This window comes from Haliotis cracherodii, unplaced genomic scaffold, assembly GCF_022045235.1.
Source record: "Haliotis cracherodii isolate W230 unplaced genomic scaffold, xgHalCrac1.p SCAF_14, whole genome shotgun sequence".
In the NCBI taxonomy this organism is placed as follows: Eukaryota; Metazoa; Mollusca; class Gastropoda; order Lepetellida; family Haliotidae; genus Haliotis; species Haliotis cracherodii.
The window spans coordinates 36,524,592-36,630,160 of NW_027266269.1; the positions used below are offsets into that span (position 1 = coordinate 36,524,592).

General features: G+C 43.2%; 4 protein-coding genes across 4 annotated transcripts; 1 reads left to right on the forward strand and 3 right to left on the reverse strand.

The window, feature by feature from the left end:
* The first annotated feature begins 10,562 nt into the window (after nt 1-10,562).
* Nucleotides 10,563-13,299, forward strand: LOC139460886 (uncharacterized). The gene is made up of 3 exons (XM_071242360.1): nt 10,563-10,848; nt 12,223-12,273; nt 13,214-13,299. The coding sequence occupies exons 1-3, from the start codon at nt 10,563-10,565 to the stop codon at nt 13,297-13,299; spliced, it is 423 nt and encodes a 140-aa protein (XP_071098461.1).
* A 14,509-nt stretch (nt 13,300-27,808) lies between these two features.
* LOC139460798 (carboxypeptidase B-like) lies at nt 27,809-37,635 on the reverse strand. Its single transcript, XM_071242274.1, has 11 exons — nt 37,523-37,635; nt 36,345-36,426; nt 34,967-35,100; nt 34,122-34,233; nt 33,280-33,387; nt 32,056-32,154; nt 31,304-31,414; nt 30,885-30,972; nt 29,738-29,949; nt 28,598-28,682; nt 27,809-28,008 (listed from the first exon to the last, which is right to left on the reverse strand). Exons 1-11 carry the CDS (start codon nt 37,633-37,635, stop codon nt 27,809-27,811), a joined length of 1,344 nt encoding a protein of 447 aa, XP_071098375.1.
* Nucleotides 37,636-47,265: 9,630 nt separating this feature from the next.
* Nucleotides 47,266-75,144, reverse strand: LOC139460800 (aminopeptidase N-like). The gene is made up of 21 exons (XM_071242275.1): nt 74,859-75,144; nt 71,471-71,945; nt 70,952-71,122; nt 69,087-69,201; nt 68,644-68,764; nt 67,765-67,916; nt 65,415-65,528; nt 64,521-64,655; nt 63,592-63,657; nt 62,545-62,610; nt 60,541-60,716; nt 59,930-60,036; nt 58,638-58,777; nt 55,308-55,363; nt 54,626-54,773; nt 53,881-53,960; nt 53,419-53,529; nt 51,956-52,123; nt 51,387-51,527; nt 48,421-48,499; nt 47,266-47,424 (listed from the first exon to the last, which is right to left on the reverse strand). Exons 1-21 carry the CDS (start codon nt 75,142-75,144, stop codon nt 47,266-47,268), a joined length of 3,066 nt encoding a protein of 1,021 aa, XP_071098376.1.
* Nucleotides 75,145-79,341: 4,197 nt separating this feature from the next.
* LOC139460888 (uncharacterized) lies at nt 79,342-85,967 on the reverse strand. The gene is made up of 3 exons (XM_071242362.1): nt 85,749-85,967; nt 82,277-82,364; nt 79,342-80,156 (listed from the first exon to the last, which is right to left on the reverse strand). The coding sequence occupies exons 1-3, from the start codon at nt 85,965-85,967 to the stop codon at nt 79,342-79,344; spliced, it is 1,122 nt and encodes a 373-aa protein (XP_071098463.1).
* Between the last annotated feature and the right edge of the window lie 19,602 nt (nt 85,968-105,569).

Consider the following 105,569-nt stretch of genomic DNA (forward strand, 5'->3'; position numbering starts at 1 on the left):
TGTTGTTTCCTTGCCTTGCGTTCAGTTTAAAGGGAATAAAACAAGGTACTTACCTAGAAGTTGGCGGATGACGAAGTAGACACAATTTATGGATAACAACTTCTTTAATATTGTATACCTAAATTGTGTCTACTTTGAAAACAAGGTACGTAGTACAGTCAGGTTTCCCGTTTGACGAGCCACGTTTGCATCCATTGAGAAAAATTGATCATACAATATGCAGAAGTACCGCCTTTAACTCCATAATAATATTGTTGAGTCGCGGACTTGAATGACGTCCTGTAGTTTCCATCTTGCAACTATACAACCTAAATTGTTTGATAGGCATTACTTAGCAGTTGACGGATGACAAGATAGACACAATTTTATGGATAACAACTTCTTTAATACTGTGAAAAGCGACGATGTATGTTATTGTTGTTACTGTTAATCCTCTACTGTTAATCCCCCACCTACTATATATATTCTGCACTATGTCCCTCATTCAGTCTTGCTTGACAACGGTAAAAGGATCTATACCGAAACGTCGCTTTTCACAGTATTAAAGAAGTTATCCATAAAATTGTGTCTATACAACCTACTCCGTGTGTGCCGTTACAGGTGCTTGCCAAGACATCGCGGTACTATAGGCAAGGTCAATTCATGATGATTTGATAATGAATAACATAAGGATTTGCTGCACTAGTAAATTACATAATGAACACTCTCAACTTAAAATACATTTACCAAACTATCTACAACTATGTGACGGGTGTGATATTAGTTTCATGTCTGTTTGGAGACAATGGGTTAAAAAAAATAAAACATGTACCCGCTGTATAGGTAAGTGCACAAACTCACCAGGTTTTCAAAGTCAATCTGATGTTAATCTGGCTTGTTTATGGCAGATGTCGACACACAAGGGCGTACATGACGACATGACACTGTTGATGAGTTGTAACACTGTATCAGGAAACACGTTGCCATGACAGTAGTTATCTACTACATAATCTACTGGTTGGGGGTTGCAACATAATGGTGTTTTTTTTACATATCGAAACAGTGTAAACAATTAATGAAATCTTCAGGGGTGGTGTTTGGGAATGGAACTATCACATTTATCATCTTGTCATTAAACAAATAAACAATGGCAATTCACTTGTCCGGGGACGAAGTCCACTTGACCACAATATGTGTATATTTGGTCGCACAGTCCATGATGACCAGCAGTATATGTTTGTCAGTCATGACATGGGTATTTATGAAGAATGTAGTTTCGTGTGTATAGTGCTAGGGGTGGGACGGGTAACTCGGGTACCCGGGTCCTGTGGGTACTGAGTTGGACCCGGGTACCCACAGGACTACCTAGACCCGTGGTTAGTAATGTGATATATTGTTTAATGACAAAAATTATTTGGAACTCCATGGTTACACTACACGTCACTAATGTTCGCTTTTTTTTCTGACTGAGCACCAATTCCTTCTGACTTTTGATATGGTTGAACAAAGATATGACTTAAGTCAACGTCAGTGTATGCGTGACCAGATCGTTTAATACATGCATCCAAATACGTTTTGCAAGTGCTGTAGTAAAAAATAATTGCAATTGGACATTGTGTATCTCTTGAGACCTACAGTGGGTACCCGGGTAGGGTGGGGTAATAGGGTGGAGGGTACCCGGGTAGGGTCGGGTAATAGGGTGGTGGGTACCCGGGTAGGGTCGGGTAATAGGGGGTTGGGTACCAGGGTAGGGTCCGGTAATAGGGTGGTGGGTACCCGGGTAGGGTCCGGTAATAGGGTGGAGGGTACCCGGGTAGGGTTGGGTAATAGGGTGGAGGGTACCCGGGTAGGGTCGGGTAATAGGGAGGTGGGTACCCGGGTAGGGTCCGGTAATAGGGTGGAGGGTACCCGGGTAGGGTTGGGTAATAGGGTGGTGGGTACCCGGGTAGGGTCGGGTAATAGGGTGGAGGGTACCCGGGTAGGGTCGGGTAATGGGGTGGTGGGTACCCGGGTAGGGTTGGGTAATAGGGTGGAGGGTACCCGGGTAGGGTCGGGTAATAGGGTGGTGGGTACCCGGGTAGGGTCCGGTAATAGGGTGGAGGGTACCCGGGTAGGGTTGGGTAATAGGGTGGTGGGTACCCGGGTAGGGTCCGGTAATAGGGTGGAGGGTACCCGGGTAGGGTCGGGTAATAGGGTGGAGGGTACCCGGGTAGGGTCGGGTAATAGGGTGGAGGGTACCCGGGTAGGGTCGGGTAATAGGGTGGAGGGTACCCGGGTAGGGTTGGGTAATAGGGTGGAGGGTACCCGGGTAGGGTCGGGTAATAGGGTGGAGGGTACCCGGGTAGGGTTGGGTAATAGGGTGGAGGGTACCCGGGTAGGGTCGGGTAATAGGGTGGTGGGTACCCGGGTAGGGTCGGGTAATAGGGTGGAGGGTACCCGGGTAGGGTCGGGTAATAGGGTGGTGGGTACCCGGGTAGGGTCGGGTAATAGGGTGGTGGGTACCCGGGTAGGGTTGGGTAATGGGGTGGTGAGTACCCGGGGAGTAAATTTGGACTCGTCCCAGCCCTATGTAAGGCGCACGTTTCCCAAACAAATATACAGCTGTGTAGAGGAGAATGTCATGTTTTGCTCGTTATTGAGGCTAGCACAGATCTGCATCAAATTTGTCTTCACAAGAAACATAAAAAACATTGAAATTGTAGGACATACAAAAGTAGCGTTGTAGCGTTAATGTGAAACTCAAAGACTGTAAGTTGTCTGAACTGTCATTCAAGCAGTTTAGACCAACATCCATGCTGACATAAAGATGAGGTGGTTGCGCGCAATACATACAGTGAGTTTAGATTGTTTTTCCAACGCAAAGACATCGCTGTGAACACTTATCACTGGATAAAGTATGTCAACAAGTAAGCAAGTTGGCTCTTATGATATTAAACCATCTGCTCATACTATCTGGCTATAAAAAAATGTTCATTGTGTATCTCAAATTATATTTGCAGTATCAATTGTTGTTATGTTTTTTATTAATTCTATACAAAATTTCATTCAGTATTTATTGCAGTATTTTTAGGGAAATAGTTTGTGAACTGATTGCACCACCCCATCGATACTTGCAGGAACCACACTCAGAATAACGCGACTGACGCCGTGACTCGACCCTTGTCACAGAACGGGTACTTGCAGGAACCATGCTCAGATTAACGCTACAGACCTCCGTGACACGACCCTTGTCACAGAACGGATACTTGCAGGAACCATGCTCAGATTAACGCTACCGACGCCGTGACACGACCCTTGTCACAGAACGGATACTTGCAGGAACCATGCTCAGATTAACGCTACAGACCTCCGTGACACGACCCTTGTCACAGAACGGATACTTGCAGGAACCATGCTCAGATTAACGCGACTGACGCCGTGACACGACCCTTGTCACAGAACGGATACTTGCAGGAACCATGCTCAGATTAACGCGACTGACGCCGTGACTCGACCCTTGTCACAGAACGGATACTTGCAGGAACCATGCTCAGATTAACGCTACCGACGCCGTGACACGACCCTTGTCACAGAACGGATACTTGCAGGAACCATGCTCAGATTAACGCTACAGACCTCCGTGACACGACCCTTGTCACAGAACGGATACTTGCAGGAACCATGCTCAGATTAACGCTACAGACCTCCGTGACACGACCCTTGTCACAGAACGGATACTTGCAAGAACCATGCTCAGATTAACGCGACTGACGCCGTGACTCGACCCTTGTCACAGAACGGATACTTGCAGGAACCATGCTCAGATTAACGCTACCGACGCCGTGACTCGACCCTTGTCACAGAACGGGTACTTGCAGGAACTATGCTCAGATTAACGCTACAGACCTCCGTGACACGACCCTTGTCACAGAACGGATACTTGCAGGAACCATGCTCAGATTAACGCTACAGACCTCCGTGACACGACCCTTGTCACAGAACGGATACTTGCAGGAACCACACTCAGATTAACGCTACCGACGCCGTGACACGATCCTTGTCACAGAACGGATACTTGCAGGAACCACACTCAGATTAACGCGACTGACGCCGTGACTCGACCCTTGTCACAGAACGGATACTTGCAGGAACCATGCTCAGATTAACGCGACTGACGCCGTGACTCGACCCTTGTCACAGAACGGATACTTGCAGGAATCACACTCAGATTAACGCTACCGACGCCGTGACACGACCCTTGTCACAGAACGGGTACTTACCTCCCTATAGGGGACATGGATCGCCAAGTCGTCTAAGGCTCCGTAATTCGCTGTGCTGAGTTGCGTCCCTTGGGCACGCCAGAAATCTATGATTGTGGGTTCGAATCCCGGTTCGCCCCGATTATGTTTCTAGGTTTGTCAGCACCATACCCGTTATCGTGGGTTTCACCGACGTGGTAAACGTCTGAGACCTGCATCACTTCGGACTTTCCTCCTACATTAAGCTGACATGGCGTGATATGACTGGAATACTGTTAAAAGCTGTGTTAAACCCAACTCACTCACTCACTAACTCCCTATCAGGGTTGGTTGAATTGTTGGTAAACAATGCCATGCATCGTCAAATGTGTTGTTGTTTTACGCCGCACATGGCAATATTCCAGCAATATGACGGCAGTCTGTAAATAATCGAGTCTGGACCAGACACTCCAGTGATTAATATCATGAGTATCGATCCACGCAATTGGGAACGATGACATGTATCAACCCGATCCCGTTAGTATATAGCTGGAATATTGCTGAGTGCGGCGTTAAGCAAGAAACAAACAAAGCAATACATCGATAGTACGATGTATTGTTACACCCCTACAGATCACACACTGTAACTATCTGATCCGGAATTAGTTTTCAGCAACATCGTAGTCGTAGGAAACGGCTTAATGGATCGGCTAGTCAGTGCCGGAGACTTTTCTGATTGTGTGTTGTCATACACAGAAGGTGTGGCTTTGTTCACAAGATCAATCACTGATTTACCCGGTCCAATCTCGATCATATATAGGTGGGATATTACGGCGGCGGTAAAAAATATATCAGGACAATATTGAGGCGTAAAGAATATTAGGCGTGTTATGGCTTGAATATTGTTCAAATCAACGAAAAACCTCACTCACTCACTCACTCATCCTAACTAACACCCACCCGCCCAATCAGTCACTCACTCACTTACCCACCCACTCTTATAGACCAACCGAGTTATAGCCAGAACAGCGGAATAAAAACAATCACTTAACTTTCTATTCTTATTTTACCATATTGACGAAACAAACGAACAAGAGCGATCTGGCACAGAGCCAACGACTGGCGGATCCGGTTACGACAAGTGCCACAACTCTGCACTGAGAGACCTGCACCCGTAGATGAAGTAACGAGACTGGCATAAACCATCGATAACGGGGGCACCTGTGTTGATAGGAATCAACATGCAGCACTGAACACGGATACATTGTGTCTGCTGGAGGGGATGTAATTATGTTGTGGTTTGATGCTGCTTTCTTCAAAGTGTAGCCTGGTAACAACACATGTCCCATTTACACGTGCTGTTATCATCGCGCATCTACTTCCTTCATCACCTTGACTGTATAAACAGGGCGGTGAAACTCCAGGCATCACTGGCGACCCTGCACAGCACATGTACCGGTAAGTACGTAACAGTTACCCGTTAGGGATGCGCTTCTAATTGTTGTGTACAGGTAGAGTATTAACCGCCATAGTATCGAAAATATAATAAAAATATGATCACTATTTTTATTATTACTACAACTACTACTACTTACTACTACTACTACTACTACTACTACTACTACTACTAGTACTACTACTACTACTACTACTACTACTACTAGTACTACACAATGGTAGTATTGTTTATATTAGTGACGACCTCACCATGTTCGACTGTACTGCAATACGGCAACTAACATTTTCGCAATTGTCGATGTAATGCATCGTTCTGAGGCAAGGGAGTTAACTGACTTTAAAAGTCCAGTTTCCACCCTTGCCGAACTAGGCTGGAATTCCTGGGCTCGATCGTAGCACCACCTGTGGCTATTACAAGAGATGTCTTCCATGCCTATCCTATGTACCAGTCAGATTCCACCTCTCGAATCACTTGCATTTGCTTAAAAAAGAATGGCGGCGCCCAGTCGAGACGATTTAATCGATAATCAAGATCTATATTGTGAAAAAAGGAATCTTACTTCGCGAAGTGCATCAAATCACGTGAGCACCTTGATTAAAAACATCAAAGATTTAGAAAATAGCTGTTGACAACGAGTTGGCGGGGTACATGTTATGCAAATCCTGCAATCGACCGAAATCTGCATGACAGATTACAAACCGGATTTCGATTTCGTTGCGTGATTTGATTTGACTATGCACAGATTCGTTAGTCCAGGCAAAATGTGACTCCATAATACCGGAGGAGTTTGGCAAGGGTGGGAACTGTTTTTTATAGTCAGTTAACTCTCTTGCCACGGGAAGATGACTGGCATACTGCAACAAGCTACTTTACCATATTGGATTGTACTGCAATACGGCATGCGCAACTAGCTACTTTACCATGTTCCACTGTACTGCAATACGGCATGCGCAACTAGCTACTTTACCATGTTCCACTGTAATACAATACGGCAACTAGCTACTTTACCATGTTCGACTGTACTGCAATACGGCAACTAGCTACTTTACCATATTTGACTGTACTGCAATACGGCAACTAGCTACTTTACCATATTCGACTGTACTGCAATACGGCAACTAGCTGCTTTACCATATTCGACTGTACTGAAATACGGCATGCGCAACTAGCTACTTTACCATATTTGACTGTACTGCAATACGGCAACTAGCTACTTTACCATGGTCGACTGTCCTGCAATACGACTACTACCTGCTTTACCATATTCGACTGTACTGCAATACGGCAACTAGCTACTTTACCATATTCGACTGTACTGCAATACGGCAACTAGCTACTTTATCATGTTCGATTGTACTGCAATACGGCAACTAGCTACTTTACCATATTCAACTGTACTGCAATACGGCAACTAGCTACTTTACCATGTTCGACTGTACTGCAATACGGCAATGAGCTACTTTACCATGTTCCACTGTACTGCAATACGGCAACTAGCTACTTTACCATATTCGAATGTACTGCAATACGGCAACTAGCTACTTTACCATGTTCGACTGTACTGCAATACGGTAACAAGCTACTTTACCATTTTCGATTGTACTGCAATACGGTAACAAGCTACTTTACCATGTTCTAATGTACTGCAATACGGTAACAAGCTACTTTACCATGTTCGATTGTACTGCAATACGGTAACAAGCTACTTGACCATATTCGACTGTACTGCAATACGGTAACAAGCTACTTTACCATATTCGATTGTACTGCAATACGGCAAATAGCTACTTTACCATATTCGATTGTACTGCAATACGGCAAATAGCTACTTGACCATATTCGATTGTACTGCAATACGGCAACTAGCTACTTGACCATATTCGATTGTACTGCAATACGGCAACTAGCTACTTTACTATATTCGATTGTACTGCAATACGGTAACAAGCTACTTTACCATGTTCGATTGTACTGCAATACGGTAACAAGCTACTTTACCATGTTTGATTGTACTGCAATACGGTAACAAGCTACTTTACCATGTTCGATTGTACTGCAATACGGTAACAAGTTACTTTACCATGTTCGATTGTTCTGCAATACGGTAACAAGCTACTTTACCATGTTTGACTGTAGTGCAATACGGTAACAAGCTACTTTACCATGTTTGACTGTACTGCAATACGGTAACAAGCTACTTTACCATGTTCGATTGTACTGCAATACGGTAACAAGCTACTTGACCATATTCGACTGTACTGCAATACGGTAACAAGCTACTTTACCATATTCGATTGTACTGCAATACGGCAAATAGCTACTTTACCATATTCGATTGTACTGCAATACGGCAAATAGCTACTTTACCATATTCGATTGTACTGCAATACGGCAAATAGCTACTTGACCATATTCGATTGTACTGCAATACGGCAACTAGCTAGTTGACCATATTCGATTGTACTGCAATACGGCAACTAGCTACTTTACTATATTCGATTGTACTGCAATACGGTAACAAGCTACTTTACCATGTTCGATTGTACTGCAATACGGTAACAAGCTACTTTACCATGTTCGATTGTACTGCAATACGGTAACAAGCTACTTTACCATGTTCGATTGTACTGCAATACGGTAACAAGCTACTTTACCATGTTCGATTGTACTGCAATACGGCAACTAGCTACTTGACCATATTCGATTGTACTGCAATACGGTAACAAGCTACTTTACCATATTCGATTGTACTGCAATACGGCAACTAGCTACTTTACCATATTCGATTGTACTGCAATACGGTAACAAGCTACTTTACCATGTTCTAATGTACTGCAATACGGTAACAAGCTACTTTACCATGTTCGATTGTACTGCAATACGGCAACTAGCTACTTGACCATATTCGATTGTACTACAATACGGCAACTAGCTACTTGACCATATTCGATTGTACTGCAATACGACAACTTATTTACCTTGTTCGGCATGGTACCTGTTGGTATTGGTTTGTTATAAACTATAAGTCCGTCAAGGAAACAAGATAACTTCACTCTGTACAATATCATGGACGTGGATAGGACGTCTTTGGGTAATGTTAAAAATGTCATGCCTCTGACTTTTCCTTTAACTGTTAGGGTAGCGTCGGTTTAATAACAGTTAAAATCAGGCAGCACCTTTTAACAAGTTTTTGAACCGCCTGTCCAGGCGCATGTGTCTGTCCAACCATATTTAGTTGAATTAATAACATATCAATTAATGAAGACGCGAGAGTATTGTTTCTGTTCATGCCGTGCAAACATAATAATCGTATCACGATGCGAGTTTGTCTGTTCAGTTCATAATATATAATTGACATACTTTTACCGTACACGAAATAATGACGTGTGGTTGTGTGGGTCATACAACACGGGTGGCCCAGTCGTCACGAGTTGTGTCCCTTGGGCACGCCAGAAACCAAGCTCCTTCCCAGCGCGTGACACCTTCGTTACACTCTCTGTAACATCGCTGCCACCAGTGTGGGCGCGGCCATTACAAGAGTCTTGAAATTTGCCCTCTAACCCCAAATGTAGTAACTTTCATACTTTTGTTTATTTCTTTGGGAATGCCGTCATATTCGTTTTGAAAAGGTTTAATTTACGACAGACCATGTTTTCCAGATAAATTTACTTTGTTGTTTTAATAATCAGATTGGTTCGAGATTGCAGACTAACGGAAAATCAACCAACGTCTCTCTTACATTCTTGCTATATCAAATAAAGATGATAGTTTTAATGAAATATAAATTCAAATTGGCACAAGAAAGTAATTTATCAGTGGTAAGTGTATTCGGCGTCACGACAGTCGTCACTTGTTTGTAAACATAATGGTCATTCGGTTACGAGTTCAACTCCAAGCATGGTTGGGGCCACCTATTCACAGTGGTGAGTTTTTACTGGTGACAGCGATAGTTTTGAGAGCTCCGCGAACGGACTATCGCTGTGAGGAGCCTGCGCCAGAAACCTATGATTGTGGGCTCGAAACCCGGTTCCCTCCGATTATGTTTCTAGGTTTGTCTGCACCATGACCGTGCAAGTGGGTTTCGTGGTGAACGACTAAGACCTGCATCACTTCGGGCTCCCCCCTCCCTCCCGACTTGAAAGTGACACGACGTGATATAACTGGAATACTGTTAAAAGCGGCCTTAAACCCAACTCACACACACACACACGCACACACACATATGCATACACACACACATGCATACACGCACACACATGCATACACACACACACATGCACACGCACACACATGCATACACGCACACATGCACACACACATGCATACACACACACACATGCATACACACACACACATGCACACACACACATACACACACACACACACATGCATACACTGTATTTGTCACGAAGTGTACATTGATACGTCTAGTTGTGAAGGTCATACAACATACACTGTATTTGTCACGAAGTGTACATTGATACGTCTAGTTGTGAAGGTCATACAACATACACTGTATTTGTCACGAAGTGTACATTGATACGTCTAGTTGTGAAGGTCATACAACATACACTGTATTTGTCACGAAGTGTACATTGATACGTCTAGTTGTGAAGGTCATACAACATACACTGTATTTGTCACGAAGTGTACATTGATACGTCTAGTTGTGAAGGTCATACAACATACACTGTATTTGTCACGAAGTGTACATTGATACGTCTAGTTGTGAAGGTCATACAACATACACTGTATTTGTCACGAAGTGTACATTGATACGTCTAGTTGTGAAGGTCATACAACATACACTGTATTTGTCACGAAGTGTACATTGATACGTCTAGTTGTGAAGGTCATACAACATACACTGTATTTGTCACGAAGTGTACCCTGACTTCAGGAGGAGGATGCGACTGAGCCCGATTATTCTTGTTCTGCTGGCGTGTGCGCTGCTGATTCCCAGTGGGGATGGGTTCTGGAGGAGGAGGAGGAGGAGGAGGCCGCCGCCCCCACCGCCAGTAGTCAACACCAACACAAACAGGTGTCACTGTGGGCAGACCCTGGCTGAGATCCTCAGGGCCCTCAAGGGCTTCTTCAGTCACCGTCTGCCGCTGGGTAAACGTCAAGTGTCAACGATTCTTGATGTGGACGAGGACGATCCCGACCTACAAGACTTCATGAACTTGGGCAAACGTAAGATGTTTTTTTCTGCACCACGAACAAACATAAGATCAACTTTCTGCAAATCAATAGATGATGTCCACCTTTAATAATAAGTAGGCTCCATGAACAAACGTGGAAACGAATACTTGTTTTTTCTCCATGCCACAGTCAGTATTTTTCCAGCTTTATGACGGCGGTCTGTAAATAATCGAGTCTGGACCAGACAATCCAGTGATTAACATCAGACAAGGGGGCTGGGATTTTATATGGGAACAAAAACATATTTAAATTAAACGTAAGAGTCGTTTTATGTTGTTGAAAAACACATCTTGCAACAGTGTATTGTTTGTGCAGGGTAATTTTTTTAATTCTTTTCAACAGTCTGAAGCATAATAATATTTTAAAGGCTCTTTTGCGACACTTTTTTCTCCTCGATTATATCCCAGCATCACCATTCAAAGAACATAAAATCGTTTGCCCCAAATCATGAATGGATGTGATTAAGTATGACATGTTTTTATCAGTATCTGAATGGCCCCTCTTAATTTCGTAACGAAACACTCTTCATGTCTTATTAACTTATCTATCGAAAAAAAGACATGGTCTAGTGGACAGAGAGTCTGTCGTGAGACCGCGTCCGTGGTCTAGTGGATAGAGCGTCTGTCGTGATACCGCCACCGTGGTCTAGTGGATAGAGTGTCTGCCCGGAGACCGCCTCCGTGGTCTTGTGGATAGAGCGTCTGCCCGGAGACCGCCTCCGTGGTCTAGTGGATAGAGTGTCTGCCCGGAGACCGCTTCCATGGTCTAGTGGATAGAGCGTCTGCCCGTAGACCGCTCCCGTGGTCTTGTGGATAGAGCGTCAGCCCGGAGACCGCTCCCGTGGTCTAGTGGATAGAGCGTCTGCCCGTAGACCGCTCCCGTGGTCTTGTGGATAGAGCGTCAGCCCGTAGAACGCTCCCGTGGTCTAGTGGATAGAGCGTCTGCCCGTAGACCGCTCCCGTGGTCTTGTGGATAGAGCGTCAGCCCGGAGACCGCTTCCATGGTCTAGTGGATGAGTGTCTGTCCTGTCGGTTGTTCGACTCCCAAACTACGCGAAAAGAAGGTATTTGTCGTTAATAGAATCGCACTGGCAGTCTCTGTTAAATCTAGAACTGGTCGTCTCAGAGTCAATATAATGTGTCCGAGTGGAGTGTGGGGACTACCTCAAGCAGTCACACGCGGTATGCGCGTCGGTATGAGAGTGAAATAACCTCTGGTCGCTACGTATAAAGCAATACACTGACAACAATCGTCCACTAGTGCTACACCATACTCCGCAAACAGTCGCAATGTTAATATGCGTCTTTTTTAATAAATCTGAATTGTAGAAGATTTTTGAATGCTTCAATTATTTGCCATTTCCAGGTGACGGATTGGTTGATAGTGTTGATCTAATTGAGGCAGTAAAGCTTACAGGTTTGTAGAAAGCTCACATCTGGTTTACATTGTTTTAGAATTGAAGAAACTTTATCGGTATTAATGATTTATCATCCAACTCAGCCTGAACTCATAACGTATGAACCACCATTCCTTACACAGGCATTTATTTGCAAGTATTATGTTTTATCATACAATGGGGACGTTTCATAGACTAGGGTTGGAGTAACTTTCCTTTGATAAGACAGTTACTCTATCGGACAGACCGATGGATTGCCGATAAAGGCAAGTAAACCACATTGTGTAGGCAATTGTAGTGACGCTACTGTATAAGAAACAGGTTTCAGTTGGAACTTTATTGGCTACTGTCACTGTCCGACTGACACACCACTTACCCTTGTATATTAATGCGCGCATTCCAGGAAAACATGCAATGTGTAGGCAATGTTTTTTGAGAGATGGAAAGAAATTTCAGAGCTCAGAATTGAAGAATGACATCCTATGATAAAGGGGCTATCACGCTTGTATGTCAGGGGATGGTAAATATCCTGTAGTAGGAATAAACACCATGTATTAATCTGGCCGAGGCTTGCCAAATATAATGTTTATTCCTACTACAGGATATTTACCATCCCCAAACACACTCGCATGCTCACCTCTATGTACAAACATGTGAGTGAGTGAGTGAGTGAGTGAGTGAGTGAGTGAGTGGATTTAACGCCGCCTTTAACAGTATTCCAGTTAGATCACTGCGTGTCAGCTTAATGTGTGAGGAAAGTGCAGGTCTCTGACGTTTACCATTTCGGTGAAACCGACGAGCACGGGTATGGTGCTGAGAAACCTAGAAACAAAATCTGGGCGAACCGGGATTCGAACCCACAATGATAGGTTTCTGGCGTGCCCAAGGGACGCAACTCTGCACAACTAGTACATGCCTGTGTCAACAGGGGATGATGTTGTGTGTCTGTATTGTTGCCAGCACGAGGCACGAGATCAGTCAATTCCAACACTAACCACTGCCAGTGTGGAAGGATGGTGCTGCAACACGCTCTCACCACCATCTGAACACAGAAGCCGTTCTACGTCATGCATAGGTACGTATCTACTAACGCAACCAACAAACACACAATAGTAAACACGCCTCTCACCACCATCTGAACACAGAAGCCGTTCTACGTCATGCATAGGTACGTATCTACTAACACAACCAACAAACACACAATAGTAAACACGCTCTCACCACCATCTGAATACAGAAGCCGTTCTACGTCATGCATAGGTGCGTGTGTACTAACGCAACCAACAAACACACAATAGTAAACACGCTCTCACCACCATCTGAACACAGAAGCCGTTCTACGTCATGCACAGGTACGTATCTACTAACACAACCAACAAACACACAATAGTAAACACGCTCTCACCACCATCTGAACACAGAAGCCGTTCTACGTCATGCACAGGTACGTATCTACTCACACAACCAACAAACACACAATAGTAAACACGCTCTCACCACCATCTGAACACAGAAGCCGTTCTACGTCATGCACAGGTACGTATCTACTAACACAACCAACAAACACACAACAGTAAACACGCTCTCACCACCATCTGAACACAGAAGCCGTTCTACGTCATGCATAGGTACGTATCTACTAACACAACCAACAAACACACAATAGTATACCCGCTCTCACCAGCATCTGAACACAGAAGCCGCTCTACGTCATGCATAGGTACGTGTGTACTAATGCAACCAACAAACACACAATAGTAAACACGCTCTCACCACCATCTGAACACAGAAGCCGTTCTACGTCATGCACAGGTGGTGTGTATTAACGCAACCAACAAACACACAATAGTAAACACGCTCTCACCACCATCTGAACACACAAGCCGTTCTACGTCATGCACAGGTACGTATCTACTCACAACCAACAAACACACAATAGTAAACACGCTCTCACCACCATCTGAACACAGAAGCCGTTCTACGTCATGCACAGGTACGTATCTACTAACACAACCAACAAACACACAATAGTAAACACGCTCTCACCACCATCTGAACACAGAAGCCGTTCTCCGCCATGCATAGGTACGTGTGTACTAACGCAACCAACAAACACACAATAGTAAACACGCTTTCACCACCATCTGAACACAGAGCCGTTCTACGTCATGGACAGGTACGTGTGTACTAACGCAACCAGCAAACACACAATAGTAAACACGCTGTCATCACCATTTGAACACAGAGCCGTTCTACGTCATGCATAGGTACGTATCTACTAACACAACCAACAAACACACAATAGTAAACACGCTCTCACCACCATCTGAAAACAGAAGCCGTTCTCTGTCATGCATAGGTACGTATCTACTAACTCTACCAACAAACACACAATAGTAAACACGCTGTCACCACCATCTGAACACAGAAGCCGTTCTATGTCATGCACAGGTACGTGTGTACTAACGCAACCGACAAACACACACTATTGAGTACAACCAGCATATGAAATCATCAATGTATCCGCTGAGGTCATGTACGACATCTATCACCATTCTTCTTCGTCTTCTTTTTTTCAGTTACCGGTGCATTGCAAGACGTAATGACAAATAAATGATGCATCAAAACGCATTCTTACTTCTGATGTTTGTTTGTTGGCGAGCCTGACATTCCGATCCCGTTAGTCGCATTTTACGACAAGCATAGTCGCCTTTTACGACAAGCATAGTCGCCTTTTAAGACAAGCATAGTCACCTTTTACGGCAACTATGTCCTGTGCGTCAGTAGACAACAGTAATGTTTGCTTACAAAAAAAGCAGTTGTTAATTTAGCGTTGCGGAGTTGTTAGGGAGCCATCTCAAAACAAAAGTGACAGTTATCAGAATTTACTGAAACCTGATAATTATCCTTTGATATGGATGACACGGAAATGTGGCTTTGCTAATCGTTTATATAACAAGCCGCGTTGCCAAGGCAACCAGTGATAGCGTCCTGCTGCGGCAACGTGTAGGCTGTTTGCATCTATTTTGTTTGTTTCTTTGTTTATTGTTCATTGCCTTAATCAGCAATATTCCAGTTTATGACGGCGGTCTGTAAATAATCGAGTCTGGATCAGACAATCCAATGATTGACATCATGAGCATCGATCCACGCAATTGGGATACGATGACATGAACCAACCATGTCAGCGAGACTGACCACCCGATCCCGTCAGTCGCCTCTCACGACAAGCATAGTCGCATAAGTGAACATAAGTAGGCAGATCACCTTGACCTTTAGTAAAGAACACAGAGTATTTACTTCAATTATTAATAAGAGACTTGTTTTCTGGGCGGATTCTTTGGATAAGATAAGTGAGTCACAAGCAGGTTTTAGAAAAGGATTTTCCACCACTGACAATGCTTTTATCCTATATTCTATAATTCAGAGATATCTATCAGTGAAACGAGGGAAGCTATATGCTGTATTCGTAGATTTTGCAAAAGCTTTTGACTCTGTGGAAAGGGATAACTTGTGGTCACTCTTTCAAAGACATGGGCTAAGTAGCAAAATTGGAAAGTTATTATGCTTTCTATATAAAAATGTGAAGGTGTGTGTCCGGAACAATGGCGCTATATCGGATACTTTTGTAAGTAGCAGGGGTGTCCGACAAGGGTGTATATTAAGTCCCTTCTTATTTTCCTTTTTCATAAATGATTTGGCATATCAAATCCAAAAAAATTGCACTGATGGAATACAACTGCACCCCGAAACTATAAAATTATATCTGCTTCTTTTCGCTGACGATATAGTCATGTTCTCGAGCACAATACCTGGCCTGCAAAAGCAAATACATGTATTAGAGAGTTATTGTGACGAGTCAAAACTTACTGTAAATATGGATAAAACCAAAGTTGTAGTTTTTTTAAAAATGGTGGTAACATATCCAGAAAAGAAAAATGGTTTTACAGAAGGAAGCCTGTAGAGGTTGTTCCATTTTATAAATACTTAGGCTTGTGTTTTACAAGTAGATTAACTTGGTCAAGGAATGCACATAGCATTTCATTGCAAGCCAAGAAAATGTTTGTAGGCATATTAAAAAGTCTTAGAGTTCTGGACAATGTTACATATGATGTTTATTAAAAAAAATATTTGATACAAAAATAAGCCCGATGCTATTGTATGGATCAGACATTTGGGGCCAAGAACATTTGGATGTTATTGAGAAAATATATTTATATGCATGTAAACGGTTCTTGGGGGTAAAATCTAGCACAGAAAACGCAAGGGTATATGGTGAATGGGGACGGTTTCCCATGCATATCAATAGTTATTTAAAGGTTATTAAATACTGGGTCAAACTATTAAATATGCCATCTTCAAGATACCAAAAAAAATGTTATAATATGATGCTTCTCTACGACAGCCATGGGAAACAAAATTGGGCATCAAAAGTTAAAAACATGTTATACGAATGTGGATATGGTTATATTTGGTTACAGCAACATGTAGATATGCCATTACATTTCTTCTCTCGTTTGACACAGACTTTAAAAGATATGTACATTCAAAAATGGCATTGTACTTTGTCCAGTTCTAGAAAAGCAAACTATTACACTACATTTAAGACTACTATTATACTAGAACCTTATCTATTAAGTGTAAATTTACATAAGTTTAGAACAGCTCTTTCTCGATTCCGATGTGGCTCACATGATCTATTTATTGAAACAGGCAGATATGAAGGTATTGCAAGAGAACACAGACTTTGTAGGATTTGTAAAACTGATTGTACTGAAGATGAATATCACTTTTTATGTGTATGTCCAGTGTATGAAGATTTAAGAGCAAAATATCTAAATACCTATTTCTACCGCAACCCAAACGGTAACAAATTTTGTAAATTAATGACTTGTGATTGTACAGAAAATATTAGAAATCCATCAATGTTCATTTATCATGCCATGAAACTAAGAAAATGTATGAATTTGTAACACGCCCCACACATTGTACTATAGGCCTTTGGCCTCATAAGTACCATGAATAAAGATTGATTGATTGAACACAGAAATTGCCAGGCTGAATTTGAATGCGTTGAAGTTTCAATCTATACCTATAAATATACAAACTATCACATTTGTATTTGTTGCATATGTGGTCATTTATTATTTCAATGAAACATGTATCTGTGAGGTGTGTGTCAGGCCATATGGTGGCGGTCTGCACACAATCGAGTCGGGACCAGAAAATGCAATGATTGACACCATGAGCATCGATCTACTTCATTTGGATACGATGACATGCATCAACCAAGTCAGCGAGCCTGACCACCCGATCCCCTTAGTCGCCTCTTACGACAAGCCTTTTCATGGCAAGCATGGGTTGCTGAAGACCTATTGTACCCCGGATCTTCACGGGTCGCAACAACGTGATTATTTGCTCTTCGTGAATCTGCTTCTAATATATAATGCGAAATTAGTGTTTTCAGTGTTCCTTGATAAAAGCAATAGAATTCTCTTCTTAAAGCAGAGTCCAATGTAAGATTCCGACTATATCTTGAGCATGTGTTGATGAATCAGTATCACATAGCGATGACACCAGGTGTTCGCGAAAAGGTGAACGTATCCACCACCATTGGTGGCATCCGTCACAAACACATGCAAAGGCAAGCCCATTGTAAAGGCTAGTACTGGTAAAAAAATGATAGTGTCGAATTTGAATAACTCACAAATCCCTATGTGTGTTAAACACCTTGTCCAAGGATTGCATGACATCGATGTTCCAAATAGGTCGTCACTGCATAGTATTGTATAAACAAGAAAGGATAATTTAGATGATTTCCTGGAGAGTAATTTTGTCCCAAAACATGTCATTCTCATTTTTAGCGATGTTTGATAGATGGAGTCATCCAAGATCAAAGTAGTACAAGGAGTACTTTTTCTTACTGACAAAATATATTTCAGAAAACGTAAATTTACAGCTTCTGGAATTCCACAGAGAGAGAAGAACATGTTTGTTTTGAACATATTCTATTGCATAAAATCAAATGGAATAGGCACAAGTGACACACTTACGAAACACTCTCCTACATACATTTGATTATATTGTAATATAGTCAATAATTATATATGTACAGTGCACGGTGAGTGAGTGAGTATAGTTTTATGCCGCTTTTAGCAATATTCCAGCAATATCACGGCGGGGGACACCAGAAATGGGCTTCGCGTAATGTATCCTTGTCGGGAATCGAACCCAGGTTTTCGGCGTGACGAGCGAACGCTAAAACCACAAGCCAACCCGACCGCCCGTCCAGTGCACAGATATTTTATACGAGCGACCGCTTAAACCACTGGGGCACGGGTGGCCCAGTCGTCTCAGGCGCCTCGATTCGCTGTGCAGAGTTGCGCGCCTTGGGCACGCCAGAATCCTATGATTGTGGGTTCGACTCCCGGTTCGCCCCGATTATGTTTCTAGGTTTGTCAGCACCATACCCGTACCCGTGGGTTTCACCAAAGTGGTAAACGTCTGAGACCTGCATCACTTTCGGCTTTCCTGTCACATTAAGCTGGCATGCCGCGATATAACTGAAATACTGTTAAAAGCGGCGTTACACACAACTGACTCACTCACTTAAACCACTAGGCTACCCGACTGCCCCGTACAGTGCATAGAACTTCTATACAAGTTTGCTTGTTTGTTTGTTGCTTAACGCCGCACTCAGCAATATTCCAGCTAAATGACGGCGGTCTGTAAATAATCGAGTCTGGACCATACAATCCACTGATGACATGCATCAACCAAGTCAACGAGCCTGACCACCCGGTCCACACAGACACATAAACTAACATACACATTCACAAACACACACACTCGCGCGCGCATACAAATACACGCGTAGACATTCAATTTGTTTGTTTGATTGTTGTTTAACGACACATTCAGCACTATTCCAACTATATGACGGCGGTCTGTAAATAATCGAGTCTGCACCAGACAATCCAGTGATTGACATTATGAGCATCGATCCACGCAATTGACAAGCATCAACCAAGTCAGCGAGCCTGACCACGTTAGTCGCCCCTTACGACAAGCATAGGTTCCTGAAGATCAGTTCTAACCCGTATCTTCATGGGTCGAGTAAATTGTGTGTAAAATGTGAACACTCTATTCAGCTGTATTGTGGTTGACCAGTCATTCAAGTTCGAGCCCGTGCTTGTCATGAGGGGACACGCAGCAGATCAGGTTGTCAGGCTTGGTGATTTGTTGACGTCATCCGTGGATCGATGCTCGTGGTGCTGAACACTGGATTGTCCAGTCTGGACTTATATATTTACAGGTCGCTGTCATGTAGCTGGAATAATGCTGTGTGGGGTGTCACTCAACAACGAAAATAGACACTGTCAGCAATCTGCTCAGTCCACCTCAGTCGGCACTTACGACAAATAGGACATCCTGCTGACCTCCTCGATTATTGGTGAGTGCGGCGTTACACAACTAACAAAACAAGTTTCCATGAGCAAATATTCTGAAATAAATCTTTTAGACAGAATGGCCACCTCCGTAGATCATCTCCCCGGAGAACGGAAGGTCGGTGGATCGACCTGGCAAAAATACTTTAAAAGATAATACTTGTTGTTACCCTGACTTTGAAGGGATGAAACAAGAACTGGTTGGTATACAGTGTCTGAGTGGGGTAGCAAGGCTGAAAAATGTTGTTGTTGTTGCATTAAGTGTTTAAGAGGTCGCCTTCTGCCTGAGCAATTTCGGCTGACCTGTCCCTCTTTGGGTAGGGTACACATTGTATCTATTGTTGGTTTGGTATTAACATAATTTCTGTTTTAGCATTGATATGATTTCTGTTTTTGTATATTGATACAATTTCATTTTTATCTTTGGCTGCTCTGTTTATATACGTTCGAGCAGCTGTCTATCTCTCAGAAATAGACTTAGTTTGGCCTTCGCTATTGCATCTCTTGGCTTTAAGAGATCTATGACAGATAGCGGATCTCAATGCAATTCTTGTTTTAACCTAGCCCGGGCTGCGGCATGGTCTTGACATTCTAGTAACAGGTGATCAATGGATTCAGCCTGGTTGCAAGATGAACAAACCTTGTCATAGTGCTTTTTTGTGACCGAGTCTGAAGCGTGAGATGGCAATTTCAACTTTCCTTTCATTTGAGGATGAGGTTGGCCTTTGTTGGATCTTGGTTCAAGTTTGTGCAGCCATCTGCCCACTGGGCTCGCCATCTTTGGGCTATGGAGGCTTTGATTTGGCTTTTTATCTCTAGTTTACTGAAGGGAATAGGCTGTATCTCCGCTTTGTCTAGTGCTAGCTTCGCCAGTGTGTCTGCTTTTTTCATTTCCATGAATATCTATGTGAGGGGGGATCCAACACAGCTCCATTATTGACTGTGTTTGGCCTGGAGTTTGAGTTCCTGCCACTGATGGCCTGAAGTGCACTCAGCGAGTCTGATAGGACGACTGCCTTTGCTTCCGGTAGTTCCGGTATGAGTTTGAGTGCATGACGAATTGCCTCCAATTCAGCAGTGAATACTGACTGACCATCAGTTAGGCGAACCGAATGTGCTTTGGGTTTGGAGCTATGGATATGGACCCGTAACCAGCACTGTTGTTGATAGGATTCTTGGATCCATCAGTGTCTCTATGGGCCCAGCTGTCCCAGGTAGTTTGATTTTTAGTGATAGCTGCTGATCGTAGCAGGGTTGGGATTTCTTTTGAATACTGAGCATGGCACAGAATGTATATAGAAGGTGGAGGATTAACAGTAACAACTGCATACATGAGGGAGATTAACATGAGAAGGTTAAGTAATGACAACGGTATATATCTATACCGAAACGTCACCTTTACAGAAATTAACTACGTATTTATCCTTTAGTCATGTCTACTTTGTCATAGACGATAACGGTTTTTTTCTTTCATAATAGGTTTTTCTTGTTTGCGTCAGAAGCTCCATGATGTGCGTGCGGACGGACACAATGAGCTTACATAATGCTGCATCAGCACGTGGAACATGTCTTCGAAATGACAAAACAAAATAACTTAGTGAGTGAGTAAGTATGGTTTTACGCCGCTTTTAGCAACATCTCAGCAATATCACGGCGGGGGACACCAGAAATGGGCTTCACACATTGTAGCCATGTCGGGAATCGAACCAGGGTCTTCGGCGTGACGAGCGAACGCTTTAACCACTAGGCTACCCGACCGCCCCCAAAATAACTTAGTGTCAGTTTGTGTATCCCTGGGCTGACCATGTAATAAAACTTTATACAACCCACGTTCTAGACAGTTGCCACCACTGTAGGAAAGTAAACATGTCAAGGGAAGACGACCACAATAACCTATAAATAAAATAAAACAACTGGACGACCTGGATAATAACTGTAAAGTGGTACAATATGGCTCGTGTAAGAATAAGGGCGTACTTGATCTGAATATCTGTGAGTGAACTTGTACAATTGCCAGAATTGGTTGTATTCAACGTAACTTCTTGCGGTTGGAAATATTCCAATCTCCTTTGTAAAACAAGGTTGAAGCAAATCCACCCTGGGTATGATGATATTGAAGATCAATGGTTGATCACTAATTATAATGGGACTTCTTGTTTACTCGCATGTTAGCTCCGTCACAGCAGCAACTGGTTTCCTCAACCAGACCTCGTAGTTCCTATACGTCCCATATAGACCTCGGAAATGTGGCGGATATAAGATTGGATGGATTTGAAGAACAAGTTGTAGAGGCGACTAACGGCGACTAACGGGATTGGGTGGTCAGGCTGGCTGACATGGTTGATGCATGTCGTCGATCCCAATTGCGTGGAACGATGCTCATGAAGTCAATCACAGGATTGTCTTGTCCAGACTGGATTATTTACAGACCGCCGTCATATAGTTGGCATATTGCTGAGTGCGGCGTTAAACAACAAACAAACGAGCAAATCTTCACAGGTCGGGTAGTGAAGGTATTCTATTACCTACGTGGTGAAGATACAGGTGGTAAGATACTAAATCCGTACGTCACACGTGTGTCGTACAAGGTTGACCTTGTTTTATTCGTTTTGATTGGGTAACCGTGACCTCTGTTACACCGGGACTATTTTTTTCGTTCATAAAAAATCGCGAGACGTCATTCATTTTGCAACTACAAGGCAGAACTGAAGCAATCTCATAAGAGCGAGAGATATTTACAAACACTTTATTAAACCAAACAAGATAGTCACACGCATCAAATTCGGTTTGCATTCTATATAAGTTATGCACAGAGCTTCTACAGACATTATATAATCGAGCATTTACAGGGGCGATCGGGTAGTCTAGTGGTTAAATCGTTCGCTCGTCACGCCGAAGACCCGGGTGTGGTTACCGACATGGGTACAATGTGTGAAGCCCATTTCTGGTGTCTCCCGTCGTGATATTGCTGGAAAATTGCTTAAAGCAGCGTAAAACCATACACACACACTCACTCATTCCCATTTACAATGTACGAGTACCAATCAATAGATCTAGGGTCCCAATGAGCGTGACGCACCCGACCACTTTCGTAATGTAAAAGGATAAGCGTGGTGAAATGAAGTCAGTTTAAGCTATCTGGACAGTTATCTAGACTTACTTGGGATGATCCGGTTGTGCCATCAGTGTCCTCTTCGAAGCGTATTTTGTGGCACTGTTTCGGGAGTTGTTTGTTCACGACTGCACTACCAGATCACTCAAAGTGAACATTTCCGATACCAATCATCCGACAACTCTTTAGAACGGTGCCTGATTTCTGATTATGTGGCCAATAATATCCCATATGAGAACAATAACATTCCCTATCTCTGGTCGTAAAACGCTGTGAGTATATCACGGTTGTCTTTTCTTATTCCGGTGGCGACCCTGCCCTTCGTTCGAAGCTGTCACTGACATGCCAGCAGACGTGAGTTTGTTGATTTTTACGTCTTCAGTATAGGTTGATACAGTTAACATGAATGTCTTTGGCGAACACTCTGATTTCCCTCTTCCAAAATGGTACGGACAGGATATCAATTGAGCTGATAGATCAAGGAAACCGAACCATTTTGATCAGACGGGACTCCGGCAGTGCGAGTGATCGACTGTTGGTCCGATAGTCAAAGCGCCGCGCTAATGTGACTTTTTAAATTTTCTTATAGGTGTCCCGGGTACTAACAACATGGCGCTTGAATTACCATAAGTTGAAGAAATTCTTCCATAAGGATCTTGAGCGTCGGTACTGTTATGTTTGCAAACTCGACTGCACGTGCATGTTGCGAATGCGTATGCATAGAAATGTCAACAATTTCCGTATTTAGGTATTTATAAATATTCATGCGCAATCAGATTTTCCAACCGGTTTCAGTTTGGTCTGTCAACGAACGAAAGTTGTCATGTATTTACACTTAAATATATATTTAACGTGGGTAATGAATAAAATACCACATTTATTTTCGTAAGATACCATTTTTACGAAACTCGTGAACTTTCTATGGTATTTGACATCACTTTAACTCGGTCAGATATCATAGAAAGTCCATTCGTTCGTTCAAATGGTATCTAACGAGAATGAGTGTAGTATTCTCTATTTATCATCCCAAACTGGCTTCCACAGGAGATATCGCTTGGTTGAGATCAAGCGATATCTACACTGTAACTCGTGGTTACCATGACGTCACAATCAAATGACATCACTTATGGCGCTGCTGCTGAAGCTGTTAAGAGTTCTTTTTACACTTAGGACACTGCTTATTACTGTCTACGAACTGAAAATGTTGGAAGAATGATGTTGGATGATAAATGAATTCTCACCCTCGTGTCTTTTGATATCAAATATATCAACACTCGTTGATATATTTGATATCAAAAGACACTCGGGTGAGATTCTCTATTTATCATATAATGGGTAGGTCTCTCGGCAGGATAAAGCCAGTGGATAAAAACGATATCCGTTGGGGTCAAATGCGGATAGAGATGCAAATATGAAAGGTCAAGTTGGGACTACCTTCACTGTTTATAAACAAACATGGCGTCGTCATTCGGCAATCGAGTCAGAATTAACCATCGGGAATCTGGATAAACTACAGAGATAACTGCTATCATTATCAAAAAAACAATCTAATATACTGAAAATCAGTAGCTAAGGCATTTAAAAAGTTTGGAGATATAATTTTCGAAACAATTTTCCGAGGGCACTAGGCCTAGCCAAGCGGGATCAGTAGCCATATCTGTTCTTGTAGACCTCTTCGGCTTGAAACTTTTTCCACAAATAATAATAGTTGGATTTGCCCGAAATATGTTTGAATATTGTTACCTTGTTTCGTATTGTCGCTGTGTGTACATCTGACTACACTTCTTAGCGTTATGACAGGACAGACAGACTGTCAACAACGTCTGGCCGTGGCCGTGACGTCTCATAGACTAGGGTTAGAGTAGCTTCCCTTTGACGAAGGGAAGTTACTCTAGCGGACAGAACGATGGATTGCCGCGAAATACAAGTAAAAACAATTGTTGTTTTGCGTATATGTTGCTTCGCAACTGTGTAAGAAACAGATTTCAGTTGGAACAATATTGGCTACTGTCACTGTCCGACTGACATCACTTACACTGTGACGTAATAAAAATTAATACGCGCATTCCAGGAAAACTCGCAATGATAGATACTGTTTGTGAGAGAGTGAAAGCGATTTTGAAGCACAGAATTAAAGAATGACATCATATGATAAAGAGGTTATCACGCATGTGTGTTTGGGGATGGTAAATATCCTGTATTAGGAATAAACACTATGTATTGAGCTCGTCAGGGCTACAATGTTTATTCCTAATGCAGAATATTTACCATCCCCAAACACACTCGCATGATAACCCGATCCCGTTCGTCGCCTTTTACGACAAGCATAGTCGCCTTTTACGGCAAGCATAGTCGCCTTTTACGGCAAGCATAGTCACCTCTTACGGCAAGCATAGTCGCCTTTTACGTCAAGCATAGTCGCCTTTTACGGCAAGCATAGTCGCCTTTTACGGCAAGCATAGTCGCCTTTTACGACATGCATAGTCACCTCTTACGTCAAGCATAGTCGCCTTTTACGGCAAGCATAGTCGCCTTTTACGGCAAACATAGTCGCCTCTTACGACAAGCATAGACACCTTTTACGACAAGCATAGTCGCCTCTTACGGCAAGCATAATCGCCACTTACGACAAGCAAAGTCGCCTTTTACGGCAGGCATAGTCGCCTTTTACGGCAAGCATAGTCGCCCTTTACGGCCAGCATAGTTGCCTTTTACGGCAAGCATAGTCGCCTCTTACAAAAAGCATAGTCGCCTTTTACGGCAAGCATAGATCAGAACCACTCTTTGCTTAACATTTGTAAGAACATACCCCAGGCTGTTTTCAATCAGCCGGAGTCTCCAATGCACCTCCTCTGTCTTGCCTGTATCAACACAGATGGTGGTCACACCCTATATTGACATTGTTAATATAATTCTTACACCACCCCGCTTTTAGGGCGAGTCGCTCTGTCTCCTGTTGCCAAGTATGGATTTTGTCAGTGAGTTGGTTATGATAAAACATTGATCAGGCGAATTACAAATAAACTAGTGCCCAAAAGAAACGATACCACCTGTTTGCAACGACATAAAAGAAAAACTAAATAATGCAGAAGTTTAGGATTGGTGTTATGCTTTTGAGAAATCCTTTCACAACATCTGTACAAAAATTTCATTTCAATAAAATCTGTACAACCAATATGACAAGCCTTTAAAGATGGGTGGGGTCGAAAAATGAACATTTCGTTAGAGCACTGATCACAGAAACAACGGGAAATGTCACACCACACGTCTCAAAGTCAAGTCAGTAGCGGGTATGTCCACCGTGAGCATCAATACATGCCAGAACACGCCTACGGACTGATGACGTCAAACGTCTGATGACGTTGGGAGTGATGTGTTGCCATTCCTCGAGGAGACATCGTTCCAAGTCCTGGACGTTGACTGGAGGCACACGGCGACGTCGGATTTGCCGATCGAGATGGTCCCATAAGTGCTCGATGGTGTCCGGTGAACATGCGGGCCATGGCAAAACCTGTACGTTGGCGTTGGCAAGGAAGTTCTGTGTCAATCTTGCTGTGTGTGGCCTTGAATTGTCATGTTGGAAAAGGGGTCCACGAGGCTATTGCTGAATAAAGGGCACCACAACAGGCCGTAGGATGTCATCAAGATAACGCTGTGCATTCAGGTTTCCACGAATTACGACAAGCATCGTTTTGACGTCACCACATATGCCACCCCAAACCATTAACCCTCCACCTCCAAACGGCCGGACCTGTTGGATACAGTTAGGCGCCAAACGTTCACCAAATCGTCGGTATACAAGCTGCCGTCCATCGTTTCTGAAGATGAGGAATCTGCTCTCATCAGAGAACATAATACGTCGAACTAGCCTGGCCCAGATCAGTCTGTTGTTCCGGTGTCGAGGCGTCAGGAGCGGTCCGCGGTAGGGATGACGTGGCCGGATACCCCACTGCCGTAGTCTCCTGTAGACGGTCTGTCGACTGATCCTGTGTCCCAGTGCTGTAGCCGCCGTGGACGTCGCTGTTACGGTGCGGTTCCTCAGGTGTAATACCCGGATGTAACGATCTTCACGGGGCGTGGTTACTCCTGGGCCTGTCTGACGTCTGACCTGTCTGACGTAACCGCTGCATCAACCTGGTGATAGCGATGCGTGCGCAGCCTAACCTTCTGGCGACGTCGACGTGTGACGGTCCTGGTTGGACCATTCCAACGATGGCTGTCAAACGTGGCATATCTTGTGTTCTTTTTGTTGCTGTGATATCAACGTGTCTGATCAGCCGTTTTATACAGTTTTTATGCACGTGCAGAACATGCTAGAGAGGGAAATGTCACTTTCACGAAATGTACGTTTTTTCCCGGAAGTGATCACGTGTTCCCGGTATTTTTTATCGACTATGCTGTGTTTGGGATGTGCAATACGAATTGGCATGTTTTCATACTAGACAATTCACTTAGTAAAAAACAATTTTGAAAATAAGTTGGTATCGTTTCTTTTGGACACTAGTTTAGATTGTTGCTATGTTTTGTAACTTAACACTTACACTCCGTTATATGCACGGGTACATTTGTTTGTCTGTTTGTTTGTTGTCTGTTGTCATCAATATTCCAGCTGTGTGACGGCGGTTTGTAAATAATCGAGTCTGGACCAGATAATCCAGACATCATGAGCATCCATCCACGCAATTGGGATACGATGTTATGCATCATCAACAATGTCGGCGAGCCTGACCACCCGATCACGTTGGTCGCCTCTTACGACAAGCATAGTCGCTTTTTACGGCAAGCATGGGTTGCTGAAGACCTTTTCTACACCGGATCTTCACGGGTCAATGTTTGAAATATGTGTGAACAATAGAAAACATCGATTGTGTCAATTGATGTATTTATTTTCCGATCACGTCTGTGAAATCATACAAAATAAAGACCACATTTTACAATATAACGAGTAACGATACCAAAAATTAATGAATTATTTTCAAGATTTAATTTCAAAAGCTAGAAATTACATGTGGCGGATATTCCATTCATGTTGCACCCCAAAGCAACAACAGAGAGCCAGAACTCATAGCCATTGGGGATGATGTTGGTAGGGCTGATCTCAAAGTTAGCTTCCTTAGGACGCAGCTCATAGGTGAAGGTGTATCGCGCTCCACCTCCCAGCATCCCCCAGTCGTCGCTAGCCCCGGACACGGGGTCTGTAAACATCACATAATAATAATAATAATAATAATAATAATAATAATAATAATAATAATAATAGATTTAACAAACAAAAAAGCCACATATTAAGTGCGCTACATGACAATAGTGAGTGAGTGAGTGAGTAGGGTTTTACGCCGCTTTTAACAATATTCCAGTTATATCACGGCGTGTCAGCTTAATGTGGGAGGAAAGCCCGAAGTGATGCAGGTCTCTGACGTTTACCACTTCGATGAAACCCACGATCATGGGTATGGTGCTGACAAACCTAGAAACATAATCGGGGTGAACCGGGATTCGAACCCACAATCATAGGTTTCTGGCGTGCCCAAGGGACGCAACTCTGCACAACGTACAAAAACAAACAAACAAACAAACAAACAGCTGTAGATGCACATGTTGAGGCACAGCCTGAATAAGGTAGAATGTACGTTGGTTGGTTGCTTTGTTTGCGCCGCACCCTGCAACATTCAAGCTTTATGGCGGCGGTCTGTAAATAGTCGAGTCTGGGCCAGACAACGTTTCCAACTTTTCCACGTTCAAAGGGTTAATACACGGGCCGAAGTAACGTCGTGGTGTACGTACACAGGGTGGTGGGGCCGTGGCCCCATCTGTAGTCTGTGTTGAAGGGCAGTCTCAGGGCGTTCGTCATTTCTGCAGCAGCCGCTTCCTGAAACATCGGATGCGTAACTTTATTCAACCTTATGCAGGCTTTACTGAAAACATATGTCTGGTAACATATTGGGACACATTATCAAAAAAGGATCTAGTACATGAACCAAGCCACAACTAGAAATGTCTTGTGTATTTGTTGTTTAACGCCACAATATTCCAGCTGAACGACGGCGGTCTGTAAATAAGCATAGTCGCCATTTATGGCAAGCATGGGTTGCTGAAGACCTATTCCACCCCGGATCTTCAGGGGTCACCAGAAATGTATTTGGGTGTAATTCAGCTGTCAAAATACACCAGGATACCGTTGCTTTGAATTCAGAGGGTATCTTAGAAATGGTTAGAAAGATTTATCAACCGAAGATACAATCATCGATAAGTCAATTTGCATTGTATCATATTGAAACAAACAATACTTTGGATTAATGGTTTAATACTCAATGTACCTAAACGAAGTATATGCTAACGACGAAATTAAGGGAACTAATTATTTGAATGTAGCTAACGCCACACTCAGCAATATTCCAGCTATATGAGGGCTGTCTGCTCATAATCGAGTCTCGACCAGACAATCCTGTACTGGATATCATAAGCATCGATTCACGCAATTGGGATACGATGACATGCATCAACCAAGTCAGAGATCAAGCGATCAAGCGGTGTCTACATTGTCGATATCGCTGCAATGAAATTGCATCACTATGCTTTGTAGACCATTGTGACGTCATTGGGTAGCATGACTTCACAATCAAATGACATCACTAATGGCTCTGCTACTGAAGCTGTTAGCAGTACTTTTTACAGTGCTCATAATCGAGTATTGACCAAACAGTCCAGTGTTTGACATCATGTGCATCGATTCACGCAATTGGGATACGATGACATGCATCAACCAAATCGGCAAACCTGACCATCCAATCCCATTAGTCGCCTCTTATAACAAGTATAGTCGCCCTTGACGACACGCATGGGTTGCTGAGGATCTGTTTGATCCCGGATCTTCACGGGTCTGTTTTAAGGTTGGGTCTGCATGGAAACGGTACTGTAACTTACGACTTCAACAAAGTTGTCTGGTTTGACGTAGTCGTACGAGTAGGGCGTAAGTACAAGCTGAGAGTAGGAGTGAACCGCCAGGTAGGCGTGGAGACGCTGACCCCCTGCGTTGATCTCAGAGACTTTGTCCCGGATACCTTGAGCCTCCGCCTCGGAGAACACGGACGGGCCGCAGTAGATGTCGCTGTTGCAGTTGGTGCTCACGCCCAAGGCTGAATAAATACACCGTCACGTGACTTTCAGCTATTGTAGGTTCGTTTGTTTGCTTGCGTGCTGTTTAACGCCACACTCAGCAATATTCCAGCCATATGACGACGGTTTGTAAATAATCGAGTCTGGGCCATTATTAGCATCGATCTACGTATTGGGATACGGTGACATGCATCAGTCTGGTTAGCAAGCCTGACCACCCGATCCCGTTTGTCGACGCTAACGACAAGCCTAGTCGCATCTTACGGCAAGCTTGGGGTTGCTGAAGACCCTCTATCTCTTCACGCGTCCTTTCTGTGGGTGTGAGTACGGGTGACTCAGTGGTCTAAGCCATAAAAAAACAAATTAGACCGTTGGGCAAACAGTGAACATCGCCGGGTGTAACACCTACTTGAACAGTATTGCAAGTTATATCTTTAATGTGGGAGGAAAGGCAACAGTTGTGCATCGTCTTAGCGTGAAACCCAACATCACGTATATGGTGCAAAATTCACGCCATGACAGCGGATACCATCACAATAAATGGAAGGAAGTACCCCCGGGTCTTCAGTGCCCCAGCAGAAACATGAAGCGTTACATGTTCCTTCATGAAAAGGAATATTGTGTTTGAAATAATTTTTGTTTTGTTTGTGTGTTTGTTGTTTAACGCCGCATTCAGCAATATTCCAGCTATATGATTGCGGTCTACAACTAATCGAGTCTTGACCAGACCATCAAGTGATTGATATCATGAGCATCGATCCAAACAATTGGGATACGATGACGTGCATCAAACCAAGTCAGCGAGCCTGACCACCCGATCCCGTTAGTCGCCTCTTACGACAAGCATAGTCGCCTTTCACGGTATCGGGTGGCTGAAGACCTATTCTACCACGGATCTTCACGGGTCCCGTTGGATCATGTGAAGGGATAGTGTGTTTGAAATAATATTACTTACTTCCCCAGAAGGCATCGAAATTCCTGTTCAGATCAACACCACGGCATCCATTGCGAGGAACGGAACGGTTCTTTCTCCACAGCCGTTGCTATGGAAACAGAAAGGTAATGTTTAATTCAAGAAGACATGATAACCTTGTATATCTTCAGCAACCTATGATTACTGTAAAAGCCGACGATGCTTGTCGTAAGAGGCGACTAACGGGATCGGGTGGTCAGACTCGCTGACACGGTTCATGCATGACATCGTATCCCAATTGCTTGGATCAATGCTCATCAATCACTGGATTGTCTGGTCCAGACTCGATTATTTACAGACCGCCGTCATATAGCTGGAACACTGCTGAGTACGGCGTTAAGCAACAAAAAAACTAACTAATTAACGGATAGTGGACAAGGTGACTTGGTTTTACGACTTACAGAAGTATGGCTGTACTCGTAGCCATCTGGATTTGTCACTGGCACGACGTAAATGTCATACGTGTCAAGAAGGAAGGTGGCCTCAGCGTCCAGACCGTACCGACTGAGCAGCTGTAAATACAAAGGGTGGTGTTCAGTATATAAGCCCGTGTGAAATACGCAGTGTGCTATGTTAGCCCTGATTGTATGTTGTTTTGGAAGCTTGCTACCCTTGACGTGGGTTCAAACTCCTTCTGTTCATTCACTCACTCAGTAGCTAAAACTGCTGTAATAAGGACATACATTTACCGTGATTTGAGACCCGTGAAGATCCCGGTAGAATAGGTCTTCAGCAACACATGCCGAATAAGGCGACTATGCTTCTCGTAAGATGCGACTAACGGGATCGTGCGGTCAGGTTCGCTTACTTGGTTGATGCATGTCATCGTAATAGTTTCTTCCATACTATGAACCCATGAAAACAGGATGTTGAATTGTGTAAATTCCTTTGACAGAGACTGTGCACATCATGGAGTGTTTCTGGACTAATGGGTTTCAAGAATTAAAATGGGACGTGTTCATGTCATCGTGAAAAACGTTAAAAACAAACAAATATAAATATATGGAATCAGCTGATACAATGATACAAAAAGTCCATGCGCAAGCTGGCCGTCTTTGCGACGTCAATATACACACGTACTGTTTCATGAATAATTTCCTCATAACATTGTAGACGATATTTGTGTGATTATTGTTTATGACAGGACACTTACTCTGTCCATGAAGTACATGAGGCTGCCGCCTACAATCCACTCCCTGGCGTGAATCAATCCCTCGATAAAAATCACTGGCTTATCGCCCCCTGTGCCGAGCTGAAACAGTCGCCATATAAGAAAAACAACTAAGGCTCCATTTCAATATTGTCGTGTTTTACACCGCCGATGTCACACATAACTTTGACAATAAAAATATTCAAAGTGATTTCTATATGACAAAGCATTTTATATGACTGAAGAAGGTGTCGACCACATTTTTCACTATCGGTTTAACTCAATTCACCTGGGAACATCCGGGTTGGAATAGGTCTTCAGGTGATAGTGGTGAAATGGGGTTTAACGTCGCGTCCAAGATTATTGCACTCATATAGCGACGTGCATGCACGTGTGTGTGTGTCTGCTTGTACTAAGCCGGCCTGATACCGATTGATAGCATGCCGCAGTTTGACACGAATACCCCACTCAGACACTGTATGCTGACTCCTAGCCCACCATAAGGAAACGGGTTTCAGGCTCGCTGATTTGGTTGATGCATGCCATCGGATCCCAATTGCGATGATCGATGCTTATGATGTCACTAATGATGGCGACTAACGGGATCGGGTGGTCAGACTCGCTGACACGGTTGATGCATGACATCGTATCCCAATTGCTTTGATCGATGCTCATCAATCACTGGATTGTCTAGTCCAGGCTCTATTATTTACAGAAGGCAGTCATATAGCTTGCATATTGCTGAATGCAGCGTTAAACAAACAAACAAACAAATCATGTTTTTCTTCGAATGTTACAATGTTATTCAGAACGTGGTCCTCGTAATTAGTGTCACCATTTTCAGCAGCATCTTTTAGAGTCTCCGTGTGTTAATGTCCTGTTATAAAATTCATTGATATCAGGTATTTCAGTATTGGCATCTGCAATCCAAGGAGAAACCGATGGCCTAACGGGTTCCTGTTGGCCTTGGTCGACTCGGGCCCCAAACCCAACTGAATGTTTTATTGTCGGTCCGCTATTGACTTACTCTGATGTAGCTGATGCTGGTCGGTCCGCTATTGACTTACTCTGATGTAGCTGATGCTGGTCGGTCCGCTATTGACTTACTCTGATGTAGCTGATGCCGGTCGGTCCGCTATTGACTTACTCTGATGTAGCTGATGCCGGTCGGTCCGCTATTGACTTACTCTGATGTAGCTGATGCTGGTCGGTCCGCTATTGACTTACTCTGATGTAGCTGATGCTCCTTCCCTCGTAAGTCCGCGTGTTGAGAACATCAACCTCCTTCACCAGAGAAGGGAACGAGTTCCTCATACCAGTCAGAAGGTTTACAATCTGAAAACAATGCATGCCACATTCACATAAACATAAAGTTTGTAAGGTATCTCGAGCGAGAATATTCTGAATACAAATTGCTTCATATGCATTTAAAATCTCAATAGTTAAGTGTCTGTAGACCCGAGAAGAGGGAGGTGAATTAGGGCATCTTGATTATGTTATTGCTTGTGTCACAATAGCTAGAACCTTGTCACCATCACCCCTTCAGTCTCCTTGATAACTATTCTCCTGTTAATCTAGCTGTCTTCGTTGATCCTATCCTATCGGCTTCGTCGTTATATTGTTATCTTTATTTGCTGTTAAACGTCGCAATCAGCAAATATTCCAGCTATATGACGCCGGTCTGTAAATAATCGAGTCTGGACCAGACAATCCAGTGATTGACATCATGAGCATCGACCCACGCAAATGGGATACGATGACATGCGTCAACAATGTCAAGAAGCCTGACCACCCGATCCCGTTAGTCGCCTATTTCGACAGGCATGGGTTCCTGAAGACCTATTGTGCCTCTGATCTTATATGATAGGTATTGAGTTTTTGGTTTACTGTAGCTGGGAAATGCTTTGATTTGTCATAAACTAAAACAGCATTTCCTGAAATTTGAGCCATGTTGGAGAAAGTGATCCATCTGACCTTGACCTAATATAGAGGTCGCCCATCAATTAACAAAGTTTGTTTTATTTGTAACAGAAGTAATACAAATATATTGAAATGGCTTCTCCCCACACCTCTTGGTATCGCTTGTAGGCAGTGTGGGTAGTGATGCCGCCAGTCCAGCCGATGAATGGGGAGGTTTCAGCGTGGGGGCCGTTCACGGGCATACGGGAGCGCTGTAGGTAGCTGTAATAACGATCAATGAACTTCCAGAAAAAAGGAAAGAAAAAATATTTCGCGAACTCTTTAAGAACTAATTCTGAGAAATGTGACACCAATACTCTAAACTGTTGACGAGTAAATTCCAATAAAAATAATAACTGTGGATTAAGTTCTTTTAAAATGTCTGATTGTTTGTTTAACGCAGCACTCAGCACTATTCCAGCAATATGAAGGCGGTCTGAGTTAAGAATCGAGTCTGTACCAGACCATCCAGTGATTGATATCATGAGCATCTTTCCACGCAATTGGGATCGTTGACATGCATAAGCCAAGTCAGCGAGCCTGACCACCCGATCCCGTGAGGCGCCTCTTAAGGCAAGCATGGGTTGCTGAAGACCTACTCTACCCCGTCGTAACCAACAAATGTACAAGTGGGACCGCTAGGATATTCCGGGTAGGAATTGAAGTTCCCAGGAACCAATTTTTTGTCATCAGATGTGACTGAATGGATCGGTGGTCAGGCTTGGTGACATGGTTGATGCATGTCATCGTATCCCAATTGCGTAGAGCGATGCTCATAATATCAGTCACTGGATTGTCTGGTTCAATCTCGATTATTTACAGACCGCTGCCATATAGCTGGAATATTGCTGAGTGCGCTTTTAAGCTAGCGTAAAACGCTGTGAGTAGATCAAGGTTGTCTCATTCACTCGATAATGGCATTCGAGGAAAACCGTCGAAAATTCAATTGACATACTCCTCTACATCGTTCTCCTTGAGCGTGACGCCGATGTTGGCAAGGCCCATCCTCTTCATGAACAGGTCATAGCTGCCAGGAGGGACCCGGATGACCGATGTCTTGTTGATCACCGGTAAGCTCCAAAAGTCCAGCTGTAACATACATAGAGGGTCATTTACCTCAAACGTGTACAACTTTGGTAGTTTGCTTCATGCTTTCTTTAACGCCACAGTCAGCACTATTCTAGCTGTATGACGGCGGTCTACAAATAATCGAGCATGGACCAGACAATGCAGTGATTGTCATCATGAGCATTGATCCACGCATTGGGAAACGATGACATGCATCAATCAAGTCAGCGAGCCTGACCACCCGTCCCGTTAGTCGCCATCTACGACAAGCATAGTCGCCTTTACGGCAAGCTGGAGTGAGTGAGTCAAACGTAACGTCGCATCGGTAATATCTCTGCCATGTAACGACGAGGGGGTATTATACATTCATTAAAATATATAGTGATGTCGTAGGAAAAATATTACAGATGCTATATGAAAGAAACCATAAGGTTAAAAATAAGACATTTCCAGACAACCACATGAACTAATTAACAATAAAAGCATAAGTTACAATACAGACCAATTTCTCTGAAATATTTCAAAATGAAATGTCCGCTAACATTGGTCAATCGATGGCATACTTCATAACAAGGAGGCTCTTCGTCTTGTTTCAGCAAAGTGATCGCAGCTTTAGCTTTAGTGACATAATGAGCATCAATCCACGCAATTAGGATACGATGACATGTATCATCAACCAAGTCAGCGACCCTGATGAATGTTATACTGACTTTGTCACTGGAGTATACCAACATCTACCCCGTCGTTGCTGAGGACCATCTATCATGAACATCGATCCACTCAACTTGGATCGATGACATGCATCAACCAAGTCAGCGAGCCTGACCACCCGATCCCGTCAATCGCCTCTTACGACAAGCATAGTCACCTTCCACTCAACTGGGATCGATGACATGTTTCACCCAAGTCAGCGAGCCTGACCACCCGATCCCGTTAATCGCCTCTTACGACAAGCATAGTCGCCTTCCACTCAACTGGGATCGATGACATGTTTCACCCAAGTCAGCGAGCCTGACCACCCTATCCCGTTAGTCGCCTCTTTCGACAAGCATAGTCGGCTTTTACGGCAAGCATGGATTGCTGAATGCAACGTATCCCAATTGCGTAGGTCCATGCTCATGATATCAATCACTGGATTGTCTGGTCCAGACTCGATTATGTACACAGACCGCCGTCATGTAGCTGGAATATTGCTGAGTGCGGCGCTAAACAACAGTACATCCCATTGGCGTACTATCTGGTGCAAAACGTATTATCTCCAGTACCCATGGTTGAGCTGTCCTGAGCATCCGATCCAGTACATCGAACTGTTGTTTGTCAGCAGCTTTCACTGACACAAGTCGGTGGCTGAAACAAGGAAGTTTTGTTCAAAGATAGGAGTATTCTTGTCATTATTGACATTGGACCATCGCTTTTGTTATGTGCTTTTAATATCCAAACACTTGGCACATGTCTTTAAATTAATTATGGCCTTGATCGAGTCGCGGATGTGAATACTGTCTTTCTCGTGAGGGAGTTCTAAACTGGGCGGCAAAAGAAAGTATAAGGTCGAGTTCCATGATCGATAAAAAAATAACAAGAGGTTTTGTTGTGAATTATAATATAATCTAGAGAGGGTTAACAAATGATTGATCAACCACAGTTTCAATGAAATTGTGCAATCACAGGTAAGGTAAGCTCAAGGTAAACAATGGTGGGGTAAGAAATTTCATTTTCAAAAATTGTCTAAAATGTCACCTTCAATCGCGTGTATGACCTTCAGCCGCCTCAATGCATGCTGTGTGTAGCACCATTTTTTGTCACCGCACTAGCGCCGGCAAAGGTGGCGCGTTCGTGTGAGGTGTTTTTTGGTACCTGTTCCTGGGCAGTCATATTCCCGATACCCACTTTCCACTAGTTATCGCTGATTTTAGGAAAATTACAAATCGCCAACCTATACTTTCTTTTGCCGCTTAGTTTATTTAACGCCGTATTTAGCAATGACACAGCAATATCACGGCGGAGGACACCAGAAACGGTCTCCCACATTCTACCCATGCAGGGAATTGAACACGGGTGTGACGCGCGATGGCCATATAGTCACTAACCGTGACTACACAACCTGTGAAGATCCACCCCGTGACTACAGAACCGTGAAGATCCGGGGTGGAAGAGGTCTTCAGCAACCCATGTTTGTCTAGCATGATCGAGTGGTAAGCCCGCTGCCTTGGTTGATGCATGACATCGTATTCCAATATTGCGTGGATCGATTCTCATGATATCAATCACTGGATTGTCTGGTCCAGACTCGATTATTAACAGACCGCCGTCATATAGCTGGAATAGTGCTGAGTGCGGTGTTAAACATAAACACATCATTAAGTCGGTATTCACATGTATTACATGCAATGAACGATGATATCTTGCCAATTAGACTTGATGAACTGTCACTTCAAAAACTTACCCATGATAGGATTTCTTTGCAGTCGCAATACCTGCGACGAACACAACTAGGAGGGTTGCTAACACCTTCATGGCGCCGGTGGAGCTAGAAGTCGACTGTCTCACAGCTGACATCCACATGGTCTTAAGGCGGACAAAAGGTAATCAATTACGATGGACTATAAAAGTTTCACGTCTCAAGTAACACATTTACAACCAGATCCCGACTTAGCTGAGAGGAGCTATCTTTAGTGTACTTCGTGTTTAAGTGGCTGTCAAGAACCAAATAGTCCGAGTACCAGAGCAGGACATGCAGTTACCACCAAAGAATGTCAGATGAATATCATGGCAACATTCTTTGGTACTGCAGCAGACCCGTTAAGATCCTGGGTAGAGTAGGTCTTCAGCAACCCATGTTTTCCGTAAAAGGCTACTATGCTTTTAAGAGGCGTTTAACGGGATCGGGTGGTCAGGCTCGCTGACTTGGTTGATGCATGTCCTCATGACCCAATTGCGTGGATCGATGCTCATGATATCGATCACTGGATTGTCTGGCCCAGACTGCCGTCATTTAAGCTGGAGTATTGCTGAGTGCGGCGTTTAACAACAAACAAACAAATGGTGTCATCACTTTTTATAACCACTTCTTTGTTTGTTGTTTAACGCCGCATTTGCTCTCTCGATACTCGGCCCGTGAAGATCCGGGGAAGAATAGGTCTTCAGCAACCCATGTTGTTTAACGCCGCAATATTCCAGCTATATGACGGCAGTCTGTAAATAATCGAGTCTTGACCAGACAATCCAGTGATTGACAGCATGAACATAGATCCACGCAGTTGGGATCGATGATATGCATCAACCAAGTCAGCGAGCCTGACCACCCGATCCCGTTAGTCGCCTTTCACGACAAGCAAAGTCGCCTTTTTTGGCAAGCATGGGTTGCTGAAGACCTATATTTACTGCTATTTGAGACCACAGTGATATTAGATTTTATACCAAAATGGTAATATTTCCCCCCTGTTACATCACAAACATCATAAGATGTGGGTGTGCCAACTAAAGTTCGGGCATCTTTGGGGAACTCCGGGAAGTGTAGTCCTAAAATAGTCAACAAACTATTTGTGTGAAACAGTGGAAAGCCACTTCTTACAGCCCAGTCAACAAGTTTGTCCCCGAGACTTACAGCCTCATGATTGACTGACATGTTGCTTTTATCTCGCACAATTTACCCTCAGAGTCGGCCAAGAAAGTTCCATGCCAGAAAAAGTACAGCACTCAATTGCTGCATTATCATGATAACATGCTTTGATAATGTGAATCCCTTGCGATCGCAAAGTCTACACAGTCAAGAAATATATGCTTGACGGTGAACCTTTCATCACAAGGGATACACTTAGGAGGTTCGTCCTCATCTGTCTTAAGCAGATATTCGTGTGTAAACCGACAGTGGCCAATACGACATCGTCGTAAAACGACTTCGTCATGTCTTGACTGACAACCCAAGTGGGTATGACCGATTGTTGGTTTCAATTCGCGTAGTTTATTGCTTCCTACTTGGGTGTCCCACCTCTTTTGCAAGAGATCCCGAGTATAAGATTTGATGGTTGGTTTGAAATCACTGTACGGGACCAGTAGTTGAAATAACAGTTTGTCAAGAGCTGCTTTAGCTGCAGCATCGGCTTTTGAGTGACCTGTTATGCCTACATGACTTGGCAACCAGCAGAAGACGATGTCACATTGGCCAGTAGAAAGATTATGATAGAGCTAAAAAATGTCAAGGATAATAGGGTGATATGGTGAGACATTTTTAAGTGCCTGAAGGCAAGATAACTAATCAGAGAAGATGATGAAATGTTTAGATTGGTTTTGTTGTTGAATATAGATCAAAACTGTTAACATTGAACTACAATTTGGGATTCTTGAGGAGACAGTTCTGGATCCAATGATGGTGACGCTTGCAACTTTGCCACCATCCTTGGACCCGTCTGTAAAAATGGACCTGTGAGAATTATATTTGGAGCGTAATTGGTTATATAATTGTTGATATACCAAAGGCTTGGTATCCGACTTTTTTAGATTGGTTAGAGTGAGGTCTTCTTCTGGCTTCACCATCTGCCAGGGAGGAGAAGACAGAAGACGGTGAGGTGATATAATATTTATATCTATTTTAGCTGCAGTGATGTGTGGTTGAATTCTGATTCCAAGTGGTGGAACCAGGTTTGATTGATTTTGAAACAGGTTTTCATATTGAGGGTGGAAAACACAATTGTATGCTGGATTAGATTTATTTGAGTGAAATTTATATATTGCAGTGAAAGTTTAATGCGGCGCAGTTCGAGTGAAGGTTCATCTGCCTCCACATACAAACTGTCCACGGGAGAGGTCCTTAAAGCTCCAAGACAGAGCCTTAGCTATAGGCATTGATGGTTAAAGCAAATAATAGGATTATAGTATGATAGATAGTTACCTGGAAATGAACTTCATCTATCTGTATGAACGTTGTGGGTCATGTTCACTGTTGTTGTTTATCTATCAATGAACGTTCGCGCGAGCAGCACTTGTCAGGCATGACCTGATTACTACTGTGTGTCACTACGCTATTTACATCCATGAATAATATACCTACTGTTATCATTATGCACTATTATTATCCCCCGCCCTAACGAAGGTCCGTCCGTCCGTCCGTCTGTGTGTGTTTGTGTGTGTGTGTGTGTGCGTCCGTCTGTGCGTGTGCGTGCGTGTGTGTGTGCGTCCCGAAATCGTTTCCGGAGCATAACTCAGAAACCGTTTAATATTTCTCTACGCAACTTTGCATGTCTATCAGACTCATGCTGAACGAATGCCATTTGCTATTTAGGAATTTTCGAAAAAAAAATTTTTATGTTTCCATGGTATTAAGTTGGACTATAGGGTAGAGTTCGTTTCCGGAGCGTAACTAAAAAACCGTTAAATGCTTTCTTACAAAACTTTGTATGTCTACCAGACACATACTGAAGTGGTGCCTTTTGCTACTCGTATTTAGGAATTTTAGAAACTAATATTTTTAATGTTCAATACTTTCTAACAAAACTTTGCATGCTTACCAGACACATAGTGAACTGGTGCCTTTTGCTATTTAGGAATTTTAGGATTTTTTTTTGATTTTTTTACGTTTTCATGGCTTTTTGACTTAAAAAACAATAGGGGTAGGGTTCGATTCCGGATGAAATTTTCCACATCTATCAGACACATGCTAAATTGTTGCCTTTTGCTATTTATGAATTTTAGAAATTTGTATTACAGGGCATTATTTCAAGACATATTTCCTTGTCAAACATTGCATGTCTATATATAAAGCTCATTCTGAACCGAACAGGTGCCATTTGATATTAAGGAGTTTTAGAAATGTTTATTTTAGAATTTCCATTGCAGCTATTTTGACATGGTCTAAACGAAATGTTGGGTCAGTTACCTGGTTGGGGACCATAGCGTGTTAAAATGGGCGGGGGATATAGATGACTTCGTGGACTATACGCTTGTCGTACAGGTTCATGTATTCCATGTTACCTTGTGATTATATTTGTTTCACTGTTAGGATTCATGACGTATTTTGAGTGATAAGAGCGATGTTTGTCAGGGACTATTTCTTGTATACACTCTTGCATCGTGCCCTTTTTTAGACAGTAAGTTGACATTTGATCTAGATAAACAATGACCGAATACACTGGTTATTGAAGATTTTCCGATTACTTTCTTGCTCTAAAATGTTTCACAGTATATTTCACTTTGGACATTAATGATAATTACACTTGATCGCACTGAGTAACTAATTTGATCTGTTTGACATTTCGGAGGTTACGGTGACCTGTCAATGATGTTTACGCTTGGCATAGTGACATAGTGTCCGTTTTCACATCAAAGTCATAGATTCATGATAAAGTATTTTCCTGCAGTCTAATCTAGATTTGCAATATTCAGACACATAGAGGACAACATATACGTTCCCATATTTCTTGCATTTATACCTGCAATATGACCGTTCAAGGCAATATTGACAATCTGTTTGTCCGTTTCTCTGTTAATATTTGCCAAGTATTTTGATGAGTTGTGTTACTGTCCGAATTATGAAAGGACATATAGGACAATATCAATACTTTGAATGGGGGCATATTTTCTCCTATAGGCCTATATTTGTCAATGGTCTTAGCGACGTTTGATGTCTGTCAAACTGTCCTCCCAGTCGCTTGGTCTGAATCTATCCTTGTCCTTAATATCATTGTTTCAGACATAAACACAAATTTTGTTCGTTCGTCGTGTTCGATCTATTCGGACACTTTGTACAGTATCAGGACAATACCAATTGATAAAAGAAACGGATTGTTTAGTAAATTTCACTTGTAATGGCGAGGACCACCAACCAAGATGGCGGCCACTGACGCTAAGTTGGCGTAAAGCTATTGTCCATTTAATTACAACAAATTGTCTCGATTTCCTGATTATTTCTACAGTGTCCTAATTGTATTCGGACAAACAGGACAAAGCAAGGACATTTTGTAATCACTTACTTGTGTTAGAAATGACATTACCTATGCCATGCTTGTGATATGAAGGCCATCCAACCTGTGTTCTGATTGGCTAAGAAAGGTCACATGACCTGTCAATGATGCCTATAAATACGATCACGGGTCAAGGTCTAGGACACTTCTACTTATCATTCACTACCACTAGGTACATTTTTAGGCCAAATTAAGAAGTAATCTCTTGACATTATATTACTTATAATAACATTTTCTCAAAACAATAAATCTAATATTACTAAATATTATTACTTCTTTGGAGACTGAGCCCTGCTAATAAAATCTAATAGACTTAATAGTATTTGATCAAAACTGTGGGTATTATTGCAATCATTTTAATATTACATTGTTAATAATTTATGTCCACATTGTTGACATTCAAACCAAAATTAAACTTAAAGTTTGTAAAAGCCATTACAAATTTGGACTGCCAAATTTCATCTTTGCTTGTGTTATTTGTGTTTTGGCTAGCACCTTGAAGGGTGTTACAATATCAAGCCCTCAACTAGTTATCATTTTCATGAATGTACTTGTTCAAGTCATGGAAGAACTGGGGGGGTCAGGTAGCCTAGTGGTTAAAGCGTTCGCTCGTCACGCCGAAGACCCGGGTTCGATTCCCGACATGGGTACAATGTGTGAAGCCCATTTCTGGTGACCCCAGCCGTGATATTGATGGAATATTGCTAAAAGCGGCGTAAAACCATACTCACTCACTCACTCATTGAGCACTGTGGTGGTTGATGGTGGTAGAGGGTGGTTGATGGTGGTAGAGGGTGGTAGAGGGTGGTTGATGGTGGTTGATGGTGTAGAGGGTGGTTGGTGGTGGTACAGGGTGGTTGATGGTGGTAGAGGGTGGTAGAGGGTGGTTGATGGTGGTAGAGGGTGGTTGATGGTGGTAGAGGGTGGTTGATGGTGGTAGAGGGTGGTAGAGGGTGGTTGATGGTGGTTGATGGTGTAGAGGGTGGTAGATGGTGGTAGAGGGTGGTTGATGGTGGTAGAGGGTGGTTGATGGTGGTAGAGGGTGGTTGATGGTGGTAGAGGGTGGTTGATGGTGGTAGAGGGTGGTAGAGGGTGGTAGAGGGTGGTTGATGGTGGTGGGTGGTAGAGGGTGGTTGATGGTGGTAGAGGGTGGTTGATGGTGGTAGAGGGTGGTAGAGGGTGGTAGAGGGTGGTAGAGGGTGGTAGAGGGTGGTTGATGGTGGTGGGTGGTAGAGGGTGGTTGATGGTGGTAGAGGGTGGTTGATGGTGGTAGAGGGTGGTTGATGGTGGTAGAGGGTGGTAGAGGGTGGTAGAGGGTGGTTGATGGTGGTGGGTGGTAGAGGGTGGTTGATGGTGGTAGAGGGTGGTTGATGGTGGTAGAGGGTGGTTGATGGTGGTAGAGGGTGGTTGATGGTGGTAGAGGGTGGTTGATGGTGGTAGAGGGTGGTAGAGGGTGGTAGAGGGTGGTTGATGGTGGTGGGTGGTAGAGGGTGGTTGATGGTGGTAGAGGGTGGTTGATGGTGGTAGAGGGTGGTTGATGGTGGTAGAGGGTGGTAGAGGGTGGTAGAGGGTGGTTGATGGTGGTGGGTGGTAGAGGGTGGTTGATGGTGGTAGAGGGTGGTTGATGGTGTAGAGGGTGGTTGGTGGTGGTACAGGGTGGTTGATGGTGGTAGAGGGAGGTAGAGGGTGGTTGTTGGTGGTAGAGGGAGGTAGAGGGTGGTTGATGGTGGTAGAGGATGGTTGATGGTGGTAGAGGCCTATTTGTCTCTCCAAGTTATTAATCTGTATTTGCTTTAATGTACGCAGGTGGTATATCGCCAATGACAGATTCTAGTTTTCAATTACAAAAGAAAATCAATGCCTTGGAGAAGTTTTGTGATACTACGGGCATGAAAGTAAATTTGAACAAATAAAATCATGTTTTTTCGTAATGGTGGCCCTTGGCGGAATTATGAAGTTTGTTTATGGAAAATAGAGGTAGTATCTTTTTATAGATTGAGTGAGTGAGTTGGTTTTTACGCCGCTTTTAACAGTATTCCAGTTATATCGCGGCGTGTCAGCCTAATGTGGGAGGAAAGCCCGAAGTGATGCAGGTCTAAGAAAGTTTACCACTTCGGTGAAACCAAACCCACGAACACGGGTATGGTGCTGACAAACCTAGAAACATAATCGGGGCGAACCGGGATTCGAACCCACAATCATAGGTTTCTGGCGTGCCCAAGGGACGCAACTCTGCGCAGCGAATCGCGGCGCCTTAGACGACTCGGCCACCCGTGCCCCCATCTTGTTATAGATATATTGGACTTGTATTTACTCCAAACCTTTTGTGGGGTAAAGGCCATTTTGTCTACATTCACAAGCTAATAAAGCTCTAATGTCCGTTTATCGTTATTCCCAAAGGGCCGAGTATATCCCATGTACAGATTTGTTCACAGTATTTGATAGTATGGTTGTCCCCATATTGTATTATGGTTAAGAAATATGGGGAGTAACATATTGTAAAGATATTGAAAAAATACAAGGAAAACTATGTAAATGATTGCTGAGAGTGGGTAGTAAAAGTAAAAACAGAATGGTTCTTCGTGGATGTGGAAGTTTGTTTATATGACCAGATTACCGTACCAATGATACCAGATGTCGTTATCCTTGGAAAACTATGACTGACGGGATCGGGTGGTCAGGCTCGCTGACTTGGTTGTCCCAATTGCTCATGATATCAACCTGTGGAGTGTCTGGTCCAGACTCGATTATTTGCAGACAGCCGTCATATAGCTGGAATATTGCTGAGTGCGGCGTTAAACAACAAACAAACAAACAAACAAACAATATTCCAGCTACAACCACTTAAACATGAGGTACACTAAAGATAGCTCCTCTAAGATAAATCGGGGTCTGGTTGTAAATGTGTTACTTGAGACTTGAGTCCGGCGTTACATTTGTCTCTGTGTTTGGGACAATTTATATCTCTATACTCGGATGACACAATGTATGTGTCTTTGCTGGGGAAAAATCATTTGCCTTCATGCTCGGAGGGGCGGTCGGGTAGACTAGTGATTAAAGCGTTCGCTCGTCACGCCGAAGACCCGGTCTCGATTCCCGACATGGGTACAATGTGTGAAGCCCATTTCGGGTGTCCCCCGCCGTGATATTGCTGGAATATTGCTGAAAGCGGCGTAAAACCATACTCACTCACTCACTCACTCACTTTATTCTCGGAAGAACAATGTTCTTGAGGAACATGTGTGTTTCTGGGTTCCTGAGAAATGATGTTAGTATACGCTCGTGAAATTCTAATGCACTGTAATATTATATGTGACCAACCATCAGAAGAGGAACCTTATGGGTGAGAAATCACGTTTTAACTTCTCATTCTATCTTACAGTATCTTACAGTAACTACAGTATCTCAGGAACAAAACAATACAAATCACAAGCTTAAATTCTTAATTAATACATGGTACCAAACATTTGAACTTACGTTCTACAAAGTCCCATTTGCAGACTTATATCTGTTTGTGTAACAATTGCAGGTTAAAATATAATGTGAGATTTATTGACATGTATGCTGAAATGTTTTAAAATAATGTTTTCATTACATTACGAACTTACGAGAGCAATCTCATTAAAACAGACCTCAGTTCTCGCTACCGCTAGACAAAGATCTGAGGACATCCCAATACGGGTCACGTCAGACCGACCTTGCGCAAACTTTGACCAACCAATGGAATGACCAGTCAGAAGGAAGCTTTCTCGTGCTTTACGGCACTAATTTCAAATTGGCGACTACGCTTCGAAACATATCTTTACAAATTCTCGATTAAAAATTTGATACCTGAACAAAAGAACATTCTGGAATGGCTAATAGATGGTCTAGATTGTATTGATTCAGTCGTTAAACCCGTAACTATCGTTCGGATTTAGGTTACATGATTAGAAATCACATTCCGACTGTCAGTTTCATAATCTGGTAAGCGATGCTCTGATTGGTCGGATGAAAGGTCGTTCTGACGTGACCCCTAATGGGATGTCCTCAGATCTTTGTTAAGCGGTAGAAAGAACTTAGATCTGATTTTAATAAGATTGTAACGAGAGAAAAGTAAGATTTTTTTACAGTCTGCACGCATAGCGATTATTACGCAAGTAAGTTGACGTCACACATCACAGCACAGTCGGATCTTAGCGCCCATGGTGGATCACGTGTGTCTCTATGCTCGGGTGACGTAATAAGGTGTGCCTTTCAGCTTAATGTATGTCTGTCCGGTGGGTAGAAGTGTGGCTGATTGTGTGTGATGATACCCTGAGCGCATGCTCAAGCTTCATACTGACTGACTCAATCAATCACTCGATATACACTCTTCAATAAAAGAAACGCAGAGGTGTTTTAAGAATTCCAATTAGATTTTTTTCCCAACAATCGTCGTAGAGAGAATTCTTATGTTTGATTCCTCTTAATCATGTCATCCTTGTTGTGCATAAGAATTTTTTGGAAGGGTGTACATTTGGAAATTGTAAAACAGCCAACTGCGATCTGCAGTCGCTTGGAATCCTCCAAAAGTAAAAAATAATAATTCAAATAAATAACAAAGATAACTTTTTATTTCAAGTCTCATTTGATTTGAATCTTTAAATATATTCTCATGTAATAAGTTTTCAATTCAACAATGGCTAATCATGTTTAAAGTAATTGACATATCTGAAAAACCATGGTCATATGTCGGATATGAACCTGATATTGATATATCCCTGTACAACCTACACGGACAATGACTTGAAATATATCTGGCTTTTCCTTTTCAACTACGATGATTACCTCATGGATGACAGATAAAACAGATACATTCACGTTTCGTGCAGTTTCAAAGTGTCCACGAGATTAACCAAACATTTAAAAAAAAAATGTTGTATAAATTATTAGTATTTTCTGTTTTTAGTCCGAAGACAATGGCGTCAATGAGGCAGATTGAAAGTAGTTCCGGCATGAAGTACTGTTTACCTCGAGTGTAAGAACAAGTAATTTTCCTGAAGGGAAATGTCGATTATATAGTCACAAACTATTCATAGTATCAATAAGTACATAATATATATGCAGAATATACATCTGCATCATCATGGGAGAACAAACATGAAACACTGGTTGGTTTAAGTTGGGTACATTCATTCTACTCTTGGAAAGCCTTGTAAGAAAATGGGCGCATGTTTTTGTCTCTGACGGTACGCTATGTGTACAGCCACTAAAGACGGGAGTTGGCGTTTTGTTCTGTGAGCCAGTCTTCAAAGATGTTATAGTTGTCTCCAAGCCAACGTATGTTAGCACGTGTTCTATCCATGGCTTGAACGAAGGCGTCCCCTGCCTGAGACAGGTCATCTCCACTGTTCACGAAGTCTTCAATCTGTGAATGAGTGAGTGAGTGAATGAGTGAGTGCGTGAGTTGAACAGTTTTTCATTTAAAACGCGAAGTGATGCAGGCCTCAGAAGTGGACCACTTTAGTAAAACCCACGAGCACGGGTACAGTGCTGACAAGTGATAATGCTGATAAATTTGGAGTTCGAACTATCGTAGTAATCTGGCACTGCGGGATGACACGGCGACCCTTGTCGCCTTCAAACTGTGAGAGAATCACATGACCTGAGACATGTGCTGGTAGCTCGAAAGCAGAAAATGAGGGAATATGCTGTAAGGTCGCAGTATTTAAGTTATGTCGGGGCTGTCAGGTTGATGTGGGAGGAAAGTCGGAAGTGATGAGTAAGTGAGTTTGGTTTTACGCCGCTTTTAGCAATATTCCAGCAATATCACGGCGGGGAATACCAGAAATAGGCTTCACACATTGTACCCATGTCGGGAATCGAACCCGAGTCTTCGGCGTGACGAGCGAATGCTTCAACCACTAGGCTACCCGACCGCCCCCCTGAAGTGATGAAGGTCTCAGATGTTTACCACTCACGTTTACAGATAAATAAACAATATGCTGTTTACAGATGAACACCCGTGAGGTGCCCACAAACTTAGAAACAAAATCAGGGCGCATCTGCGTTTCGAACACACAATCACAGCTGACCGGTGAAGAATAGGTCTCCAGTAACCCATGCTTGCCGCAAAAGTTGACTAACGAGATCGGGTGGTCAGGTTCGCTGGCTTGGTTGATGCATGTCATCGTATCCCAATTGCGTGGATGGATGCTCATGGTGCCAATCACTGGATTGTTTGGTCCTGACTTGATTATTTACAGACCGCCGTCATATAGCTGGAATATTGCTGCGTGCGGCGTTAAACAACAACCAAACAAACAAACAAAAGGATACGCAGCTCTGTAGAGCGAGTTGGGGCGCCTACGACTGGACCTCTCAGATATTCAAACTGTCCTCGTGTCTTAACACATTGCTGTACCTGTTTGTAGTCCTGCTCAGTGTTGAATTTATTTGTCACATCACCCACGAGGCGAGACATTCCAGAAAACGAAGTCACCCTGAAAATACAATAGTCATCCTGAACACATCGGCAATACTTCATTTCCGGCTTTGTATCACAGGAACTCGTTATTGGTCAGTAAAACACATATATACCCCCTATGTATAAGATGAGAAAAGGTGCGTCACAAGCCAATAGATGCAACTAATGTCTGCATGTACATGTCTTCTGAATTCGATTGCTGTCCCTTACTTAACGAAATTTGAAAACATTATTTCGCGAGCTAGAAAATGTCACGAAAGGCGATCGAAAGTAGATTTTAGACACGGGCAGAATCGAACGAGTCACCTGATTGGCTTACCTACTTAGACTAAGTCAGTATCAAACAACAATCCCAAGTGGGTCCAAAATGATAGTTTGACTGACGAACAAGTGTCTCCATTGGATTTGAAATACAGATGGACATAACAACATAATCATTGGCCAGGCTGGCACAGGAAGAAAATGTTCTCATGAAGGAAATAGAGGAGCGATTATGAAGAAATGGAAAGGTATTCTGTGCTTGGTTTAGTTGGGATTAACACCGCTTTTAGTATCACAGTTATACCACGGCGTGTCAGCTAAATCATGACTGGGTGGTTTGATAAGCATTACCTGGAAGTTGACGGATGACAAAGTAGAGACAGTTTGTGGATAACAATTGCGTGCTTGACAACGGTATAAGGAACTGATCCGAAACGTCACCTTAACAGTAAATATAGAAGGTGTTCTCCATATGTTGTCACTACTTTGTCTTCATGATTGGGCTTGGCTAGGAGACAGAAGATACAAACATCCCGGCTTATATGGGACACCTCTCAGTCAGGAAAGGAAGAATATCTTAAAGGGGATTAAGGACGTTGATACGCTTATATTTGTTTAGTTAAGCATGATTAGTATATGTACATGTATATATAATCCAATTTAAATAATCTTTACAATTCCCTCGCACAAAACATAATATTAAGACCAATAGTTTAAAACTTGAATCTAATGATCAATACACGTTAACAAAGGTTGTCTTTAACATGTTAATAGGAATGAATGAATAAATATCTTGAATATGGCAACACTCACATGATTAAAATACTTTTACATGTTAAAGTAATCATCAAATTATTTTGCTGCAATACAAAATAGTATTTTGATTACTTTTAAGCTGTTGCTGTAAATTCAATATTTTGTGGGTTTTTTCACATCTTACTTTGATGCAACGGTAAACTGTTAAATGTTTGCACCAGTCACTAGGTTTCTGTGCCTGGTTGTTGAGCTACTTTGTAACCTGGTTGATTAAATGTCTTCGTACCTCGTTGGCGTCTTCATAATGCCGAGCGTCAGGCAGGGTAACAACAGATACCGCCTTTCAACGTCTTAATGTATGACTTGCCCGGGGCGTGAGCCACCGACCTTCCACTCTCCGATCTTCCCGAGGCAGGTGAGTTATCTGACTATAAAAGTCCAGTTTCCACCCTTGTCGAACTAGGCTGGTATTATGGAGTTACATTGTGGCTGGACTAACGAGTCTATGCATAGTCCAATCAAAATCGCGCACCGAAATCGAAATCCGGTTCGTAAGCAGATTTCGGTCGATTGCAAGATTTGCAAAGCATGTGCACCGATAACTCGTTTTCTAAATATTTTCTAAATCTTTTCATGTTTTTAATCTAGGTGCTCACGTGATTCGATGCATTTCGCGATGTAAGACTTGTTTTATCACAATATAGATCTTGATAATCAATCAGATTGTCTTGACTGGGCGCCGCCGTTTCGTTTGAAACAAATGCCAGTGATACGAGATGCCACTCCCCGGAAGAAGCCCAGGCCACTAAACCACGGATACAGTATCCGGGCAGACGCTCTATCAACTAAGCCAAGTAGGCGGTCTCCAGGCAGACGCTCTATTAGTTAGACCAGTGAGGCGGTCTCCAGACAGACACTCTATTAACTAGACCACGGAGGCGGTCTCCAGACAGACACTCTATCATCTAGACCACCTAGGCGGTCTCCAGGCAGACGCTCTATCAACTAGACCACGTAGGCAGTCTCCAGGCAGACACTCTATCAACAAGACCACGGAGGCAGTCTCCCGACAGACACTCTATCAACTAGACCACGTAGGCAGTCTCCAGGCAGACACTCTATCAACAAGACCACGGAGGCAGTCTCCCGACAGACACTCTATCAACTAGACCACGTAGGCAGTCTCCAGGCAGACACTCTATCAACAAGACCACGGAGGCAGTCTCCCGACAGACGCTCTGTCAACAAGACCACATAGGCAGTCTCCCCACAGACACTTTATCAACAAGACCACGGAGGCGGTCTCCCGACAGACTCTCTATCAACAAGACCACGGAGGTGGTCTCCAGGCAGACGCTCTTTCAACAAGACCACGGAGGCGGTCTCCAGGCAGACACTCTATCAACAAGACCACGGAGGCGGTCTCCAGGCAGACACTCTATCAACTAGACCACGGAGGCGGTCTCCGGGCAGACACTCTATCAACTAGACCACGGAGGCGGTCTCCGGGCAGGCACTCTATCAACAAGACCACGGAGGCGGTCTCCAGACAGACGCTCTATCAACTAGACCACGGAGGCGGTCTCCAGACAGACGCTGTATCAACAAGACCACGGAGGCGGTCTCCAGGCAGACACTCTATCAACTAGACCACGGAGGCGGTCTCCAGACAGACACTCTATCAACAAGACCACGGAGGCGGTCTCCAGGCAGACACTCTATCAACTAGACCACGGAGGCGGTCTCCAGACAGACACTCTATCAGCTAGACCAGGGAGGCTGTCCGTGAATTTAGACCAATGTATCAAGCAAGATGTCTTCTCTCGGTCATTTCAATCCATCCTAAGAAACCCCTATGTAGATATACAACGTGGACTGCTACATACGCTGCGCCCAAGTCACTGAATCTGTTCTTGAGGAAGTTCCAGGCTAGATCCCGACCCCACCGGCTGTCAGCCACGGCAGTGATGGTGGTTCTCGTGTCCTGGGGTCGAATCTCGTCAGGGTTCAGCGACATCTCCAGTAATCTGGATGACGAACATAAATGGTAGATAGCATGGTCCCATTAGACTTGGTTTAAGCAGATAGACGGACGGTCAGACATTAATTATGTGAATCGTGTTTCCATTAACTGTGTTAGTGTTCAATGTCAACAAGTCCCTGAGACAAAATCCATACTGGATCTGAAATCAAACGAACTTCAGAGCCATGCTATGACTCCTCTGAAGAAAAATATGGATCTGATTCTGCCGACCTTTGTAACTCTCACGGCTGCCACGTGGTAGCTCCTACAAACCAAAACTAAATCTGATTCTGCCTACCTCTGTAATTGTCTCGCCTCCTGGCCGATGGCCTCTCCAAACCAAGAATATTTCTGATTCTACCTACGTCTGTAACTGTCTCGGGTCCCGATATATGGCTCCTTCGAATCACGACCAAATCTGACCCTGCCTACCTCTGTAACTGTCCTGGCTCCCGACTGCATGCCAGGGCTTCTCTCAGTCGAGACTGTTCAGAGCTGGAGTCGGCTACTTGGAGCTGCGCGTAGGTGAACTCCCAGTCCTCGTGCCCGCCACTCCTCACTGCCGTGCAGTACACGGTGCTCTGCAGGTCTGGGTGGATGCTAAACATACGTCGGAGAAACAAGTAGTTTTATAGGAATAATGAGAAGAACATGAATAAGTCCAGGGCGAATTCTGCGATTCCGCGATCGGTGAAACATTTACAAAAAATGCAGCTCCCCGCAGAATTGCAGAAAAATCGCGGAATGTTACCTTCTTTACTATTCAGTGCACTAATTTTCATTATATTCAAACTTTTTTGCAATCGAATGATGCCCGAACATTTAACATGCGATTCAAACATACAAAATACGATCCCTACAATAAAAAGAAATTTGAAATAAATAATTCTCATATTATAACGTTCTCGAGGTATTATGACTACATAAATTATGCAGAAACCTGCAGAAAATTGGTAATTTTATCCGCAGAATTCGCCTGATAGGCAGTTAGAAGTTGCAAGGAAATGAAGACGTGACACTTTTTATCGATAAAGGGACTTGCTATCCATGAAAACAGCGTCATGTGTTCGAGGAACATGTAGTCTTTATAGGAATTTAGAAGTTGGAGTATTGTTATGGATAACTTCTCCATGTTTCTACCTGCTCCCTTGTTTTGGTGGACAGACGCCCAGCCTACAGTCAGCATGTATGTATATTTATGATGACCTTGGAAACAAAACCTCCTTTGTTTTAAAAATATAATTTGTACCTAAAATAAAATACTAAATTGACAATCACAATTAGTTTAATAACCATCCTAAATCAGTCCCAGACGAATTCTACGATTCCGCTATTGCAGAAAAATCCCGGAATTTATATTTTCTATCAACCAATACACTATTTTTAACTTTTTTAAGGCTTTTCTATCGAATTGTCACTCGAATGTCGCCCAAAGATGTAACATGCCATTCAAACATACAAAACATTAATCTTACAATAAAACGAAAAATAAATAATTCTCACTTTTAACATTTTTGCGGTATTATTTCGACATAAATTTGACTAAAACTTGAAATGTCTAAATGCAAGATAATTAACTTTGTAAATAAAAACATGACTTTGTATTCATTTTGTAGTAGTAAGTGGTTATACACATATATCGCAGATTGTTGCATTGGTTATTTTACGGCAGACTTCGTCTGGGACAGCTGTCACAGTCGTGGTATACTGAGAATAAAGCCAGGCAAACGTACAAAGATGGGCAGGTGGGTACAAAACGTGGACTATTCGTTTCGCTGTCCCCTCGCGTGTGAAGAGGGAACCATTTCAATAAAATGGTCTTTCGGCTTGTCCCGGAAGGACATGAGTCGTCACGAATGTCTCAAGCACAATCGAGGAAGACCGGAAGTACTCACGGGTTGATGTCAGGGTTCGCCATCCACTGATTGAACAGTTGCCTGGCAACCTGGACACACTCAGGCAGGTCGTGTCTACAAGCCAGGGACGCCATTTGGGAAACGGTGAATCTAGACAATACAAGTTTATACATAAATAAACACACATGAACTTGTTGGTGTACCTGTGTCTTTTGTCATCTACGGCCTGTTGTGTTCGAAACATCTGACGAAATGTATATAATCTGCATTAAATAGATCACACTAAATGTGAGCGTACAGAAAGCACACTCTTGTTTGTAGTGATGTCCCCTTCAAAGAGCAACATCAATTTTATTCAAATCAAGCAAAATTATTTTTTTCAATACATTTTTAACTTCTTTTTTTAAAAGAGTTATCCGCCATTTTTATTAAACCAGAGGCAAACCATGTTTTTAAAGATCAATCATGGATGATTGCTGTTTCTTTTCAAAATAAACTTACTTTTCTATTGGTGCCATGGTTTCCGAGATGTTGGTTCCTATTTGGGCGAATGGAGTGCTCACCGTGTTCCGCATGAAGACCTGTAAATAAATACTCTCGTCAAAGGTCAAGGTCATTTGATATTTAGAATTGGTATTGGTTGAATAAAGAATGCGGCTGAATATTATTTATTTCCTTTTTCAAGATATACCCCCGTAGCGAATCCGGGTTAGAACTGGTCACCATATGACAGTGTTTGTCTAAAGAGGCGATTTTATGGATCGGGTTGTCAGGAATGGAGCCTTCGTTTTCTGCGTGTTATCGTTTCCCGACGGCGTGTGACGTTGTTCAGTGTATTCAATCACTGAATTGTCTGCTGCAAATGTGAATTTTTACAGGCCGCCGTCAAGTAGCTAGAATAATGCTGCATCCGGAGCAAAACTAACAAACACACAGAACTTTTTACGTTCAATTATTTGTTTGTTTGTTTTTGAACGCCACACTCAGCAATATTACAGCTATATGCAGGCGGCCTGTAAATAGTCGAGTCTGGACCAGACAATCCAGTGATTGATATCATAAGCATCGATCCATGCAAATGGGATACGATGACATCCATCAACCAAGGAAGCGAGCCTGACCACCCGATCCCGTTAGTCGCCTCTTACGACAAGCATAGTCGCCATTTACGGCAAGCATGGGTTGCTGAAGACCTATTCTATCCAGGATCTTCACAAGCGATGAATAAAACACGTAAAATGTTAACCTGAAATATGCCATATAAGGAGGTGCGCTCCAACATAGATTCCACGTAACCAAGTTCACGGATGAAAGCTTTCCAAGGGACGTAATCCAGATCTTTGCTCAGATAGTTGACAGTTCTGAGAGCAATGGCCTGGTCCAACAGCCCAGCTCTGAAACGCAAATGCACCTATTTTTAGTTGTGTGTCCTACTGTACTTATTTGTGATGAATTGTAATAGTTTGTTGGTTTAATCAGACGGACGCTGTGATTACGTCACGCTGACATTCCGATGACGTCGCTTTCCGTCAATTACATCAGTGCGGCCATTTGCCGTCGTCATAATGTTGGCATACTTCAAGAACAATCAGAATGTGACACCGATACAAACATCTCCAACTGAGAATGCAGAAAATTGCACAAAAAGTTGCAGGCCGCGCTTTCTGGGAGAAGTCCCATTGGCTGTCTGGGCTGCGTGTAGAGGGGGCAAGGGCCCTGAGCTGATGATGAGCCTAACCAGCCTGACTGTGCCAGGATCACCCAAACCCTCTTTGCTGCATTATTTATTTTAATCTGTAAATAATAATGATGATGATGATGATGATGATGATGATGATGATAAATTCAATGTATGCTCGAAGCTGCATTATTGTTACCCCGGTCAGTGGATCAATAAACACTCGATCAGTTACAATCCAACTACTTACTTTGCAAGATTCCAGGCATCATTGATGATCTGAGCTCTGTTGATGGGGTGAATAAGCTGCAAATAGAATGTGTTCGTGTGATGGTAATCTGAAGTTATTTACAAGGTTCGTGTTTCTCCTATCGCCTTTTATAGCCCCATGGCTCAAACCGTGACTAAGTGACTTAGCTGATTGTGTGTCCTTGTACCCCGTGACTAAGTGACTTAGCTGATTGTGTGACCTTGTACTCCGTGACTAAGTGACTTAGCTGATTGTGTGTCCTTGTACCCCGTGACTAAGTGACTTAGATGATTGTGTGACCTTGTACTCCGTGAATAAGTGACTTAGCTGATTGCGTGTCCTTGTACCCCGTGACTAAGTGACTTAGATGATTGTGTGACCTTGTACTCCGTGACTAAGTGACGTAGCTGATTGCGTGTCCTTGTACCCCGTGACTATGTGACTTTGCTGATTGTGTGTCCTTGTACCCCGTGACGATGTGACTTTGCTGATTGTGTGCCCTTATACCCCGTGACTAAGTGACTTAGTTGATTGCGTGTCCTTGTACCCCGTGACTAAGTGACTTTGCTGATTGTGTGTCCTTGTACCCCGTGACTAAGTGACTTTGCTGAATGTGTGACCTTGTACCCCGTGACTTAGCTGATTGTGTGACCTTGTACCACGTGAATAAGTGACTTAGTTGATTGCGTGTCCTTGTACCCCATGACTAAGTGACTTAGTTGATTGTGTGAACTTGTACCCCATGACTAAGTGACTTAGCCGATTGCGTGTCCTGGTACCCCGTGACTATGTGACTTAGCTGATAGTGTGTCCTTGTATCCTGTGACTAAGTGACTTAGCTGATTGTGTGTCCTTGTACTCCGTGACTAAGTGACTTAGCTGATTGCGTGTCCTTGTACCCCGTGACTAAGTGACTTAGATGATTGTGTGACCTTGTACTCCGTGACTAAGTGACTTAGCTGATTGCGTGTCCTTGTACCCCGTGACTATGTGACTTTGCTGATTGTGTGTCCTTGTACCCCATGACTAAGTGACTTAGTTGATTGTGAGTCCTTGTATCCCGTGACTAAGTGACGCAGTTGACTGTGACCTTGTACCCCATGACTAAGTGACTTAGTTCATTGCGTGTCCTTGTGCCCCGTGACTTTGCTGATTGTGTGACCTTGTACCCCGTGACTAAGTGACTTAGTTGATTGCGTGTCCTTGTACCCCGTGACTATGTGACTTTGCTGATTGTGTGTCCTTGTACCCCGTGACGATGTGACTTTGCTGATTGTGTGCCCTTATACCCCATGACTAAGTGACTTAGGTGACTGTGTCACCTTGTACCCCATGACTAAGTGACTTAGTTGATTGCGTGTCCTTGTACCCCATGACTAAGTGACTTAGTTGATTGTGAGTCCTTGTATCCCGTGACTAAGTGACTCAGTTGACTGTGACCTTGTACCCCATGACTAAGTGACTCAGTTGACTGTGACCTTGTACCCCATGACTAAGTGACTTAGTTCATTGCGTGTCCTTGTGCCCCGTGACTTTGCTGATTGTGTGACCTTGTACCCCGTGACTAAGTGACTTAGTTGATTGCGTGTCCTTGTACCCCGTGACTATGTGACTTTGCTGATTGTGTGTCCTTGTACCCCGTGACGATGTGACTTTGCTGATTGTGTGCCCTTATACCCCATGACTAAGTGACTTAGTTGACTGTGTCACCTTGTACCCCATGACTAAGTGACTTAGTTGATTGCGTGTCCTTGTACCCCATGACTAAGTGACTTAGTTGATTGTGAGTCCTTGTATCCCGTGACTAAGTGACTCAGTTGACTGTGACCTTGTACCCCGTGACTAAGTGACTCAGTTGACTGTGACCTTGTACCCCGTGACTAAGTGACTTAGTTGATCGTGTGTCCTTGTACCCCATGACTAAGTGACTTTGCTGATTGTGTGACCTTGTACCCCGTGACTAAGTGACTTAGTTGATCGTGTGTCCTTGTACCCCATGACTAAGTGACTTTGCTGATTGTGTGACCTTGTACCCCATGACTAAGTGACTTAGTTGATCGTGTGTCCTTGTACCCCATGACTAAGTGGCTTAGCTGATTGTGTGAACTTGTACCCCATGACTAAGTGACTTAGCCGATTGCGTGTCCTGGTACCCCGTGACTATGTGACTTAGCTGATAGTGTGTCCTTGTATCCTGTGACTAAGTGACTTAGCTGATTGTGTGTCCTTGTACCCCGTGACTAAGTGACTTTGCTGATTGTGTGTCCATTTAGCCTGTGACTAGGTGACTTAGCTGATTGTGAGTCCTTGTGCCCCGTGACAATGTGACTTAGCTGATTGTGTGTCCTTGTACCCCGTGACTAGGTGACTTAGCTGATTGTGTGTCCTTGTACCCCGTGACTTTGCTAATTTTGTGACCTTGTACCCCGTGACTAAGTGACTTAGCTGATTGGGTGTCCTTGTACCCCGTGACTAAGTGACTTAGCTGATTGTGTGTCCTTGTACCCCGTGACTAGGTGACTTAGCTGATTGTGAGTCCTTGTATCACCTGACTAGGTGATTTAGCTGATTGTGTGTCCTTGTACCCCGTGACTAAGTGACTTAGCTGATTGTGTGACCTTGTACCCCGTGACTAAGTGACTTTGCTGATTGTGTGTCCTTGTACCCCGTGACTAAGTGACTTAGATGATTGTGTGACCTTGTACTCCGTGACTAGGTGATTTAGCTGATTGTGTGTCCTTGTACCCCGTGACTACGTGACTTTGCTGATTGTGTGTCCTTTTACCCCATGACTATTTGACTTATCTGATTGTGTGTCCTTGTACCCCGTGACTAAGAGTCTTTTCTGATTGTGTGTCCTTGTACCCCCTGACTAAGTGACTTATCTGATTGTGTGTCCTTGTACCCCGTGACTAAGAGTCTTTTCTGATTGTGTGTCCTTGTACCCCCTGACTAAGTGACTTAGCTGATTGTGAGTCCTTGTACCCCTTGACTAAGTGACGTTGCTGATTGTGTTAATCTGGACCAGACAATCCAGTGATTGACACAATGAGCATCAATCCACGTAATTGGGACCGATGACATGCAAAGATCGATACGAGGCTGATCAGGTGGTCAGACACAGTGACTTGATTGTTTGTATGTCATCATACCCAGAAAGAGTGGATCTTTGTTAATAATATCAATCAATGGACTGTCTGGTCCAGACCCGATTATTTACAGACACATACGTCATAAAGATGGAATATTGCTGAGTCCTAGGGTAAACAACAAACAGACAACAAATAAACACAAATTAAATGTCAGGGTTCCCGTTTGATTTACACCGACCTCGTGGCTGCCGTTAGAGAGGAAGTTGATGATGTTGTTCCACGTGTTGACGTCATAGTTGACCCGGAAGTAGCCACACTCTTTAATGTTGACAATGACCCAGCCATCAGCTGGTAAGGTCTCATTCAGGTCAACGACGACTAATCGTATCGGAGAAAAAGACAGAAAAAATTTTTGGGTAACACTTAACACACGTCTTAAGGTATAACATTATAATTCAATATTTTTCTCCTTCACAGTTTTCAAAACACGACACATACAATAAATACTTTTGCATATATATAGTTTTAAATATTTGTTTCAACCATTGATAAGCTCGTGGATAGTTCATACGATTAGAGCTGATTTCGTTAATTGCACAGAAAAAACTATATAATCATGGCGACTCAATAAACATGACATATGTATATTCATCAATACAGACAAAGACTCAAATGTCCTTATTTTATCGACGCTGAATATTTTATAACAAGACTCAGGGGTATGCACTCCACATATTTTTTTCAAAAATAACACGAGACGTTCTTAACGTCCAGCAGTCCGGGGCCGATCATTCCTATTCCGGGCTGAGGGTGTGTGGAGAACTAACAATGCATAAAACGGATATTTTGTCCTCCGATTTTACACACAAAATTAAATTGATCTCTGTAAGGTCTGTTACATACTGCGTTATGGGTCAAAGACAAAAACATATTGACTGATCCTCCTTTCAAGGGAAATAATATTGCACGACATAAGATGGTCGCATTCGTGACCAACACATGTTATTCCGGGACAAGCCGAATAACGACTCGTACCCGTCTCATGGCCATTTTTGCGACCGGGTGCCGTCTTAGCGTACCTAAAACAATTGTCAACTCGTTGGGTAATGGTTCACATATATTTTCCCATACATTTCATATATTTCAGATGCAATTTAAAGCACATTTGGACATCGAAATTACACAGTATGATTGAACACATTTAACTGTGTCTTGGGTACATTTTTAGATGCAATTATTTCTGAAGAATTATTTGACGAAGAACTTGAAATCATACGCGCATTCTTATTGGTTTGTCGTATTTTCGCACATAACATTCATCGATAGGGGGACGAGTCTTCTTGCACGTTACGGAAAGGGGCGAGTGATGACGGTTAGGGGCGAGTGGTGACGGAAAGGGGCGAGTGATGACGGAAAGGGGCGAGTGATGACGGTAAGGGGCGAGTGGTGACGGAAAGGGGCGAATGATGACGGAAAGGGGCAAGTGGTGACGAATGGAAATGATCGGTCCCTAAATGGCGCTCCTCTTACGTGAGTCTTCGTGGTACTTCATGTAATGCAGGTTGTGGTGCGTGTAGACTGTGTCAAACTGGGGGTCCACGCTGGAGGTGTACGTGATGGGGATGGTCCACTTGTACCTGTAAGAAAGAGAGAGTGAGAGAGTGAAGATTGTTTTATGTCGCTTATAGCAATAATGGGCTTCACGTATTGTACGGATGTAGCCACGAGGCGACTCCTCCGCTATGATCAAAACAAGGGTTACACAAATCAGGGAATCGAACCCGGGTTTTCGGTTTGAAGAGCGAACGATTTAACCACTAGACCTTCGCTGATGTTAAGATGAACACAGTGGATATACAACTCGAGGAATCGTTCCATGGCTTTTGGCTGAGGAGCAGACATTGTATGCTGTGCCGATCAGTCGTGTTTTATTCCCTCAATGCCCAGTGCCAGGCAGGGTAGCAACAAGCACCTTCTGTTAAATCTTATATGACCCGGTCGAGAATCGAACCACCCATCTTCCGCTCTCCGGACTGACGCTGTAGCCACTACACCACTACACCTACAGGCGGTCATTAAATAAGGGAAACTTATAAAAAACAATGGCAATGAACGATTATGTCACATAATAGAATAGTTACCCGTAGGTTCCTGTGTCCTGAGAGGCGTTTTCTGCTCCAGAAACAAGAAACCGCTGTTGAGTGAGAGTTATCTTCCCTGTTTCCACGGTAACGTTGACGACAGGGTAGTTCATCTGAGTTGCCCAGGGATCCATTATTTCTGTCATGTTCAACGCAACGGAATTAGCGCTCGCTTCCTGAAACACAAAACTGATATGGTCTTTGGGAGGTCTCATTATATTTATAACTACTACTACTACTACTACTGCTGCTACTACTGCTGGTACTACTACTACTACTACTACTGCTGCTGCTGCTGCTGGTACTACTACTACTGCTGCTGCTGCTGCTGCTGGTACTACTACTACTGCTGCTGCTGCTGCTGGTACTACTACTACTGCTGCTGCTGCTGCTGGTACTACTACTACTACTACTACTGCTGCTGCTGGTACTACTACTACTACTACTGCTGCTGCTGGTACTACTACTACTGCTGGTACTACTACTACTACTGCTACTGCTGCTGCTGCTGCTGCTGCTGCTGGTACTACTACTACTACTACTGCTGCTGCTGCTGCTGGTGGTACTACTACTACTACTCTGCTGCTGCTGCTGCTGGTACTACTACTACTACTACTGCTGCTGCTGCTGCTGGTGGTACTACTACTACTACTACTACTGCTGCTGCTGCTGCTGGTACTACTACTACTGCTGCTGCTGCTGCTGCTGCTGGTACTACTACTACTACTGCTGCTGCTGCTGCTGCTGGTACTACTACTACTACTACTACTACTACTCTGCTGCTGCTGCTGCTGGTACTACTACTACTACTACTACTGCTGCTGCTGCTGCTGCTGGTGGTACTACTACTACTACTACTACTGCTGCTGCTGCTGCTGGTACTACTACTACTACTACTACTACTGCTGCTGCTGCTGGTGGTACTACTACTACTACTACTACTGCTGCTGCTGCTGCTGGTACTACTACTACTGCTGCTGCTGCTGGTACTACTACCATTACTACTACTACTGCTGCTGCTGCTGCTGGTACTACTACTACTGCTGCTGCTGCTGGTACTACTACTACTGCTGCTGCTGCTGCTGGTACTACTACTACTACTGCTGCTGCTGCTGCTGGTACTACTACTACTACTACTGCTGCTGCTGCTGCTGGTACTACTACTACTACTACTGCTGCTGCTGCTGCTGGTACTACTACTACTACTACTGCTGCTGCTGCTGCTGGTACTACTACTACTACTGCTGCTGCTGCTGCTGGTACTACTACTACTGCTGCTGCTGCTGGTACTACTACTACTGCTGCTGCTGCTGCTGGTACTACTACTACTACTGCTGCTGCTGCTGCTGGTACTACTACTACTACTACTGCTGCTGCTGCTGCTGGTACTACTACTACTACTACTGCTGCTGCTGCTGCTGGTACTACTACTACTACTACTGCTGCTGCTGCTGCTGGTACTACTACTACTACTACTGCTGCTGCTGCTGGTACTACTACTACTACTACTACTGCTGCTGCTGCTGCTGGTACTACTACTACTACTGCTGCTGGTGGTGGTACTACTACTACTACTACTGCTGCTGCTGCTGCTGGTGGTACTACTACTACTACTACTACTCTGCTGCTGCTGCTGCTGGTACTACTACTACTACTACTACTGCTGCTGCTGCTGCTGCTGCTGCTGCTGGTGGTACAACTACTACTACTACTACTCTGCTGCTGCTGCTGCTGCTGGTACTACTACTACTACTACTACTGCTGCTGCTGCTGCTGGTACTACTACTACTGCTGCTGCTACTATTACTACTGCTGCTGCTACTTCTACTACTACTACTGCTACTACTACTACTACTACTACTGTTTGTTGTTTAACGCCGCACTCAGCAGTATTCCATCTATATGACGGCAGTTTGTAAATAATAATTATTTCGCATATTTCAGTTATAGAGCAATCGAGTGCAGTTATTCACTGGACAAAATACTGATTTACCACTTTTTTACCTCTGTCAGTGCGTCCCAAAGGTCCTGGTGCTCTGTGTTACCGTACGCATGCGTCGCTAGGTATCGCTGGGGGTGGAGTTTAGATTTTAGGTATCAATCATGAAAATATCACTCACAATCAATACGGCGTTTGGTTCGTACAAAAACTTCATCTCAGTGTATCAGTTCTATGGTTTGTTTGTTTGTTGTTTAACGCCGCACTCAGCAATATTCCAGCTATATGACGGCGGTGTGTAAATGTTCGAGTCTGGACCAGACAATCCAGTGATTGACATCATGATCATCGATCCACGCAATTGAGATACGATGACATGCATCAACCAAGTCAGCGAGCCTGACCACACGATCCCGTTAGTCGCCTCTTACGACAAGCATAGTCGCCTTTTACGGCAAGCATGGGTTGCTGAGGACCTATTCTACACCCGGATCTTCACGGGTCCAGCACTATGTTAACTGAATCAGTGTTAATAATGCAAACACGTCTCTATGTACAGAATGTAGAATACATGTATATTTACGCTGATACTTGGCATGAAGATTTATTGTATTAAACAGCATTGACTCATTTGGTTCTGGGAAAGGATGTCAAATGAAAAACATACGATGAGATAAATGTGTCAGAAGCGGGGTGTGTGGGATTTCCGAGCGGATTCAGCTCATAATTTGCCTTCACCCTGCTATTGACAAATGCAACGAATTTAACATTAGGTATTCACAGAGATAATATTTAAGGTGAGATATGTGTGACAATATTCGATGTACCGTGTGACTGCCAACAGTCATTGCAAATGTGAACTTTAATTAGGATGTGACAAGCAGATGGCCTCATATCAAACACTATGACCTCATGATCTTCACACAAGCCGACAGACCTGTAAGGGGTTTTGGACAAGACGGCGACTAGCCAATGAAATATTCAGATTTAATTGCCAGTAACGCATGACAATTGTTACCAATGTTATTATTTAATGTACATCTATGTCTGAAAAGTAGTCTGGACCTCATCCAGCGACATGATGACGTCACTTTGAAATAATTGGAACTCACATTTAATCCTTTGATGAACAGTTCCTGTCCCATCGCTAGATACATCAACCGGACAATAGATGAACCCTGAAACAATTGTCTTCCTGGAATAATACGTGTTGTATCCAATCGTTGGCAATCGAACCCGGTACTTTAATTTGACGAGTGAACGCTTTAACTATTGTATATGTCTTCAGATATATATGTTTCCGCTCCAGCACTACCACACAACACTCCTGACGGTAACGACCTGATCCATCCGGCGAGACGGGCTACACTACACCGACATACGCCACTCTGAATATACTGAAGCGTACGTAAAATAAATATATCAAGCCCATTTTGTAAATTACTTCAATAATACGTTTCGCATCCATGTTGGTAATCGAACCAGGTCCTTTGATTTGACGACTGAACGCTTTAACTGCTTGGCTAACCCACCACCTGTTTAAGAAGTCAGACTCCGAGTATTTACGTCATTGGTGTATGGGCCCAGTTGTTAAAGGTGTTGGTCGTCAAGTCAGAGACCAGGGTTCGATTCCCCACATGGGTACACTGTGCGGAGGATATTTCTGGTGTTCCCGACCGTGCTATGTAGATTATTGCTACAACGTTCGTAAAACTAACTCAATTACCTACGACTGACTGAGTATGGTTTTACGCCGCTTTTAACAATATTCCAGCAATATCACGGCGGGGGACACCAGAAATGGGCTTCAAACATTGTACCCATGTCGGGAATCGAACCCGGGTCTTCGGCGTGACGAGCGAACGCTTTAACCACTAGGCTACCCGACCGCCCCCAATTACTCACGAACAAGAGTCAAGTAGATTAGCTATGAGACCTGAACATTTAAATATAATATATGTCACTTCTCTCGTTTTCAAGGCAAATAGTACTTCATGCGTATTCCAGAAATACAAATAAGTCTAGTCAATAGTTTTCTTACCTTAGAATAAGTGACTGAGTCAAAAGAAGCGCTGATCTCACCAGGCGACATGACGTCAGTAGTGAGTGGATGGGATGACCTCAAAGCATCTGCTTCCATGACACCGTGCATGTCCCCGGCGACAAAGAGATCCAGCTACATAGGGAATATACATGAAGACATCAGGCAACGATACCCAGCTACATACGGCATATACCTGTAGACATCAGACAAAGAGATCCAGCTGCATACGGCACATACATGTAGACATCAGACAAAGATACCCAGCTACATACGGCACATACCTGTAGACATCAGACAAAGAGATCCACCTACATGCGGTATATACATGTAGACATCAGACAACGATACCCAGCTACATACGGCATATACATGCAGACATCAGACAACGATACCCAGCTACATACGGCATATACATGTAGACATCAGACAAAGAGATCCAGCTACATAAGGCATATACATGTAGACATCAGACAAAGAGATCCAGCTACATACGGCATATACATGTAGACATCAGACAAAGAGATCCAGCTACATACGGCATATACATGTAGGCATCAGACAAAGAGATCCAGCTACATACGGCATATACATGTAGACATCAGACAAAGAGATCCAGCTTCATACGGCATATACATGTAGACATCAGACAAAGAGATCCAGCTACATACGGCATATACATGTAGACATCAGACAAAGAGATCCAGCTACATACGGCATATACATGTAGACATCAGACAAAGAGATCCAGCTACATACGGCATATACATGTAGGCATCAGACAAAGAGATCCAGCTACATAGGGAATACACATGTAGGCATCAGACATATCGCGTGGTTATTTATTTCTTGTTACGAGTTGTTACACCTTGGTTCTGATGATGATGGACCTACCGATCTCCACGTCGGGTTCAACTCTCCAACGATGTGATAATCCCAGAACGAGGCAAATCCTTCATTCAGCCACAGCCAGTTCCACCATTTAGGGGACACAAGGTCGCCAAACCACTGCAAAATACAAGTACAGTTAAACTAGCCGGCTGAGAGAAATTGTAGGGATAATGTTGTACAAAACAAGCTACGTCCGGGGTGAATTTGTATGATGTGTCCCAGGCCTAGGCTGTCAGTCCTTCTAGTTGCGGAACGACGTCACCATGGATCTGTCCCCTCACGAACTATCATCTTTAGGTTTTCATGTCGATGTACATTTGACGCTATCTTGTGGCGGACGGACACGCAAACATTGAAAAAAATAGTGAGTATGGTGTTACGCCGCTTTTAGCAATATTCCAGCAATATCACGGCGGGGGACACCAGAAATGGGCTTCACACATTGTAGCCATGTCGGGAATCGAACCCTGGTCACGGCGTGACGAGCGAACGCTTTAACCAGTAGGCTACCCGACTGCCCCTTGACATCCGGTTCGTAAAAAACATGAATTTGAATTTGCCGATTTAGGTCGACTAGGTCGTTTGCGAAAATATGTGTGCCGTCAACCTGGCGTCGACAGATATTTTCCAAATCTTTTCATGTTTCTAATCAAGGTGCTCAAGTGATTTGATACATCTCGCGAGGTAACACCCGTTTTATTACAATATCTTGATCAGCGATCAGATCGTCTTGACTGGGCGCCGCCATTTTGTTTGAAGCAAATGCATGTGATATCAGAGAGGTGGAATCTGATTGACATAGAAGGGACATAATTTGTATAGCTACGGTCGAGCCCAGACATTCCTGCCTAGTTCGGCAAGGACGGAAACCGGACTTTTACAGCCAGTTAACGCCCTTGCCTCGCGAAGATGTGGCATACTATGACCATTACAAACCTCTTCCCTACTCACCAGCACCTACTCATGGATCGCGTGGTCAGGTTTGGTGACTCGGGTGGCAGCGTGACATTGCGGTATAATGACGTTGATCATTACTGATGATACTGATCACTGGATTGTCTGGACCAGGTTGGATATGGATGAATAAACGGTGTGCACACTGTGAAGAATCGCAGGCTGCGACGTCCACTCAACTCCGCCCTCACTCGATGAAGGTTTATCGTCCAATGAGCTCACATCTTAATATTTCTTCGATCTACGCAACTGGGATACGATGACATGCATTAACCAGTTCAGCGAGCCGGATTCCACTTCCGCCGAGGAAGGGTCGTCAATTCTAAATAGTGTCTTCACAGGGAATAGTAAGTTACATATTCTGAGTGAATGGGTGGGTGAGCACTTTTCTGAAACTTACGAGCACATGTGTGGTGTAGACAAACCTGGAAACGTAATCAGGGCGAACAGGGATTCGAACCCACGATCAGAGGTTTCGGTGCGCCTAAGGGACGCAACTCTGTCCAGAGAATTCCGGCGCCATCGACATGAGCATGGGTATCAGAGATATCAGCATCTTTCTGCCGCGGAACGTAATGTAAGAGTAATTGACCCGGGACAGATAATCCGTTATTCTTGGTTACCCGTACATTAACTTGTAAATAATGTATTGTTATCATGTCACTGTGTTGAGAGGTCAGTGAGTGAGTGAGTTGGGTTTATCGCCGCTTTGAACAGTATTCCAGTTATCTCACGGCTTGTCAGCTTAATGTTGGAGGAAAGCCCGGCCGTTTTCCACTTTGGTAAAACCCTCGACTACGGGTATGTTGCTGGAAAGAATGCATTACTACGGATACCTTCCGCCATCTTTTATTGTGCTCACAAAATCTGCGCGAACTACTCCCTTAGAAACCAATTATCGCCGCTATTTTACTGCCGCTACAGGTATCCTTACCTGTTTCCACGGACTTCTTTAGCCCTTGGATCCCCGTTTTATTATCTTCTTTAGGGTTAGGATTAGGGTAAGTTTAGGGTAAGTTTACCTTATTTAAAATTACTTACCTTTTATAGTTGAAAATCATCTAAACTGTCGTTCATGTTGTCTTGAAGAACGGCTAGAGGCCTTCCGCGAATGATGATGTCATCATCTTTAGGGTGTGGATTATAAGAAAACCTTCAAATTTATCCTGTCTTTGATCTAAATAATTTCGGCGTTCACAAAATTCCTCAAAATATGAACAGTACATGTCAGTTTTCTCCGTTTTCGTTTTCCCCTTTTTGGCGCGTGATTATTCTAGTATTTGAATATCACGTAATCTAATCCAATATGGAAGGTAGGTATCCGGTGTACCACGTTGCTGACAAACCAAGGAACCTGGAGTGTTGACAGGAAACAAAGCATTGCTTTAGCCTTACTTACCATGTGAGCCACTTCGTGAGAGACCACGACGCCTATCCAGTCCTCGTCGGAGGCCGAGGAGACGCCGGGTTCATACAGCAGGGTCTCCCTGTAGGTGATGAGACCCCAGTTCTCCATGGCGCCAGCGTTAAAGTCTGGGATCGCAATGTTGTCTGAAATGCAGCAGTCGTGGTAGATGTACATGTAGCTGTCGAAGAAGATTGTGTCGTTGATGTCAGGGAGTCATATTTGCCGCAGTTAAAAGCGATGTAGGTGATTATGGTTGGTTAACGCCGCACTCAGCAATATTCCAGCAGTATGACGGCGGTCTGAAAATAATCAAGTCTGGAGCAGACAATCCAGGGATTGACATCATGAGCATCGATCCACGCAATTGTATACGATGACATGCATCAACCAAGCCAGCGAGCCTGACCACCCGATCCCGTTAGTTGCCTCTTTGGACAAGCAATGTCGCCTCTTAGGACAAGCATGGGTAGCTGAAGACCTATTCCACCCCGGATCTTGACGGATGTGGTGATTATGGTGACGGGAGATCTGTTGCATAACGCCGCACTCAGAAATATAAAACAGCGTTGTGGCGGCGGCTTGTAAACTCATCGACCAGTAATTGATATTATGAGCAACGAGCTCCGCAGTCTTGGTATGACAACACCTAGTCACTGAACGTGATTTCAACATATTTTCTATTTAACGCTTCACTCAGCAATGTTTCAGCCATATGATGACGTCAAGGCCGAACCAGACAAACCAGTGATTGATAGTATGAGTACAGATCCACGCTGTCGGGGTACGATGAGACTTGCCCGGCCACCAGCACGTTGTGCAGTTCCTGTAGTGCACAATGAACGATTTGTGTGGTGGTATGACGTCACATACCTAGCTTGTCATACACGTAGGCAGGGGTGAAGTACTCGGCATATCTGTTGAAGATTCGGACACCATGCTCCTGTGCTGTGGCGGTGAACTCAAGTCTCTGAGGCATGGCCCACGTCCGGTACTGTGTAGTGAACGACGAATTTACGCAGTTAAGTATCATGTGTGTTTCGAAATTAGGGACCGCCCATATAATATAATAGTATTAAAGTGACAAGTAGTTTCACGCTTGTATTTAGGTGATCAAGAGTTTTACGCCTGTAATAAGATGATAAATAGTCTTCCTCTTGTATTTAGGTGATAAATAGTTTTATGCTTGTATTACGTTTACAAGTAGGTTTACGCTTGTATTAAGTTTACAAGTAGGTTTACGCTTGTATTAAGGTGACAAGAATTTTTTGAGCTTATATTGAGGTGACGAGTAGTTTTGTCGTCAACATACTTACAGTGACATTACTGGCAAGATTTTCCACATACTCGTAATCACACACTATAAATGCCAGAAGGTATGTTGGCATGGTAACAGTTCTCTCGTAGATGTGTTTCACCATTCCAGGAACCCTAGACGAACAGACACAATAAGAGATGTTCAAAAGAAAGTAGAATATATATATATCTTATATTATACCCCATTTTATTTTACCCCACGCGTGTACGATAGTGGAAACCATTTGTTGTGTAACTATGTTAGTGCGTGGGTCACACCGCTTCTACAGTGCCACCCTCCTACCCTGAGTTCCCCGCGGTCGACTTTAAGAATAGTCACACGTGCTTCATTTAAAAGCCGAATCTCGATAAACATAAATGTATGAAATGAAAATGTTCGCTTTCTGTCACAGAAGGTGAAAAGTATTTCCATTTGCGTGTTAATCTTAAATATTCAGTGGCTGCACACTTCTACGTCCAGACATCCAGTTCTTTTGGATGGCTGACGATACGATCACTCTGATGTCTGTAGATATATTCCGATATTGCCCGTTTTCAGATTGTAGTGGGGCGTCATTATAATTATGACAAACCATCTGTAAATTCCGCTGATAGACTTCCATTAACATCTACTGCTCTGCTTTCAGTAGGGGGCACGGGTGGCCCAGTCGTCTAAGGCGCTGCGATTCGCTGTGCAGAGTTGCGTCCCTTGGGCACGCCAGAAACCTATGATCGTGGGTTCGAATCCCGGTTCGCCCCGATTATGTTTCTAGGTTTGTCAGCACCATACCCGTGCTCGTGGGTTTCACCGAAGTGGTAAACGTCTGAGACCTGCATCACTTCGAGCTTTCCTCCCACATTAAGCTGACACGCCGCGATATAACTGGAATATTGTTAAAAGCGGCGATAAATCCAACTTACTCACTCACTCTGCTTTCAGTATCAGCGCGCCCGATCACGTGATGTCAAAATTAGCTTGTGGCAGGGGTCCCTTCTTATTTGTTTGTTTATTGTTTAACGACGAACTCATCAATATTCCAGACAAATGACGGCAGTGATGTCATGAGCATTGATCCACGCAATTAAGTGAGTGAGTGAGTATGGTTTTACGCCGCTTTTAGCAATATTCCAGCAATATCACGAAGGGGGACACCAGAAATGGGCTTCACACATCGTACCCATGTTGGGAATCGAACCCGGGTCTTCGGCGTGACGAGCGATCTTAAAGGGTTCAGTACTGTGGTGTGGTAACTGTAGGTCAAATTTATATGACGTCACACATGGTTTCATGACTTTCCACAGTGACTTAAAATATGACAATTATATAACAAAGCATTTCCAAATCACAATACCATACCACAAGCTGGGATCCGTCTGTGTTTGTCACTATTCACTTGGCGACGTACAGAGTAGAAGGCCGGGCACCGTTTAACAACATAAGGCCAAATCCATGTAACATTGTCATGTGACTTATCACGTAAAACCTGAGGGAACGTAATTTTTCAAATAGTTTCTGCAACAAATTATTTTTTTAAAGAAAAAACAACAGTAAATGACCTACAGCCTTCCTACCCTGTGGAACCGTAGAGATTCCGGAAGATGCAAGGAAGTTCTATACGATTCGAACCAGTTAAGATCCGGGGTAGAATATGTCTTCAATAACCCATGCTTACCGTAAAAGGTGACTATGCTTGTCGTAAGAGGCGACTAATGGGATCGGGTGGTTAGGCTCGCTGACTTGGTTGATGCATGTCATCGATCGATGCTCATGATATTAATCACTGGATTGTCTAGTCCAGACTTGACTATTTACAGACCGCCGTCATATAGCTGGAATATTGCCGCGTGCGGCGTTAAACAACAAACAAACCAAAGCAAATCCTACCCTGTGAGTTCCGTGGCTTTGACCTTGTTGTTAGAGAGGGAAGTGTAGTTCCTCCCTGTATCGTCCTTCACAACCAGGGCAATGTCAAACTCAGCTTTCAGACCTGGCTCGTCGAAACACGGGAACGCCTTCCTTGCGTTGGGCGCTTGGAACTGGGTTGTTGCTAGGTAACTGCAAGCAAACGGTATCTGCAATTATTTAAACGTTTTTAAAGAAATAAAATGCAATCTATGATGTTAAACCAAATGTGACCCAGTGCTATTTTTCCCAGTCAAAGCTTTGGCTCATCATGCCTAAGACCGGGGTTCGATTCCCGACATGGGTACAATGTGTGAAGCCCATTTCTGGTTTCCCCCTTCGTGATATTGCTGGGATATTCTAGAAGTGGCGTAAAACCACACTCACTCACTCACTCACTCACTCTTACCTTTCTTCTATACCAAAGGCCACTGCAGATTCGTTAAAACAGAAATAAAGGGTGTGGTATTTTATTTTTACGTCTCACAATCTATATCTCACATTTTGTTATTGTTGTCTTCGTAGAAGCTCAGATAAAGCCCCGTTCCATCTTGTGTCAGAGGGCCCGTGAAGGTCATGCTGATCCTGTAGTGATGGCCAACCTCCATGGCTTCATCAAGATGCAGAGTAACGAAGTGCCTCAGTTCCTCGTACGCCATTTTCACGGCGATCCCTGCAGTTGTGTTGACGTTGAGTACCACCACAGAGGCTGTGTCGATCATCAGCGTTGGGTGGGCATGGAGAACGATAGAGTTGGACGCAGACTGCGCTACTGTGTGTATTGCTACCGACCCGTTGAAATCAAACAAAGAGTCATTTGTACCATAGATGTTGGGCTGGAGCTCCACTGAGTAGAGATATGGTAGAACGGTGATTGGAAGACGGTAGTTGCTTGGTGCCGTGGTGGGTGTTGGCATGGACGTTGACGTGGATGTTGATGCGGTGGTGTTGCTGTGGCTCTCGGAGCAGGCAGCACCTGCAAATTTATAGCAGTATAAAATCATTGCTAGTAATTCCATGGCTAAATAGCAATTATTTTATAAAAATCATTAAGCCACGCCCACTAAGGACGATTGTGTCCTGATTGGCTGATAATGGAATGGGTGGGGCTTGTGTTGTATTATTGCGCTGGATGATATGACTGGTGTCGTTGTCTTCAGTTTTTTGTGTTAATGATAAAAAAAGAAGTCTGTGACGTTATTATTGTTGACGTATTTTTTTTTAAAAGAACTGACTTCAACATATTTTGGGCATTTATGGACCAATTAGGGGAACAACGATGTGCACTCTTCACGTACATCCGCACGCCTGTCTTTCGTTAATACCTCAATTGACACAAAGCTATACTGAAATCAATTCTTTAATCAATACACGTTGTAAGAACAGACCCTCACGTCACTGTTTCGCCACCCGGCTCCACCCTGTCCAATAGGACCTCGGACACGTCTAGCATGCGCAGAAATCCAAATTGGAACTTGTTTCTCGCACGTTGCTATCACATGACACAACGCAAACTGGCAGCAGTCTTTAAATAACTAATATCTCAGTTTCAGTTCAGATTATTTTCGTTTGCTGTTGTCTTAGAATAAAAGCATGTACTAAATTTACGTATAAAGCACGGAATAACCTGTCTTCAAACACGGCCGCCATTTTTTTATATGCAGTGGGATCTGTCATTTTGTGAAGCGGACGTGTAAGGAGCTTGAAGAAAACGAAGACTGGTTATTGTTAATTGGTGCGTCAGATGTACGACGAAATTGGCGTCGTTGCAATCGTCTTAGCGGAACGATCGCTTTGGGTCCTTACCTTTATACAAATCGATATTTTAATAACACGAAAACAAGCAGTTTTGATCTAGCATTTACACAGCTGATTTGAGTGAGTATTGTTTTTCGCGGCTTTTGGCAATATTTCTGCGTTACCACTGCGGTGAGTGAGTGAGTGAGTTTGATTTTACACCGCTTTTAACAATGATGTAGCAAGCACGCAGGGACACCAGAAATGGGCTTCACACATTGTACCCATGTCGGGAATCGAACCCGGGTCTTCGACGTGACGAGCGAACGCTTTAACCACTAGGCTACCCGACCGCCCCGGTTTCACATAGCGTGTCAGGTCAATGAGCACAGGTACGGTGATGACAAAACAAAGACCTAACCGTCTCCTCCTCCGTCCTACTTTTACCCCTTCCTACTTATTATTTTCAGGAAATAAAACAATAGTAATGGAATAGGAATATCATATTTTCAATTTCTTGACCAACCGACCTGAATTCTGGAGTCCAAAATCCGTAAACCCCCCAAAAAGACTTGCCTCAGCTTGCAAACAAGAGGTTTTGATAGTTTTCTGTGACAAAGATAGAGTATGTCGCTGCGCCCTTTCTCCACTCGGTCAAATAAAACATTTATTGCCCTTTTATTGCCTTTTGTTTCGATGTCAGTGGTCACCATATATTTATTTCTATGTGCATTGAAGACGTATATATTACTCGAGGAACACGACCGCTTAGATTTATGGCATCATCTCTCAAACATTGCCGGACGGAGAACTGTGTCAAAGTCTAGACTCTCTCGTTATACTCAAGTGTTGATTCTTTAGAAAACGTAATCATTCTAGTAAAGAACAGATTGTCTTCATGATTTTAACCTTGTGCAGTCGTCTGTCTTGTTGTGATTGCAAAAAGAAACGCAGAAAGCCATTTTGCTGCCACCAGTCACAGCTCCTCACAGCGATAGCCCGTTCGCGAAGCCCTCTATATGCTATTGCTGCTACCAGCAACAACTCCTCACAGCGATAGCCCATTCGCGAAGCCCTCTATATGCTATTGCTGCCACCAGCAACAGCTCCTCACAGCGATAGCCCATTCGCGAAGCCCTCTATATGCTATTGCTGCCACCGGCCACAGCTCCTCACAGCGATAGCCCATTCGCGATGCCCTCTGTATGCTATTGCTGCCACCGGCCACAGCTCCTCACAGCGATAGCCCATTCGCGATGACTTCTGTAAGCTATTGCTACGACCGGCCACAGCTCCTCACAGCGATAGCCCATTCGCGATGCCCTCTGTATGCTATTGCTGCCACCGGCCACAGCTCCTCACAGCGATAGCCCATTCGGGATGCCTTCTGTAAGCTATTGCTTCGACCGGCCACAGCTCCTCACAGCGATAGCCCATTCGCGAAGCCCTCTGTATGCTATTGCTGAAACCAGTCACAACTCCTCACAGCCCCAGCCTATTCGCGAAGCCCATGTCCTCTATCATGTGTCAGTCGTAGACATTTTCCCAATTTACTGTTATGAAATTCCCGCTAAGTAATACATATCATACATGTGTGTGTGTGTGTGGACAGGGGGAGCTTAGACGTATATCAATAAAGGGAGGTTACTCTAAACCACGATTAGCTATTCCTGCAGCTTTATAATCCGGAAGATGATGCTGTAACGAAAACTGGACACAGCAAGATCGTACATTATATCGTCATGACATCTTTAAAGGAAATTTTTCGAACTTGTATCAGTACAATTTTCGTTGAAACCACAGATGAACTTCGTGTCGAGGTGAAATGTGGTTTAACGTGGCGTTCAAGATTATTGAACTTATATAGCGACGTGCATGCACGTGTGTGTGTGGCTGCTTGTGCTAGTCCGGACAAATGCCGGTTTTATAGTGCTAGCCCACTGAGATACCATGCTGCAGTTTAGCATGACATCCTATTTAGACAGAGTACACTGACTTTCTGCCCGGTCAGTCTTGGGTAACAAGTACATGTATCATGTTTCAACGTCTTCTGGTATGGCGAACCACGGACCTTCTCACCTTCTCACCACGGGATACTCTACTCACTGGACCACGGAGGCCGTTACCTTGGATATGGAGTGATAATACTTACATATCTCATCCCCTTCGCCATCTTGGATGATGCTAATGCACATGGCTCTCAACGCCTCTGGACTGGGGGTGACGGGGGCTGGGGTCACCCCCACCCCGCCACACTGACACACAACGTCCCGGGACCCTGCAAAATGTACAATTATCCCAACTCCAACAGAAATCGCCAGGGACAGCAGGAGCAAGATGAATCCAGTTACGATGGAGACACGGCATCCTTTGCTGCCCCCGTCACCTCCCTCAAAAGTAGGGAACGTATCTCCGTTCATGCTGTACTTCGGGCTCATGGCGAACTGGGGCGCTATTCCGTCCTCTCCGTGCCAAGCCTCACCTGGTCTGATTCTGGGTTATATGAGATACTTTAGCTGTTGTAAATAGTTGCTTAGCACTAAATGTGTCACAGGCAAGTGGGGTTAAAGTGGTTCCAACTATTTTATAACGACGAGTGTGGAGGTATGTATGTGTACACTGAGACGTATTTCAAATGATCTATTAATTTGTCATGAAATACTTGGGTGAGGTGAGGTTAAGCTTGGTGTAAGTCCCGTCCAAGATTATTGCACCAATAATCCGCTCGTCTGTAATAGGACAGGTAAGCAAAGGAAACTACACCTCTCAGTTGAAATTGTGATATGTTTAGTTTCAAGTGAGAATACCCAGTTAGGGATGTTATATCCCCAAACTTGAACTGAACTTGCGCGGAGTGACACTCGAAGGTTACTTCAATATGTTTTTTTGAAATAAAAAATAATTTGATGTGAAACTTTTAAAAATTAAAACAAAATCGCTTAATACACAACTGCTGACTTGTATCTCCGACATCCAACCTTTCCAAACAAATAAATTTGCTTTTTACGGCACAAAAGTAAAATATTTCAATTATGGCAGGGGTCGTAGAACTGCAATTTCATTTCTTTCCGCAGTCTTCATTGAACCAATATACTTTTACCCAGCCACAGATAACATTTTACAAACTGCTGCAGAAATGAGTGATGGTTAAATGGACATAATCAAATTTAACCACGATTCTGTCAATTTTCAATTACATAAAAAACAAACTCGGTATACCTCAGTATATATTTATCTGAAACATATTATATGGAGACAGAAGAAACGCGATTAATAACCCCAGACTGTTAGGTTTTTAGTCTAAAATTATGAGAAAATACACAATACATACTGCTGTAACAGGTTAAAGAATATATAAAAATGGATGCCTGTTTATTGCAATGCCCATCAGCCATGACATATTAACTATAATCATACAAACAATCGGGTGCTCCTTAACCTTTTTCGTGTGGTATACATAACATCTTAACAGATTTATCTCATATCTGAACCTGAAAAAGTGACATTTTCAATTGTGGATGAAAAAAACATGAAAGCATCGATTTATTTACGAGTTTCTGATGAAATACTTGTTTTTCTGAACAAATCAATCTCACGCGAGTAAAATAACACCACAGTCAAACACCGTTGTGTCAAAGTTTGATGTGTCGAACTTACGTATTGCTTCATTTTTTTAATCATTTTTCGTTTGTGTCGAACCTCGAATAACTCGAAGTTTGTACGAAGGTCCCTTCAACTTCGACACAACGGTGTTTGACTGTACATTCAATCCACCTCAATCACACTATGGTTTTTCAGAGTAATGAAGATCACTGACACTTAACAATTCTCTTCAATCAGAGACAACATTCCTCCTGTCTTTTCATTTCTTATTTTCTTGGCATATCTGTGTTGCTTTTGTTTCAGACACCGCTGCCCCACGACAGCAACCCATCCTTGTCGTAGGAGGCGACTAACGGGGTCGGGTCCTTAAGCAAACCATGCTTGTCGTAGGAGGCGACTGACGTGATCGGGTGGTCAGGCTCGCTGTCTTGGTTGATGCATGTCATCGTATCCAAATTGCGTGGATCGATGCGAGTGATGTCAATCACTGTATTGTCTGGTCCTGACCAGATTAGTGACAGACAGCCGTCAAATAGCTGGACTATTGCTGAGTGCGACGTCGCAGAACAAGCAAACAAAAAATACAAAATTTTACCAATTATTAACCTAAAACCTTGACAGGGATAATAATCTAATTCATTAAATACAGAATGAAAACCCGCAAGACAGAGCCCTCGAAACCGTTTATATTTTGTTGTTGCAGGAATTGTGTGAGTACAACCTTTGTAATGTACAATTTGGTTCAGCCAGGTGTGGACATCCCTATATTGGGTTTTCATGTTTACTGCTCAAGGATATTTCAATTAGTGTTTCGCTATTACTATAGACAATGACTTTAATGTGGTGCCATTGCGACAGCTCGTTCGGCGGTGGGGCGGGTGGAGCGTTGGGGTAGCCCAGTGGTTAAAGCCTTCGCTCGTCGAGCAGAGTGAGTGAGTTAGTGAACATTTAGCATTTAATGAATGCAATGTATATACCTATATTCTTCCCTGGAGAGTACAACATGAGTTATCAGTTATAAGGTGATATTAAAGGAAAGAGATTTTACAAGGATTGACAGTCCCTTTGGAAGTTGCACATATCGTTTAGTTGGGTTATCAATATTTTGGGAACAGTTCTTTGTCCTCATAAGACAAAGAAACAGGAGGCTGACAGGATTGGATACAACAGATAAGATGCGGATCTGCCTCGCATTTGGACACGGATAACCACAGGACCAATGATGTTGATGTCACTTCACAGCATGTCTCGATTCGCCCAAGTCTCTCAATGGCACAGGACGTGTGTCAGAAGATTGTCATGGCGTGGACCACAGAGAAAGCAGCTTCTCTGAACAATAAGGCGTAACATTTTACATTTGCTGTATTCATGTAAACATCTAAATGAAGCACATATATTATATTCTAACACGGAATATGACTCAGGAACAGTCTACGTATTTAGGAACCGTGCTTCCGGCATATGCATTTTAGCAAATTACCCTGACACCATATTGTCACCAGATCATGGAGAGAGTAGATCGACATATATTCTCAAAAGGCAGGAAAGTGGGGGAAATGTTTGCAAGTACTTGTTGCCCACTCACCGCCTTTTCAGAAAGTTCCCCAAAATATTACATACCACAACGCATTCCCAGAATAGTATGATAACCCTGTTTCTTGTGAAGTGCAAACCAACATGTCACCTTCCCTGGAAATCTTAACATAATGCTGTAGCTGAAGGCAGTTCCACTGCAAGGACAAAACTTGAAATATAATCACGACTTATTGGTTTGGGAAACACATGGTCAGCGCTTCGTCCCATGCCTCCAGCTACCTTAATGAGAAGGATGTACATACTTTCGGTATCATGAAATCTATTGCGGCTGGTGAAAATACATTCATCTACAGCTCGACTTTAAAACAAAAAAGTCCCATGCCTCCAGCTGCCTTAATAAGAAGGTTAATACGCACTTCCGGTTTAACGTACTTGCAGTGAGACTTTAAGATAGATAGTAGCAAGCCTCTAATAACATTCATAAGAAAATTATACGCACTTCCGGGCAAATGTCTAATTTTCCGGTTAAGGAAAATACTGCAGTGAACATTAAAATAGAAAGTCATGTGACTCTTAACTGCCTTAGTTTAATAAGAAATTGTTAACACTTCCGGTCGGGGAATAGGTCCCAAGCCTATGTTTGTTGTGAGAGCGACTACACGAGTCGACCAGCTTTGGTTGCGTGTCACCGTACCCCAGCATCGCTCCTTATAATATTCATCATTAGTTTGTCTGGCCCGGATTCGATTATCTCGCAACATAATGTAGTAGACTGTGCTGACGGTTAATATCGTCACACCCAGTTGTAGTCCTTAATGATAAGGCGTCTCGCGTTCAATGTAACTATATTTATACATGTCCAAAGAAATGTATATACGGCTAATTGTATGTTTTCATCTCTCTCTCTCTCTCTCTCTCTCTCTCTCTCTCTCTCTCTCTCTCACTCTCACTCTCTCTCTCTCTCTCTCTCTCTCTCTCTCACACACACAAAATAAACAAACCAACATAAATTAAACAGTTCGGGTTTGACATTTAATGACAAGAATGTTTACATTCGTAAATCAGGAAGCGTTTTACCTATTCCAATGATATAAGACAACACATAACATCATGAAAAGGACCTCAAACACTGTCCCCATGTATAAACTCGAGCCTTGTTAAGGGAATGCTTTAGCCACCAGGCTACGCTTTGACTAAAACAAAAATAGAAATAGGTTTACTCAGTGGGTGAGTGTGGGCGTTGGGTGCAACGCCGCTTTGAACAGTAGTCTAGTTATAGCGCGGCATGTCAGCTTAATGTTAGAGGAAAGCCCGAAGTGACGCAGGTCTCAGATGTCTACTACTTTAGTGAAACCCACGAGCGCGAGGAAGGTGGTGACAAACCTAGAAACATAATCGGGGATAAATGGGATTCAAACCCACAATCAAGGGACGCACTACATAGTGAATTGCAGCGCCTTAGACGACTGGGCCACTCGTGCCCCTTTTACTCATGATCAGTGAACTAAACACATGATCACACTGACAGATTCGTCAAAGATTCGAACCTTCACTTCACTCACCTTTGGTACAGCTTTAAAGTCAATCAAATATATATCCCCCTTCCCACTGAGTGTGTAGACTGCTCGTGCCTCCTCATAGAACAGAAGGCTGGTCATAGGGGAGACCAAAATCATAATTTTTGTCTTCTTGTTCGAAACCAAAGATAATTTATACAAAGATATATGTGTTAGAAACGGGTAGGTAACGTAATAATACAGGCTCTCCTCGGCTCGGTCGAAGGTTATTCCGTGAATCTGTCCGATATATTTCAGTACAGTTTGTAAATTCCGTCCTTCATAATCAGAAGACTTTATCATCGGCCCGACTGTGAAGAAGAAGCGTCTTTGGGAGGAATTGATAACCAAGGAGGTCATTTTGTATCCCTCCAGGATTGATTTGACTTGCTTACCTTCAACAGAAACACGGGCCACAGAATAATTTGCATTTTGTTGTCGCATGATAAATAATAGTTGCTGGTCCTGATCTAAAGCCATGGATCGTATTCCAGGCAGGTGCAGGTGGAGCATGATTGTGTATTCGTCTATTAAGCGGGACAGGAGTTCCGTGTCTGTGGATATTAGCAGCATCCTCAGTGATGACACGTATACCATGTCCCTGACGGCGATGCTGAAACCAAGGTCCTTGGTCGTTGTGAAGTCGTTGAGGTGAAGCTGGTAGAGGTTACCATCGGTGGAATTGCCGTCGAGAACAGGTGCGATCAGAACACGTGACATCCCAGCAGCATGTCCAGGGCGAGCATGTTCAGATGCTGAAAGAGGATTAACATTTGTGACAAGGCCAGATTCCCTGAATCCCGAATACCATGTAAACCTTCACCCGCAGTCTCATTGCTCAGCCCTGTATCCCGAATACCATGTAAACTTTCACTCTCAGTCTCATTGCTCAGCCCTGTATCCCGATACCATGTAAACTTTCACTCGCAGTTTCATTGCTCCGCCCTGAATCCCGATACCATGTAAACTTTCACTCTCAGTCTCATTGCTCAGCCCTGAATCCAGATACCGTGTAAACTTTCACTCGCAGTCTCATTGCTCAGCCCTGAATCCTGAATACCATGTAAACTTTCACTCTCAGTCTCATTGCTCAGCCCTGAATCACGAATACCATGTAAACTTTCACTCTCAGTCTCATTGCTCAGCCCTGAATCCCGAATACCATGTAAACTTTCACTCTCAGTCTCATTGCTCAGCCCTGAATCCCGATACCATGTAAACTTTCACTCGCAGTCTTATTGCTCAGCCCTGAATCCCGAATACCATGTAAACTTTCACTCTCAGTCTCATTGCTCAGCCCTGAATCCTGAATACCATGTAAACTTTCACTCTCAGTCTCATTGCTCAGCCCTGAATCCTGAATACCATGTAAACCTTCACCCGCAGTCTCATTGCTCAGCCCTGAATCCCGAATACCATGTAAACTTTCACTCCCAGTCTCATTGCTCAGCCCTGAATCCAGATACCATGTAAACTTTCACTCTCAGTCTCATTGCTTAGCCCTGAATCCTGAATACCATGTAAACTTTCACTCTCACTCTCATTGCTCAGCCCTGTATCCCGAATACCATGTAAACCTTCACCCGCAGTCTCATTGCTCAGCCCCGAATCCCGATACCATGTAAACCTTCATCCGCAGTCTCACTGCTCAGCCCTGAATCCCGATACCATGTAAACCTTCACCCGCAGCCTCACTGCTCAGCCATGAATCCCGATACCATGTTAACCTTCACCCGCAGTCTCATTGCTCAGCCCTGAATCCCGATACCATGTAAACCTTCACCCGCATTCTCATTGCTCAGCCCTCTATCCCGAATACCATGTAAACTTTCACTCCCAGTCTCATTGCACAGCCCTGAATCCAGATACCATGTTAACTTTCACTCGCAGTCTCATTGCTCAGCCCTGAATCCTGATACCATGTAAACTTTTACTCTCAGTCTCATTGCTCAGCCCTGAATCCTGATACCATGTAAACCTTCACTCCCAGTCTCATTGCTCAGCCCTGAATCCTGATACCATGTAAACTTTCACTCTCAGTCTCATTGTTCAGCCCTGAATCCCGAATACCATGTAAACTTTCACTCTCTGTCTCATTGCTCAGCCCTGAATCCCGATACAATGTAAACTTTCACTCGCAGTGTCATTGTTCAGCCTTGAATCCCGATACCATGTAAACGTTCACTCTGAGTCTCATTGCTCAGCCCTGAATCCAGATACCATGTAAACTTTCACTCTGAGTCTCATTGCTCAGCCCTGAATCCCGATACCATGTAAACTTTCACTCTCTGTCTCATTGCTCAGCCCTGAATCCCGAATACCATGTAAACTTTCACTCTCAGTCTCATTGCTCAGCCCTGAATCCTGATACCATGTAAACATTCAATCCCAGTCTCATTGTTCAGCCCTGAATCCCGATTACCATGTAAACTTTCACTCGCAGTCTCATTGCTCAGCCCTGAATCCCGAATACCATGTAAACTTTCACTCTCAGTCTCATTGCTCAGCCCTGAATCCCGGTACCATGTAAACTTTCAATCCCAGTCTCATTGTTCAGCCCTGAATCCCGATTACCATGTAAACTTTCACTCGCAGTCTCATTGCTCAGCCCTGAATCCCGATTACCATGTAAACTTTCACTCTCTGTCTCATTGCTCAGCCCTGAATCCCGATACAATGTAAACTTTCACTCTCTGTCTCATTGTTCAGCACTGAATCCCGATACCATGTAAGCTTTCACTCTCAGTCTCATTGCTCAGCCCTGCATCCCGATTACCATGTAAACTTTCACTCGCAGTCTCATTGCTCAGCCCTGAATCCTGAATACAACGTTGAACGCGACGTGACACCCCATTTACCTCCCCGATCTACTCACATTTCGCACATCGAAAGATCTGGGAAGCCTTGTCTAGAACCAGGGAGAACGTTGCACATGAGTTTTGCATGATCTCGGACCACTTGCCCTGTGAATGTACAGGTGCGTGGATTGTCAGTGCGTACCTATATATGCCACGTGTAACAAATGTTAAATTTGGGATAACACTTTCTTAGTAAAGTACAGATTCTCCTACCCTTTGGTCCCTCCCGTCCGGGGTTCGAACCCACACTGCCAGAGTGGCACCTAAAGGCACTCAACGTACGTGATCTAGACTACCAGTCATTTTGTGAAAGCCTCGTTGGCTGAGTGGGTTAGATCGCTGAGTCTGTGTGCTGGCGTTTAGGTGCTTCACTCTGGCAGTGTGGGTTCAAATCCCGGACGGAACTCAACAAAAAAGTACGAGAATCTGTACATTACTAAGAAAATGCTGTGCACAATAAAACATTTGTAAAATTCGACCACTTTCTAAATGTCAATGTGTATTTATAGACCACGTGTTGATTCAGTTGGGATGTCATGTGATGGGTGACGTCAGTGGGTCAGGACACGCCCACCTTTTGGCGAACATCTGTATCTGTACTACTTGTTATTGTTATTTCTATTAAGAATCTTGCCATTCCATTGGTTAATTCGTATGACGTGACCAAACAATTATCATGTGCCTGACACTGACCTCGAATATTGACTCGTCACATAATCAGTATTGACCTGTCTCGTGATGAATATTGACTCGTCTGCTAGATGGCGTCTGGAACTAACGGTTCACACTTAAATGTAATCAAACAGGATGGTTTCAAGACTTCGTAAAGTGAATTACGGTACAAGATACGAATGATTACTCTTTACGAGGTAAATACTAGTATGCGAAAGGACCGGAGGACCCGACGGGTCAAGTTTTCGCATATTGACCTCGTCAAGAGTAATTATTTGTATACTGATTCATAAACACATGTCATGATATAGTCAAGTCTGTCTATATATGGAAGCCACTGACCCATGCACAGAGAATGTACACATATACATATTACACTGGTACATGAAATAATACTTAACCTATATTACGTCATAGTTTTCCTGTATTTGCAAAGCTTTGTCTCATTTCAAAACATTAACATAAACTAACGGGCAAAAGAAACGCCACCAAACAATTTTCTGGTCTAAATCAAACCGGACGCAAAGTTTAGTGACAGTTGATGTTTTATTTTAAAAAAAACTAATTATTCAAAAACGGTATTTGAAAATGACAAGATCAAAAACCATATATAGGATGTGACCCCCTCCAGCAACGATGCAGGTCCTAACACGACGTCGAACTGTGTCCACGAGTCCCCTGACATGCTGATTAGGGCCCTATCCTACGCCATGTCAATGACGGCTGCTGACGTTTCCGAATCCTGCGTCCAAGGTCTGGTGATCTGATTTGCCACTGTAATAGTGTTTCAGCATTCAGAAAGTCGCTAGTGACTCGAGCTGTTGGAGGGGTGGCGTTGTCCTGCTGAAACAGCGTCCGTGGGTGTCGTTGCAGGAAAGGCAGTACCACAGGCCGCAAAACCTCATCAATGTAACGACGTGCAGTGAGATTTCCGTCGATGATGACCAGATCTGTCTTCTGGTCCCCGCAGATGCCACCCAGTCTATGACACTACCACCTCCATAGGGCTCCACTTCTTGGACGCAACAACGTGACGTCCGTTCACCCCGTCGTCAGTAGATTCGAACCCTCCCATTAGACTTGCAGAGCTGGCACCTACTCTCGTCGCTGATAAAGGTGTCTAATGTTGTTATAGGCGTTACATATTAAAGTAGAATGATATTCATCTTCTATCCCTAGATTGCAAAGAGGACATATACGTAAGCTTAAATGGACCCCAAACTCTCGTTAACGTTCGAACTTAACAACCACATTCTAAGGTTTATCGTCATATTACGTTGATTTCTATCTGGTGAAGTAGTTCTCAGGTTCGATTAAGCTTAGAACTCTTTATATATGTTATATCTTGAAGGGGCACGGGTGGCCAAGTTGTCTAAGGCGCAGCGATTCGCTGTGCAGAGTTGCGTCCCTTGGGCACGTCAGAAGCCTATGATTGTGGGTTCGAATCCAAGTTCGCCGCGATTATGTTTCTAGATTTGTCAGCACCATACCCGTGCTTGTGGGTTTCGCCGAAGTGGTAAACGTCTGAGACCTGCATCTTTTCGGGCTTTCCTCCCACATTAAGCTGACACGCTGTGATACTGGAATACTGTTAAAGACGACGTTAAACAAAACCCACTCACTATTTCTTGAGCTATGTCCTATCATACAATTCCCATTAGTCGGGAAACAAGTACGATTCGGAAAAAAGACGCACCCAGTGCATTAACAAAAGAGCCATGCAGTACTGCACGTGCCACAGCACTGTATAAGGGTGCAGACTTTTTGATTGCCTGGCATCTGCGTCAATCAAACAATGACGGCTCAACAACATGCCAAGATCAACACGGATGCAAAGAATCAACGTCATAGGCCGCTTATGGGCGGGGTAATCCCGATCAGCTTTAGCCGGGGTTTTTAATGTAGCACCCAGCATCAACACAAGGCTATGGGATCGGTTTCAACAGCATGGGTCAACACGTGATCGGCCAAGGTCAGGACGACCAAGAGTAACCACACCGCCCAAGATCGCTCCATCCGACTGCGCCACCTACGTGTAAGGACGACCACAGTCACCCAAACCGCGTCCCAGATACCCGGACTGCGCAGAATCTCCGACCAGACCGTACGAAACCGTTGAAGAGCAGCATGTGTACGAGCAAGATGTCCTGTTCGATGGTCATATTTAGTCGACAACCTCGACAACAACGCCTGCATTGGTGTCGTCAACACAGGGAATGGCCTCAACTGCGATGGAGAGATGTCTGGTTCAGCAACGAATCAAGATCTCTCCTCCGTCGGGGGAAGGAAGAGCACGGGTCTAATGACGTTGGGGAGAACGTTACGCCGGAGACTGCGTACAGGAAGTGGACAGATTTGGTGGGGGTACCGTTATGATGTAGGCGGCTATCTCTCATCATTGCAAGACAGGTTTGGTCCATATCCAGGGCAATCTTAGGGCTCAACGATACATCAATGAAATTTTCCTACCACACGTCCTCCCAATTGGAGCGTCAGTCCGGCCTAGTACAAGCAGCCACACACACGTGCATGCACGTCGCTATATTAGTGCAATAATCTTGGACGCGACGTAAAACCTCATCTCAACGAATTTAAAGCGTGAATGCCAGAGAATAAACAGTTTCGTTACACCGGAACAGATTCCATTGGGCGACAAAGACGAAATAGCGGTGGAAATTAATCATGAATTGATCATTAAAAATCAGTATTCGCGCCATTTGTGGTAAGAGGAAGCATGTACTCCAAGTGTCTGTTGCCTGCCGCCACACAGAAATACTCCCGATATGTGACGGCACACTATAACAAAGCAAATCTTACCGACATGGTAAAGATCTCAGAAGCTGGCGAGTTGTTGATTCTGGTCAGGTTACTGTGCTGATCTTGGTGTATTGAACAGCATGCGGCTATCTGGTAACACGCCACCTCACACACGTCTGTGCTGTGTAGCTCTGGGGGGTGTAATGACACTACAATGTGTGTCAGACACAGACCCATGAATACTCGTCCCTCTACATTGCCACGTAATGGTCCCTTCATTCTGAAACAAGACTATTATAGAGCGTAGTGAAACTTCACTCGATATTTGAATTACTGCTACAGTTTGCTTTTTGGCCGTTCAACATTTGTAAATAATCGGTTCTTGGTCAGACAATCCAGTGATTGACATCATGAGCATTTGTTTACGCTAGTGTATGAGTCTACGCCATTGGGTGAGTGAGTTAAAATTAAACGTCGCACGGCATTATTTCATCCATATAGCGACTACACAGTTGGCATACGATGACAGGCACCAACCAAATCAGGAACCCTCAACACCCGATCCCGTTAGTCGCCTCTTGTAACAATCGGAGGTCGCTGGGAATCTATCTTTTACTCGTAATGCCCGTGGAATCACACGAGTGCGGAGCATGAAGACTTGTGACGACAAATCGAGGGTCTGTGGCCTCACACAGAAAATTGCTCCGAATCTAAAGTTTACACATCTACTTTTCAATATAATTTCCTTTGACTTCAAAAGTCCATCTTAGGTATACCGGTCCTATATAGAGACCAAGTGTAAATTGGCACGGCCCCATATGCATGGCCGAAAGCTATGAACACACAAAGCCATTTAGAAAGTGGTCATATGGTACAAATGTAATATTTGGGATAACACTTTCTGAGTAAAGTACAGATTCTCGTACTTCTTTGGGTTGAGTCCTGTCCAGAAAGTGTTATCCCAAATATAACATTTGTTTCATTTTACCACTTTCTAAATTGTATCGTGTGTTCACATCAAATCTATTATTTAACTGATGTAGAAAACCTTACGGGGATTGGGGATCGGGTGGCTCAGTGTACAGAGATACGTCCCGAGGGTGTGCCAGGATGCTATCATCACGGGTTCCAATCTGAGATACGCGCTGATTCTAGTTCTGGGTTTGTCAGCATCATACCCGTGCTCGTGGGTTTCAAAAACATGTGCCCATTTCTGGTGTCCCCGCCGTGATATTGCTGGAATATTGCTAAAAGCGGCGTAAAACTAAACTCACTCACTCACTCAAAAAAATGGAAAAAGACCTCCATCAATTCCATGCCTTCTTTCCTCTCAGCTGAAGCTGGTCATCAGTGGTATAACTGCTATAATGTTCAAAGCGGCGTTAAACCAAAACACACACACTGATAATGTTCCCCCGTGAGGATCCGGGTTAGAATTGGTCTTCAGCAAACTATGCTTGTCGTAAGAGGTGACTGACGGACTGACTTGGTTGATGCATCGTATACCAGTTGCCTAGATCGACGCTCATGATGTCAATCACTCAATTATTTGACCGCCATCATATAGCTAAGTGCGATGTTATGTGACCAACAATTATACCAAAAATAGTCATTGAAATAACTCACCTGTTTGGCTAAGTCAAATATGCCGGCAAATCCCGACAATGTTACTTCCATGACGTACTGAAGAAAGGAGAGCATACAATCGAAGTTTGAAAGGGTCCCATTACCTGACGTAGCTCATCTCTGATATTGATTAGGACGACCTTAAAGCATTCTGCGATGAGGAAAGCTGATAGCATTATTACTTGCTGAATCTGTCATAAATACTTGACACTGAAATATACTGACGGACAAAAGAAACTGTACCACTTAAAAAAATGAAATTGCAAAAAATATAAAACCAAAGTTTAATCGAAATCAAAAGACAAACACAACAATGCATAAAGCAATACACGCCCGTGACACAATTTGTTAAGAAAATAGGAAAAACGAAAAACACCTGTCGCTTGGGCAACCGAAACTACACGTGCAATAAGGGTATATAAGTGATGCGGATGGCATGTCAGACTCTCACACTGATGCAAAGCCCACCACAGAAATGCCACGACTGACACCCGAAAAACGCGAGCGGGCGCTGGGTATGATACAGATCGGATCCATCCCTTCCCACATTGCTAGAACTTTGGGTTACACCGTCTTGCTGTAACTAACCTGATAACCGTTACATATAGATCGGGCAGATATCAATCAACAGGAAGGCCAAGGGTAACTACGCCCAAAGAAGGCCCGTACTTGCGTACTTCGTTCACCAGAATCGATTCCTGACAGTGATGTCATCATGCGACGAATTCCTTAGAGCATATAGTTAGTCGACAGACAGTGGCCAGGCGACTCAGGGCTCAAGGAATTAGGGCTTACAGACCTAACAGTTATTGACATCTCAACAACCTCGTCGGAGATTGAGATGGGCCCGAGCTACACATCGTTTGCGGCGACGTGACTGGCGCAGGCTCGCATTCACTGTTGAAAGCCCGTTCACTCTATTTAGAGCTGATAGAAGACAGCGTGTTTACCGCCGACGGGGTGAACGCACGGCGGCATGATGTGTTCATGAGATGTGTGGTGGTGGGGGCGTTATAGTTTTGGAAGGAATTTGTGGACAGGAGAGAACACCAGTGGTCATAATCAGCAATATTCCAGCTATATGACGGCGGTCTGTAAATAATCGAGTCTGGACCAGACTAATATCATGAGCATCGATCCACGCAATTGGGATCCATGACATGCATCAACCAAGTCAGCGAGCCTGACCATCCGATCCCGTTAGTCGCCTTTTACGACAAGCATAGTCACCTTTTACGGCAAGCATGGGTTGCTGAAGACTTATTCTACCCCGGATCTTCACTGGTTCGAATCGTATAGAACTTCCTTGCAAATAACAACATCAACTGCACGCACCCCAGACATGTCCCCCACAGAAAACCTCTGGGATATCATGGCTCGTCGTGTTCGACAACGACCACATCCTCCAGCCAACCCACAAGAACTGATCCATGCCCGGCAAGGAGAATGACGTGCCGTCTTCAAACGACTTAGTTTTTCTATGTGCTGGAGAGTTATTGCGAGAAGTGTAGCAGGGATGGTCATACACGATATTAATGTGAGGTTTTGTGGGTTTTAAACTGGAGTGATTTAAAACTATGGGAAAGTTTCTTTTGCTCTACCTCCTTCTATTGACGAATGATGCAAGTTATAGCTATCACGAGTGAAATTAGCCTTAATGAAATAGGACCGTTTTATACATTATTAAACGCACGAGGTGATTTGAAAACGAATAACGCACGCATCGACTTGGAACGAGCAATTCTCCATGTACAAACTTGGCTTATTAAAACACAATGTGTAGTTTGAAAACGAATAACGACCCAAATCGATATGGAATGGCCAGGTCTCATCTACAGACTTTAAATATTAAACACAATGCGTAATTTGAAAACGAATAACGCTCCATACCGGCTTTGAATGAGCCTTCCACATGTAAAAACTTGGAACATGACGATCCCTGTTTGTATATGGACCTTTTCCTTATGATTAAAGCATAGTGAAATATTACAATTTTGTAGAGTGACCCTTCATTCTAAGACGGTATTTTCAAAATAAAAATGGGATGAAATATTACAAGTTTATTAAAATAAATAAACAATTTAAGGATGTCTTTCATACATAATCTCAAAAAAGGAACAGAAATGCATAAGAATGTCTCCAAATCGGTGGTTCAGCCTGATTGCTCAGGCCACGGAGAGGAAGAAGGCCGGGTGAGTGGTGAGGCCACTGAAGGGAAGAAGGCCGGGTCAGTGGCGAGGCCACGGAGGGGAAGAAGGCCGGGTCAGTGGTGGCGAGGCCACGGAGGAGAAGAAGGCCGGGTCAGTGGTGAGGCCACGGAGGGGAAGAAGGCCGGGTCAGTGGTGAGGCCACGGAGGGGAAGAAGGCCGGGTCAGTGGTGAGGCCACGGAGGGGAAGAAGGCCGGGTCAGTGGTGAGGCCACGGAGGGGAAGAAGGCCGGGTGAGTGTTTGCGAGGCCACGGAGGAGAAGAAGGCCGGGTCAGTGGTGAGGCCACGGAGGGGAAGAAGGCCGGGTCAGTGGTGAGGCCACGGAGGGGAAGAAGGCCGGGTGAGTGGCGAGGCCACGGAGGGGAAGAAGGCCGGGTGAGTGGTGGCGAGGCCACGGAGGGGAAGAAGGCCGGGTCAGTGGCGAGGCCACGGAGGGGAAGAAGGCCGGGTCAGTGGTGAGGCCACGGAGGGGAAGAAGGCCGGGTCAGTGGCGAGGTCACGGAGGGGAAGAAGGCCGGGTCAGTGGTGAGGCCACGGAGGGGAAGAAGGCCGGGTCAGTGGTGAGGCCACGGAGGAGAAGAAGGCCGGGTCAGTGGTGAGGCCACGGAGGAGAAGAAGGCCGGGTGAGTGGTGAAGCCACGGAGGGGAAGAAGGCCGGGTCAGTGGTGGCAAGGCCACGGAGGGGAAGAAGGCCGGGTCAGTGGTGGCAAGGCCACTGAGGGGAAGAAGGTCGGGTCAGTGGGAAGGCCACGGAGGGGAAGAAGGCCGGGTCAGTGGTGGCGAGGACATGGAGGGGAAGAAGGCCGGGTCAGTGGTGAGGCCACGGAGGGGAAGAAGGCCGGGTGAGTGGTGAGGCCACGGAGGGGAAGAAGGCCGGGTCAGTACGAGTACAGGTAGTTAAACACACTAACCCAAATCCCGCGCCAAATGTCACCTGCTCGGAAACATCCGTGCATGGCCATGGTCACAATCAGGATCAGTCATCCTGTTTAAAAAGACAGCACTAAATATTGGAAAGACCTTGGTCACTTTTAATTTACTCAATAGATGTACATTTGAAAACATCAACAAATCTCACACAAGTTCACCAATCACAGCTGCCACATCTCTCAAGCTACATCCAATCTTTCTCTGCGAAAAGCTGCTGGCCGCACGACTGATTCTGATATGGCGTAGTAGTAGAACCTGTAGACTGGCACCATCACTCTTAGAGTTACAGAGTAGTTCCTTCTGAAACCAGTTTACACTTCACATAATATATTTACTGCAATGCAAGTAGTGAATATATTGTCAACAAGAGAAGTAAATACTTTACCCAAACGTCTTACCAGTGTTCATGGAAGTGATTTGTACTTGTTTGATAACTCAGGCTTACCCTTCTTACGATTTGTCTAAATTACACCCCACTTTACCATTCTTCTAAACAGTCATCATTTCGCCCGACCCAAGCCGAGGCGATGAGGCCCCTGGGGTAACGAACAGCGGCTGGCGGTCCAGCGTCTGCCCCCAGCCAAGTCCAGCCGGCGAAACCCGTCTTCGTCCGAGCAGGCGCATCCGTCGTTTGGGGTTACGGGAAAAACAAATGTTTTCCCATGGACTTCTTTTTTTTCCCTCTCTCTTTTAGAACTCGATAAGAACCAACGGTGGTATATGAGTTGTACAACAACAAAAACTACAGTAATAGATGTACAGCTGTATGACATATATTTTAGAATATAAATGGTTTGGGCTGCTAGGTTTGCTGTGGTACGGGGTACAGCAAGAAACAGTCGGCATGCTTTATTCTGGCTGGCGAACAAGTTCACGGTAACTGTTGTTGGAACTGGTGACCACAAACTACCAATTGAAGCAGGCCGATAGGAAACTGCATCACCAGAACCAAGGATGTGTACATTGTGTGACTCCCGATGTCAAGACAAAACAAGAAAAGCTCTCGCCGTATTTAGATGTGGAGTTGCACCGATAAAACTAGAAACTGGGCGCTATAATAACCTTCCGGTCAGTGAGAGAAATATAGAATACTAAACGAGCTCCCGTGTAATACCAATTTTATGAAACGAGTGAATAGTTCTGGTATCTGACGAGCGAAAGCGAGTCAGATACCACAACTATTCACGAGTTTCATAAAATTGGTTTTACACGAGAGTGAGTTTAGTATTTTATTTATTACTTGTCATTTATAATGTTTTTAGAATTATACTGTTGAGTGTAAATAGGCTGACACCTACACGATCCTAATGGCATAATCCAATTGAGTTTAACAGAATAATACTTCAAACACGTCAAAAGTTGAAACGTATGAATTTAATATCATACAATGGTCCACCTTTAGGATTCAGGCGTTCGTCCCACAAACGTATCGTAGCGCTAAGGCTATCACAACTCACATAATTTAACTTAGACCAACGACTGTCGTTGCGCTACAGCACGATCGCCTTACACTGCAAACACGAAAACGTCGTTTTTTTCCGTATATGGTCATTGGACGGAAAAACGACTAAAAATTCATTAAAATTGATTAATTGGTCAGCGTCTAGAAAGTGTCCAGAAAAGGGTCGAGTTTTTCAAGCGTAAAATGGACGGAAAAACGATGCTTTTTGCTCCGCCTTGTAAACTGTTAACGGCCAATCAGATGGCGCTGGTCCCCCGACGCACGTGATGTCCAAGGCTTCCTTTCGGAAGCTTTAGGTTTCGTATTTCTGGCATGCCTTGCTCTAGTATCTCTCGCGCGCAGTGCAGCGAGATTTGCTGATAAGCTAGTTTTAGGATATGTTACATGTTAATGGAATTCAGACACGCGCCAAGAAGTCAAACCAAACAATGTTACTAAGTTTATTGTGGTAACGGCTACGTACAGTTACCCCTATCGGATAATGGGTTGTGTTTCATTTGGTTATAACAATAACTAATTTTTAATGTGAAGTTTAGAAGATATACGACTTGGACGCGAGGTCGGTCACATGACGTTCTTCACGTGACTGTATTCTTGAAAAGCCGTAAACACTGACTACTTCCACATTCCTGGGGAAAACCCATTTAAGCCCATTTAAGGATACCCTCGCTACAACCCATCCCAGGGAGAAAAAAAACACGAAAAAAAATCCAAACTGTCGCAGTGACAATTTACAGAAATCTATGAATTTACCTTAGTATCTATTTGACACATCTTCACAATCACCTTTCAATGATCGGCCAATTGATCAGTGATGACAAAGGCTTGAAATAGCCACAGGTTAATTAACAACTTCGAAAATATCTCCCGTCACGTTTATCGTGTCGGCCATTTTGACGTATTGTACTTGATGTAAATGTATTACGACGCTGTCATTGTAATTGACTTACTGAGGTAATTCTGTAAAAGATCTTCTCATCTAATGAGGATATTGTTTGGAATATATTTCTTGTAAACATACTAAAACATATGTTCCTCGCTTTGGGGGGAACTATTTTATTCCGGGGTGGCCCATTAAATCTAGTAGTAAGTCAAGGCACCATGCGTGATCTGTTATTTTATGTGTTTAAATTACGATTTGGGGCGTTAATAAAATACACTGACGCAAGTATATTCTATTCAAATCAATTGGATAATTGAATATGCTTTCTTTTACATATTACATAACATCACTGCACAAAATATGAACAGTTGCAGTAACACACTACGGTAATCGCATTAAACATCATTTACAACTGTACAGTATTTCAGTATTTCAGTTATATCATGGTGTATCAGACTGCTGTGGGATAAAAATCCGAAGTGGTTCAGGTCATCCAATGGGTGTTCGGGAAAAGGTGAGCGTATCCTGCCACACAAGTGGCACCCGTCACAAACACATGCAAGGACAAGTCAATTGTTCACCTGAACAAAGCACGGAAACACACAATGATGCCCGTCCTCAGTTTTACCGAGCATGTAAATTATTTTGTCCGTCAAAAACATGGACGAGTATAAACAATATGTTCATTCACGTAATACATGTCATACATTTGACAAAATGTATTGACTCGGAGCATTATTGTTAATCATTGGCCATTTGTCGCATTGTCGCGTGTTCGCATTGTCGCTCTTTGATAATCCTTTTCTTTATTTTACAAAAGGGCGACGATGCCGTAACGCGACATTTTCAAGGTCAAAATATGTCTCGTTGTCGCATTGTCGCCCCATCACAAATGTGTATAAAAGGCGTAAAGTTCAGTTATTGTTACAGTTAGGAAGTTCAACCTGATAAATGTACGTCTTGAAATGAAAACACAAGTCCGTCCGCGAGTCCATAACGTTTTATTATGAGCTCTTCTCTAAAAGTGCTTAGTGTTCAACTCCCAGTTCCAAACACGTAGTAATCCTCAATGATCCACATACCTCCAGTGCAGTGGTCTTCCGGAAGATCTTACTCTTGACCGTATTAGACAACTGACGAGTGCACGCCTGACCTGTGACCTCGTTGCAACCCTCATGAGGTGTTTGCCAAAGGGAGAGGTGTAGGAAATGTGTGCTCCAGCCCAGCGCAGAGCTCGCGACACACTGTATACTGATGTATACAGTATATTGCAGTTGATATACTGTATACTGCATGTGATACTTATTTGCAAAAATGTTACAACTTTCAAGATTCAAGATTCAATTTGCATATATTTCAAATACAACAGACCGCCGTCATATATCACTGGAATACTGCTGAGAGCGGCGTTAAAACAAATTGTTTTCATAATGGAGCGCTGCAGTCATTTAAAATAGAACCGTATACATATGTACATGTAGTACCAACTCACTCTATTTGTTTCGAATATTCAGCAGAAAATATATTATTAACCAGGTCTTTGGGAAAAGATATCAGATTTTCATAAGCAGCCACATAGGGATGATAAAGGACCCCTCGCTGATTAGGTTCTTGTTTACTTAAGAGCAGAGTTGGCCATGTTAGATGATATAACCAAAATCCGGGAGCTCCGGCGGGGGGCAAGCTGGTCTTGTTAGTGTATGGTTTGAGCTGTGACGTTGACCCAAGAGAATAATGTAAAACATGAGACCAACTCAAGTCTATAATGATTGGGAAAGTCTAGATTTCCACAGCTCTAGCCTGAAATTAAGGATTGTTCTATGCTCCATTTTAATTGTATTATTTTCATTTTGTAGACATGGATGGACCAACCAGGAAAGAAATTGATGGAATATTAATATCATATGTTACCACTGATCCAGTTAAATTCATCACACAATAATAAATTAGTATTTGACATTACGGCATTTGATTATTATGGCATGATCATGTACATGTTCACTGTAGTAATGTACACACCAGTCAACTTGATTATAATTTTTATCAAAGTGTAGCGCGGCATCAACCATTACTTTATGATATCCTCACTTTTCATCGATGTATTGACATCGAACAATGGACGGCAATTCGAAATTCTTATGGATAGCTTCAATAGGGACAGCGCCGGTGTCAGTACAATTTTCCTAGTTAAAATAAATATCTACAAAATATAATCTGAAGCAGACAAGAACAATATTTTTTTATTAATGCTTACTTTCATGGATAGAATTAAGGCAATCTAGGCTTGCCAAATCGTTCTAGACTTGAGCTGGATTCCTTTTAAATTTATTCTGTATGGTCTGGGAGACGAACAGGCGTCAGTATCGCATGGAGAACTGGGACAGCCTTAATCAGTGTAATCAGATATGTTGTGGAGTTTCGGTTTTGGGCTGTTTGCTGAATATATAGAATTGCGAGTTATGTATACTCTGTATTCTTTCGTCATGGAAGTCCATATTTCAAGGCATGTATTTGATATTCATAATAACTCCACAAAAGCTACACAATGGCAACAAAACGGTACCAGCATCACAGATACCAATAACACATGAGATACATATAATTACTTTAAAGTTAAAACATGTATCTAAATAGAAAATTAGAAGGATACACTTCCGACATTTTTCGTATTTTGTTTTCGTTTGGAGAGAGAAGTTGTGATTGGTATCTGATGGGTGCAAACAGGTGTTCCCTTCCGCCCAGGCCTTGCGGCAATGCTATAGCCCAAAATGAAACAAGCCTTGTTCAACAGGTTCAGACTCAAATTTTTATCCCACTTGGGCCCCTTTTAAATTTAAATATAATTTCTCGTGTCGATATGTGTCAGAAGAAATGAAATATTACAGCACTGGTGAATAGGTTATATGCGCATCAGCGTCGATCCTATAATATCCTTTTATGCAAAATACATATATACTGATGAATTAAGGTAGTAATACTACGCAAATATGTGTCCAGATGCATACATCAGTATCATCTCGTGATCTTAATTCGTGCTTTGAGCCCTTTTTCTACCGGAGATTCTGGGGTGTTACATCACACCAGAAAGCCAGGTCCAAATTCAAGTCATAATTTCAGGGTCCGTCTTGTATGTTGGAAACCAATATCGCAATATGGCTAAATATTGCTGAACGTGGTATTAACCCGATTACTCACATAATTATTCCATAGTCTACAGTCATCTACGAACACTGTACTATCTTTAAGGAGGTATATCTGTATACTCCAAATGTCCATACATATATGTCCACATTTATATGTATAAAGCAAGTCGTCCTGCACTCTTCCCTAAAAGATAAATGTTAAGCATTTCCTCTGTATGAATTTATATAATGTAATATCGTTTTAATGTAATGCTGATGCAGTAAACGTACCACAGACCTGATGCTAGAATAACATCTAATTTCTGAAATGAACATATTTTACAGAAAAAAACAGTTGTTTAAACAATACTTATAAAATATAAGAACAAGGAGCCAAGAGCCAAATATTGGGCTGTGTTGGACATATTTGTTTCGGGGTCTTATGACAGACAAACCTGATGCCTTTAAGTATAAAGATAAGTAAGTATAGATGTTGTACATATTCAAATATGTTCGTGATTAACCCAACCTTGAAAAATATTGAAAGATGAGTGGTAACTATTTATGCCATTATTTCAAATTAGAATGAGAGCACATCAGGAAAGCATGGTACTTTAATATACGTATCCTGTTAACCCTTGTTATTCTTTTTTAAGTAAGAGCAGCATGTATATCGAGAGTATAGGTTTGGTGCGTGACTTATCACACAGTACTTTCAGAAAGTGTGCATATTCTGTTTATCGGCAATAAATAACATAAGACGATTCATACGGGTAAATACGATTTACTTCAGAACTAGTAGAGATTATTCAAGGTTAGGGGGAAATGTATGTAATTAATTAAACTTTGGCCCGGTTTGAAGGATTTGGGTCCTGGCTTGGGCTTTGTGTTGGACGTGTAGACGGCATTTCCAGGTTTGACGTATCAATGACAAAAATGATGTCAGATGCAATTCTCTGCCTTTTCTGCAATTCAATTGGCTTGCCTTTGGATGTGTTTGTGGCGGGTGCCACTAGTGGATCGGAATGAGCTCGCGTTTTTGCGAGCATCCAATGTCATCATTTATTATGGTGAATCATGAAACATGCTCCTGATGTTGTCGCAATGGTGCAGTTGGCGCTACTTTTGGCAAGGGTTTCTCATGATAATGGAAATACTTATGTCGCTTTTGTTGACCGATAAACATGAAAAGATATAAAGTTAGTGTATATGGTCATGTAATTAAGAAACAAACGACGAGTGGGAGTTGTTTATTGTACGATAAACAACGACCGAGACTCGTTTATTTCTATATGAGATATCAACATTATGTACAGCCTCTTTTAGGGTGTTAAATTAGGAAAAAATACACGCTTTACAATATTTACCCGTACATAAATAATGATGATTCCTTGAATAGAATCCGACAGCGGCCATGCTAGATAAATCCATTTTAGGATTTGAGTTTGGTCCCGCATATTCTCACAATTTTCTCGTCAATCATCTGTACCTTTTCTCCCAATACCGATTGTCATATCACTCTCACTTTCGGATTCTCCAGCAACATTTATTGGGAACAACTCACTAGACACATACCTCTCAAAAATAAGGTCAAATTTACAAATTTTACTTTTCAAGTTGCGAGTGCATGTTCGAATCTCAATAAATGACGTCATGATAGAACAATTTTTATCGTGAAATAAATATCGCTTCCTTCTTTGTTCTTTGTGATTTATCGCGTAGCTATCTTATATCATCAAATGCCAATTTCTAATTGCTTTATCATGACGTATCCGTGTCATGTAGCAATAACATACACAAATATCGTTGACTTCGACGTTGAATAGTGTCATGAAATATGATTATCCTCTTGTGTGCAATATTTCTTGGTTGATAAATCTAACATATTCTTACTTTAAGAATAGCGACTATACATTATTATATATCCCTTATCAGGTCTCTGTAGCATTTGCAAAATGATACAAATATAAAAATACAACTGAACCTAAATGTAATGTTTTAATATCCTTACGTTGCTGAGTGCAGCATTTAACAACAAACAAAACATATCTTTAAGAATTATGTTAACAATTCCGATGCTAAAAATAATCTCACAATCTCCATACCTCTTTCTCTCTATGAAAACATAATAACTTTTTTTTTAATAATCTGAAGGAATGATAATGGCAATACTATCATAATTATCATCATTATTTATGTTACTTATCCTCCAGCGAAGTAGTCCTCCACATTATACATTCAGTGTAGAAGCCCATGAACATATGAACTTGGTAACATACATTCATGGAAATTAGATGAACAGTTGAAGTTAGCAAATGATATTATTCGGTCGAACGTCTATCAGCCATCTATTCTATTCGTGAAGAACATTTCACGTGGGACCTACAGAGGGAATTATGACTATCGACTTGCTAATTATTTTTTATATTCATGCCAGCTCAAAAGATATATTGGCTTGATTTATTGTTATGGTATCCACAAAATAAGTAGGATCCGATTTTTTCCGTTTTTGTTGAAATAAAACTGAATAATATTTGCTGTTTACATATCAAAGTTTGCCAAATTGTTACAAAATGTTTGCCCACAGCAAGGCTACATATCCCCAACATATTGTGCTAGGAACAGTATCACTGGACTGAGGGAGGGCGGTATTCCTCCTTGTGGGTCACCTGCTTGGCAATATGGGACGGGAAAACTGCAGGGGGTGAGGGCAGTTAAGTTGATGGTACAGACAGATAAGAGAGATCATTTTACAAATGTGAAACCTCAGTCCACAAAGGAAGAGGCGAAAGCTGAAACTTGGTGAGGTTTACAGAACAAAGGCAGTTATTTCTAGTTTCTTACTGACTCTCGAAGATACATTTAATAAAACAATTAATGCGTGTGTGTGTGTGTGTGTGTGTGTGTGTGTGTGTGTGTGTGTGTGTGTGTGTGTGTGTGTGTGTGTGTGTGTGTGTGTGTGTGTGTGTGTGTGTGTGTGTGTGTGTGTGTGTGTGTGTTTGTGTGTGTGTGTGAGAGAGAGGTAGAAGAAGAATTGTACACCATAAATATGGCTACGTATGTAGTTGGGGTAGCTATGTTGAATGCCCGGCCAGTATGACCTTTGAGTCACTACAGTTTCAGTCATTAAAATGCGTTAATGCATTAAACAGTATTTGAGTGAAAGAAAACACTATAAGTGAGTGAAACAAAAGACCTCAGTACAGGCACACCCAGTCCCCCAACCCCAAGTCTGCATGTACGAATACTCATACCCGCCACATCCTCAACCACTTAACTTACTCACACAATCATCTGACAACATGTTCGCCAACCCTCGTATCACAACGCATGCACGCATGCACACACACACACACACACACACACACACACACACACACACACACACACACACACACACACACACACACACACACACACACACACACACACACACACACACACACACATCACATTCTTCTTTACCCACCATTATGTCTACGTCAGCCATCATGGATCCATGCGCATGCTTTCATACATAATCCATCCTCCCACCATTCTCCAACATCCATCGAACTATAACTATATCCGCCCTCATGTATCGGTATTCGTGCTTTCATACATACATACACCCCCCTACCATTCCCCTACATCCATCGCAGTATAACTATGACTATAACCGCCTTCGTGCATCCGCACTTATGTACACACTGCATTGCATATGCATCGAATTACACGTTTAAAATATCGTAAATATTTTACAACATGTACATATTATATATCAGCAAACAGAGATTATTATAACGCAATAGATTTCATCCGTCAAAACATCACAGAAAGAGGGGCAGCCTGGATTTTACAATGGCATCTGAATGCACTAAGACGTTCAACTGGTCAGGAGGTGAGAGTTGCGGAAGATTACGGTAAACTTCAGTTACAGATCTCCATTACGAATATCTAAAGTATGAATAAAGATCACAGCTTGCTATGGCGTGTACTTCATGCCTGCAGAATTAGCAATGTCCTTAGCTTTAAATTGTATGTCTAAATGCTTATGTAGACAAAGACCCAAATGTATATAGGCATGACCATATTATATTCTACGCAAATATCACCACATTTAAAAACAAAGCTAGATTGAGTCTTTGAAGGGCATTAAGAACTGATACACACAAGGAAAAATATTTATGGATGTCAACGGAGGAACACTGCGTTTCGGAATATATACTTTCTCCTTCATCAGGTGCATATTATTAAATGCTATGAGGCAGAGAACATATATTTGTACCTGTAAGAACAACAAATTTAAAGTAAAAAGATATCAAAGATGGGAACGCAACAAGGGAAGCCAACAGATAACTGGCATGGCGCTGATTACCCCGCCTCCCGTTTGCCCATTGTCCATTTCCCATTACCAATCATTCATAAGTTAAGTTTTGGCTTTAATTTGTCCATTGATAATCAACCATCAACGTCTATTATCTCCACCCTAAAAATATGTAGTTTACTGAGAAAGTGGTATCCAAATATAATGTGTGTTACTGTTGACCACTTTCTTAAAGGCATTGTTGGTTCAAAGCTTTCGGTCATAGAAGCCGTGCCATTTTTCTCTTGTCAGAGGAGTACACAAAGTATACGTCATCTGGACTAACATTTTTGGTTCGGTGGCTGGGTTAGATCGCCAACATTGTGTTCTGGCGATTGGGTGCCTCACTCACAGTGTGGGTTCAAATCCCGGACGGGACTCAACCAAAGAAAGTACGAGAATCTGTACTTTACTCAGAAAGTGTTATCCCAATTATAACATTTGTTGTCAAGAAAACACAATAAATGTATATTCGGCTTTTGATGGGTAATGATATCACAGACATATACGGATATTGATGATGACTTGGAGGATCTTCGTAACGCACGTCTTCTCAATTCAGGGATTGGTAAATCCAAATATGTGTGTGCGCGTGCGTGCGTGCGTGCGTAAATGTGGGCCTGTTGGATGTTACATAAAACATTCATCTTGAGCGGGATGGTAGTTCGAGTTGGATTAGCATGTTAACTATATGATCTTCTTTAGGCAGAGAATGCCGCGCATGAATGTATTGATGAAATTCCTAGGTACATGGGACCTTTTCGTCCCCAGGAATACCCACAGTGGAGACTTCAATGTGGATAGGGTGTACACAATGTGCTACCTGGTAGATTGTGTGTCATCAGACCGGACAACGTTGGTCTTTGACTGATTGTGGCGTAAAACACACTAATGTCTTATTCATTTACTAATATCGGAAATTGAATGTTCATCTTAATTGTTATTGTTGAACATGTAATATATTTTTAAAGAAATAAAACAGTGACATAATAACTACAACTTTATGTGAGCGCGAGTAGCTTTTTTGGAATGAGATGAATAAGTCTTATAAAGTTGTAAGCTTCACAACCGTGTAACTATGAATTGACTTTATTGGGTAATCAAAAAAGAGATAAGACATATAATAGCCAAATTTCATACGATTTCACTTGTCCACCATCGTGGATGCAAGGCGAAAACATTTCAGCGCGTTTGAAGCCACTGAGAATGCCCCCTGCAGAGTTGGACGGACATTCTGCGGTGGCGCGGCTGAGTTGACCAGAGGCTATCAGCAGTATTTCCTGTCCAGGTTATTTAGGTCAGTTGTTTGTGTGTGTGTGTGTGTGTGTGTGTGTGTGTGTGTGTGTGTGCGTGTGCGTGTGCGTGTGTGCGTGCGTGCGTGCGTGCGTGGGGGGGGGGGTGAGATTGGGGGGATAGATGATAGATTCAGCAACAAGTAAGGTCATCTTGAGTGGGAGGGTATTCGCAGATGGATTAGCATATGAACTATGATTCTCTTTAGGCAGAAAATGAGGATCCACGATGTTCGACCTGGTGGAAGTGTGTTATCAAACCTCACAGCATTGGTTTTTTGACTGACTGTAGCGTCAAAACAAACTCATTCATTTACTTGAACTGAATGTTCATCTTAATTGTTATGGATAGTCACGGAGCCATGATCCAGAGTACAGGGTGTCATTAGATAGAAATAAACTAAGTTATAATAGGATTACCAGAAAAACGGGGTTTTACACACAAGCCAATAAACTTCGCTCATTAACACCAGAGTAAGTCAGTGCAAGATTGAAAACTGCCCCATAATTATGTATGACATGCTTGTCGGGTATTGCTACATATATATGTGAAAACAAAGTTATTAAAATGAAGAGCAAAACTGATGAAAGTTAACAATAAACGTGTATACGTGTTATATCGTCACTGCAAAAATAATGATTGTTTGTCTTTAGTATTAACATTCAAATACGTTATATCTGTATTAGCGATATTGTCTTTGTTCCACCGGTGAGTCACGCGTTAGCCGTACTATCTCGTAGTATAATTGAATTTCTGAAGACATCACGATACAGTTTTACGATGCATCACGTCTGCACTAGCGCTTGATAACAGCCTTGTGTTTGGGTGTTTCAGTGGTTTAAATCGCTGCTCTTGATATTATTGATTAAACTTTGGTACTATGAACAATATAATGTTATGTGAGAGGATGACTTTAGAACGGTAACATACTAATAGTATATAGGATGACATAAACAGAACAATGAGAAGTTCGTCCAGATTAGTGTATAGGCAACATTTAATCTCCCATATCACTGGGGATACTCTTCAATTTAAATGGAGTTACTCGTTACGATTCCGAACCTTCACGTGACTGTGTTATGAACCATTGTAAAAATAGTGGTGACATTAATTCTAGGAAACAATACGCGAAATCGCGCATGCACAGAACGGAAAATTTGGTCAAGGCATCAAGTAATCCGCATGCGCAGAACGATTGATTTCAGTACTTCCGCTAAGCGCTTCGAGTGCAGCGTCAAACGCGGGCCTGTAATCTAACACGCGGGGACTGACCAATGAAAACTGAGAAGTAGAAATACCGGTAGACGCTGTTGCTTGATTGACAATGTCAATCAAGAAAGGGAGGAGCTTAACGCTATCGTTCTCTCCCAGTAAATTCCGATGTCAAATAACGACGTTATTTGGACGGAAAAACGATGGTTTGAAAACGTCCAAATAACGTCGTTTTTCCGTCCAATGACCATATACGGAAAAAAACGACGTTTTCGTGTTTGCAGTGTTATGGAACGGGGCCTTGCACCTCAAAGTTTACATTGACGTCACAATACCCGATGACGTAATTTGTGGAATTTTGTTGCACGATCCATCGGCGAAACAATGCCATGTGACGTCAGCCTAGCAACAAGGTTGCTGGGGTCATCGAGTGTGCATAAGCTCCTCCCAGTGATCTATCATCTCCACATACAATGTCGTTGAATACGCCAGGGGATGTTGAGAGCTTTCAATATTTGTTCGTGAAACGTGTTCCGAGAGTACATAAGCACGCGTTTTGGTATTACACAATGTGTAATAAAGCTGTATGTTTATTAAACGGGTGATCTCTTCACGGGCAAGTAATAATATGTTTTATTACTTGCCCGTGAAGAGATCACCCGTTTAATAAACATACTGCTGTATTACACATTGTGTAATACTAAAACGCGTGCTTTTGTACTCTCGGAACACGTTTCACGAACAAATTTTGAAAACTCTCAACATCCCTTGGCTTATTCAACGACATTGCGTGTGGAGATGATAGATCACTGAGAGGAGCTTATGCACACTCGATGACCCCAGCAACCTTGTTGCTAGGCTGACGTCACATGGCATTGTTTCGCCGAAGGATCTTGCAACAAAATTCCACAATTTACGTCATCGGGTATTGTGACGTGATTGTAAACTTTGAGGTGCAAGGCCCGTTCCACAAGGCGATCGTAAAGTAGCGCAACGACACTCGTTGGTCTAAGTTAAAGTATGTGAGTTGCGATAATCTTAACGCTACGATAATTTTGTGGAACGGACGCCTCTAAAGGTGGACTGTTGTCTGGTATTAAATTCATACGTTTCAACTTTTGACGTGTTTGAAGTATTACAGTGTTAATCTCAATTGGATTATGCCTGGATCGTGTAGGTGTCAGCCTATTCACACTCAACAGTATAATTCTAAAAACGTTATAAATGGCCAGTAATAAATAAAATACTAAACTCGCTCCCGTGTAAAACCAAATTTATGAAACTCATGAATAGTTGTGGTATCTCACTCGTTTCATAAAATTGGTATTACACGGGAACTCGTTTAGTATTCTTTATTAATTGTACAGATTGTGTGCAAGATGAGCTGCATGTTCTACTTCAGTGTCCAGTTTGTAATGATGTCCGTAAAGAGCTTTTAACTCAATGTAGTGATGTGTGTCATGATTTTAATCTTCAAAATGATTATGTTAAATTGTGCTTTATTCTCGCCAGCCCTATTGTTGTACATGTTGCTGCCAAAACCTGCAAGGCTATTTTAAACATACGGAAAGATATTTGATATACTGTATAGTGTGTTTAACTTTTGTGTGTACATTTACCTTTTATTTATTTTATTTTAGTAATCTGTATTTGTATATTTTAACGTTTTCGTCTCTCATAACTCCAATAGGAGTGGCTCATTGAAATATTATATATATATATATTTATATTTTTATGTAATATTTGAGGTGAGACGTTAATAAAATATCTGTCTGTCTGCGTTGAAACCGACGTCACAGTCGCGCCGTTTCTGTGTGTAGTCGTTATTGGGGGTCCACCCAGCCCATTTTGCATGTGTGTTTTGAGGGTGGTTGTGTTCAGGCGATATTATCAGTGTTATCAGGAAACTCTACATGGAAAAGGCTTTAAGTCGAGTATTCGTAGGCAATTCTCCTGCCTGAATTTGTTCTCATTGGATGGCATTCAACACTGATGAGAATGTTGCACGGAAAATAATACTTGTTGCTTAACTTTTTGTAAGGAGTATATGTTGTATTTGGGATAACACTTTGTACAGATTCTAGTACTTCTTTGGGTGGAGTCCCATCCAGGATTTGGACACACAAAGATAGTGTACTCCCAACTAGAACATGTTACACGTTACATCTGACCACTTTCTAAAAGGCATTGTTTATTCTCGACTTTTTAATTATCAATTTAAATATAATTTCAAAATTCTAATTTGGTAAAAATAAAATAAAAATAAATAAAAAGATAATATGATAGATGTAAAATGTAACCGCCCCACCCCCCCCCCCCCCCCCCCCCCCACGCCCCCCCCCCCCCCCCCCCCCCCCCCACCCCCCCCCCCCATACATATGCCTCAGAACAGTTGCTCAGCGCTATCAGTGACAACTCACAAGAAGCATGGTCAGTGCTATCAGTGACGACTCACAAGAGGCATGGTCAGCGCTATCAGTGACAACTCACAAGAAGCATGGTCAGTGCTATCAGTGACGACTCACAAGAGGCATGGTCAGCGCTATCAGTGACAACTCACAAGAAGCATGGTCAGTGCTATCAGTGACGACTCACAAGAGGCATGGTCAGCGCTATCAGTGACGACTCACAAGAGGCATGGTCAGCGCTATCAGTGACGACTCACAAGAGGCATGGTCAGCGCCATCAGTGACGACTCACAAGAGGCATGGTCAGCGCTATCAGTGACGACTAACAAGAAGCATGGTCAGCGCTATCAGTGACGACTCACAAGAGGCATGGTCAGCGCCATCAGTGACGA

What these genes read in the sequence shown, in the direction of transcription:
- LOC139460886 (XM_071242360.1), top strand. Translation starts at nt 10,563, where the DNA reads ATGCGACTGAGCCCGATTATTCTTGTTCTGCTGGCGTGTGCGCTGCTG. An exon ending in CTTCATGAACTTGGGCAAAC is followed by an intron (nt 10,849 to 12,222) that starts GTAAGATGTTTT and finishes TGCCATTTCCAG; the next exon opens with GTGACGGATTGGTTGATAGT. An exon ending in TGAGGCAGTAAAGCTTACAG is followed by an intron (nt 12,274 to 13,213) that starts GTTTGTAGAAAG and finishes TATTGTTGCCAG; the next exon opens with CACGAGGCACGAGATCAGTC.
- LOC139460798 (XM_071242274.1), bottom strand. Translation starts at nt 37,635, where the DNA reads ATGTCAGCTGTGAGACAGTCGACTTCTAGCTCCACCGGCGCCATGAAG. An exon ending in ACGAGTACAGCCATACTTCT is followed by an intron (nt 30,973 to 31,303) that starts GTAAGTCGTAAA and finishes CTGTTTCCATAG; the next exon opens with CAACGGCTGTGGAGAAAGAA. An exon ending in CAGACAACTTTGTTGAAGTC is followed by an intron (nt 28,683 to 29,737) that starts GTAAGTTACAGT and finishes CCGATGTTTCAG; the next exon opens with GAAGCGGCTGCTGCAGAAAT.
- LOC139460800 (XM_071242275.1), bottom strand. Translation starts at nt 75,144, where the DNA reads ATGAGCCCGAAGTACAGCATGAACGGAGATACGTTCCCTACTTTTGAG. An exon ending in AAAGCCACGGAACTCACAGG is followed by an intron (nt 69,202 to 70,951) that starts GTAGGATTTGCT and finishes CTGTTCGTCTAG; the next exon opens with GGTTCCTGGAATGGTGAAAC. An exon ending in TTTGGGACGCACTGACAGAG is followed by an intron (nt 60,717 to 62,544) that starts GTAAAAAAGTGG and finishes TTTGTGTTTCAG; the next exon opens with GAAGCGAGCGCTAATTCCGT.
- LOC139460888 (XM_071242362.1), bottom strand. Translation starts at nt 85,967, where the DNA reads ATGAAGGGACCATTACGTGGCAATGTAGAGGGACGAGTATTCATGGGT. An exon ending in CTGAGATCTTTACCATGTCG is followed by an intron (nt 82,365 to 85,748) that starts GTAAGATTTGCT and finishes GTACATTCACAG; the next exon opens with GGCAAGTGGTCCGAGATCAT. An exon ending in GATCTTTCGATGTGCGAAAT is followed by an intron (nt 80,157 to 82,276) that starts GTGAGTAGATCG and finishes ATCCTCTTTCAG; the next exon opens with CATCTGAACATGCTCGCCCT.